Here is a 127,322-nt window from a genome sequence, read left to right as displayed (position 1 = left end):
GCAAATCTAGTGACGTTCTTGCTGAAGTGCAAATAGTTAGCCAGCTCCAGCTGTGTTTAAGCAAAGGAAGCCTGAGGGCTGGTGGCTTCTCAGCCTCCAAAATTTCTCAGTGACAGCGTGGGCACCTTCAAGAACAAAGGAGGCAAGAGCTTTTTGTAGAATCCCAATGGAGCTGCCATAGTGGGAAATCGAAGACTCCAGAAAACGGTGGCAATTTTCTTGGAAACGGATTTCAATTTAAAAAGCAACAGGAAAAAAGTTGCAAGTAAGCTTTTATAAATATGAGAAAAATTGTTGATTAATTAAATCCCCTTGACTCAATTTCTCAGCAATTGTCCCTAAATCTTCACATCAGCTGGGACGGCTATCTTCAAAAACATAAAAATGTAATATTACAAGTGTTGGTGAGGACGTGCAGAAATGGGAACCGCTGTGTGTTGGGAATGTAAATGGTGCAGCCACTGTGGAAAACAGGTTTCCTCAAAAAATTAAGTATTGAGTTACCGCAGAACCCAGCGACTCCTCTCTGGGGACAGACCCCACAGACCTGAAGGCGGGACCCAATCAGATATTTATGAGCATTTACAAAGGCCACAGATGGAAACAATACAAGTCTCTGTCAACAGGAGAATGGATAAAGAAAATGTGGCACGATGGCATCTTGAACCACAAAAAGGAAAGACATTCTGACCCAGGACAACTTGGATGAACCTTGCAAACACAGTGCTAAGTGAAATAAGCCAGACGCAAAAGCACAAGAATTGTGTTGTTCCACTTCTCTGATGTGCCTAGAACAAGCCAGTTCACAAAGACAGGAAGTATAAGAGAGCTTCCCGGGGCTGGGCAAGGGCAGGGGAGCCAGTGTTTAACAAGCGCCCCATTTCTGGTGGGGTGCTAGAGGAGTCCTGGAGGAGGTGGGGGGGGGGCCTGCCCAACAGTGAGAATGCACTTAATGCCCTGACCTGCACACTTAGGAATGGTTAAAATGCTGAATTTTGTGTTTCATACATTTTAACACTATAAAATAAAGTAAAAAAATTATTTTTATTTGGATGATGATATTTGGGATAATCGTTTTCAACCTCATTCTTTATATTTTCATCTCTAAACACTTTATAATAAGTACAATAATATAATAAAAACATATAGAGGCTTAATAAACATTGGGTGGTTTTTAGGATTTCCGGGGCTTGCAACAGGCCTTGGAGCCTCTCTGCAAGGGCTGTGTGGGTTATTGCTATGTGTACACTCGGCGACATGACGCCATTCACAGTCCTATGTAGCTCTGATATCAGCTGAGGGAAGGTCTGTTTTTGTAGAAAAGTTTGTTTTTGTGACCAATTACCAGCAAAAAAAATATTAGTTTTGCAAAAAATGAATTGATTTTTATATATTCCTACGAAATGCACTAATACATGAAAGTAAACATGGTATAGGATTCCTGTGGGAATCTCAGTCCCAGTTTCTGACTTTTCCAGGGACCTTCAACCAACCAAATGCGGCTTAGATAGGGTGATCTTTAAAAAGTTCTGATTACTGAGTACAGTGGGCCTTTCCATGAACTGCTCTAAGACTCTTTTGTTTAGAATTCTTTGTTTCGTGCTGTTTTCTATCAGAGGTCCTCACCGTAGTGCTCTTGCTTCCGAGAAGGAGGGGCATGCTTGGACCTTCCTCTGTGGGAGGCACACGCCATCCTGGTGCCCAGTGAGCTGTGGCAGAGCCATGTGGCCAGTCAGCAAACAGGGGTTCTGTGTGTGGCCTCCACGTATCTAACATAAGGCAAGCCTATTCTGACCGTTCCAGGGACCAAGCGCTCAGAAGGATGTGTGTCTGGGTCGGCTTCCTCGTTCTCCACGCTCGTGCTCCACAGACATTAACTGGGCCTCCCCCTGGGCCAGAAGCTGTGCCGGCACTTGGGACACACAGAGGTGGGTGTGACGACCTTGTCCTGCCATCAGGTTGCTCCCAGTCTACAGGGGACACCTGCAGTGGGGCAGGAGTAGAGCCCAGTGGAGGCAGTGCTGTGATTCCACAAGGCCAACCGCTCCGGGCTGCGTCCTGAAGGGCAACAGACACACAGCCAAGAACACGCTCAGGGCTGACCAGGGCTGCATGGAGCGCTGGGTGTCTTCCCGGGAGCAGTGATGTGGCAGCACGGTGACATTTTAGCAGGAGGGTTACAGAGCACCCATCGCAGTGTGGCTGGGTGAGTAGGTAAGATTCATAGACGGCAAAACGGGAGGTGCTTGTGGGAGGCACGGGGCCGTGCACAGGCGGAGGCAGACAGTTCTCCACCGTGTTGTCACAGAGCCCGGGAGGCAGGGAGCACAGGCAGGGAGTCAGTGACATAGAGGTGGCAACTGAAGCCACAAGTATGCAAAATACAGGAGTGTACAGAGTGAGATGAAGGCCAACAGAGGGAGAAGAGCATGAGAATGAGGCTGTCCAGAGTGGAAGGAAGGCAGGGGAAGAGCGCAGGAGGCCGAGGCCAGGAGGGGCCAGGGCCGCAGAGACCTCCCGCAGGATGAATGTCGCCCGGAGCTGGCACCTTCCCAACAGAGGTGTCAGCACAGCAGTGGGGCAGGCAGGGTGGGGGGGGCGATGCCGGCTCCTGTCGTGTGAGAAGTGACCGTGGGGAGACTGTCTAGGTGGCCTTTTTAGAACCTAGCAGATCAAGCGTGAGGGATTAGAGAGAAAGCAAGGAGCATGTGTGTGAGCTGAATTCTGGTGAGTGGAGCAGGAGGCACAGCTGAGCTGTTGACATGCTGAAAGGGATGGAGAACAATTTCCTAGAGGCCAGGTCCTGGTGTGGCATCCAGAGAACCCTCTCGATGGCCTCATTCTCAGGACCCAGAGCTCGGTCAGGGTATCAGATCATGACTTCCCAGATTGGCCGGCCCACCTCTGTCACCTGCCATAGCCCTTGCATCCAGCCCAGGGGACACACCTGAGCCACACTTGACTGCCTTCAAGGTCTCAGGGGTAGAGAAGGAATCCTAACTGCACAGTATAACACAGTCCAGAGAAGTCACGTGATATGGGTCAGGTCACACAGCTGGCCGGAAGTAAATTCCAAACCAGAATACAGGTCTCCAGACTCTAAGTCCAATGCCATTTCCGGTAAGTGATAGGTCATTTGCTCCATGTGGAAAGGGAGCGGCTACAGCAGAGTTTTGCTGTGATGAACAGCAAACTTCCCTCCTCAGGAGCGTCACTGGACCCTGTCGTCCCATCCAGAGGTGCCATTCGGGTACCAAGGAGAATCACCCTTCCCCCTCCCCCTCCTGTTACCTCTCCCTCATCTCTCCTCCCGCTTCCTTCTTCTCTTTTTCTCTCCCCTTTCTCCGCCAGCCCTCTCCCCTTTCAGAAGGCCCTCTGGGACTGGGAAAGCGCCCCAGGTGGGTTTCAGTAGCAAGCACAGCCTACTGTCACTTCACAGCTGTGGTGCCACGACACTGGCACTTAGCAGTGGCCTTGGCTCTCAGCAGAATGGTGCTTTGTTACTACAAATGCTCCAGTGCACTGAACTGAACTGAGCTGGCACCAAGGACCTCGGAAACCCTGCCAACCAGTCACATGCTCTGGTGCTTTCTGAAGTCCTGGGCCTCAGTGCACTGCATGGCTCTGCGTAGGACAGGCGGGGAGGAGGGGGTGGGGCTGGGGGAGGGGGGTGGGGGGAACAGAGGAGGCTGGGGACAAAGGGGGGTTGGGGGGTGAAAGGGAGGGGGGTGGGAGTGCAGAGGAGGGGGTGGGGGGCATGGAGGAGGGGAGCCAGGGGTCTCCACAGTTCAGATAAAGGTGCCTGTCAGCCTGTGGCCCCTCCTGGTAAGGCCTGGGGATTTGGTCTGAGGACTTGTGGGGAAGGTGGCCACTCCCTGGGTCAGGTGCAGGCTCTTAGATGTGACCACAGGACTGTGATTGATGTCAGGCTCTAGACAGCCCTGTGGGGAGAGCTAGGGAAAGTGGGTCATCTGTGCTGCCTGAGGGCATGGGGCTGGAGGAGTGGCCACTCCTGGCCCACAGGCTGCCCCACCCTGTTAGAGCTCAGGGCTCATGAATGGCTTCATTTAGAGAAATTTCCCCTTTATATTGTCCTTCATTGAGGACTTACAATGTTACATGTCAAAGCTGCCATCACATACACACATTTCAATTGATCATTTATTTTATAGTTTGCTTCTAGGAAAATTAGGAAAGTTAAGATACACAGATAGTTAATGGCCGCCCTTTGCTGCTAAGCTGGTTGGGTGAACAGGCAACCACTGACCAAGGAGGACGTCCACACAGCACAATTATGTCCGTCCTCTCCTCAGAACCTGTAGCCCACGTAGGAACACCATTCCTTAAGCTCAAAGCTTTCCTCTCCCTTCAAAATGTACAGGGGAGGAGATTTTTTAAATGTGTCATTAGTCACCTAGACTATTGTAAGAATAGTTTTCAGTTTTCAGGGCATTTTGCAGCATCATCGAATCTCAAATCGGGAAGGACGCCACTTCCTGTCTCTGTCCAGCTTTTGCTCCAACAGGAAGCAGCTGGTATTGTGTTCAATTCGCCTCGGTCTGGGTTGTTTTAAAATGTGTTTTATAGGAACTTGAAAGATTATCTGAATATCAAACAAGCTATTTATAAAGTATAACTGTTATTTTGAAAAAGGAGGATAAAATCAGGAAGCGACCTTCTCTTCAGTGTAATTCCCAGGAGAAGTTCTTGTCTGGGCCTGGATGAGCAGTCGGGCCTCTGGCCTCCGCTGGCCCTCCCTAGGTACAGACCCTGGAGGTCAAGAACATACTGTCAGTTCAATAATTTAAATGTCCAATCGAAGGTCCAGGTGGGCAAATGAGGCTGGATCCACTGAACACAGTGGCCGGACCGAATGTCCACGTGGTTGTTAAATGTTTGAATATCACCCCTGTGGTCAGGGAGGGAGCACGGCTTGTCTAGTATGTACGTGTCCCACCCAACCAAGCTGATGTTTTTATTAGGAAATAATTGAAAATTGATAGACCCACTTAGATGTGCTGAAGCTCAGTTCAAATTGTGCTTTGTTGAGTTGATGGCTCCCCCCTAAATAAGAACTCTTGGCCCATAAGAGAGGAGGGAACATAGCAATTAATTTTGAAACTAAGAAAAAACCATAAATGTGGATTATCAATTTGACGGATTTAACAAAAAACAGTTGCTAAGGTAGACATTGATTAATTCACTATTATTTAGCTACTTATTTTCTCCCATATTTCTACTTTTGCCTCTTATCTCATAGATCATGTACTTTTTATTAATGGCTTTATTAAGGTATAATTTAAATACTCAAAACACACTCACTGTAAGTGTACAAATGCTTTTCATACCTTTTAGTAAATTTATAGTGTTGTGTAATCATCACCACAATCTATTTTTAGAACTTTCTATCCCCCAAAAAAGTTCCCTCCTGCTGTTGGCAGGGAATCCCCACTCCTACTTCCATCCTAGGCAACCGCTGGTCTGCTTTCGGTTCTTTGTAGATTTCCATTTTCTAGGAGTTTTATGTAAATGGAAAATGGAATAAGCATATATCAGCAGTTTATTTTACAATGCTTACAAAAAGTCCACTGGAGGAATTTTGTTTATCCATCCCCCAAGAGGAGGGGGTATGCCACACCACACAGGGCCACAGGGGAGGCACTGGGGCAGGGTGGGTGGGGAGCCAGGGGAGAATGTGGGCCAGAGCCTTTAGTGTGGTTTCCATGGTGAGGACAGGCGAGGCAGGGTCAGCAGGCTGAGGACAGGCTGGTGTGAATTACGTCAGGGCTCTGGGCCACAGGGCTGCCCTGATTGTCTGGTATCTGCCCTGCGTGACTCGGGTGGGGAGAGAGAAGCCCGGAGCTTGGGGACGATGGCAGAGGTGGTGTGGTGTGAAAGGTGTTGCAAGCAAGGTGTTTCCTATCTCTAGGAATTGACAAGCCTGAGCGGGGCAGTCCCTCCAGGGTCAGCAAGGCCCCAAGATGTCAATACAGAAATAGGGAAACTAGAAAACATGGTGATCACACAGAGCTGCCATCACGCAGCCATTGCTGGGTGAGCTCAGAGAAGGGCGGGGAAGTGAGGGAGGAGACCATGCTGCAGCGGCACCTTAGCTACGAGTCAGGGGACAGCGTTTCGGTGCAGCTCCACTTCTCACTTCACCTTCGTGACCACCATGGGCCCTCCTTCGCTCTCTGCACACCCTTCCCCGCCACTCATCTGTCACAGTGTATTAATAAGAAAATGGGGCCGAGCAGTCATGGAGCTGACATCTTATCATGTTATTTCCCATCGTTCCAGCTGGGTGGGATTTCCTGTTCAGTGTCTGGGGGTTGCGAGTGCACGGCCTCTCCCTGCCCTCCGTTCCCATCGTGGTGGAGAGAAATGACACACGTCTGACCGGGATCTGGACTCCTTGGGGAGAAACAACCTTGCTTTGGCTTTTCTGTCCCCAATACCGTGGGCACAAACACCGTCTGGACTGGACAGAGACTGTCTGAGTTGCCAGCTCTCAGAGGAGGGAGTAGACAGTTCCATGCTTTCTCACTCTTAGCAGTGAGCACCCAGGATCCCCTGATGTTTGTTCCAGTAAGGAGACATCCTGGTGATGGAAAAAATGCTTTAATGATGACCCCCCGCCCTTCCCTTGTCATCTTGGGCCACAGCCACATTTATAAAACCACTGTTCTGTACAGGACGCTGGAGTACAATGATAGAAGCTACACAAGCCATGGTTCTGTGCACTAGAACTTGGAATAATGAGTAATAGGAGGAGGTGGGGGAAGAAGAAGGACTTGCTTGAGATGCCTGGACCTAGACGTAAGGCACAGGTGGTGGTATCAGCCATCTCAGGGCAGTGACTGTACAAAAAGTAGCATAAAATCAGAGAGCACAGCTGAGCCCATTTCATTCTTCCCAGATCAGTATGATGTGGGGGCTGGAGGGAGGAGAGGGCAGCAGAAGGGGTGAGAGCCATGGGCATGCCGGCTCCAGCCAGGGGACGCTCTGAAGTTCACGGTCAGAAGTCAGCTCTCAGCTGGGTGGGCTGTGTCCCACCGGGAAACCTCAAATGTTCATTGTCAGGCTGATGAACTGGGAAGGGAGAGAGAGAGAGAGGGGCTGATTTCCCCTCTATTCCCCACTGACCTCAGGAATGGTCCCGGTTTATGTCTCAGGACCTATGCCATCTGATCATTTTGCCTGAAAACATGGACTTCCGCCTCAACATGAAATATTTTTTAAAAAATTAATTCTCAGCACTTGAAGTTTTCCGGACTTCCTGAACCCTTTCTGAGCAAGCACAAGTCAAGTGCGGATGGCGGAGAGAGAGAGGAAACGTGCTTTCTCCCTGCGGAAGCAGACAGCCTTCCCAAGGCACCACAGGCAGGGCGGCATACAGCGCCTTCTCCTCTTGATGAGGGGTCCCCTGGCCTTGAGGAGAGAGGTGACCCTCCATCACAGAGGCTGCTGGAGACAGAAACATGGAGAAGCAGCACAGAGCTCGTCCGGCTCTCGTCCGCCCTGTGCCCCCCCCTCCCTCAATCCTCTCGTCACATGGTGACTTGGGGGACCATGGTGATGGGAGATGGTTTTTCCTCTCCTCTCTGCCCTCCTGAGCACAGCCTAAGCCAAGGCCTGGGTCATGGCAGGCAGTTGGATGGAGGAAGACACACGGACCCAGAGTGTTTCCTAGGTGGGGTGGGGTGGGGTGTTTAAAACAGTGACTCTTGAACTTGGCCGCACACTGGACTTATGAGGGGAATTTTTAAAATATCAGTGTCTGGCTCCCTTTCCCCCCCAAGATTTGGATTTAATTGGTCTGGGGCATGGCCGAGCCATTGGGGCTTAAAATCTCCCCAGGAAACGCTAACATGCTGCTGGAGTTAGGATGGCAGCAGGTTAAAGGGGAGAGGACTCATGTGTCCTGTTGTCTTGGGGGGTGTTAGCTATGGGCCAGGGGCAAGCGCTTACACTGAATGACTTGGGTCTGTTGAGGCAACGGGGGCAGGAGAAAGACTCTCATTGCAGCCCCCACACCTGTGCGCACTTGGGTTGGAAGTAACACCTTGGACCTGAAGCAATGGGATGCTTTCTCCAGGTTCTGGTACTTTGGGCCTTTGGTGAAGAGTCTATTGACTACCAAGCCCACCTGCTCTCCCTGTGCACTGTGCACAGACAGGTGGCACAGTCACACTTTTTTTTCATGCTTATTAGTGGCACAACCGTGAAGTAAATGAGAAATAAAGGTGGGTCCAGGGATTCCTCTTGTTTTTGTAAGAGACTAGTTTGAATAGGCACATCTTTCTTTGGAATCCTGGGGTGTTTTATATAGTTACCGATCAGAGAAGTTATGTTAATGGAATGTGTGATCCATGCTAAAGGTGAAAGAGAATACCAGGAAAGGAGCATGCACAGTGTCTGCTCTCAGTGTGATTATAATACACCCAGGGGTCTGGGATACGCACATGGGAACAGTAGTGACGACTCAACATAATAAATTGCCAAATTATATGATATTACTATAAAGCAAACTTTTGGTGTAAGATTAAGGCTTAGATCTCTTTCTGCAAATGGTGAAACTGAGGCACAGAGCAGGTGGATTGACCAAATCAGAACACGGGGGGTGGGGGCAGCAGGGCCATTCGCTGTCTAAGACATGCTGTCATCAACCTCTTTATTTCAGAATAGTCAATAAATGGTACCCAAATCCTAAGTTACTAATGACTGGAAATGAGACGACGTGTGTGATGTGAGCATGGAAATGGGTGGGAGGTCAAAGAGCTCAGAGGTGGGGAAGGGGACGCTGTCCACCTGGCTCTGTACCGCTGGGTCCAGGGAGAGCAGAGCTGGCCAGAAAGACATATGGACAGAAAGGAAAACATGGAAATAGAAATCACAGGAACTGTGGAAGGAAAGCGTCCCGAGTGACCCCCTGCCTTCGGGCAGGACTCTGTCTCACCAAGTCCTCAACCTTTAGGTGTTTAGGACTCACTGGGGATCCTGCTAACATGAGACAGGACCCAGCAGGTCTGGAGTTGGCCTGGTACTCTGCACTTCTCTGTTCCTGTCCATCAACAGAGATTGACATGTAACTGCTGAAGGTGAAGAGGCAGCGGGTTGATTTGATACATTTATATCCCGCAATGTGATTACCACTGTGGCACTAGCTAACATCATGTCACATGATTATCCATCATGTCACATGATTATCATTTCTTTTTTGTAGCGAGAACAGTTAAGATCTAGTTTCTTAGCAACTTTGAAATTTATCACAGTATTATTGTGTATAACCACCACAGGGCACTGCATTTCTAATGAACTCCCCTAGATGGTGCCCATGTGCTGGTCCTGGGAACACGCTGGGCAGGGGAGGGGGCTGTCCTCACCTGGGCAGGGGAGAGGGCTATTCACACCTGGGCAGGGGAGAGGGCTATCCACACCTGAGTCGCCTCTTCCAAGCCTCTGGAACTTGGATCATACTCTCCCCTCCATCATTTTTGCTGTGATCAGCTTTCTCTTAAAAGTTGTGTATTTCTCAGGATTTTTGAGGTGTGTGCATGGATATGTGCACATACACGCACCCCCCCCCCCCCCCCAAGAATCTTGAGTTCCAGAGGACAGCGTGAGCAAGAGGCAGTGAACAAATTGGAATCCAGCAGGCAGGTAGGTTGAGGATTCCATATGGCAGAAAGTGGACAAGGAGAAGGCAGGGTTTGCTTGCTCACTCAGTTCCAGGTGGTTAATCTCTCTGTGCCTCAGTTTCCACCTCTGCAAAATGGGGATATTGTTAGTCCCCAACTCATAAGATGATTGTAAGGATTATATATTGACTGCTAATGCATACTACACCAAAAATATTAGCAATTTTACTGTTGTCACCCCCACGGCTAAATGTTACCCTCGCATGTAGTCATGTGTTCAGTAGACGTTTATGGGTGTGGATTCGCTTAGCCCTGGCTGGGTCCCTGCGTGGAGGGTCTGGCTTGGTCATACCTCATTTATGTTGAGATGAATGAACTCCTTGTTCTTCGTACTGAGAGCCTGGAACACCCCTGAGGGGAGACACAAGACAATGGCGTCACTGCAGGGACAGCTCCTCCACAGGCTCAGCTAGTTCCCCACAACCCAGGGGCATTCCATGAGGCCTGTGGGGGTGCTGCTCCACCTGGTGGCCAGCAAGGGCCTTCTGGGGCACTGGCCACACTCACTGGGATTCCCCGCAAAGGGTGAAAGCTCTTAAATTCCTGTGATGGTGGAAACCAGTGGCCTGAGCACGGGGTGGCATGTGCCATCGACAATATCCAGCCAGCTCCTGGATCTAAACCATCTCCCCACCTTAGCTCTTTTGGGCTACAGGCCCCTTGCAACCCACGGCCCTGCTTCCCAGAGGAAAAGCACAGGTGCATAGCCTCTGTGTGAGTCTTGAAAGCGTACTGGTCCCTTATGAGGAGGTGAGCACTGCTGGTGCTCCCACACATAGGAGGCCTGTCGGAGAGGGACGCTGGGTCTACGCCCCGAATAACCTGAGAAAGTGACCATTCTCTCCAATCTCAGTCGAAGGGTGAGGCCAGTCAACCTTGGCTTCCCCTGGACGCCACTGTGCCAGCTTTAGAAACACAACAGAAAGCGGGAGGGGCTGTCATAGAACAAAGGAGACAGAACCCAGAAGTGAAGCGCAGAGAGATCTGACCCAGCCAATGTGGGAAGAGGACCGGGTCTGGGCCAGGTCTTAGATGAAGTGAAGGACCTACTGAGGATTCTGTGCGCTGTGGAAAGGGATGACGATTATGCGAAAAACAAGTCTGTCTGTTAGAGGTACTTACAGACGAAAGGACTGAATTTCTGAGATCTGTTACTATTATGAATTATTATTCAGGGGGAAAATGTGTCTGTCAGGGGAACATATGAAAAAGATTACAAGATCATAATTGTGGAGGCTGGAGCTACCTGGGAATGTCTCAGTACTGACGCTGTGTGTCCCCCTTTCCCCTTGGTTCTAATTTAGTCGGTCTACTGAGCAGCCTGGTCATCAAATTTTGAAGCTCCCCCAGGGACTGTAATACGTGGCAAAGTTTGAGATGCGCTGGCGGAGGGCGCATGGGGACTGATTATTATTCTACATGCTGCAGAATATGACTAAACATTTCTGGAAGAAAAAGTTAAAACAATCCTGGGGCAAAGCCCGAGCCCTGGTATTTTTAAAAGTTCTCCAGGTGATGAATCTAACATGAGGATCCCAGGTAGGTGAAGCCTGAAGCACCTTCTCCCCAGTGTTCCTGGGTTACGAGAACAAGCTGAACGCCCCATGGAAAGCTTGCGTCTGAGGGGATTTAGAAAGGAAAAGGGCAGTTGGGAGAGACGCCGTCACATCTCCTAATTTCTAGGCCAGGTTTGACCACCGTAGGTCTGATGACTTTCCAGAGGGTCTCTGTAAAACGCGTTTCTAACTGCTGGCAACACCTGGAGGAAGCCCAGCCTCCGGGCTAGACACCCAGTGCCCTTCAGGCCTGCTCGCCTCTCCCAGATCAGCAGTGGCAGTGGACACGTGTGGCCCACTGCCCACTAAGGAAGGCCCTCCCGGAGCTTCCAGTCCATGAAGACCTGCTGCCAGGAAATGACGACATGGGTCCCCAGGGAGTGCTAGCAGCTCGGAACCCTGAAGCACAGACCCTGCCGGGGCTTAGCAAGTGCCAGAGGTCCCCCAGCAAACATACCTGAGGAAATGCCCACAGGACTGGCTCCATAATTTGCATGGCCCCGTACAAAATGGAATACAGACCCCTTGTTCAAAAGTTATGAAGACTCCAGGTGGTGACACCAGGGTGTTATAGCAAGCATGGGCCCCCTCAGGGGCATGGGGCACTGTCCCCTGCACAGACAGCACTCCATGGCAGCTGCCCTGGTGCTGAGTGACAGGCCCCCGGACACACTTCATTCAGTTTCAGCTTTGGGACAATATGATAGTAAACTTCAAACTCTAAGGACCACCTACACACAATCTCTCTCCTTTGTCAGGGTAACAAATCTTGCTCAAGGTAACCAGGTCAGCGTCTAGGGCTTACAGGACACACAGGCGGGTGTAGAGGGGGTGGGGAGAGACCCCTCCGACTCTGAGTGCTGTGAGGGGATTTGACCGGAAATCCATCCTTTCTCAGACATGAGGCAGGGGCTCTGTCACCCTCCCACCAAGACACTGGATGTCTGTCTAGAGAACCACTATTATAACTGAGGCAGTGCTGAGGAGATGCACACTTTCCCGCCCCTCAGCTACCCACACTCATCACAGAGATCTGACAACGGCTCTCTGTGGCCTGCCTTTGCCATAACTTTGGCAGGTTGTTTCTTACACACTCCTGGAAGGTGGCTGGGGGAGGTGGATTCTCCCCTGGGGCTGAGGACGTGCACCCCACCGCGGCCCCACCGCGGCCCCACCGAGCACTCACGGCTGGCGTTCTCCAGCCGGACCAGGCAGTTGAGGAAGTCGTCAAAGCACAGTTGGAGCTCCTCGTCTGCAAACCTGAGGACGATCAGCTGCAGGAGGTGACTGCTCAGCTGAAAGCCTGGTGGGGAAGCAAGAGGAGACAGCATGGCTGAATCCCAAGGGGCCCCTCGGGAGAGCACCAGCCAGCTGAGGGGCAAAGCAATGAAAAGGAGCTCCCAGACCCAGAGGGCGCTCTGTCCTCAGTTTGAATGTGGTGTGACAGAGTGTGTCTGTGTTGGGCGTGGTGGTGCAGGTAAATTCACAGCTGTGGCTTCTGTGTTTAATGAGTTCATTCATGGTCTTGGTTTTGATGCCTACATCACCCATCGTGTCTCAGGGACTTTTCAGGAAGCCTCACTTGGGGGAACTTAACAGTGGACATTGTCCGAGTGCCACTTCATTCCTCACTAGCCTCTCCTTTACTTCCATGTCCGAGCCCGCTTCCGGCTTCTGCCGGGCCCGGGAGGGTTCCAGCCATGACACCTGCAATAAGTGGATATATCTCAAGGGTGTTTCAATCTAAAGGTGTTGGGGGTTCTAGAGGCTGTGCTTCTCAGCAGGCGTGCTGCTGCCCACAGTGGGTGACAGACCGGGAACGCCAGGCCAGGGTGGGATTTGCGTTTGAGCCTGGAGCTGCTCAGGCCACAGGCGGTTTCCTTCCCTTCTCCAGCCTTCGGTTTCCCCATTGGTTGAATGAAGGTTGAGATGAGGTACAGTTCCTTTCTGATCCAATATTTAATGCTTTGCGTTCTAACCGGCCGGACCAGGCAGTTGGATGACTTTGGCCCCCTCTCATTCAGGCTGCGTGCGTGCTCACTTTCCAGAGAATGTTGGAAGTATTGCTACCAAGTTCACTTGGGTCTTCCTGCCTCCTCAGCCCTACTCCAGACAGGAGGCCAACCAGAGGCAGAGCAGCTTCTGGAGCCTGCATGGAATGGTGGGGTAGGGGTGGGGGGCTGGCTGCTGGCAATGCCCAGGACCTTGGCACCAGCTCTCCTCCTCTTTTCCCCAAGTTAGGATGGAAAAGACGTGGTCACACCCCTTCCCCCAAAGGGCTCCCTTTGTCCCCTGCTCTGTCGTCCTGCCCTGGAAACGAGGTCTCCAGCCCCTAAGAAAATATCATCTGTGGCATTGATTTATAGCTAGTCTGGTTTCCTCCTCCCTCACATCAGACCCCAGATGGTCCTGATTTTATGCACTGTGTTCCTTTATGAGACCATGAAGCTGACAGTGTCTCCAGATACTTGCTTTCCCTGGGAGGGAACCAGATTACAAGCCTTGGCAGGGCCTGGGTATGTTTATGAAGCCATAGTGGCTGTCCAATCCACAGCTACATGCAGAGGGCAGCTGAGCCCCAGAGACTCGGGTTGCCATGGCAATGACTGCTGGGGAGCTAGGAACGCCACCTGGAACCTACCCTTCACGCAGGGAGACAGGTATAAATATAACTGAATCATGTGGTTGGGATTGAGCCTTGGGGTAACAAAGCCAGCGACAAAGCCACAGGTAGCAGACGGGACGTGAGCTCTGTGAGCTCTTCCCAACTCAGAACACAGATGGGCTTGCTCTGCCTCATCGGTGAGCATCGCCATCTGAAAGCAGAAGCTGCAGGTTTGGAAGCACGGCGGCTTGCCACCACCGGCTCTCACGTAACTGCTTGGCCAGAGGCTGGGAAGCCTCGGGGTCAGGCTAGTTTCATCCTTGGTGGATGTGTTTTAAGGATTCCTGCCAGTATTGCACCATGGTTCAAAACAGGCCTCGCATGTGTGAGAGTCCTGAGTCTGAGGCCTGGCTCTGTCACTAAAGGTTCTGGGCCCTGAAGAAGACTCAAGTCAAAGACCCGCCACCTCCTTGGGCGTGAGAAGCGAGGGGCCACCCAGACAGCAGCTGGCACAGTCAGCCCGAGCCTGACATTCCAGGCTCTTCTTTACCTGCGGCTTTCAGCGCGGACCGCAGCTCGTAGGAAGACATGGTGCCAGATTTGTCGACATCAAACTGCCGGAAAAGGTCCTGTGGGAGGAGACCCAAGGCCGTGGGGACCAGGAGCTCACCGACAGGCGTAACTGGGGGACCACCAGCACGGGGGTGGGGGAGGGGTGGAGGGGACCAGAGATTCCCCCACGTCGCCCCAAGGGCCCAGAGGCAGTGCTTGGGGCAGGCCCTCCGTAAGCGCCAGAAGTGAGTTCCAGGATTCCACCGTGACCTCCCCACTTTGCCCTTTCTAAACAAATCCTCCAGCTGGCAGCACTTGGGCCTTTTAAAGTCCCTTCTGTCCTGGGCCTGTCCGAGCCCCCAGATGCATGCGCTGGCCAGATACATACCATCCACGTCTTCAGTTTGTCCCAGAACACTTTGAATTCATCAAACTCTAGCTTCCCGTTGCCACTGGTCTGTGCCCAGCGCGTTAAGGAAGACGTGAGCGCGTTTCAGCCCAAGGCTCCTCACGGGACCTCCTGCCTGGGATGTGGGAGGGGAGAGGCAGTGGGCTGGCATGGGGTCATGGGGAACAAGTTCCGGGCTCCGCGGGAGGGGTTGCATTATTGGCCCATGAATCTCTGAAGAGGGGCCGTGGCAGAGGTGAGATGGCGGTGGCACCAAAAGGTTCAAAAAAATGCACAACTTCTTCATTCCCTTGGACAGGACTCCAAAGTTCCCCAAGTCCTTTCAGAAATATTCCCCATGCCACCCCAGACAGTCCGTGGCTCTTGCCTCTGTTCCAATCCCAGAGGCAGGTGTCTCCCAGGCTTTGTTTATTCCCCAAGAAAAAGACTTTCTGCTGGGTAAGAGTGCCACGTTCTAGGAAGGTGTGCACTACAAACACTTAGAATCTATTTCTGCCCATGTATTTGGAAGGATACGTCCATTAGAGAAATGATGTTTTTACAGGAAATCAGGCTCAGCTTCTCGAATTTGATGTCCTTTTCTGAAATCACACATGAATGCAGAATTCAGTTGACCCTGACAAAGTAAGCCTATTCTCATCTGCTGAAAGCCCCACAGTGTGGTTAGATCTGGGCTGGTGAGGGTGATGACGTGGTCACTCTCTTAGGAGGCGGATGAGAGTAGAAATTGACATGGCCTTTTGGGAGGAAAATTTGCAAAATAGGAAAAAAGCCTTAAAAATGAGAATATCCTTCCATCCATTTATCCTAATTTATGAATCCTAACCAAAGAATTACCAATTAAGATTTTTATCATCAGGTTATTTATAATGGCAAAAACTTAGAAATGATATAAATGACCAGTGGAAGAGTTTGGACACTAAGTTAGATTATGTTATGTCATAATCCTTAAGGATCATGGTTTTGAAGCATATTTAATGATCTGGAGAAATGCTCATAAAAACTGAGTTTAAAAGGGAGGATTTAAAATTATCGGAGAATTTGAACACTCAGACACTGAATGGAAATGCAAAAGTGACTTGGGAAAGTAGTCGGAAAGCTCTTTAAAACATTAGCTGTACAGTTACCATGTAGCCCAGCAGTTCTCTTAGCTATATACCCAAGAGAAATGAAAACGTGTCCCCACAGATAACTGCTCGAATGCTCATGGCAGCATTATTCATAACGGCCCGCACCAGTGCCCACCAGGGGAGGCGTGGACGAGCAAAGCACGGTGTGTCGTACAATGGACTGTTATCCAGCCAGAAAGAAACGTGGAGCAGCACGGACAGGCGGCACCGTGAGTGAACCTTGAACACACTCTGCGAAGTGAAAGAGGCCAATCACAAAGGGGTCACATCTTAAGTGGTCCCTTTTGTATGAAAAGTTGAGAACAAGGAAACCTATACAGACAGAAAACAGACGAGTGGTGGCCAGGGGCCGGGGGAAACGGGGAGCGACTGGGCACAGAGTTTCTTTCTGTAGAGATAAAATGTCCTAAGTTGATTGTGGTGATGGTTGCACACCTCTGTGAACATACGAGAACCCACTGAATTCTGTACTTTTAATGAGTGAATTGTATAGTATGTGAATTACATCTCAATGTTGTTGTATTTAAATATAAAATTGTATCTATAATTTAATACCGATTATGTGTGGGTAAATATACACACACACACATAGATGACACATACTACATGCATACATGAAGACACACACGTTAGCAGTGGTTACTCATGGGTAGTGAGATGATGGGTCATTTTCCTCTTTGTCACTAGGCTTTTCTCCAGTTTTTAGTATTTTCTACCACAGACCTGCATCATTTTTGTGACCGGGAAATAAGTAACTGAAGCCATTTTAAAGTTTATCTAATGTCAGTCCTGGGAAGCAGGTCTGTGACTCTGAGGAGCAGGGAGGGGGAGGCAGGGAGGTGGAGGAGACCCAGGCGGGGAGCGCCCCTGGCAGGTGTCCCCTCCTGGGAGCCCTGGGGTCCTTGACAGTGGCTGGGAGGTGTGCGCACTTACTCTTTCGAAGCACTGCATTCAAAACATATTCAAGTTCCTCTGCGGCCACCTCCATGTCCTGTGGAAGTGGAGACAATTGCTTTGTATGGCCCCCAGCACCTTCTTGGTGAGTTTCTTTCAGTTCTGAGGTTGATTTGGCTCAAGTGACACATGGGCCTTCAGGAGCCTGCTACAGCCCCACTCACATCTCAGGGACTTGGCAAGACCCAACCCTGAAAGGGCCAGGAAAACTGGGCGGCCAGGCATGCCTCCCAGCCCCTGAGCTAAAACATCTCGATGATTCTTGGGACGTTAGGGCCCAAGTCTCTCAGCCCCTGCACAGCAGCACCGCCTGGAGAACTTTAAAAATGCCACAAGGGGCTTACCTTGGGCACCATTTCAGTCAGAAGACCTGGGAGTATGGCTCTTATTTTCAAAATCTCTAGGGGTGAATTTCAGAACCATTAACCTAAGAATTTCCACTAAATCTCACTAACTCCCACCATCCACTGCACTTAGATGCCTATTAAAAATGCAGTCTCAGCCCCCACCCCAGGCCTCTCAATGAGGAAATCTGCATTCTCCTGGATGCCTGAACAAGCAAACCAGCAAATAGCCTGTGGAGGTATTTTCACATATGTCTGCCGAGGTCCCACCCCTGGGGCTTCTGAGGCCTGGGGGTTGGGGTTTGGGATGTTTGGCCCCAGTGAAGAATCACTGACATAGCCCAAGCCCCCACTGAACGGAGGAAGCAAGAGAGATGGGGCCAAATGTGCAAGCCGCCCAGCTGGTCGGAAGAAGAGCGGGACTGGACTGGAACTATTAACAAAGGCTGAATGACTCTCACCTTCCAAACCCAGATCTCCATTTCCAGCAACTTCTACTCCCCCCACTCCCCATGTCCCTCCTGACCCAGGCCAGTCCTCCAGGTGGCTCCCGAGGCTGGGAACCAATTGTTCTCTTCCACCCCCACCCGCTTGCCTGTCCAAGGCTGCAGTCGGCCACTCTGCTGGTTTGGACAAAGCCCCACGGGTCCACACTTTTCTCCACCCCAGACCATCCCCCAAGCCTCCCTGACCTGCTTGTTTATTCCAGTGCCTAGAACCCCACCATTAGGGCTGTGTGTCCAGGTTGAGGTGTCTTCCTCTTTTACTTTTCAGGAGCCTGGTCAGGGGTGGGAAGCTAATACAGTCATCAGCGTCTTGCCATGAATCCATTTACTGGGCTAATTTTAGTTATGGCAGCCAGTTGAAGGCTTCCAGGGCACATGGATGGGGCAGCTTCTCGGAGGACTAAGGCCTGAGCAGGGGCAGGGAAAGCCAGGAGGGGTTGGGAGCCCCCATCAAGCAAACAGAGGCAGAGAGATGGGAATGGAGCCTCTCTGGGGACAAAGGGACACACTGTCCTTCCCTGACGTCAGCCCCATGGCCCTGGTGTTCATGGCAGGCTCCCCGAACAGCAGCATGGCCGGCTGGGGAAGACAGCATGAGGAGGACAGTGATTTCTGGCCACAGTTCAAAGGAGCCTCCTGGACAAGGCCTTAGGTGCCCATGCCCATCACTGGGCAGGCTGGGGGGCTGTCGGTAGGACCTCCCAGTGACTAGGGCCTCCCAGTGACCAGGGCCTCCCCGGGACCACTCTCAATCTGCTGCCAGCTGCACCACGCCTCTGGGAGGGTTGCTGACATGCCTTCCTGTCACTGCGGCCCTGCGTGGCAGCAGCCCTCAGCACAGGGGTTCAGGCCTGGCAGCCACAGCAGCACCTCACCTCCCCAGCGACTCGTGCAAACAGGGCCCGGAACTGCTGCTCGTCCTCTGTCTCCTGGCCTGGCGGACTCGGCTTCCGAGGCTGAGGATAGACCAGAGGAGCTCGAGTTGGACCCACAGAAAAGACACTTGACATTTGCTTTCCCAAAGAAACTGCAAGAAAGAGGACAAGCCAGAAGGGGGTGCCACTGAGGGAGAAGCCGGGACCCCTCAGCCAGGTGGCATATGTGAGGTTCTGCTGAGCTTGGAGGTGGCCAGCCTGTGGCATTAGCAGTGCCGTCCAGGCTCCTTGGAAGGAGCGTCTTGAAGGCCTTGTCAGGGGACTCGCTGAGCCCTGCTCGCCTTACAGAGGCGGGTGCTCAAGGCTGTCCCCATCCTCTCCTACCACTCACCACCCTTGACTGTAATAAGTTGCTCAGCCATCTGTGTCCCTAGGTGGCACCGTCTTTGAGGGCGGGAGTCTGTTTCTAGCTTGGAGCACTGGGCCTGGTGTGTGCACAGAGCTCAGCAAACATCTCGGGTGACTGTCCTGTTTTGCTTTGGTTTGGTCTTGGCTCTGTTAATAAGCCGCCAGCTGGACAGGGCAGTGACGAGCCGCAAGTGCCCTTCTACAAGCAGATCACCGCTGACTTGGGATGTGTCATGCTGCCCAGCTGGAAAGTCGCACAGCCCCACACAAGTCTAAAGCCCGCCCCTGCTCCCACAACACAGCACAGGGGAGAAGTGATGTGTGTCCCCACCCCCGCTCCTCCGAGTCCATGGTGGGAGAATCTACCGGCCTCTCTCATTTTCTTTCATCAATTTCTTCTAAATCAAATACATTTTAAAGATGTTCCAGCCCTCCGGAAGCAGCAGCTGTCTCTCGGGACAGAGCCAGTCAGTAGCACAGAGATCCCTCCAGAGTTTTCTACCCAGCACCCACCTGGTTCCCCACTCGGTGCTGTTGGGCCCTGAAGGGTTAAAGGAGGTCTTGTTCTCCAGGAGATCAAGGTGCTTACCTGATCGCAGGTAACCATTCCCTGAACTTCTGAGTTTTATGTGATGCTATGGTTAGAAGGACAGGTTCCAGGACAGTCACCGAGTCCCACCCACCACAGTCACATGAGAAGGCTCACCTGAGGAAGGTCAATGCCTACATCTCCGTCCAGGTCCCTGTGGGGGCAGAAAACATGCTGCCAGTTGTGGATTAACTTCCTCATCAGGCTGTGCGGTGCGAAAGGGCCGAGAGGTACTGGACAGGTGTGTCACATTGAAGCTCTTCTTTTGCAGTGACGACTGCATTTCACAGGGTCTGCAGACCCACACGCTGACCTCCCTGTCCCTTCATCACTCAGACCCCGGCCAGCATGAAAATAAGAGGGGGCAGCTTGGCTGTCGCCCACAGAGAACTGTACAATCTGAACTTCGAGAAGTAGAAAGATAAAGGGCAGTCATCCTGCGTTCTGGATGTGTGTTACCAAGGGGCATTGAAGCGTTACGTAGGACGGCAGCGTCTCGGAGGAACCACAAGCCGAAAAGTTTCCTCACACCCAGCCCCCCAAAAGCTGCCCATCTCTAAAGGAGATGATGGTCGCTGGAGGCACTCGCTCAGCTACAGACGGTTAATCATTCGTGGGGGAATTTTAAAGATTATGGAGCAACTTGGGTTAGATCCAAAAGGAGTGCGCCTGACACGGCCCCTTCCTGGGGACATCAATCCCTGACTGCAGGTTGAGACTGTGTTTGGGGAAAAGAGGGAAAATACTAGACAAAGGTTTAAACCTGCTAAAAACTCAAAGAAAATACAGATAAGCAAATATTAGGATGGCGCCAGAGTCGTCCTCCCTTTCCTCCTCACCCTCCGGGGATCACACAACAGAACCTTTCAGAGGATTTCTCTTCTTATTTTGGACTCTCTCACAAGAAGAAAACCAGTGGAACTACAGTTCAGTGTGGCGTCTGTCCCGGAGCCACAGTGACTGGTGCTCGATGTCACCGCAGACGGAAGTGTATTGTTCAGGGCAGGCCTGAGTGTGGAGTGAACTGCCTGTAAATGCTGAGGTCTCTGACCACACCCACAAAAGGGACAGGACACCAAGGGCAGGGTTGGCACAGCCTGGCAGTCACTCTCTCCCATTCCTGCTGCCCATGGGAGCGGTCAATCTGCAGAGGTCTCTCTTGGGGTGTTTTTGTGTGAATAGATCCTGGTAAATCAACTCAGCTTGTACTAGTATCTGGGAGAAGACTGGTGGACAGATTTCCAGCAGAGTTTTTAAAATTAAAGATTCAATTGCTTTCATTCAGCTGACTGATAAAGAAGCATGCCTTTTATAATCCACTTGGGAAGGCCGAGCAGACTTGGGGGTTTAGACCGGTCTGTATGCACACCGCCAGTTGGTTCTGCGCCACCAGACGCAAGCTAGAATCTGAGCGGGCCACTCAGCATGACTGTCTCTGCCTGTTACCTCAGGGGTAATTCCGTTGGGGACTGATGCGGCTTAAGCGGAGAATCAGCCGTCTCTGTGATCCCTATATGTTTCCACTGGGAAAAGAAACGGGTTCTTGTGTCCTGAACGGTTTTTTCCCCTCTGCCACAGAGCAACCAATGGTGAGTGGGTGGTAATGGGAAATTTTTCCACAGAAGTAACTGATGCAAAATAAGTTTGCTAAGACATTGCAAAGAAGAGGTGGAGCATGTCAGGTATGTCCAATGGGAGGCAGACTCGCCAGCGTTTCTTTAAATGAACTGAAAGGACATGTCATTCTTGATACATGCCATAGTCACCCACTTTGCTGTGCACAGAGGAGTGTAGCGTCCCTAAAGGGGGCCCCACTCCAGAAGCTTCTTGGTAATAGGGTCTGGGAAATGAAGAGCCCCACCCAACAGGATCTTGTGAGCACAATTTGGTGGTTTGTTTAGGGGAGGGGAGGGGCAGAACTCAAATGGACATGCATCTGCCGTGCAAATGGGTTAGGAAACTCTCCTGCCTGGTTTCTCAGGAAACCGGGACAGTGGGGTCCTGGCTCCAACACTTCCCCAGTGACTCCTCTGTGAATGAGCCTCTGAATGAAAAGGGCTCTTGAACCTGCTACTCACTGGGTGATGGCTTTCTTCTCTGAAAAAATCCTCAGGCAGAAATCGGCTTCCTGATGGGGCTCAAAAGTGCTGGGGATCAGGATGTATTCGCCCGGGGGCAGCCTGAAGCGGTCAGATACCTCTCGCAGGTTGATGAACGTTCTGCTCCTGGCCTGGGAGGCATGGTACCGGAAAAAGTCTTTGTCCAGGTGTCCCTCTCTGTCTGGGCTCTGTGATGGGAAAGGAAGGGGGTGGGTTCTCAGGGACGGCTGCTGCTTTGGGCTATTTAGACACAGTTTGGTGACTGGCCATTGAGTCTCAGGCATGGGGCTGGAGAGGAACCAAGAATGTAGGACTCAGAGGGTGGGTTCTGAGGAGCAGCTGACCCCCACGCACCTGGTAAATGGCGTAGCCAATGGTCAGCACGTTGGCGCCGAACCTCTTGAGTTTCCTTCGATCTTTCTGCATCAGGGCCACAAGGAAAGTGCAGTTCTCCTGCCCCTCATCCGTCTCAGTCAGGGACAGCTTTATTTGTGGGTTGGTCCAAAAGGTGTCTGCCATTTGAAAGAGGCAGATCATTTCCCTTTCTTCTAAAAAACCATGAAGGGGACACACACACACATACACACACACACACCAGGCACCCACCACATCCTCCCAACCCTGAGAAAATGTCTTCCCTGTTCTGATCACCCTCTTGTCCCATGATCTAGAATCTCCTGTGAGAATGCAATGTTGTCCCGTTCGTTTCCACTTTCTTTGGAACCATTTCCCATGCAGCTTTTAAAACACATTCTTCTGGGTCTGGTCACCTACAGTTTGTTCTGTCTTATGTTTTCCATTTGGCATCTCAAAGGGGACAGTGGGGCACCTGTGGCTGTGCCCGGTATCCGGGTAATGGTGGTGCCATTTGAGCAGAATCAACCTCTCACCCAGCTCCAAGGGTGAATCCCGATCAATCTACGGAATTCCCTCTCGCCATGGGGAATTGGGATAAAGCCAGTCAGCCCACAGTATTCACCAGGTACATTGGCTGGTTCAAGGAATTCCCTATTAGAGGGAAGCTGAGGACTTTTGTCTGAGGCAATCAGGTGCTTTCGCTGTGCGTGTAAGTGAGGAACACCGAGCCCTCCTGGGAGTCTAGAAAGCTGGACTGAAGACACCGGCTACTGAGGAAAGAGGGCAGAACACAGGACTACAAATGAACGGGTCCACCCTACTTCTCTGAATTTTTCAGTTACATAGGACAATAAACCCTTTTTATTGCTGAGCTAGTGTGGGTTGTGTTTTCTGCTCCTTGTAATGGAAAATAACCTAAGTGGTAAAACAAGGGCGTTTCCCTGAGCAACTTATACCCAGCTTGCTGCTCAGCCTCCTCAGCGCTTTCCCCATTATCCCTGAAATCCTAGTGTCTAACCCACGGTTCGGGCTTTCCCGAGGGTCCTGGCCCTGATCCACTGACATCCCCGGGCGGGACTGGACACTTGGAAATGATAGAGAGACTGACAAGCAGACTACCAACCGAGGAAATTGCGGCAGCCCCCAGCCGTGGAGCCCCGTACCCAGCTTCCTTGGTGGACTGTCACCTCCCATCTGTGGACAGTGTCCTCCTCCAGGGCATCAGGGGTGAGGTTGCAGACCTCTACTTTGTCAAAATGGGCCTTAAAGTCACTAAATGCCATCCTGCAACAAAGTGGAAGGACACAGTCGGTGTAGGTGGTGGTGGTGATGGCATGACCCGTTCGTTCGTTTGTTCATTCATTCACTCATTCACTCACCTAACAAATGGTGATCGAGTGCCTGCCCCTGTACTAGGGAATGGGGAGTCCTCAGGTGTGGGGAGACAGAAAATACAAAAAAGGTAAAGAAAAAGAACAGGATTAAGAAGGTAAAAAGAAATAAAAGGTAAACATGTAGGTTGATTATATGTAAGTGCTACAAAGAATATAAACTCTGGTGAAGGAGGAGAGGGTAGGTGGGTGCGATTTTCAACAGGAAGCTCAGGGAAGCCCTCAGTGTTGGGGGGCGGAGACCCAGACGCACTGTCCTTTGCTGGGCCTCCCCCGTGGATTTCCACACTTCCTCTGACTCATTTCTCCCCCCTTCCCTAGCTGGACCTCTCTACATACAGTCTCTCAAATTACGTCTGACCGCCTGCTGCCACTTGGCAATTTATGTGAGGATACTAATGCTGGACCTGCTTTTTTTCTGTAAGTTTTGTTCTTTTCACACAACTCATTATTAACCCAGGGCATCTGTACTCAAAATTCAAGGTACGTTTGTCTTTAATTTCCAATTCCACAGCTTGTCAATCTCTCAAACACCCTATATGTTTTCCACACATTTCTCCTACTTTCAACTTCCTGGTTTCTGAAGCAGAGATGGGTAGCAGGTCACCAAAGCTCGCCCCCGGGGACTACACCACCCCTCCCATCAACAGTGGGCTGTAATCAGTAGATATGTTACTTCTGGGCTAAGGCTTTAGGAAATGGGGCTGTCTTCTCCAATCTTTCCTTTTCTTCCCTCTTCTGTTGGCATCCTGCAGATGACCATGTGACCCCAGGGGCTATTGGAGCCACATAATGAAGGAGCTTGGCTCCCCGAGTCAGTCATGGACAGAGCCACCCACAGAATAGGGATGTGCTCACGGACTGTTACGAGTGAGAAATAAATGCTATTGCATTTGAGTCTTTACACAGTTAAGTATTAGTCTCAGCAGGTGCTGTTCCCTAAGCCATTGGTCCTTGGAGCACTGACCCACCATAACAGAATTCTAAAACATGTGACATCAGCGTAGTAGCTGGGCAGGACACTGCAAGAAAATACTGGAGTTGGAAAATAGATGTCCATGCTATGAATAGCAAAGCATTTGCTAAAACTGTTGTCTGCAAAAATATGGAAAACAGAACAAATAAATGCTTACTGAGGCTGTGCTCTAGGGGAAAAGAATGGGGAAAGCTGGAGTAATGTGTCTGCTGGGTTTTGCTTGTTGTATTTAATATGGTGTCAGGAGAGTGGAGCTCAAGCCAGGACTGACTGGTTCAAGCACACAAAATGGCAGAGCTCCAGACATCCGAAAGCTGTGGTCTTTCAGGGTTGGAAGAGCCAGATGTGTCTGCATCCCACAGGAACAAATAAGACTGACAAAAGCTTCTAGAGATGGAGACCCATTAAAATTTTCAGTTGAATAAAGAGATCCAGCCCTGTGGAAAGCCAGATTAGGCATGTTCCTTTCCCACTTAAGTCTATAGCTTTAGATGCTCTCAAGGTAACTGCCTTCAAGGGTCCCTGTCACTTAGCTGAGCCCTGTGAGCAGCAGGCTGCCTGTCCTCAAATTTGCCATGCAAACCTGGATGACAGAGAGCTCAGAGGAGGGATGCTGGGCTGGAGACCAGAGGCTCTGCCCCACGTCCAACTCTCCTGAGACTCAAACTAACCTGGAGATGGGGCAAGTCCCCAAAACATAAAAGATTAATTTCTCTGCCAACCTGGTGTATAGAAGGAGTTTCAGACAGAAATATTTGATTTACAAAAGAAAGGACAGGAGGGAGGAAGGGAGGAAGGAAGGAAGGACAGGAGGGAGGAAGGGAGGAAAAAGAAAGGTGATACTCCTTGCACCCAGGGCCACGGGGCACACTCACACCTGTGCTTAATACAGAAGAGAAAACAGACAAACACGGTACCAGAACTCCCCATCATCCAGAGCCATGTGACACAGGCGCTGCTGCTCAGCTGGGCCAATGGAACGCCACTCGGAAGAACTTGGAGGAAGCAAAGTCAGGGTTAGGCTGAGGGTTATGTGCACCAGCAGAAACCATAGTGGCCCTGGATGGGGCAGCCCCTCCCAGAAAGCGGGGTGTGCAGTACAAGTCTACTCATGATGTGAAGCGTCTCATTAATTCTGGTGTTAATATTTCTGTTCTTGGGCTGGCCCGGTGCCTCAGGTGGAGGGAGTGCGGTGCTCCTAAGCCGAGGTCGCTGGTTGGATTCCCACATGGGCCAGTGAGTTGCGCCCTCTACAGCTAAGATTGTGAACAACAGCTCTCCCTGGAGTTGGGCTGCCGTGAGCAGCCAGAGGTTGGCGTGAGCTGCCGCAGGGCTGCTGAGTGCCGCTGCGGTCTGCTGTGTACTGCCAGGAGTGGCCGGTGGCCGGTGGCCAGTGTGAGTAGCCAGCAACCATCGTGAGCTGCTGTGTGCTGCCGTGGGCTACCATGTGCTGCCATGAGTGGCCAGTGGTCAGAGTGAGCGGCCAGCAGCCAGCGTGAGTGGCTGGCACCTGGTGAGAGCTGCTGTGAGCTGCTGTGAGCGGCCAACCGACAACTGGTGACCGACTGCCTCAGCAGGGGGTGTGCAAGGCTCATAATACCAGCATGGGCCAGGGAGCTGTGTCCTACACAACTAGACTGAGAAACAATGGTTTGAACCAGAGTCTGGGGGGGAAGGCGGAAGAAAGGGGGAAAAATTTCTGCTCTTTCCATCTCCGCCAGGAGAGGGAGGCGGAGCTCTTCCCTCCTTTGATGTTGGTCTGGTCTGAATCATCTCCTGCCAATTCTGAGAAGGTGGAAGCTAACCAACAAGAGGGCAGGGGGCAGGGACAAGAGCAGCGGTGGGGACACAGCAGTCCCAGGCGTGCACGCTATGCCCGCCAGTTGGAGCCTGGTTGATAAAGCCACCCATACACCAGTGGTTGGTGAGTTGGTGCCTCTGAGCTGAGGACAATCACCGGATCAGAGTTAGTCCAGTTCTAGACTTTCTGCAGGGCTCTCAGAGCCCCACAAGCTGTGGGTGGGACGGAGGGGGCACAGCAGAGAACCCCGCAGAGGGGGAGGGAGTCGGGGACGGACAGCTCAGGGTGGGCCCCGCAGGAGCACACCAAAACACGCCCGATCTCAGGCACCTGGGCCACTTCCCAAGAGACGAGGAGAGAACACACCACAAAGGCAGACCTTTCTTGACAATTGGGGGCCAATTGTCAAGTTAACCCTCGTTAACTGCTCTGTAATGGGTGAATTTTCTAGTCCACTTCCTTTTTGTCTCTACTGGGCCACTGGGACTCTGGCCAATGGTCAGTGGTCATTACAGAGAACTCTCTAGTGACCTACCTGGCAATGTTTCAGGGATTCTCACACCAAAAATATTCATTGCCACCCCTCCCCCACCCAAAGTGCGCATGAGCATACATACACATACATGTAGAGACCCAGACATATGTACACACACACGCAAGCACACACCACACACACACACACACACACACACACACACACACACACACAGAGCTCACCGGAGCTAGTCAGGACTGGAGACCAAGCCTTTTGCCATGCTGTGGGGATGAGCTAATACAATACACTCACTGACATAAACATAATTACATGGAAGTTGAAGAGCAGCTGTAAGACTCTCCCTTGAGAATCAAGTTTGACTGCAAGGCAGGCCCTGGGGCTGAAGTGAGGTGCCCAGAGCAGGACAGGACCCTGAATAAGAGCCAGCGGACAATCGAGACAAACTGCTCCTCCTCCCCACGTCTGCACAAGCCAGCCTGGCGCCTCTCACCCCAGGAACAGTAAGAAGGAGAGTGGGCCAGAGAGATGGGTGGGGACTGACCTGTCGCTCCAGGACCCATTCCACTCGACCTGGCCCCATGGGTTCCGGACTCTGATGAGTCTGACCTTCTGGCCTTGGAAGCTTACCTGGAAAGGAAAAGCAATGGGGAAATGTGAAATGATAACTGCCTCCATGAGCTCCAGCCATGAGCGGGCTTTACTGAAAGCCTCTGACTACAACATGCTACAGACACGCCGAAACCCATCAGCTCTTTCCGAGCCCTTGGAACTTCCTAATTCCTGTTGAACACAATGGCTAGCATTGCCAGTGATGGGTTATGAATCACCCCAGAACAGGTATGCTGAATCTGGGAAATAAAGTAGAATAGTGATATAAAGTAGAATTGCGATGCATGAGAAATTAGTCCACATGAATCTTCACATGACTGAGCTCTCTCTAGAGTGGATTCTCCGAGGCGGGGCCAAGTGTTACCCATCTGTGTGCACCCAGTACAGCGAATGGTAGGGTTCTCAGCGTGCTCGAGGAACTGCCGAGTCACGTGCCCATATGGACATTTCTGTCAATGCCGGGCCGCATGTAAGGTGGTGACATACCACGCAACCAAGGTGTGTAGGAGGCTGTACATCTCGGTGTGTAAGTGCCTCCGTGATGTTCACACAACGACGACTCGCCTAATGACACACTTCTCAGGTATTTCCCCATCATTAGGGGCACATGGCTGTACTGCGTTTCCTTCATCTTTAGCATCTTACTCACAGATGAATGACATGAAAATAAGCACAAGCTGGGAATTTAAACAACAATAAGCAAAAACCTCTTCTAAGTATGCTAAATCCAATGTTCTCCCCTCAGTCCATTTTAGAAAGAGCTTAGAGGAAAAGAGTGGAAGTAAAAGACTTCTATCCATCAGTGAACCAGAAATCTTAGCTCTCAGAATATTTTATCCTCGTGCACTTGACACAAATTGTATTTTTGATGTGTAAAAATAATTTAAGTTGGTATAACCTCTCCGGACTTTAAGATGTGGCTTGCCCCTCACCATATAAGATGTTCCCTGACTGAAACGTGCAAGGAAAGGAAAGTCTTTGCCGGAGGAGAGAAAGCAAAAGCAACTGACCAGATTCATAGGAGGTGGAACGTTTCTGTTGTTACTTGGAATAATATTTAGATCTAAAATTAAAAATCACATGCCTATTCAGGTGAGCGATTGGCAGGGCGTGTGGGAAGGTGGAAAGTAGCCAGCGCAAGTACCTACAAATCTAGAGATCCACATGCCTTCCCCCGGACTGCTCTGCTCACGCCCCGGTGAGCAAGGGGGGCAGGTGCTTCCTTCCACACTCTTCACTCCCACGGAGTGTGTTACCCAAAGCGTGGGCAGCAACAGGAGGACACCAGAGGTGCTTGTGTCCTCTACAAACCATGTTTCAGACCCGCCTCAGAGACACACAGATGAGAGGGTCAGGCCAGGCTGTTGGGGTTCATTGCACTTGAATGTGAGCGAGTGTAGCCCTGGGCTTCTTGTCGTCCTCGTTCATCATCCTCTTCCCTTCTCTTTCCTATGCTCCCCTCAGGGAGCCCCCACCCACGCCAAGTCCTCCCTCCCTGGCAGTCAGAGTGCTGCCTCGTGGGGCTAGGTGGGTCCCGGGGGTCAGTCCCACCCTGGACCACAGCTGCAGGCAAGAGGCCTTGTGAGGGCTGATTTTATGTGTCCACTTCACTGGTCACAGGGGTCCAGATATTTGGTTATACATTATTCTGGGTGTGTCTGCGAGGGTGTTTCCAGAGGAGATTAGCATTTGAATCAGTGTACGGAGTAAAGCAGATGGCCCTCCCCGATGTCAGTGGGCTCTATCTAATCAGATGAAGGTCTAAATAGAATGAAGAGGCCACGGAAGGAACAATTCCCTCCTTGCAAGACTGTGAACCGGGACTTTGGGTTCCTTCTGCTCTAGGACTAGGACTTGAATTATTGGTTCTCTGGCTTTTACACTTGGACTAGAACTACACCACCAGCTGTCCTGAGTCTCCAGCTTACAGATGCGGTCATAGGACTTCTCAGCCTCCGTCATCACATGAACCAATTCCTCATAATAATAAACCTCCCTCCTTCCCTCCCTCCCTCCCTCTGTCACTATCTCTCTCTCTACCTATTGCTTGTTCCCTGGACAACCCTGACCATTACAGCACTGGATTTAGGGAAGACCCGGTTCTCACACCCACTAAACAAGTTTGGTGCTGTGCTGGAATCACATGCTTCTCTCTTTCCTGTTTGGCTGTTTTGAATTCCAGCCTGCCTCTTTAGATGAGACATTGCCTGAAATGTCTGAAAGTGAGGTTTGAACTGTGATGCACTAAACAAGCATAAGGGACTACTGTTGCTGAATCTGTCCTTGTGCCCTGTCAGCAGCGGGTTATGTCACCCACCTGGTCAATTCCCGTCACAGTGTAGGCATGGCCCTTAATAAGACCGAAAGGCGTCCGGGCTTCGGATTCTGCAGCATTTCTGATCTGAAACATGACAAGAGCAGCGTTGGACCCATTGTGTGAGTCAAGCTTTTGTTACCTGGCCAGACTGAGCTCTGCGCCTGGCCTGGTCCCTCCTGCTCCTCCAGGTGAGGGCCATGTGCCTGGGGCATATAAAATGAGTACAGAGGACACCCTAAGAAGGTTGCAGTGACATTCAGCAATTCCCAGTCTCTTCCGGTGAGGAGACACTCATTCGCAGCTCGGACTCCAGCGATTACTTCACTTTTTTGCCCCCAAACAGAACAACCTGACGGTCCCATCATGCAGCAGCATGAGAGAGAAACACAGTCACACACACATGGAAGAAGCATGTAACAGTGTCACATACAACTTCATGTCACAAATTGGAAAACTCAAAGGAGGGGGATAATTGACAAACAAAGAGTGAAGTCTCAAGGTTAATCGAAAAGGAAATCGAAAATTTGAATATGTTTAAAAAATAGAAGAGGTAGAATTCTGTGTGTGTGCTTGTACACATAAAGAAAAAACTTTAAATGCTGTTAGATTTCTATCTACTGATTATTTTTTCATGATATATGAAGCGAAATAAACAACTTTCAGAAAAGTCTATGGTAAGATTCCATTTAGTGAAATCAAACCAACCTGCCCCGTGCTCCTGTACCTGTGTGCGTGCCTGTTGTACAAGTGTGGAGAGTGTGAGGCGCACACGCCAGGCGTCACAGGCCTGGTGCTGAGGGCGGGAGGCAGGCATGTGCCTTTAGGTATCTCAGGACTGTTCATATACCTGATACAGCAACTGTGTCTTACCTTTCAATTTGAAAAACATTAAATAGAAACTCTTGCTTTAATTAAAATAAACATTGACCCCCCCGACCCCGACCCCACCACCACCGAAAGTCATGCCTCTCCTTGTGTGTGGCCAGGGCACTGGCTCAGACCCCTGGCCCCAGCACAGTACCTGGAAGGCGAGTGACTTACATCGATGGAGCAGCCCACCAGACAGCCCCTCTTCAAGGCCTTCTCTAGAATCTCGTAGAAGTTCTCTGGAGCCTCCTTAGTCAAGAAGGTCTCTGCTATGCCCCCGGTGAAGTCCTCCATGGCCTCCATGGCGCTACCTCCCTTCAGCGCCTCATAGCTCCCGTTCAGCCTGCAAGAAAGTGGGAGACCGCTGCAGGGAACGAGGAAGACCACCAGGTGGCGCTCTCAGTCAGTTTTATAACTTTCCCAACCACGTGAGCATCAACTCCCAGGGCTTCCCTGGCTGGCTGGTGTGGAAGGAGGATCGGAAGTGCCATCAGGGTTTGCTTGGAGCTCTGAGGAAACAAAAACCCTCCGTGAGAGGCAGCGGACCCTGTGGTGGGGACCCTGGTCCTCAACTGGCTGCAGGTTCAAAGGCCAGTCCGCAGTGATCTTGGGACAAATTGTCATTCAGGGTGTCATGCGGGGTCTCTGGTCCTGCTCCCCACATAAGAACGCAGGACACGGTGAGGCCAAAAAGGAACAGCCACAGAGCCATAGATAGGGGAGTCGTACCACTATATACTGGCTGGCGGCTGGGTTGGAGACACAGGGAGCAGGAGCCACACAATAGATCCGCAATCCACACTCCACCCTTGCAGGCTCAGCCACCACCCTCTTGCTAGGCCCCCATTTTCTGCTAGCATAGCCACAGCAGTTATATTAGAGGCCAATGGTTCACTGGTTACAGCTGACGGCCAACTAGCCACAGCTACTGGCCATCCCATCACAGTTGATGGCCATTTACTACCTGAGCCAGCATCTTTCCACGTGAGGCGGAGCCTGGAAACTGCACTCCTGGCTCTGTCCCCACACTCATTTAGTGCTTTAGTTTCCTGATTTGCAAAACGCGCTGGTTGTACTCTGCCTCTAGGGCTGCTGTTAGGGTTGAGTGAGTCTCTCTTCTCAGGTGCACAGGGCCTGACCACAAAGGTGTTAGTTGTACATAGACTGAGAGAGAGTTTAGGTCCTTTCTCTTTCTTTCTGGTCTCATGTACTCCCAACCATTTTTCTTATAGTCATGTGTTTATTAGTATGAGTTTATTGACATATATACATATATACACACAAACTCTGCTTCATTTGTAAAGTAAACTTTTCCGTTTGGAAGTCTTAGATTTATAGAACAATTCTTACCTGGTACACAGAGTTCCCACGTGCCTTCACCAGTGTCCCGCTACTGAGCACCTTACGTCAGTAGGAACATTGGTCGCAGTGACGGAACCAATTCATCATCATTCTTTAAAGTCTGTACGTCATGCAGGTTTCCTTAGTTTTTACCTAATATGTTTTCTGTCCCATGATCCCATCTAGGGTTCCACCTGGCACTGAGTCCTCAGGTCTCCTCAGCAACTCATGGCTGTGACAGCTTCTCAGACTCGCCTTGTTGTGATAACTGGGACAGTTCTGAGGAGGACCATCTGCTGTTTTTTCTCATGATTAGACAGTGGTCCTGGGTTTTGGGGAGGAAGACCACAGAGGTAAAGTGCCCTTCTCATGACATCATATCAGCGTACATACTGACATCATGGCTTATCGCTGTGATGTTGACCTTGAGCGCCTGGACGAGGTCGTTTCTATCAGTTTTCTCCACTGTCAAGTTCCTCTCCATCTCCCCTCCACACTGTCCTCTTTGGAAGCATGTCACTATGTGCAGCCCGCACTTAAGGAGTGGGGGACTAGGCTACCCTCCCTACGGCCAGAGAGTCTACATAAATTACATGGAATTCTTCTACATGGGAGGTTTGTCTCTTCTCCCCACTTATTTATTCATCACTTACTTATATCAGCATGGACTCGTGGATTTATCTTACACTTTGGTTTATAGTCCAGTACTACCTTACTTATTTTGTTGCTCAACTTGTTCCAGCTTTGGTTATTTTCAGGTCCTTCTATTGGCTTCTGTGTCCCTTTGAAATGACCCCATCAGTGCATGTGTATGTGTGCACGTGTGCACATGAGTGTGTGTGTGTGTGTGTGTGTGTGTGTTTAAAGCGTGTTTCACTTTCTGGTACTACAAGATACTGTGGGCCCCTCTTATAGATTTCCTGCCCTAGAATCAGCCTTATCTCCAAGGAGCTCTGGTTCCTTTATTGGAGGATGGTGTTAGAGCCCAAGACCGAGAGGTGGGAGTGCTTGTGGTTTTAGTTTGTCATGGCTTCTAGGTCCTGCCAGCTGACAAATCAAGGACATATACATGTGTATGCTAACCCATGTATGTATACACATATCTGTATGTAACCGTTTCTGTTAAACTAAACATAAGTTCAGGCTGATGTCTCCACCTCTAACTCATGACCACAAGCATTGTTCTAGTGTCCTCCCTTTGCTTCTCTGTTACCCTTCACTCCAACAGTGAGACACGTGGTTCCCACCAGCCGCCAACCATTGACTTCATTGTTCAATTCAGCATATCTGTATGGTGGTGTCAGAATTGTTGTCCTGTACCCGTACAGGGAACAACTTCACCTACGAGAGCACAGTGCTTACAGACAATTTCTCCTGCTTTTGCTCTAACGGGCTGAGTTCATTTCCAGAGTTACCTAGGTCAGCGCCTTCTCTCCTGCCCTTCAGGGAGTTGGTCCCATAGGTTTGTAATACAGTTAGATTATTTCATCACAGTCTGCATTTCATCCTGGATCCCCCATCCTCCAAGATGACTTCTTAAATTTGCATGTATGAAGATTCACTCTTTGTGCTGTAAAGTTCTGTGGGTTTGGGAAATGCATGGTGTCATGTATTCACCATGACAGTGTCATACAGAGTAGTTCCATGGCCCTAAAAAAATCCCCTGTGCTCCACCTACACCCCCGCCCCCTCACCTCAACCCCTGCAACCACTGATCTTTTACTGTCTCCATGGTTTTGCCTTTTCCAGAATGTATCATAGTTGGAAACACACAGTGTATAGCTTTCCCATTGGCTCTTTTCATTTAGCAATATGCATTAATATTCATCCATGTCTTTTCATGGCTTGGTAGTTCATTTCTCTTTATTACTGAAAAATAGGCCATCTTCTGGATGTAGCACAGTTTTGTTTATCCATTCATCTTGACTGCTTCCAGTTTGGGGCAATCATGAGTAAAGCTGTTATAAGCATTTGTGTGCAGGTTTTTGGGTGGACATGAGTTTTTACCAAACTCATTCACCAAGGAGAGCAATTGCTAGATCACTCGCTAAGACCATGTTTAGTTTTGAAAGAAGCAGTCAAGCTATCTTCCATTATGGATGCACCATTTTGCATTCCCATCAGCAATGAATGAAGGTCCCTGTTACTCCATGTCCTTGTGAACAATTGGTACTACAGGTGAGTAATAATGTTTCATTATTCTTTAATTTGTAATGTCCTAATGACAAATGGCGTGGAGACTCTTTGCATGTGCTCATTTGTCATTTGCACATCAATTTTGGTGGGGTGTCCTCTCAACTATTTTTGGCCTCTCTTAATGACTAAGAAATAAACAAAGATTTTCTTTTTAGAGAACCTATTCTTTACTCTTCTCTCCAAGGGAAAGGCTTAACCCTTCACATCCCATTGAATCCCACTGGCTGGATTTTCTGGCCCAAGCCTTTCCCACAGTTGCAGGGGAGTGTTTCCTTGTGCTGTACTCACTGAGAATGAAGCCGCCCCCCACCCAGCACAGGGGTAGCCCTAGAGAGGTCCCCTGTTGGGGGGGGTGACTCCCCACAGGGCAGAGATGGAGCTGGTTTTCCCTGCTGTGCCTGGAAGGAGTGGCCCTTTGCCCACCTCCAGCCTGTCCACAGAGCTGGGTGGGCAAAGGGTGCACCCTTGGGTCTTCTTTGATGGCTTGAGTCCTATCCTACTGATTTTGGGGTCAGCTGAATCCCAGTTGGCCTTCATTTTATTTTGTTACTTGGACGCCCCATGTGGAGGTCCCTGGTCCCTGCCTCTGAGGACAAGATTCCTACGGCTTGAAGATCCAGGTTGAGCCTGAGAGGGACTCTCGGGTCATCTCTGCAGCTACCGGAGCACAGGACTCCAGCTACTGTGGCCTTTTGCTGACAAGCCAATGGGCTGGAAATCAAGATGCCCAGGGACCTGAGGACAAAAATGTCTGTCTTGGTTCTACCCACATGAGGTTCCTAGACTCGCCAAACCCACAGGAACAGAAAGTAGGTGGGAGCCAGGTGCTGGATGGGGGCTTAGTGGTTAATGGGGACAGAGCTCAGTTTCTCCAGATGAAGAGTCCTGGAGGTGATGGAGGGGATGGTAGCACAACAGTGTGAATGCACTTAATGCCACTGAGCTGTCCACTTAAAAATGGTTAAGATGGTACATTTTACCACAATTTTTTTAAGTGAAAAAAAAGAGCATTCTGAAAGGAAAAAAATTAATGTTACTATCCAGGTGGTGCAGCCCTGATGTTTGAACTGTGACAGTGTTTGGCAGGAAGTCGGGAGAAGCAGGCGTTCTCAACACACCTAGTGTTTCCCTCTGCTTACCCTCCCAGCTTTTCCAAAAGCCAGTTTCCTGACACAGGGATAGCAGGGCCATGGTCACCACTAGGCCCTGACAGGAAACTGTTCTGGCGGCTCATTCCCATGCTGGCGGGCCCTGCCGTGCCCATCTGTGAACCCTGAGCCCCGCCTCGGCCCCACAGAAGCTGCATGAAAAGGCCCCAGGATGGGGCCTGCCACAGTGGGACACTCACTTGGCGTAGGCTTTCTCCAGCAGGGCGCTCCAGAACTCGTTGTGGTCGGCCGAGTGCAGGAAGACCAGGCGGTCCCTGAAGGTGGGCAGTCGGTCATCGATCACCACGTCCAGCCACTCGCTGTGCTGCCAGAACTGTTGCCGGGGTGGAGACGGAAACAAGGGGTGAGCCCCACGGGAGCCCCGTCAGTTGCTTTTCCTCCTTCTGGTCTGGAGGCACATCACATATGGCTTCCCCCACAGGGCCACCAGGACTCTGTGCCGAGCATCCAACCCCACCCCTGACATCAGCTCAAAGACTTAGTGTCACCCCAGTGTCCAGGGGAGCAGGACAGGGCCACGTGCGGACACTCGCGGGCGCCCCGAATAGGCCCTTCTCTACGAGCACCAGGTGGCTGGGCAGGCCTCTGCTCCTGTCTGCCACCCAGCTTCCAGCTCTGTCTCAGCTGCTCCTTCACCTTGCGTCCCCTCTTCGCCCGGAGGGAGGAGGGACGTTGAGCCTCTAAGACTGATTTTTCGGCCATTCACACAGAGAGGCTGTAGTGAGGCAGTGCAGGTGTGAGGGGAGTGTGTGTGCACGTGTGTTTGTGCACATGTATGCATATGTGTGCATGTGCATGTGTGAGCATGGGCATGTGTTTGCATGAGTGTGTGTGTGTGCACAAGTGTATATGTGTCTTCCTGCTCTTTCAGCCGGCCCGAGCAAGCTAAGGTAAGAAGAGAGTCAGAGGAGGAGTTGGCGCATTTACTGGCAGCCTTGCTGGGGTGTCCTGAGTGTCTGTGTCAGCAGTCAACCCGGTCAGACGGGCCAGCTGGGCCCTGGTAGAGGTTGTGTGTGTTTTAAGAACTAGAGCCCCCCCACTCTGGGTGACGAGCCACAGTGGCATGTGTGTGGGGGGGCGCAGTTTGGGGATGCTGTCGCCTGCCCCAGCTGGGCTCCCCAGTGGGGCTTCACCCTTCCAATACATGTCACCTCAGGCCTTCTTGGGGGCAAGTGTTTAAAGGCCAGACCTGGGTTTCAGATCTTCCTGAAGCAGGAGCCACCTTTGGGGGAGCTCAGGGCTGGCCTTCGAGTGGCTGGCTTGGAGGGCCCGGGTGAAGGAAAGAGTGGATAAGGGAGGGGAGAAGGGAGACCGGGAAGCAGAAGCAAGCAGGGCAGGCCTCGCCCCGCGTGGCTCTGTCCTGTGTCCTCCACGGGGTCCCAGGATCTGATGTCTCTGTATTTCACTCAGTTTTTATTTTTTAAACACACTCATGTCTCCAAATCTATATTTCTTCAGTTTATGAGATGTAATCCAGTTCCTGAGAGGAATAAATCATTTTAGGCCATGTATGCTTAAAGCACAAGAATTCCCAAATACTAAAACCCTTAACAAATGGACCTCCAGGTTTGCCCAAACATCACTTGTTTTACTCTGTACTTTCCGAGAAGGCCCACCTTACAATGCCTGCTCTGCCCCAGGGCTTCTGGAGGTCATCCACGATAGAGCGAAGTGTGGGACAGGCTGGGACGCCGCTGTCACACAGGTAGGATCGCGTTCCCTCCGGGGTTACCTAACAGCTGAAGACGCCCCTGGCATCATGCTGGGCCCCAGGGAGGCAAGTCCACTGGCCCGGCTCCCGCTTACCTGGAAATGGAATATCCCAGCATAACCGGGGCCGAAGCTCTGGTCCTGGGGGACGACTCTAGCGAGTGCTTTCTGGTTTAGCGTAAGGGAGGCGATGGCGGCCAGCAGCCAGCAGTCGCCTACAACACGGAAGCCATAAATCACGGTTTCCACTACTTAGTCGCAGCAAACGGGGAACATACAAGCCAGAAGGACATGAGGGGCATTCCCTACATGGCCACATCTTTTCTGTTTCACGGACAGCCAACCGACAAACGCCTGTGTCCTGAGCGCTGCCTCCCTTTGCGCCTCTCCTGCCTAGTTTGTTATAAACAGCTGTCCGCATGTTGGCAGTGCTACAGGATGGGCTGACTCGGCTGTCACACACAGGCTCCGTATGCGTCAGCTCTGGGAAGTCCCAGCGACTTCCCACCCAGGGGACCGAGGCTGTGGGTATCAGAGACAGTGTGGCCAGGTGAGCCCTGGCCCCTGCAGTGCCTTTCTGGGACTGACACCTCCCAAAACAGACTCAGTTTAGGTGCAGGTCATGGTGTCTCTGCGGGTATTTGCGTCCAATTATCTTGGATTTTCAAAATTGGCCGACTAATGTACTGATCTCCCCAGTGTGTCTCCACGTTAACACACATTAGAAAACAACTAAAAAGTAAAATTGAGTATCATTGTTTTGTGTGTGTCGTCGAGACCTCCAGATGCAGCCATGTGCACTTACTGAGGGTGGGAGGAGGCCCACAGGTGGCCCGGCAGCATTTCAGGTGCTGCCTATGCAGTCGGTGTGAGAAGGTCCTTGGAGTGTTCCCGTAAGCAACAGGACGGCTCCACTTTACCCCAGACCTCCTGCGTGAAGAGACCACACCACCATCGTTGGAACTGAAGGCCCCATCGCACTCACTTGGCTGCCTCAGAAAGTACCGTGTGCCACTGCACGGGGGACACTGTCACACGACTCCTTTCTGGTTGCTGTGCACTGGCAACAGAGACTCATGCGGGCCCAGCAGCAGGAAAGCTACCCAGAGTAACTCCACTTTCCCTAGGGTGTCACCAGCAGCCGTGTGACACTGGTTCCTAATGCATCAGCTGGTCTTTGGCAGCTGGGGGCCGGGTTTGGGGAGATGGGGATAGGAAGGGACAATGGTGGGAGGCTTCAGGACCACATGTTTAGCGAGCCCTATCGAGCACCTCCCTAGTGGCGGTCCCTGCTTTTAGCTGCAGGGTGGCCATGGCCAGTCCCCGCTGTGGGCTGGCCTCCTCCACTGGCTTCTTCAACTTACAATGTTGCCACATGCAGGAAAGTGTTTCTTTTCCTGGCCTGAGCGTGCAACAGTCATGTCTATTCAGACAGGATGCTCTGAGCTATTGAAGGGTGGAATTTGGAGTCTGTGTTATTTACACAATTGAAATCAAAGGAAAACACTCAACAACAAAACAAGGTTGCTGTTGATGGGGGCCAATGGGTGGGACTAGCCAGCCCAAGCCCAGCGCTGTGCAGGAGAGGGGACGGCCTGAAGTTCAGTTTGTTGGACAGCTGGGTGTGGACGCTAGCCTGCAGGGGACCACTATCGGGGACAGACCCGCGATGGTGTGTGTTGGTTTGTAGTTCTTATTTTGGGTGGCAGGCTCATGGCTGTCCATTTTATTGTTATCTTTCAAAATGTATACTTATGTTACTACAGTATTTGGATGTAATAAATTTTGTTACAAAATAATATTTATAAGCAGCCACCAACTAAGGTAAAATATAAGATTGTCATTCCAAATAAATGTTTTGCCAATGTAAAAACTACCCGAACTAAACTGCAAAACAAAGGACCGGTACAATGGTTTCCCATTAAATAGCAATGTAGAGATGGGGGGTGTGAGGGAAGGCAGAAGAAGAGGGGAGTTGTAGGGTGAGTGGGAGAGAGTCTCCTACAGAAACCTTAACCTCAGGAAGTAAAGACCAATCTGAATGTCAGTTTTTTTAAAAAGTCAAAGTTATTCTAGAATTATAATTCTATCATCTGTGTATCTATTGTCTAGCCTGCTCTTTGTCTGTCAATGGTTGTTACTCTAGGTTTGTGCCTTTTGGGTTCGTGTTTAGGGCAGCACAGTCAGTCGGCATGGAGGAAGCAGCATGGCCCATGGTGGTAAGCAGCAGCTGTAAGCAGCTTGGGGTCTGCACAGACTTGCAGGGGTCCATTCCCTCTGGTTGGTTCCATTGGAATTCTTTTAGGTCTCTGTCTCTCTCTGTCTCTCTCTCTCTCTCTCTCTCTCTCTCTCTCTCTCTGTCTCTCTCTCTCTGTCTCTCTCTGTCTCTCTGTCTCTCTGTCTCTCTGTCTCTCTCTCTCTCTCTCTCTCTCTCTCTCTCTCTCTCTCTCTCTTTCTCCCTTCATAGATAGAATGAAGGTAAACCCGGCCCAGTGTTGGACTGAATCCTAAAATGCAGGACCCAACTTAACTGTCTGGGGGGCACCCTCAGGCCGATTGCACAAAGGAGATTGTGTTCTGGGAGTTCCCCCAAAGCATGAGCCCTGAGAGGCAGCGTGGCAGCGTGGTGAAGAGCCAGTTTGGATCCTGACTCTTTCACTCCGAATCTCTGGACAAGGCCCTCAGAGCTCCTCAGCTTCGGTTTCTCATCTGTAAAATTGGGAGGGTAGCTAGGTAGATGGGACACGGCATTGTGCTGACGGTGCCGAGCTGGTGGCTGGGCTGGTATAGCCGGTATTCACTGTGTTGTGGTGTAGGGGAGCCGGGCCAGCCGCTGGGTATCTCCGTTCCCTGCAAACTCCTGGGCTGTGAGCCCCGAGCACAGGCCCATCTACCTCCAGGGAACTGGCTAGATGTCACCGGGCTCCATTCCACCAGAGTAGACAGGTGGGCTGGGGGTGGGGGGTGGGAGGGATGGAGGGAGGAGCAGAGGGGGGTAGCAGAGAAGGTCCCCAGGCCCCGGGGTCCTGTGTGTTGGCCCCCACAGGCCGGTCCGCTCCATCCAGCCCCGCCACCCTGTGCTCTGTCCACTCACACTTACCCAGCTCCCCTTGGCAGATATCAGTCCTGGTGGCCCCTCCAAGAATGAATTCTGGGTTTTTCACTATTTCCTAGAAGAACAAGAGTGTTAATGCAGTGGGCCCGTTGCTTCGTGGGCCAGCAGGATGGGGCAGGCTCAGGGTCTCTCTCCTTTCTTGGAGCACAGGACTGCTTTCCTGTGTGTGATATGTCCTTGTGGAGGGACACGAGGAGGTGAAAGGCGACCGTGGCTGTGCCCATAAGCCTGGGCCTTCTCTGGTAGACCATGGCCCCTGGGGAGAGGTCCTGCCTTCTGAGCAGCCCTTTGGTGCCGCGCTCTAGCCTGAGTTCCTCCACACCTGGCTGCAGAGTGGATGTCAGCCAGGCCCTGGGCTTGGAGTGGGGGGTCCCGGGTTCTGGTTCTGGCTCCCCACTCATGGGCATTGTGCCTCGGTGGGCTTCAAAGCCCTCATCTCAAACTGAGGTGACACACACAGCTTGGTAACCAGGATAAGCACAAATTCCTACTTGGGCCACCCAGCTTCTTCCTTTTTTCAAAATATGCATTTAGGTCCAATTTTTTATATATATATCTATACTATATAGTAAGAGACGTGTACATATGTGTCTCACATAATTTCACCAAAGTGCATTATATATAATCATATATATTATGGGTACATGATACAATCGTTGGTGTATATTAATATATCATAATATGGAAGGATAAGTCTAAAACATTAACAAAAAAGTATTGAAAGTGATTACACAAAATCCATGTCATCTTTCCATTGTTTGGAGGCACCAGGCTCCGTTCCTGACACGTTTCTGACACAGACCATAGCAAAGAACGAGACAGAAATGCACGCCTGCCGAGTGACTGGCCATAACCAGGGAACAGACACACGAGTTCCAGAGGAGACGTGCTGGGACAGAGTGACGGCATGGGGGTGTTGCTTTAGCCAGAGTGGTCAGGGAGGGCCTGGGGGAGCAAACAGTTGAGCAGGGTGTCTTGTGAAGGTCCAGGGAGAGGAAGCAGCAAATCATGAGACATAGAGAGAGTTCTGGCACACGGCAGACACCCGACCATTTCAACTGGACCTGAGTGCAGGGCGAGGGAAGGGCTTGCCCACCTACTTCCAGAAACTCCCCACCAGGGCACTCCCCACGGCGGCGCCCTGAACTGTGTTCTCAAGCTCAGCAGGCCCCGCTTGCGCCCTGGTCTGTGCCCCAGAGAATCAGGGAGGATGGTGAGTTCTTTGAAGGGTGGGGGTGGGGGTCCTTCCCAGACCAAGAGCTTCAGTGTGAGATGATGGTGCTGTGTTTGCAGCCTCCAGGGAGAGCAGCCCTGTGGAGGGTGGAGCCCGGAAGCATCTGCCCAGACAGCACTGCTGGGTCTGTTAGCGTTTAATGTATTCCAGCAAACTCAGCCAGGAGCATTTCTGGGTGCGCACAAGGCCAGGCTTGGCAGAGGTCCGACCGACACCCTGAGTGCGGCCCCTGGCATTCCCACCCTTAGCGCCAGGAGCCTGGGTGTCTTGCCATCAGGTCATCCTAGTCTCTAATATGAGGGGATGTCGGCTGAAGGTCAGGGCACAGGGAGTCCCCACAGCCCTCCCTGCATGGGAGGGTCTCTAGGACCCTAACAAGCAATGCTCCCGGTGCTGTGGCTACTCGTCCCTACCTGGGATGTGAAACACACTCTGAAGGCCGGCAGACCCCTGCCCAGCGGCATGGGCTGTGGGCGAGGCGGCCCCTCCGCTCCCCTCGCTGTCCATCCCCTCCCACACCCTCACCACCTGCGCTGCAGCTGCCACCACCTCCCCGCTCCCATCTGCCAATTGGTTGTTTTCGTCCAGGAGAGTTTTATGAAATTGTATCAAACTGTGGATTGATGGAGAAAAAGGAGAAAACTCAGTAATCATCACCAAGTGAACACAAATTAGCCATCAGGTATAATCTGGTGATAGCCACGGATGTGTGACTGATGCCCCATCTGTCTAGCATTTTTGTGAGTTGGTGCATCTGTGTGCCAATAATGGGCATTCGCGTACGTGTGTGCTGAGGGGGCAGCTGTGCAGCCGTGAGGGTTACACACCTGTGTGCCATGGAGCAGTGCACATTGACAGATGTGGGTCCCCCTGTGCTAAATGCATGTGACTTGCGTAGGCAAGTGGTACATGTGTGCCCACATGCATGACCCATGTGTGTGCTGGTTGTATATGTACTCTGGGTGCACTGCATTCATCCCTGGGGGTCCTGCACATGTGTGTGGGGCCTGGAGGAATGTTTGTTCATGTGAAATGCTGTTTGGGGGCTTGAGGACGAGGGTTACCTGAAACTACACCCTTATGACAGGAAGATCCGCGGGGCCTCTACAAACCTGAAGTAAACCCAGCCCGCCCCTTGGCGACCCAGGAGGGAGGGGGCCTGGGCACCACCAGGTGGCCCTCCTGGAGGACAGAGGACACAGCCTCTGCTCCTGGGTGCTGGCTTTCAGGGCCTGTTCTGTTCAGCGTGTACAGCCAGGCTGGGCCCATCTCGGACTTTTCTCTACTAAGTAATTAATATCAAAAGGGAAAAGTCACATTTCTAACAAGGTCGGAGATAGCTGTGTGCCAGCCATCAATAGCTGTGTGCTGATCCCAGAGTGTCCCCAGGGCTATGGCGTCGCATGGGGACACAGTGTGTGTCCCGGAGCAGCCAGCAGCCTCTGGGGGACTGGTGGAGCCACACAGAGACAAGCCCCCAGGGTACCCTCCTCAGTGCACTCCTGCCCTGGGCTCCCTGGAGGGCCCGGCTGGCTGTGCCCCGCCCTGTGACATCCCCTTGACTCCTGCTCTTGAGCCTCTCCCCCGCCCTCAAGCACAGCTGTGTTTGACAAGAAGGCAGTGCTACGAGGGCACCCCACCCCGTGGTGCCACTGGGCAGTTGGCACTTGCTGCTGGAGCAAGCACACGGATGTGGGGCCAGCCATGCAGACAGCACCAGAGCCCCAGGGGCCTTGAGGGACACTGGCACGCTGACACTTCCCTGTGGCAAGCGAACCTCAGTCCCCACCCCCACACCTTGCCCCAGTTTCCCAGTCTGTAAGATACAATATAAAGCCTCGAGCTCCCAGTAGGAAAGAGATGGAGGTGTGTGTCTGGGAACAGGGTGGAGGGGACAAGCGCAGCTGCAGGCAAAGCAAAGGGCAGAACAGATTCTGGAAGCGTGTCCACAAGGATGGCAGGCCGCCCTGTGGACCTGAGTCATGACACGTGAGCCTCAGCGGAGGGTGGAGGGTGGAGACCTAGTGCACCATGGGGCCTCACCCACCATTTGTGGTCTCACTGGGAGGAGATGGAGAGGAAGGATGACCACCTCCCACAGCTGAGAGGTGGGACCCTGGACTCCCTTGGGGGCCCTGGTGGCCCTCGTTCCAGGAGAAAGACCTCAGGGAATGGGGACAAAGCTGTTCTCCACCATGGCCTATGTGTGTTGAGCTTTGATCTTGGAGAAACTCCAGTTTTGGCAAAGAGGGAGGGAGCTGGGGCTGCAGGATCACACTGGAAGCCAGGAGCTGGTCATGTAGGATGCAGCATGAGGTGCCTCCCTGCCTTGGAAAGCGGTAGGCCTGTCACCCCAACACAGAGGACTCTCAGGGACCATCCCAGCTGCAGAGTGCACCGTGCGCTGGCTGAGGCCTTCCTGGGGCCATGCCACAACACACAGCTCCTTCTGTGCAATCGTGCCCTCCCACCCGCAGGTGTTGGTCCTATGAGCACCCAGTAGGTGATCAGGTGCTGCAGGTGAAGGGGGGGCGGGGAGAAGGTCAGCCAGCTGTAAGAGGCATGGTTTCCAGGCGGGTGGAGGTGCTGTTTCCTGCCTGCAGGACGAGGCAGAGGGCTGGGAAGGGCTGCCCAAGGTGAGCTCACGCCCTGCGTGCCCTGCTAAGAAGCTTTGCTTTCAGGGCAATGAGAGGTGCCCCACGCCCCCATCAGGGAGCGAAGTGGCCAGCTCTCCAGAGGCAGCCAGCCTGGGGAGAGCCCTGGCACCCCATGTCCTAGTCATGTGACACTGACCTCCAGGGAGAATGGGATATAACAATTCCCCTCTCTTACGGTCATTTGGGATTGAGATAATCCTGGTTGAGAGCTAATGTCACCTGGGCCATAGTAACTGTTGGCTGTCACCACCGGTTTGGACACACCAGATGGTGTATGAAGCTGAGGGCACAGTAGACTACAGGATAAATGAGCTGTGGCTCCAAAACATGGCTCTAAGGCAGGACTCAGGAGCCACACAGACTGTTGTAGTAAACCCGCCTCCATGCTGAAATATGGAGCGCTATCCCCTGAGGGCGCTCGGGGATAAAGAAGGCTGCTCGCAGAGGCCACTGAGCAGGGTCCCAGCGTCCTAGCAAGGGCCTCCCAGCGGACGCAGCGTGCAGGCGGAAGGGGCCAGGGACGGGGTGCTAAGGGAGCAGGGCCCTGAGGATGGGGCACAGGGTGAGGGGTGGCTGAGCAGGGTGCCCTGGAGGGATGAGGGGTGGCTGACGGGCTGACTGGAGGCAGTGAGACCAGTTAGGAAGGAAGAAGCTATTGGAATTCCTCAGAAGGAAGGCTTAGGCTGATCGCCTTGTGAGACTCAGGAAAACACTGCAGAACCAGAAGCAGCTTACACAGGAGCCAGCCTACAACAGGAAATACCAATGAAGAGCTCACACCACATGGACAACAGTGTGTGCTGCGGGCTCAACCCTGAAGAGCCCAGAGGTTGCTGTGTTTGTTTCTAAAAATAGACATGCTATCTTTTAAAACACTGACAGTATTTGAATGTAGCGAGACAAACAGGAGGTAGAAATGATGAACCTGGGTCGTTCGCACGTAAGATGAGACTCGGAGCTAATGACGAGGATGGTGATGATAGTGCCTGTAAGAGTGATAGTGACAGTGGCTGTCATTTATTGAAAATGTCTGTGGACACGACCTGGGACCCATATTGGTTATTACTGACCCATTTGACAGGCGAGGAGACTGAGGCATGGGGCAGTTACATGATATGACCATAGTCATGGGTTACATTAGTGGCAAAGTGGGGCCAGCACTCTTTGCTGTCCCCTCCTTGCCCACAGCCACCTGTCCCCATAGGAGCCACTAAATGGCCAATACCCACCCTGAGGGAGTGAGAGCCGGTGGTGCCCGGTCAGAGGCCAGGCCCTGACTAATGCCGCGTGACTAATACTGACTGGTGTCCCAGGCTACAGCTGGTGACTGTTGGGGTGGCTGCAGCTGGTGACTGATGGTGCCCCTCCGGGAAGGGGACACGTGCTGTGAGAAGTGAACCCTGCTTCACACATGTACTGAGCACCTGCTGAGTGAGCATCCAGCCCCAGGGGGCAGCCAGAGCTCCGGCCAGAAGCCACCGAGTGCTTTACATGCGTCACCTTGGTGTTAGCACACAGGGGCTGGTGTTCTGACAGCCTCCCAGCACATCTGCAGGTTTGCCCTTGGCTTCCACTAGGGTGTATCTGCTGAGACTCGTCCTGCATAAAGCTTTGACCCACTCGCTGCCTCCTGACAAGAGCCTCTCTGACTCCGGTCTGGCCCTGGTGGGACTCAGAGCTGGGCGTGGGGTGCAGCCAGTCGCCCTGCGTACACCTGGTCCCCTTCCCAGCCTGCTGGTGTGTGCCCTGCGGGCCATTCCCACCTTCAGACTGCACAGCCTCTCCACAGTGACCACCCTCCCAGCCCCTCCTCTCCTCGCACACCCCTCCCGCTGCACACCCCTCCCGCTGCACTCACCCCTGGCCGCTTCCACTCAAAGGGGACCTGGGGCCTCTCGCTGTAGAAGAGAGAGGTGCTGTTAGCCGGGAAGTCGGCATCCTGGAAGAGGACCCCCTTCTGCAGGCAGTCCTGCCTCAGCTGCTCGAAGCTCTGGCCTGAGGAGTGGGTGCCTCGGGCGTGCCCGGGAGCCGGCTGCTTCTGGGGTCCTGGGGCCCGGTGGAGGTAAGGCATGGCGGCTCCCTGGCCTGCGGCTGAGATTGGCAACAGGTGTGAAGAAGCTATGCCTGTGTCAGTCCAGAAGGAACCACTCAGAGGCCCTTGGGCCCCTAGCTGTTTGCCTGGGAACCTCCCTTTAGATTGACATGGAACACACCCTGATGTCAAACTGTAGACGAGCCCTCTGCCCTCCCAGGGCTCCTGCAGACTCAGAGGGAGCTGTGAGGCTGGGCCAGTTCCAAGGGGCAGCGTCCCTGCTTAGAGCACTGGGAGGGAGGGTTGCTTGTGGGAAGAAAACATGAAGCCACAGTGGTCCAGGAGGTGGCAGCCAGCCTTTGTTTTGCGCTGGGAGAGTTCGTGTCTTAGGTGAAGGGGCTGCAGTTTGGCCGTTGGGGGGGCGGGGTAGTCACAGCACATATGACAGGAACACAGCTCTCTCACAGGCCATCCCACTGTGATTTAGAGCAGGATGCAGCTAACTTTTTCTGTAAGGAGCCAGACAGTAAATATTTCCAGCTTTGGGGGCCACACGGTCAGGGTCTGAGGACTCGACTGTTTGTGCTGTGAAAGGAGGTCTGGGAGCCCGGGCGTGTGTGTGTGTGTGTGTGTGTGTGTGTGTGTGTGTGTGTGTACGCGCATGCGTGTGTGTGTGTGTGTACGCGCATGCGTGTGTGTACTCCAGTGGGGTGATTTGGTGACTGGTCCCTGAGATGGGTGGACGCAGAGGACGCCCGCTCCTCCTGGGCGCAGGTCTCTTTTCCAACATTTCTGGCAACTGGTCTTGGGAGACATTTGCAAAAACAGACTTTACATTAACCAAATTCCTTGCCTTGTACAACTCTGCAAATAGGATCTCACATTTGAGAAGAAATGAAGTTCGGAGGGCAGAGGCAGTTTAATAAAAGTATTGGCGGCTGCGTGTAGGCCCTGGTGTTCTAGCAGTTTACACTGTGCGATTCTCCAACGGGTCACAGTTGGCGCTTGGAGACAGGGGTTTTGAGTTCTCAGGAACCTTCACTTAGTTCCACCACTTCTGTCGAGTGGATCCTGTGTCCTGGAAGGTGTGGTGACATCTGGGCTGAACTCCCAGGTTTGCCTGGTGACCTTGGGCCGGGCCCGCTGCACCTGCCCTCAGTGTGAGTCAGAACCCTGCGGACCTCGAGGGCTGTGGTGGGATTCCAGGAACAAAGCTCAGAGTCCGGAGCGGGCAAGGGCAGCTGTTGATTCCTCTGCTCCCCGTCCGGTCTGCCCCTGTCCTGTCCCCCCCTCAGCGGCTCTTATGAGCCACCTCTGAGCCTCATTTCCTGTCACTTCCAAAGGCTTTTTTGTGTCTCTTTCTTTGCACAATAAGGTGTTTCCTGCCTGAAATGGTGGAGCTGCCAGTGTCCTGTGTCCCCCACCCTGTCAAACAGCTCTGTTTCCGAGTGATTAAGGAGAACAGCTAGGCCGTCAGGTGGGGTGATGTGAGGGCCATCCATGGCTGGTGACACCTCAGTCAGAATTTCCCCTTCAAACACCCCAGCAATTGGGAGAAGACCTCGATGTGAAATTCAGCACTGTGGGGAGAGTCCTAAAGGGCTTGCTGAGTGCCTGGCCCTCTCCAGCTCAGGCGTTGACGCCCTCCTTCCATGCCCAGTACAAACACCTGTCCAGGCAGGGCCTGTGCTTCCACCCTGTCTCCCCTGTGGACTAGGAGAGTCAGCCTTTCAGTTTAAAGCCCGGTAATTGGAGAACTGCACTGCTCTTTGTGACTAAAGCACAAATGTCTCAGAGCAGGAAACACAGAAAGTTGATCTTGCGTCCCTGCTCTCCAGGACGCCTCCTGGGATCCTGCCTGAGGTCACCCACCTGCTCCGCAAAGACCTGCAGGAACGAGGGCACCTGGGCAGCCTTCGGGACACTCACCCCCAAGTCCCCTGCCTTTGGCAGTGTCATGACCCCAGCTCAGGGCCCAGGGAGCCGTCCTTGCCTGCATACCTCATGGCCCTGGACTCAGGGCTGCCTCCTGACGTCCCAGCTCAGCCTGGAGCCAGAGGAGGAACCAACAGGACAGGAGAACAGATGCCATCCTGAGTCTGTTTAATCCCCAAACCTGTGCTTCTCCTCTGGAGGGAGAGCGGTGGAAAGACCGCAGCCACACCATCTGGAGGCCTGGCAGGCCCGCGAGCCTCCTCCGGGCAGCCCTCACGCACTGGGAGACCTCTGAACGCCGCCAACGGAAGGTCCACGGTTTGCTCCCGAAATGTGTGCTTTTCCTGTAACAAGCTCTGCCCGCCTGTAACCAGCCCTGAGACATGAGTGGCTGCCATTCATCATCCTAGTTATGTCTTCCTCCCCTTAGCAGAGCAGTGGTCCCCTGGCCCTGGGGCCTCCCTGCCCTTCCTGTCCCCTCCACACCCTTGGCGTGCAGTGAGTGTGCTGGGTGCAGAAGTGGCCGCCTGCGCCAGGTGCGTCGTCTTTCTGGGCAGAGAGACGCCAGAATCACGTGGGGCGCGTGGTCCATGATGTTTTGGGCAAAACTCAGGAGCGAGCTTTCACGTGGGGCGGTGACTGTCCTGGGACTCAGGGGCCCACGTTACTGCAGAGCAGCCGCCTCTCAGGTTTGATGAACCTGCAAGACAGACTCGCTCCTGCAACAGAATTGCTCTGTTCTCCGAGCCTGTGAGAGGCGGAAAACGCACCTCTTCTGCAGTGGTGGGTGAGGCCAGTGGCCGCCCTGCTGTGTGGACAATGGCTTGGGCGGGCCAGTCAGGTGTCACCTGCACAGGTGTCCAGGTGAGAAGGGCCATGGCTTACAGCAGGTGTGGTATGAGAGAGGGCAAGAAGGGACAGACGCTTTTAGGAGAATTACTGTCAGGACCACCTGTTGGGGTGTAGGATGGGGCCTCATGCTTTTGAACCTGAGCAAACTAGTGGAGGAGGGCAGACCCTGAAGAAAAGGTCAGAGCTTGGGAAATGTTGACATGAAAATTCTCCGTAACTTTGGTGGGAGTGTAAACCGCCCGCCCTTTTGGATCGCACTTCATTAACGTCTATCGAAATTGCAAAAGCACAGACTCTGCTCCAGCTATTTCTTTCTAGCAACTTATCCTGCAAGGAACCTGAACCCCTGCAAGGGGACGATGTGCAAGCCCATACATTTCGTCACAGCATCAATTCCTTTAGAAACAGGCTGGAGAGCACTCTGTCCACTATGAGGGGAATGGGCAAAAATCAGGGCACAGCGAACCAGGAAACAGAGCCCGTGCAGCTCGGGGACAGAGCAAGAAAGCCACACGGGCGTGCAAGGCAACTGGGCCATGCTGCTCGAAGGGGGGTTGGGGGGTGGGAGGGGTCCAGGTGGAGCCCGGATGTGTGCAGAGTATGCCTGTTTGTGCAGAAAGGGGAAAACAGACTTTGTATTAATGGCCGTATAAGAATCTCTTGGAAATTGCACAAGGTGCTGGTGAGGTGGTCCCCCTTGGTGTGTGTGTGTGGTGGTGGGGGGGGCTGAGTAGACAGGGGGTGGGTGCTGGAGAGACTTCCCTATACGGCTTTTTATACTTTCTTTCCTTGTAATCCTATACATTTCTTTGTAAGTTTGGGATGCCTGTGAGCTGGTCAAAGTGCGATATCGAGTGGGCAGCCAGGCAGTGTGGCAGGGCCCAGAAGAACACGCGTCCCCTCCTGTATGAGTCCCTGGGCTGGAGGACCCCGGTGTGGTGCCTTCCCTCTGCCGGCAGTACCCTGCCCTTCCCCCTACTTCCTGGCTCTCCTCACCACCTCCCTCCTACCTAACCTCCGTGTTCCAGTAAATGTCACCCACAGTGCGTGCGAAGGGACTCTGCACACTCAGGAGTGACAAACGTCAGCTTCTGCAGTAAGTGCTGGGGCAGCATCTCAGAAGTCACATGCTGCATCCCACGTGTGCAGAAATGTGATTCCTTCTTTTCTGGCACCTACTTCCCCGTGGCCCTTGAGTCCTCAAAGAGCACACAGCTCCTCCTGTCCTTTGCAGGGTGTTGAGTCCAATGCAGTAAGTTTTCAGTCAGTTGTAGTATTGTGGTCCCAGTCACTCCCCAGGCCAAAGCTGAGTCTTCTTGGGTACACCCTGTCTTCAGTGTCTCTGCCCCCACCCTACCCCCCAGGGGCATGTGGGCAAGGAGAGAGGCCTCAGGTCAGCGTGCCGTCCTGGGAAGCAGCTGTCATCCTCCCGTGATGTCACAGCCAGAGCAGAAGTGTCCCACCTCCCGGCCTGTGGGGGCCCAGCCCTCATCTCCCTGGCCCTTTCTAAGGTGGTAGTGACCCTCACAAACTATTGTCCCCCTGGCAATTTGCTTTATGATTTACTCTCCAGGTACTTCAAGCTTTGATCTTGACTTTTAAAACTCTCATTTTGCGGATTCTGAGAAAATCCTTTGCTCACTCTTGAAAGCCCAGCCTTCCAAAGTTTCACCATAGACTTAAAAGTCTAGCTTGAAGCTTGAAGCCAAGTACTCGTGCCTGAGTTCTAGGGGAGCTCTGTCTTCCATTCCCTCTGTCTCACGCCCCAGAAGTCTGTGTGCTTGCAAAGAGTGCTCAGCAGTGGTCATGAGTGCACCCTCATTTCCTAGAAGGTGAGACTAGTGCAGCATCTGCCACCTCTCGGATCTTATCAGTAAGCCTGGGACCTTCCCTGGTACACCCCCATTCCACTGCCTGGCTGTCTACTCCTCCTCCAGCGGGAGCCCAGCTTCTCCTCCATGGGACGATACTTGTGTGGGCCTCACGTCACTGGGGTGAGGGGTCATGTTGAGACACCAGCCTGGGCCTCCCCTCTCTGACCGCAGAGAGATCCCAGCTTGGATACAGGCTCGTGAACCACCAGGTGGTCCCCTCGGGTTCCCCAGGACTGCTCAAGTGGCCACCGCTCCCATAGCTGTCTTTCCAACCCATTTGGTTGTGGAATAAAAACAGTTTCCCCCAAGGCCTAATCACCCCAAATAAGCTCTGGGCCGCTGCCCCTATGGCCACAGTGACACTGCTGAAATTGTCCTTGCATCCCAATGTCAAGGTCGTTGACATTGTGGAAGAAAGAGGAACCTTCTGGCTTCCTTCTGCCCATGGGGCACGTCTCCCCCTGCAGGTTGACCTCTGTCGCTAGGACCACTTGACTCTGGGGACAGGAGTCTGGGAACTCACTCTCTGGTGTTTAGGACACAAACGAGTGTAACTTCACTTTTTAAAAACTATATTTTGTACCCCCTTTTGCGCTGGAGCCCCAGTCTAAGGTGCGTCTCCCCACTCCGGTCGTCTTCCTCTCCTTTCCTCCTCCAATCTTGCACCTGGAGCAGGGGTCCCACTAATCCGGGCTCTCTGGGAACTTGCCTCTTTCCTCACAGCTGATATAGCTGGTGCTCCCGTTTCTATGGGGACAACGCATTGTCATTCCCTTGGCGCTCAGCAGGCTCCAACATTTTCCCCAGTGCGGAGCCGTCCACCTGGGCTGTGGCTCTGCAGCCCTGCCACAGCGTGACTGGCCTGCTCAGGGCTGCGCCCCGGAGAAAGGCTGACTCTTGGTCCTCAGGCCCCGCTTCCCCCACAGTGAGCATTGTCAGGTTGGGTCTCCCAGCATCGTCTATCTACGCACCTCTTCTAACCAGAGCTTTTCCGTTTGATGAGCCATTTCACAGGGATGAACGCAGCACTTCCTCCCGGTCTTCCTGGCTGCTGGGCAGCATGACTCAGGTGCTCATCAGATGCCCCCACGAGACACTGGTTCAAGCGACAAGCAGAAGCGGAAGAAAAGAACCTCACTTGGTGCAAAATGCAGTGGGGGCATTCAGGTCTCTGTGGTCTGTGTGGCAAGCTTCTGGCGTCCACCCCTCAGCGTCCCCTGCGAGCTTTAGCATGTCGGCTGCGGAGCAAGGTCTCTGCGGCAGCAGTGATGATGGCAGTTCTCTAAAGCAGACTCAAGGTGGGGCTGAGGACCGCTTCTGACCCTGGGTTTCTAGCTCCCCTGGAAACCGTCAGCTGAGAGACAAAGCTTTTGCTACTGGAGGTCAAAGCTTGTGGAGTTTTTCTAAAGCAGAGGCAGAAGTGAGTTGTGACTGTGAGGTTGTAAAGTAACATAACAATGACTGCTTTTTGATACGACTTTTTTTCACCCGAGCACCATGATATGAACTACTACGGAAACAAGTCCAATGGCTAGGACTGATTTATAAATATAAATTTCTGCTTTAATTTAGGTAATTAAAAGTGTGTGAGCTGGTGGGCATGTAAAATAGTGCAGGTAGGGACAGTCTGGCAGTTCCTCAAATGGTTAAACAGAGTTAAGACACAACCCAGCAATTCCACTCCTAGGCACATACCCCAAAAGAAATAAAAACACTTGTCTACATAAAAATTCATTCACAGAGGGGTATAGCAGCATTTTTCGTAATAGCCAAAAAGTGGAAACAACCCATGTCTATCAACTGGTGAACAGATTAAAAATTGTGGTCTATCCATACGGTAGAGCATTAGTCAGTCAAAAAAGGAACAAAGCACTGATGCTGCTACGGCACGGAGGGACCTTGGAGACATTATGCTAAGAGAAGGAAGCCAGGCACGGAGTCCACGTGTTACATGCTATCGACTGAACGTTTGTGTCCCCAAAATTCATGTGTTGAAACCTACTGCCCAAGGGGGTAGTATTTGAAGGCGGGGCTTTGGGAGGTGGTGAAGTCACCAGGGTGGAGTTCTCATGAGAGGGATTAGTGCCCTTACAAAAGAGACTCGAGAAAGCTCCCTTGTCCCCTTCACCAAGTGAGGACACAGCGAGAAGACGGCCACCTGTGACCCTCACCAGACACCAGATCAGTAGGCTTTGATCTCGACTTCCAGCTTCCAGAACTGTAAGAATTTAACGTTCGCTGTTTAAGGCCCCCAGTCTATGGCATTTTTGTTATAACAACTGCAATGGACTAAGATATTACACAATTCCATTCATATGAAGTCCAGAATAGGAAAATCTCTAGAGAAAGCAGATGAGTGGTTGCCTCGGGCTGGGGGAATGTGGGAAGATGGGGTTTCTTTCTGAGGTGATGAAAATGTTCTAAAATGGACTGTGGAGATGGTCATGCACATCTGTGAATGTATGAAATACCACTGAATTGTACGCATGAAATAGGTAAATTGTGGGGTGTGTGCATCGTATCTCAATAAAGCTGTTTATAAAAGAGCATGTGTGAATTATGCGTTTAATCTCCGCCCCCCCCCAGTGTTTCGTAAAGTTTGTGGTGCTGTGAATGTGATTGAGGTTTTAATAATAAACGGTCTCCACATATGGTTCTTAGCTGTCACCACATTGTGTCAGGTGCAGAGGACCCTGTGTGCCTTGGGGTTCTCCTTCAAGCCATGCAGATGGAGCTGTGTAAATTAGGCACACCGGTGCTCACTGAAAGGGCTCGGGGAGCCCAGGAAATGGACTGAAGGACTAAGAAGCAGGGGTGGGAATGCATGGGAGCTTGGGGCGGCCCAGAAGCAGGGTGCAGGACGAATGGGGGTCACTGTCCCAGCGTCTGCACGTCTGTGCTCTGGTTCCAGCCCCCCTGGCCCCAGGCTGCCGCTCGGTCCCCGAGGAGGGCACAGCTTCCCCACTAACAGCCCTTCTAGACTCGACCCGAGAACCACAGGGGGCCAGGTGCCGAAAAGAGGCAGATGTGGCCACCATGGTCTCTGGTGTCTGCGGTTCAGTGCCCCAGGTGTGTCCAGGTTCAGTGCCGTAGCCCATCAGGAAATGGAGCCTCTGGACTTTGCCACTTGACCCCAAAGTGCTGCTCAGAGAATTACACTAGGTGGGACAGCAGCAGTGACTAGGGGGGAGAAATCTGGGGTGGGAAAACCATTTAATAAAACCCTGACCACCTGAGTAACATACTTGTTCTGTGCTCACTCCCATTTGTGTTTGAGGATTGTGTTCATGCCTCCGACGTTGTGAGAATACTGAGGGAAAAAACGGTTGATCCAGACCGAAATGACAAGCGGTCAAGCACGTTGAAACAACAACCTTGCCCTTTAGAAGCAGAATTTTATTAAATACCCTGTGTTTTCTCAATGGCACCAAGAGATGGGTGCTGTGCAAACTCCCTGGATTTAGGGTGTCTTCTTCCTTTGAGTTCTGATACATTTTTCCAAGCTAAATGTAGGTGGGACATTTTTCTTCTAAATAGCAAAGGATCAGGGTCCTGGGAGGAGAGAGCCAGTGTACTAGACGGGGCCCTGGAGAAGGATTCACCAAGGTGTAGGCAGGAAAGGCCAGGTAGACCGAGCAGCATCCTGGGGCCTGGAGCAGCAGGGCGCTTTTACAGCTTCCACATGTGCCAGGGTGGGGGCCGTCTAGAAAGGGGGGTGTTGGGAGGGATAGAAGAGGGGGCAGTCGCCCAGAGGGACCCTATGAGGGTGGGGCTGTGGAGTGGTGGGTGGGACAAATATGATAATCTCCTGCTGATGCTCCCCAGCGTTAGAGGCCAACTGGAAACCCTGGGACACCATCCATGTAAATCAGCCTCCCAGGGGACAGAGCAGGGTGGAGCCGGCTGGAAAGTCCATCTAAAGGGACAAGCAGATTAGCCAGCGCAGGACCCACTGCTAACGGGGGCTGCAGGCCTCCTACAGGGGGCCGGGCGTGGGGTGGGAGGAGAGGAACAGAAAGGCACTAACTTTGTGTAACTTCTGTATTGACATTTTCAAGAAGGCTGTGAATAAATACGTTTGAATATAATTATAAAATAACAAGTGGAAAATGTTAAACACAGCTTGGAAACCATTTAGTTTGAGGTAAGTAAGTCCACCTTGGTCTGTGACGGCAGGAGAGGAAGAGAGACAGCCTGTGGCCCAAAGTCAGTGAGTGGGTCCCTGTCCCCTCGGGGTGGCGGTGGGGGCCTTTCGGGAGCTGTTTGTGCTGAAGGCCAGCGGTGACATGGCAGGAGGCCCCGAGGACACCATGCGGGCCTCCAGCAGCAGCTCACTGAGGAAACGGCTATTGATGAGCCATCTGCTTATCCGCCCTGCCCTGCAGAGTAGAGCGCCTCTGGCTCTGGCTTTGTCAAGAGGAGGCACACCGCCAATTATTTCAGGGGTTTTCAGTTAAATTCTTCACTGGGAGTAGTTGAAAGTATTTTAGGGTTTCCCATCTTGCGGACCCACAGGGTTTTCCCTGATATAAATGATGAGAAAATACACATAAAAGTTACCACCTTAACCGTCTGTAAGTGTGCAGCTCAGCGGCATTAAGCACACACTGTCAGCAGCCGTCACCACTGTCCACCTCAGAACTCTTCATCTTCCCAAAGTGACACTGTCCCCACTGACACTAACTCCCTGTCCCCTCCCCAGCTTCTACTTTCTGTCTCCATGAATGTGGCGACTCTAGGGACCTCATAATTGGAATCATGTAGCATTTGTCCTCTTGTCACTGGTTTATTTCACGTAGCATTATGCTCTCAAGGTCCATCCTATTATAGCCTGTGTCAGAGTTCTCTCTTTTTTAAGGTTGCGTAATGTTCCCGTGTGTGTGGATGGACCACATTTCTTTATCCATTCACCCATCACTGGACACTGGGGTTGTTTCCACCTTCCCACTATTGTGAACTAAGCATAGGGACTTAAAACAAATATAACGCATATACACTCACATACAAACTCCAGAGTACGCCAGCATCCACTTGTTAGATCATCATAAAAGACAAATAGAAAACACACGTGCCACATTTAAAAGAGTGCATGAGAAGCTTCAAGATGCCTGGGTTCTGCTCCTTGTGCCATCACAAAAGTGGACCCCACCCCGCTGTCTGAGCCCTGCCTCACCTTGCACACGGGGGCAGAGGTCCCTGAAAGCCCGACCGGCAGAACATGTCTGTCATGTGGTCTCGGGTAGAAGAAAGGGACATGGAAGTGGCTCAGTGGCCAGCCAGCCGAGATGAAGAGGCTCTCCAGTCCTCTCCACAGCCGTCCATCAATCCAGTTGTCACAACCGGGCAGCGCCTGGGTGTAGCCGTCGTGGAAATCCATTTGTGGGTAACACGTGATCGGACGATTCACCCCATCTGAACTTCACTGCCAAGTTCTCCCAAGGAAAAGTCAGTCCTTCAAATGCTTCCTATTTTCACACAAGCCAAGAAGCCTTTTGGCATGAGTTGTGTGTATTAAATTGTAGCAAATGAGACGCCTTTGGCGTTTAGGTCATGCAAACAAATCCCATGGTAAGAAAAGCAGCTTCATGACCAAGGCCTTCCAAGGGGGCTCCTGCTGACGTTTTCCCAGGTACTTGCTTTCACAAAAGTGTGTTTGGAGACAACTAGTAAAGAGTTGAGTTTAGGAGTGGCTAGTAATATTCTCTCCTTTCAATCTAAGGGAATTTTCACAAAAAGAGGCTGACTTTAATGAACAAATTATTTGTTTGAGCCTGGGATGGTTTCAGTTGCCTCTCCAAATTCTTTGTGCTGATTCGGGGTTCTCCTAAGTTCTTCACCAAGAAAGGCGGGACTGCTCCGCCCCAGTCTGCCCCACTCTGCCCCACGTCTTGGTGGGCACAGTGATTTCTGAGACCTACCTCTGGCCAGGCAAGTTCTAAATGTGGGAATACTGCAATGAACAGAACCAACCCCCATCCATAAATAATTTCATGTGATAATGGTTATAAAAATGAGGGGGTACCATGGGGTACAGTGTGAAGGGAGGAGTGGTCACAAAAGGCCTCTGAAGGGTGAAATTCGAAATGAGAGCTGAGTGATGAGGGGTCACTGCTCAAAGATCCAGGAAGAAATCATGCTGGGTGATGGGCACTGGGCAGCACTGAGTGTCTGGGTTCAGGGGACAGACGTGAACCAGTGTGCCTGGAGCCCAGAGGGCGAGGAGTGAGGTGTGAGGGCTTGGCCAGGAGGCAGCAGCAAGCGTGTAAAAGTCTGTGTGTGGCAAACATTCTGGATTTTTCTCTACCTGCAATGGGCCACGTCTGCAGAGTCTCACTCCAAGAGGGAATACGTGTCATTTGCATTGAAGAAGGAACTCACTTCGTGCCGCCTGAGGAATGGATTGCAGGGAGCAGGAGGGGCATACTTTCCAGCTAGGCAGCCTGTGTGGCGTCTGGACACTGCGCCTGTGTTAGGCAAACAGTTATGGGGCACTGCTGGGGACTTTGAACTTAAAACAAAGTCTCACCAACCCAGAAATCCTCTCCATGAGTCAGGAAAGGAAGAACACATGTTTATCACCGAAGAAGCATTAAGCCAGAATGTGATGGTGTGTCAGACACTCTGCTGAGAGATTGCAAAGACAGAAAGCAGCCTCACCCTCTATGTGGCCAAACACAGACAACCCATCACACGCGTCCCAAGGCAAACAGTAACTCACCCTGCAGTAAGGGAACTTGACCACAATTTACCTGGGAACTGGGTGGCTTTCTGTGTTAGCTCATCGGCCTTCTCTGGAGGAGAAACAAACTTCCCACTTCTATGATAGGACAGGATGTTGCAGCTTGGAGCCAGGCGCCCGCTGAAGGCAGGCTCCCACTGTCCCACAGGGGCTGGGACAGGGGTACTACCCCCCTTCATGTTTATAGTTCAGAAAGAAGAGGAAATATTTACAGTGATGAGTTTTCTAAGGTAAATGCTCTGAGAAAAAGGACGGGAAGGGTTCTCTTGCCCCATTTTCAAGAGGGAGAATGAAGCCTCTTCTTTTCAATTTGAATTTGTCCCTCCAAGGCGCACCGCGTGCTGGAGAGCAGTTACAGGGGAAGACCACTTGGGCACCGTCATGCTCTGGCTGAGTGTGGATGACAGTCCAGGGACAGAGTGGAGAGTGGAGGCCCAAGGGCAGTGGGGGAGCCCTGAGAGGCAGGTGTGGAGCAAACACCCGAGGCACAGGCCTCAGGCTCCGCGTCAGCGTGCCTTCGCTTTTCTGTTCACTGTTCGCCCCGATCAGTGACCTCCATGGGCACCTAATCTCTCTCCCCAACCCACTGGCGGAAAAGCCCGTCACCATCAGACCTTTCAGGAGTGACAGCAGCTAATGGTCACACTGACCTCACAGCATGCCAGGCTGCTCCAGACACTTGCAAAGGTTGAACAATTTAATCCTCACAACAACGCCAGGAAAGAAATTTCTTTTACTGGGGATTGCAGGGCATAAAAAATGTGCCAGATATGTTCCCTGACCTTAATTAAAGAGAATATGATGCACGAGAAAGAAGAATGCTGGTGCTGAAAGCGTGGTGTCTACAGGAACTGCTGCCCTCACTGCATAGGACCCGTTAGGGACCATGAACACACAGAAGTAGGCGACCTGCATGTCGCAGGTGCCAGGAAGGGGCAGCATCTTGCAGTTGCCGCTCTTAGGTTGCTGGTTATACCTTCATGTGGATAAATATCACCTCTCCCATGTGACATGAGACGTTTGAGGGCTGGAGAGCTCCCTGCATTATGTCTCCCAGCACCACTCACTCAGGGCCTTCTACAGAGTCGGCACTCAATTATTATTCACAAAAGATGAGAATCTTGGTCCTTAGAAGAGGATAGGACCTGTCATTTTCCCACTCAGGCATGGTGTCTCTGGGGGTAGAACTTGACCTTCCAATGTCCTCCTCAGTAGGTACTCAGGGTTTCTGTTTCTTCTTGAGCCTGTACTGATCATTTGCATTTCACTAGAGAAATGTCATGTCACTTCGGTTTTCACACTTCCTGGCATAAAACTGTATGTTGTCCTCTCTGTCTTCTAATCTCCTCTGTAACTGTAGTCTGTTTACAGGTGCTCCGTAAATACCTGTTGAAAGGTTATACGATAGGGGCATAACCCAGAGAGTGCAGTTGGGTATCTGCCTCCTGGGGAAGAGCCTGGGATTCAGTTGGACACTTGGTGTTGAGACAGTCTCTCAGCTCTGGCCTGGGGCCACCCAGTGGGCTCCAGAATGAGAAGCGGTTCTTGGCACAAGGGTCACTGATGTCTGCACTAGCGATCTGAGGAGTGTTGTATTTTTCTCTTGCCTCAAATCTTCAGGAGGAGAGAGTCCTTTCTGGGCATCAGGGTGACACCTGAACACCTCTGGTGTGAATTTAAGACTCTCCAAGACCCACTGGGGTGGCAATTTCATGAGGCTTCGCCAGAAATTTCCAGCATTTAATCCATGGTTCAGATGATGGATATGGGAACCTTGATTCCAGAAGGTCACCACTGACATGACTCTCCAGGAGAGAGGAAGAAGGGAGGGCTTCCAGATTCCTTATCCATAGTCCTTATTTCTTACTTGGATAGCCCAGGTGTCTTCTTGGAAAAGATTTTGAGATCCAAGGGAATAGTGTGAGGTGGGAAGACAGAGTTGGGGAGACATGGAGGCCGGGTTCCCTCAGTGAGGCCTTGTTGAAAGGGGTGGGGTAGAGGGGACAAATCTGAAGACAGGAAAAGGAATGAGATAACTGACACTTGGGGTCATCTGGAGCTTTATGATTCTTCAGTTTGAAGAATATACACAGACGCGTCTTCACTGAATTATGGAGCAGGGCTATTTGGAAAGGATGCTCAATGACACTCATTCACCCAGCAGACTCCCTAAAGGTATAATAATGAGAGAGGCCAATCAAGCTAAATGTTTTTATTTTGTTCGGTTTTTGAAATGTTAAGTGCAAACCAAACAGAGCCCTCTCCCACCTTGGCTAATAGTGTGACCTTTAGGCCAAGTGTTTATGTCCAGTTAGTTTGACCATTTGCCATCGAACCACTTATAAGACAGCTAGGTGGTCACTCTTATTGTTAAGACGAGCAAAGCAACTAACGCAGATACTTCTCACCCCATGTTCAGACAGGACGAGTCGCTTAGCTCTCTACACAGTGGCCACTGGGGGACTCCAGCGGTGACAGGACTCCCAACATCCACTGTCTGGCTGGCACTGGCCGGTAGCCCTTTCCAAAGGGGTGACTGGCCATCCCCTGCACTCCAAAACAAACCCTCCTCTCTTCCCTGTTTTCAGGAGGATGTCACTGACTAATATTTTCTTTTTCTAAATTTCTTTGCAATGTTTTCACAGAAGGAGAACTGATCATTAAATAAATATTTTTTATGGAACTCTGTTTTCGCAAGAGATAGCCCTCAGGCCCACAGGACAGCATTCCCATCATCACAACTAGGGAGCTTTAGTGGAAAAAAGGTGACAACATTTTTCCATTGGGACAGCCATTCCTTATCTGAACTTGTTAAATGGTGAGCAGAACTGTCCACTGTAGACTTTTCCCAGCTACAAGATCGCCAAAGCAAACATGGAGTTGGCCATATTGCTGCAGCAGAGTAAATGCAAGAGAGTCTGAATGGAGAAACATGCACAAACAGTACTTTCTGTATCTGATTCATGGTACCACGCTCTCCTGACACAGAAACGGCACCCAGGCCTGTTCAGGGCCATCCCTGAACTGAGAAAGCACACACAAAAACAAACTCACACCTGAGAATGTGCCATTTTAAATAACAATAACGTATTCAGATTTGTATGACTACTGATGAATTTGTACTGAAAGAGTATTTTCTGGAATAAAATCCATTAAGCCAATTGATCAATTTCTATATAGTACAGTTAAATCATTTGTATTTTTCTGAAAGTCAGTTAATGAAACATTTTCCATTTTGATAAAGATCTTTTCATCAGGATAAATTCTTCCATTTCAAGTTTATAATGAAGAGCTGATTAATCAATTAGCTTTTGTACTCATCAGATTTTCCTGATTATAGCTTCTGCCACTGAGAGGTTTTTATTTTTTGCTTGTTTGTTTGTTTCATGGCCAAATCAAAAGTTTATTTTCTGCTTTGTTTCCCCCTGTGGTCCAGTCCAATGTCCTAGGCTTAAATTTTGTAGATCTAAATTTTGCTAAAAGTATTTTTAAAATCAATTTTCAGTCAGTGACAAAGTTTGTAATGTGCAATTCTAGCCACTGTCTGGATAGGCTATGTAGCCTATTTCTACCTGTCATATTCATTAGGAATTGCATAAAATACCAGGGGTGCCAAAAATGTGTACACAGTGGACACTTTGGTCAACGTTGCTCAAGCAGTAGTTCACCGTAATCAGAAGTGTCTGGATGCTGATGGGAACCACTTTGAGCACCTCTTGTAATTGCAGAAGTCACACGTGACTTGTATTCATCTTTTGTTATCGGTATTTGTTGAGTATTACAATTTTAATACAGTTTTCCTTTCTTAAAATGTGTATTTGGCATTTTTTTGGCACCCTCTGCATGTTATCTAATTTTTTGTGTCATTATGTTCAGAATTCCCTGGATGGTTCTCTCTTCATGTAGGAATAAAATACTATAATTACACATCAAGTAAGTGCTGTATATACAGTAGATCTTCCCAAAGCTGATTTTTAAATTAAAGGACAATATACAGGTATAGTGGCATTCTCTGTCATTGGTTAACTGAATTAACAGAAAAGATTGGGGTCAGCAAGCTTTCTCTGTAAAGGGCCAGGTAATAAATATTTTAGGCTTTGCAGGTCCTACGTTCTCTGTTACAACTGCTCAACTCTGCTGTTGTAGCCTGAAAGCAGCCACAGACTGATGTAAATTAATGAGCGTGGCTGTGTTCCAATAAAACTTTATTTATACAGATGGTGGTCCAGATTTGGCCCATGGACTGTAGCTTGCCAAACCCTGAAATAGATGACGGTGCCTTCCATTTATTTTATAAAGTTTCCTTTACTGGCCAGGATTGACCATAGACTACTATGGAGAGCTCCTAGAATGCACACTAATACTTCCTTTTACCCAGTTTTTCAAGATCTTGGCTGTTATTAAAAGCCCTGTACACCAATAATGTGTCTATCAACAGGGTAATAAAGTTTTCTTAGAGGAGCTCAACACCCTGCAGACTGCAGTTAAGAACATACAAGCTCTTGGGAATGGATAAATGGAAGGCAGCCATATTCCTATCTTATTGAAAATGGAGGTAGAACAATCACCAAGAGCCTCAGTTCAGGTCTAGTTATGGATGGAACATATTATACGGTAAAATAAAATCTACTAGCAAAGCAAGGCATGGCACTGACCCTGTTTTTCATTTAAGGCTTAGAGTCACGATTCTCATCTGGGCAGAGCAGGTAAGTTCTGATTTCAACACTAGGTGATAGGATTAGTGAATCCAGTTCAGGTTCTTGTGAAAAGTGATGATAAACTTTATGCCAAACACTTGGATGCTGACACCTCATCTCCACCTACACCTTTCTCCCGTGCCCATGTCCATGCAGAAACTGAGAAAAGCAAATATTAATTTTCCTAGCCTTTCTGTAACTATTAGTGTCACAACCCACTTCTTAATTATACAACTATATAGTTGTGGACAAGAAAAGCCATCAGTTTGGCATAACTTCTGCAACATGCTCCAAATTCCCAGAACTTTGTTACTTCAAATCACCATCCCCTCCAGGCCATGCTTTGTGGCATCTGAATCGGCAGCCTCACCCCCAACGGGAAAAGGCGCACACAGCAGTCCGAAGGGCTGTGCCCAGGGCACCTCGTGACCTCTAAAAGGGCTAAATGGGGAGCAGACTTTTTCTGGTGACATGCGGCAGCTGGGACTATTTTATTTACCAGGAGTCTAAAGCCCATGGGAGCCAACTGAGAAAACTCTTTATATTTGAGTGCTTCTTCTTAGAAAGAAATGGATGACTTTTCCCTAAGGAGCCCATTTTACAAATGGAGAGTTCCCAAGGGCCTGTTGTAGCTCTTCTTGGGCGGATGAGCAGTGATGAGGAATCCGACATGGTGGCAAGTGTCCTCATCGTAAGAAAAACTTGGCTGTACGACAGCAAGCTCCTCCCACTCCCTGGTTTCAGTGAATGTTTTGTGGTCACATGACTCGCATGAGGCACATTCATGCGGTTAACAGTTCTGATCCAGGCAGAAACCAGTCCCCTGGGAAACAAGTTTTACATAGAAGCAAAAATGGAAACCCCGTTCCTGTGTTTACCCCTCATTCTTCCCTTGCCTCATCCCAGCTGGTTCCAAGTCTGATTGCATCACGTACATAAATAGAGCATCTCCTACTTTCCTGGTTTGGCTTTGTTTTGCTTTAGAGTAGGAGTTTGTGTTTGTTTCGTGACTAGCTGCTTGTCCAGGAGATAAGGAAGCAGGAGTTCTGGTGTAGACCAAGCCTCATCTCAGTAACCACTGAGCAGACTTGACCCCAAAACGTCATCAACCCATGAGGACACTTGCCGACTACCCATGACTGGTTTTCTGGATCTGGTTCTGAACATGGTTTCCATAGCCAGCATTTCCTTTCAATAGCCTTTATTTAGCCACAGATAAGCTGTCCTTAACTGCCAATGATGGAATGAACATACAAGAAATAGCACCCACTGGGAAGAAAACTGTCCTAAATCTGAACTGAGTCAAAAGTCTGTCATCTTTATTAGTGGCTACTCTTGCTGGGAATAATATACATTCTTGAGACAATCTTCTAGTCATTTTCTGGTTTATTCTAATGAGCTTAAAAGCCTCGCATAGAACATTGACCTTAGCTGACCTCAGTTGATGTCAACTTTAGTTGACAGAGCTAATGGTCAAACTTGGGAGCTGAATAAGGGCCTTGCACTGATTTTGCAAAACATTTAAGACATCTTTTATTGTGTCCAACTTAACAATGATTATTTCCTTATTTTTTCCCCCTAACAACATGTCATTACCAAGAGATAAACTTCTGCATTAGCTTAGAGCCTCTCCCACCTTGGGACCAGTTTGACTGAATTCTGACCTGCATTCTAATCCCTGAGAAGTTGCCTTCAAATATACTAAAAGATGTGTAATTGTGTGATAAGAACTCTCAGGGCCAAAAGAATTGAGAGAAGAGGTGAATTATTGAAGGATACAAATCACAGGAAATAAACAATGGACCAGGCAGAGGTGACCTGGGTCTAGGGAGTGGAGGGATAGAAACACTGCAGGGTGGAGGAGAACCTTTGATCTGAGGACCTGAGGGTGACAGGAATGGGCTCCCCAGCACAGATAGGAGTTGGTCTGGAAATGAACTGGGGATCCGATGAGTCCTGAGTAAGATAGAGGGGGTGGGGCCCAGCAGAGCCCTGCACCCAGTGAAAGCCGGGAGAACAGGAAGAAACCAGACAAGGTGGTGTCTAGTCTCCCTCAGTTCACAAGGAGGGCTGGAGGGAGAGGCTGGGAGCCCACACATGTGGGCAGCCACCCAGGGCAGGCGTGTGACTCCCACAGAGGAGACACGGGGACACTGTGGGTCAGGAAACACCAATCAGTATGCCTGGTCCACTACCATACACACACCCATCAACCAATGGCCATTGACATCAATTCAACACCAATAGGAACCGCCAATATGGGGTGCGGTGAAGATGAAAACTGTTCAGTGCAGAACAGCCCTGGCTGTGAGGACAGCTCAGTAGTGTCACAACTCAATTAGCTGCAAGGTGGCCTAAGACCTTTACTCTAACTAGACAGCTCTGTTGTGCTCCACCTGCTCCAGCTCCATTCACCTTACTCTGTCCACTTTACTCTATCCTGCGCCAGTCTGCTCTGCTCTGCTCCTGGGAGACATCTGCCCTGGTTCAGTTCAGCTCCAGCCCCAGCGGGGGAAACACAGTCTCCACCCTTCTGTAAAAAAAGAAAGTGCACTCTCCAAGTTATCGGGGAGCTGACTTATATCGACAAAAGTCCCCACCCCTGGTCCCTGATTGGTCCATCCTCACGCAAATGAGGAATCCAAATCTTCACAGTTTGATTGGTCCAAAAGGCACAGTTCTGATTGGTCAGAATGGAGCCACACTGATTGGTTGGTGAAGATGCTGATGGGAATATAGCTAGCTGCATAGCTCTGATTGGATGTGGAAAGCCTCAGTCCTATTGGCTGAAATACTATGCAGGAACTCCTTTATAAGGCCTGGTTCTATGGTTGGAACACAGTGTAGGCAGGCAGTTCAGTGTGAAGTGTGGTTTGTGTGAGATGCCGCTCTGTAGAAATGGCTGCTAGGCTCTGGTTTTTAATTTGAGACCAGTTAGCCACCAGGAGACTTTCTTATTAGGTATCTTCTTTCTCAGGGTCCACACACTACAGACCACACCCACATACACACATACATATGTACACACACTGCAGACTGTGCTTTTCTTGAGGGGAATGCCTGTTCAACTCTGTCTGGTGAAGGGGTTCTCAGTTACACATCCGTGGACCTCCAGGGGTGGTGCAGCCCCTGAAATTGTGAGTAAAATTGTGTGCACATGAGTGTGTTGTGTTGTCTGGGGAATGTGTCTGTGGCATTATCAGGTTATTGAAGAAGTCGTGGCGCCAAGAGGTTAACAAACACTGTTAGTTCTGAGAGAGGACGCACTCAGCAGTGGTAATAAACGTGAGGTGAGTGTCGATGAACACAGACTGATGGGAGATGCTAGCCTTCGACGTGAGGCCTGAGGACACACCATATTGAAGCAGGGGTGACAGATCAGACACAGGGCACTGGGCATGGGGGCAGGGACATGGGGCTGACAGAAGACAAGCGGGGAAAGGAGGGGGGTAGATGGGGACTGCTCCCCTCTGGTGGGAAGGGCAGGGGCAGCGTACCCCCAAGGGCCTCTGCGTGGCTTCCTCTTAGCAGGCCCTGTTGTTTCTGTGTGTGGTGTAGTCCTCCCAGCTCCCTGCTTGCTGGACACGCTGCTTTCCTCAGCCAGTGGCTGGACTAACTGGGCCCCAGGGGAGAGTTCACGATGTGACCAGTCAGGACATAGCGGGAGCTAATGGCAGAGATGGTCCTTGGTCCCCTGCAAGGGAAGCACAGTGTCCCTGTGCCAGTCAGCTCACCTTTCACCATCAAAATCTTCCTGCGCTGCAGTCTGCTCCCCTTGCGTCCATCACTCCTTCACATCTCGCAGACACTCTGTGGACTGTTTATTCTTATTTAAAAATATAACTTTGTTGCAAGAGTGAACAGTCATTGTGAAACAAAAACAAACTTGGGAATAAAATCTGAAAAACAAAGAACATAAATGTTCCACATATCCTGCTATTTAAAATCATAAATTTGTATTATTTTGGTATATGTTCTTCCCATATCCTTTCTGAGGAATGACAGTTAAGTTCGCAAACTTGCCACCGTGCACCTACATTGGCAGCACTGCACCAGCAGCTCGGTAAGGTTTCATAACCTTTGTGTATCAGTGTCTCACAGCTGTGTTCGTGTCGACGTGTGGTGGTGTCTTGCTGAGTGGCTTTTATTATTGTTGTTGCGTGTTTTTGTGTTCCATCATGAGAATGTCTGAGCTTGAATTACAGCAACAAACAAACATTAAATTTCTTGTTAAATTTGACAAGAATGGAAGTGAAAGCAGGGACATATTAGTCCAAGTTTATGGGGATAATGCTATGAAGAAAACGGCAGTGTACAAATAGATTTAAAATTTTCTGAGGGGAGAGAATGAGTCACTGAAGAAGAGACATCAGGGCGGCCAGTAACAAGCAGAACTGACGAAAATATTGCAAAAATTCGTCGAATTGTGCGTCAAAATCTTTGGCTGACTGTGAGAAGCTTAGCAGACCAAGTAAACATCAATAGAGCAACAGTGGAAAATCTTAACTGAAAATCTTAGTATGAGAAAGGTGTGTGCAAAAATGGTCCCGAAGGAACTCACCAAAGAACAAAAGCAAAGGAGAGTCAGAGTTTGCCAAGACCTTTTGGAGAGGCAAGATGATGTTTTGGGCTGTGTTATCTGTCACCAGGGTGGTTACTGCACTTCACTGCTGATGACCACAAAGGCCTTACCTGTAGAAAGGTCTGAATTAGAATTCTTTTTCTGGTCATGGTAAATTTCTTGTTTGGGATTTTTATAACATAAACATAGAACAGCGCACCTTCCAACCGTGTCTTTTCTGCAACTCTGTAGACTGTGCAGGCAGGGTGCATTCCTAGAGTGTAATCTCTTTCAGTGTTGAACAGACCTTGTCTTCCACACTCAATAACGCAGGGAGGACAGGCGAGGAGACCTGGTCTGAGGAAAAAGAGGGGTCTCATTGTCCCAGAGAATGTCGTTTCTTCATCTGGCATGGCTGAAGACCACCCCTGGAGAACACAACGTTACTGCACTGATTTGAGGCAAGAGAGGGCACCTATCAGAACAACCTGTTAACTAACACCACAGTGATTTTGAAAGAAGAGCCACTCCTGGAGGACTGCCTGATACGGAGCCTGTGGAGGGTACGGGGTGACTATTCCAAGGCGCACACAGGAAGACAAATGCCAGCTGCCACCCATAGCCTCTACAGAGCAGAGAGGACAGGTAGGACACAAGCAGATGAGAGCAAATGTATGAGCCCTCACATGGCTCAAGCCCAAGGATTGGCAATGGGCCTTTGGTAGCTCAGAGCTCTGAAATCCTGTGTGTGACATGAGAGTCACCCAGCTAGGAGCACATCAATGCCATCCTGGCAGCCCAATCTTTTGTGGTCCTGCAATTTAATATCAGTGAAAGAAGCCCTGTGTCAGCCAGCAAGAGTGATCTGATTGGTAGACTGCCTTCCTAGAAATAGGATGCTCCGTAGGCAAGAGTCTTGGAGCTATTTGGACATCTGGTCAACCCCTGGTACACGTGGAGGACGAGTAGAAGGCGGGGGTGGTGCCCTGAAGGGGAGAAACAGAACCAGGGACCACATGGCTCATGGTCCTGCCACCCCAGCAGTACCAGGCCCCAGAGAACTTAGAAAATTTGGAGGAAGATGCTCTGGAGCATGGCGTGTGTGACCTAAGAGTGGCACTGTAGGAAGGCTCCTTCCAATTCTGTGGTCCCATGAGTCAGCTCTTCATGCCTTAGTTTCCCCACTCTCAAAATGGCTGGGCTATTTTGAGATAATATAGTAAAACCTAATTACAAACATATTTGAGGTCCAGGGTCCCTCCCATAAACTTCACTAATTCAATAAAAATGAGTGCAGCCGTATGGTTTGTCTAGATGGCAGGTGTCCTCCTGCCCCTTGATATTACCATTTTTGTGAAGCCTTTGCAGTCCTTCGAGGGCTGGGCTAAGACTCATTATCAGAAATTAAACTTCAATTCCACGTCAACAAGCACAACCTAATTTTATTTGTAATGCTCAAACCCATTGCCTGAGAAGTGGGCTGCCAAGTAGGCTTAAGGAAAGGTCCTGTCTCAGCCAAGACCTTCCCCTGAGCTGGACGCATCTTTTTCTCAGTGCCAGGAAACCTGCAGGGCCAGAAGAGTGCTCGGCTTCTCTCTGGACAACGGAATGGTCCTGTCAGAGAGAGGAAGTGTGAGGGAAGCCCCGCCCTGCAGGACAGAGATCTGCCTGGTGGAGAGTGGTGTCCCTGTGGACTGTTAAAGGTGGGTGGGGCTCCCACCAGTACTGCTCCAGGGGCCACCCCCACTCGTCCTCAAGATCTGGCTCTGCCTGCTCCTGTCTCCAGGCGAGTCTTCCTGACCCGTGAGGTTAGACCAAGCTTCCTGTCATAGACTCATGTCACTCACAGCTGTTTTCCTTCCTAACAATTATTCCAGCTGCCAAGATATTATCTGTGCAATAATTGCTTAAGTCTAACACCTCGCAAAGCTGCAGGCTTCATGAGGGTGGGGACGGTGCCTGATTCATTTTCAGTTTTCACCTCAGAGACGAATTTCATTCTTGGCATGTGGTAGGTTTTCAATAAATAGTTGTTGAACAAATGAATGGATATGGTAGGAAAAGAATGGGTGATGGGGTCACACAGCTCTGGATTCACCGTTTTCTTTCTGGATGACATTTAACAAATGAACCTTTCTGGTCCTTGGTTTTCTCTCCCCAGACAGTGGGGATAGTAAAATTCGTGTTGCAGATGTGAGGAGATAGTGCACCCTGCACGGAGCAGCTGCTCAATGAGTGCTAACCTTTTCTTCCTCTGCCTGGGAGCTGTGAAGCTCTCCTTGTCCTTAGCACATTTCCTAAAGCAGGACTTGGAGTTTCATCTGCCGCTTCTTCCATTGGCTCCTCAAACCACCTCAGCCTGGCCCCTCCCTCATCCTTCCCTGAGGCCCCTCTCCAACTCTGGGTCTGTGGTGACCAATACAGGATTGGATGATTGATCGAGAATGCTTTGGGTGCGGACATTTCAGCACCAATGACATTAAGCCATTATGGCATTCTGCCCCAAAGACCTCTTTCAGGCCTTAACTCCTCAATTCTCAACTTCCCCAATCTCCACCCTGGCATCTGGAACATCTCCTCCTGCTTCTTGCACTGGCCCTTGAACCCCCTGCCTCGACTTCTTTTCCATCGCCAATCTCCCTAGTTTTTCCTCTTATCGTCTCTCCTTACTTTTAACTCTCCCCCAATGAAACGTCTCCACCCACAGGCCTTGGGTTATTCCTCAAGTGTTTGCCTCCCACATCTGCGTCTCCGGCCCAGATCTGCCCCCTGAGCATCAGAACTGTCCACTCACGTATTCACCACTGGATTGCAACAGAGGCTTCAGAAGAAAACCGTCTAAAATCAAACTCTTCACATTCCTTCCCCAAAGCCCTGTGCCTCCCATGTGCCCCTTTTGGTTATTGGTTTCATCAGCCTCAGTCGCCAGAACTTGAGAACCTTTCTCCCCCTTTCCTCCCACTTTTGTATCACAGTGTGACCATCAGAGTAAATCTTTGAATCAGAAGTCCAGCCTCATGTCACCCCCTGACACCCCCTGCTCAGACCTCTCCAGTCTCCCTTCTGAGGCCCCGACAGTGACCTCCACGCGTGGTGTTCAGGCTCCAGCCAGAGTCTTTCCTTCCACATCACTCACTTGACACCCCAGGTTCGAGTGGCAGTCGGGTTTCATCTTGCACGTCAATTCCGATTCATGCAGTTTGGCCAAAGCTCTGCCCAGGGGCCCCAGTGGGAAAGGCTGAGTCCCCCCATCACCCATGGGGCAGGACCAGGGAGCAGCGGCAATCCGGCTGCTCTCACTGCCCACCCTTCCAGCACCACGGCCTGCTGGGGTCCCCCAAACCAGCCCCACGCTTCCCCACCTCTTTGTTCCTCTCATATAAGCCGCTACCTCTAAAAGCCTTTCTTCAGCTTCTAAGTCCAACTTAGTTTTCCTTCAAGGTTTGACTGAAAGGACATTTCTCCCCGAAACCTTCCCCAGCTTTAATGCAGTGTGGCTTCCCACGGTCTGAAAGCGTTTTGTTGGCACCTTTCCATCTGGCAATACTAATGGAACCGTCAGAATGGGGCAGAATGTCATCTAACTGTCAACCAGCTAAATCACAAGCCTCTAGAAGGTGCTTTTGCTGGGTTGTGTGTTTCTCCCCGTGGCTCTCAGGGGCCTCCCATGGCTGTTTGGACAACTGCTAAGCCTCTCAAGGCCATAGGGTCACAGGTGTCCCAGGCCACCTGGGCATGCACATTCTCGGGGGTCTCTCTGACAGACACCACAAGGGGACTCGGCCAGAGGCTGGGTGGCTGGCCTTGGCCATCACACATCTGGACAGAGACACATCACACTCCCACGTCTGGTAAACGCAGGCCCATCTCGGGTGGACTCAGTAAATGTGTAACTCAGCCATGTACCAGCTCGTTCTGTTCAGCAGCAAAGTATGCATCGATCATCCTGACCTCCTGGCAGTAGTCCCAGCGTGACAGTCCCTCTGGCGTCCGTCCCCCAGTCAGCCCTGGCTGCCTGAGGCCCCACCCCCATTGGTGATATAACCCCCTCTCCAGCTTGGGCACAGGACAGTCTGGGAACGGCTCCATCCCCACCCCTCAGATATAAATAGGGCCTCAGTGGACCAGCCAGAGGAAGAGGCCACCCTTCTCGTGGGGACTGAAGCAGAAGGTAAGCTGGGAACCTCTCTCCATACCACCCTTCCCAGCCCCTGCCCCCTCCTTTCTGTCTCTAGGCAGCTGAGTTGTCTGCTGGGCTTAGAAGGCCAGGGGTGCTCTATGGGAAGGGGGAGAAGGGCTGCTGGAAAGCGGTGGCTAAAGGGCACCCAGGAGCCAGAAGTCAGGGGACAGTGGTGACCTACCTTTGCCGCAGGGGACCTTACCACTGAAGCCTCAGAAGATTCCGCTCGCCTCCCATCGGGCCAGATGTCCAGCCCTGGACTGTCTTCCCTTTGGCCCCCCGGGTCCTTCCAGGGGAGCTACACGTCCTCAGCAGCAGGCAGGGTGGCTGGGTCCTCACGCTCCCTCTGAGCAGGGCTGGGTCCTCCTGGAAGCAGAGTCATGGTGGCCAAGAGCCCACCGAATCCTTCTTCAGTCAGAAGGGGCCGTGAAGCCGGCTGTGCAGGCAGTGGGGCTGGGGGGAGGGGCAGGCTCTGGGTCCCCCCAGGATGCAGGTGAGGGGTGGCACACATTTCCGCGGGGCAGTGCGTCTCTGGTCCTGGGTGCAAGGCCTGGATCTGTGCAGTCAAGGTCATCACTGTCCCTGAGCCTCAGTTTGCTCATCTATAAGATGGGACAAATAACCATGCCTGGCCTCCCTTGCTCATGGATGGTGGTGTAAATTAAGAGAGCTAATACAACGTGAAAATGCTTTCTAAAATTTCAGATAAATGAAAATTCACATTCTTATTATTTTGTTCAAGAGGTAATATAAATCGGTGCTTCAGTGGGCAGGCAGCAGCTTCGGGGGTCTGGGTTTAAATCCTAGCTCTGTCTCTTACTAGCTGTGTGACCTTGAGCAAGTCACTGAACCTCTCTGTTCCTTTGTACAACAGCACTGACAAATTCATTTAACAACTACTTATCAAGTAGCTAGTAGGTCCCAGGCATTTTTAGGAGAACAAAACAGCTAAAAGCCTGCTTTCATAAGGTTTGCATTCACATGGGAGGAGATAGGCAATGAACACTAACTATAATAAACAGACAGACAAATAAAATGAATACACGATCCAGAGTGTTCCAAGGTGATCCAGGGCTATGGGAAAAGTAGCGTAGGGAAGGATAAATGGGCTCAGAGTGCCAGGAGTCGGGGGACAGTTGCAGTGTGGAACATGTTGTCAGGGATGCCTCAGCGGGAAGGGTTGTTGTGAAGATTAGGTGAGCTGCTACATGACAAGCCTGGAATCGTGCCTGGCAATAAGCATCATGTGTTAGCTGCCACCCTCACCATTTTCTTTACGCCACTGAGCCACGGGCAGGAGGGACCCCGAGAATGAGAGGCTGGTGAGAGGGAGCCCAAGGAGGGTGAGGTAGGCGGGCGGCAAACCCACCCTTGTGGGAGCGCTCACAGCCCTGCACTGCTGGCTTGTTCTCAGGCCCCGCTGTGTGCTGACTGAGAGCCAGCCGGGCGGCAGCTGACCACAGCTGAGAGCAAACAGCAGCCCTGCCTTGAAAACGATCCATGAGATTGCTTCACCTGACTGCCTGTGCCCTGCGGTGGGGCTGAGTGGAGCGGGGCTTGTTTACCTGCACGGCCCACACCTGGGCCGGTGGGTGCCTGTTTCTGCAGGCTCCCCAGCTCGCAGTCCCACAGCTTTCCCCTGATGACTCTGCCCTGACTGGACCTTTTACATGAGGTCTGTGTAGACAGAAAGGGACATTCCCACTATTATAAAAGTTATACAAAACAAAAAATCAAAACCCAGCCCCAAATAAAACCTTACGAAAGCACACCTCAGCCCGTAATCACATAAATGTATTCTGTGGAGTGAGTTCATTTCTTTTCACTGAAATGTGTAGACGTGGATGGATTTCTCCTGGCCTAGATGGCTGCAGGGACTCGTAGAACCACTGAACTGGCGAGAGAGCACTTAATCACCTTTCTCCCTTCATAAAACATTTCAGGTACGAGGAAGCAAGCTCCCCCATCGGAGATGACTCCTGCCAGCACGAGCCTGAGGGCCGCCCTCCTTTGTCTCCTGGCCTGCGCTGGCCTGGCTGCTGGAGACCGGGTGTACATACACCCCTTCCACCTGCTGGTCTACAGCAAGAGCAGCTGTGACCAGCTGGAGAAGCCCACGGCAGAGACACCCAAGGACCCGACCTTCACACCTGCCCCGATTCAGGCCAAGACGTCCCCAGTGGACGAGGAGGCCCTGTGGAGACAGCTGGTGCTGGCCGCGCAGAAGCTCGACAGTGAAGACAAGACGAGGGCGGCCGTGCTGGGGATGCTGGTCAACTTCATGGGCTTCCGCATGTATAAGACGCTGAGCGAGACGTGGAGCGCGGCCACAGGCGCCGTGCTGTCCCCACCGGCTCTTTTTGGCACCCTGGCCTCCTTCTACCTGGGAGCCTTGGACCCCACGGCCAAGGGACTGCAGGCGTTCCTGGGCGTGCCCGGGGAGGACCAGAGCTGTACCTCCCGGCTGGATGGTCACAAGGTCCTCTCTACCCTGCAGGCCATCCAGGGCCTGCTGGTGGCCCAGGGTGGAGCGAGCGGCCAGCCCAAACTGCTCCTGTCCACGGTGGTGGGTCTGTTCACAGCCCCCGGCCTGCGCCTGAAGCAGCCGTTTGTGCAGGGCCTGGCTCCCTTCGCCCCCGTCACCATCCCGCGCTCTCTAGACTTGTCCACGGACCCAGATCTCGCTGCGGAGAAGATCGCCAGGTTCATGCAGGCTGTGACGGGGTGGAAAATGAACAGCCCCCCGACGGGAGTCAGCCCAGACAGCACCCTGCTCTTCCACACCTACGTCCACTTCCAAGGTAAGGCCAGCCCTCCAGGTGGGCTCTGCCCCCAGGCCAGTGCCAAAGGGCAGCAGTTCTCTGTGTCCAGGAACTTAGTGCCCACCGTCTCAGCTGGGCAGAGCCAGGCCTCGGGGGTGGGCATGGTGGCAGACGTGAGGGAGTGCCTGGAGACCACCCTCCAGGAGGACAGGAGCCGCTGCTCCCTGGGCTCCTTGGGTGAGTGTTGGCTGGGCTTTGCCTCCCCACCTGCTGCCCGCTGTATGCAGCTACTCTGCTGCATGTTTGCAGTCTCATCCTGTAATCCCATGATGCAGTGAAGAGGTTTTACTGTCTTTATTACCTGTAAAGAAATAGAGACTCAGAAAAACAAAGTGACTTGCTCAGGATGGCCCAGCCTCAAGTGGGGGTCCTGGGATCCAAACCTGCATCTCCTGGCTCCGCAGCCCAGCTCCACGCTCAGATGGGCTGGGTTACTATCTCTTGAGAAGGTCACTATCCCCTGTAAATACAACCAATTTGTTTGCTTAAATCATTTTCATGTTGGGAGGGTTATTACCCAGAAGTCCCTACTACACAGGTTGTTCATTCATTCAACAAACAATCATTGAGGATTTACTATACGCAGGACTCTGAATTGGGCCTCTCGGAGGGGTCAAGGAGGAAGACTGCACAGGCCGCCCCACAGGTTGTCAAAGTTCAACAGCGGACAGAGCCTGAGGGCAAATGCCTGGGCCACGGTGCTGCAGGCAAAAGTGCTCCACGTCCAGGAGGCTCAGGACGCTCGAAAGAGGGGCTCACTGGGGAGTGGACGGAAGACCTGGGGACAGCGAGGGGAGCAGGGCTTCGGGGAAGAGAAGCGACTGAGCCAAGGTTGCCACATCTAGACCAGGAGCGGCTTTGCTCGGCTCGAGTGAAGGATGAGAGACAGGGGCAGTGGGGGCAGAGCTGCAACGGTGGGACTTCGAATGTGCTGCTGGGAAGGTTGGAACCCTGTGGTGGCAGGTGTCCGAGTGCAGGTCGTCCTGGTGGCCTGCGCTGTGTGCATCGGAGGCGGGAGGGCCCTTGGAAGGTTTTACAGCAGTCCAGGCAACTCTCCAGGGAGCACACACTGAGGCAGTGGCCCTGAGACTGTGGGCTGGGGACGTTGGTGAGGTTCTGTTGAGATGTGCAACCTCCTGGGGAACAGAAAGCCAGTGGTTGAAAGGTAGCGCCATGGAGAGAGGGGTTACAGTGCGTAGTCATTTTTTCACTCTGAGAAAATGCTGGAAGTCTGTAAACGGCACAGGGAGAGGACCAGGGTTGCTCAGTTCCCAGCACTGCAGCACCTGGGAGCAGAGAGCAGCACGGGCCATCCTGCCGTCCCTAAGAGGGGTCCGGGAGGAGAGCTCTCTGAGGAGGCTGTTTCCCCAGTGGCGAAGCCAGAGAGCCGCTGGTGTCAGAAAAGGGGCCTTACTTCAGGAAAGTGCCTGTCCCCATGACCCCATGTCGCAGACCTGCACAGGCAGAGGGGGAGACGTGGAGAAAGGCAAACCCCGCTCAGGACTGGACGGACGTCCCAGTGCACCCCAGGCCCACCATGGCCCAGCCTCTGACCTCGCTCCCTAACCAGCCCTGCCTCAGTTTCCGTCCGATGGACACGCACACCCTTTCTGCCCACCTCGACGTGTCCATCTATGAAATGAGCAGCTGTGTCATGAGCTCTAAGTCCCTTTCAGTACTAATGTCCGGTTACAATGGCTTCAGCACACAGCTGGGACTTGGGAGCCCCTGAGCTCTGGGCGCCCTTTGCCCAGCGCTGCAGTCACCCTGAGGCCGGGTGCTGGCCCTGGCAGGTTCCGCCACATCCGTTGACTTAACCTTGAGAGATTTACTTAACCTCCGCATGCAGACCATGCTTTTCAGATGAGCAGGGGGAGAGGGCAGCCCCTCGGTTCACATTCCAGCATCTGTTTGCCTTAGTTTGCTAGTAGAAAGAATTTAGTCCTTTTTACCTTCTAAACTGAAAAGCCTTCAGCCAGCGCCCAGGACCCACAGCTTCTTGGCCGCACCCCTTGCTCTAGCTGCTCTTGTCAACCAACAATGCCTCTGGGGATAAAGGACCAGGAGACGCGGGTCTGCTCCCCCTTCAGGACCCTGAGAAGGCTGAGCCGGCCCAGTCCCTTCACCAGGAGGCCTGCCCTTCCAGCTCCCCGACCCCTTCCCTCTGGAGACTTCTGATTCAGGACTAAGGGATCCCCAAGACTTTTCAAGCCACCTCTACTCAGACTCCCAGTGCCAGGTGCCCAGGGGGCTGCTCTGTGACAGACTCAACCTCAACTTCAGCTTATATCCCAGAAACAGTTACAAAGTGGCCATTTCAAGGCAAGTGGGAGGGCTGCAGAGGGAGGCTGTGCAGCCATCAGGGCAGAGGTTTGGCGGCTGCCGGGAGAGCCTGCAAGTGACCGTGTTGTCAACAAGAGTTTGCTGACCTCCAGGACAGCCACGTCGCTGGCAGCTCACCTCTGTGACCACCCGCCCCAGCCAACTGCTGGGAGGGGCAGAGAGGGCTCGCAGCACAGAGGGTACCCAGACACCCCAGCTCGAGTCCACTGGTCACAGCAAGGTGATATGTCTGTCCCTAGCAGCAAGGGGTCCTAAGAAGTGTGGCCTTCTTTCCTGGAGGGGCATGCCCAGCTCTGGTTCTGACTGAGAGGGGACTGGAGGCTGGACCACAGTCTGTCACAGCTGGGGCTGTGCGCAGGTTGAAAGTGAGCCAGCACCGACAATGCTAATGCTTAGGGCTGTGAAACGACGCCATGGATGTGTCATCGCGCGTGGACCCAGAGAACGTACTACCCCGAGTGGACTCTGGGCAACTGTGTGTCCATGTCAGCTCACCAGTGAACAGACCCCGCTTGCTCTGGGGGGTGGGGGTGTTCACAGAGAGGGGAGTTGGGAGTGGGTGTTTGGGGATCTCCCGGACTTTCCTCTTAATTTTGCTGTGAATCTAAAACTGCTCTAAAAAGTAAACTTTATTTTTAAAAGAGTAAGATGTGGGACCACAGGGTCTGCCCATCCAGTGACTGTCCCCTTGTGTCTCTGTCTGGGTCTCCAGGGCAAATGAAGGGCTTCTCCCTGCTCGCGGGGCTCCGGGAATTCTGGGTGGACAACACCACATCTGTATCCGTCCCCATGCTCTCGGGCACGGGCACCTTCCAGCACTGGAGCGACCTCCAGAACAACCTGTCCATGACCCGGGTGGACCTCAGCGAGAATGCCTGCCTGTTCCTGATCCAGCCCCACAGCCCCTCAGACCTGCGGGAGGTTGAAGCCCTCACCTTCCAGCATGACCTCCTGACGTGGACTAAGAAGCTGTCTCCCCAGTAGGGCTCCCAGGGAACCGCCCCTGGAGAGTGGGGAGCCACCCCTGGAGAGTGGGCAGCTGCCCCTAGGGGGTGGGGAGCCGCCCCTAGGGGGTGGGGAGCTGCCCCTGGAGAGTGGGGAGCCTCCCCTAGGGGGTGGGGAGCCGCCCCTAGGGGGTGGGGAGCTGCCCCTGGAGAGTGGGGAGCTGCCCCTGGAGAGTGGGGATCTGCCCCTGGAGAGTGGGGCGCTGACCCTAGGGGGTGGGGAGCCGCCCCTGGAGAGTGGGGAGCTGCTCCTGGAGAGTGGGGAGCTGCCCCTGGAGAGTGGGGAGCTGCCCCTGGAGAGTGGGGATCTGCCCCTGGAGAGTGGGGAGCCGCCCCTAGGGGGGGGAGCCGCCCCTAGGGGGGGGAGCCGCCCCTGGAGAGTGGGGAGCTGCCCCTAGGGGGTGGGGAGCCGCCCCTGGAGAGTGGGGAGCTGCTCCTGGAGAGTGGGGAGCCGCCCCTAGGGGGTGGGGAGCTGCCCCTGGAGAGTGGGGAGCTGCCCCTGGAGAGTGGGGATCTACCCCTGGAGAGTGGGGAGCCACCCTTAGGGGGTGGGGAGCCGCCCCTGGAGAGTGGGGAGCTGCCCCTAGGGGGTGGGGAGCCGCCCCTGGAGAGTGGGGAGCTGCCCCTGGAAAGTGGGGAGCCATCCCTGGAGAGTGGGGAGCCGCCCCTACGGGGTGGGGAGCTGCCCCTGGAGAGTGGGGTGGGGGGCACAGGTGCTGGTGTGGGAGCCCTGTCATGGGTGGGGCTGAGGCTTGTGAGCCCTGTCATGGGTGGGGCAGAAGGCTTGTGTCCATCTGTCCATCAGCCCAGTGCTTGGTCTCTCAGCTCTTCTGGGTGGGGCTGAGCTGCTTCTCCCTGGACTTAGCTTTACTTCTGATTTGGAGTGTGGGGACCCAGATATGCACACAACCTGCTGCATTCCAAGATGTCCCCCAAGGGTTGGACACCTCTGAGATACCTGGGGGGCTTTCTTGGGGAACTGCCCTGGACCCCAGAGCCCCCTGGTTTGCCGCCCGTGTGCTCCTCTTCCCGACTGTGATGGGAATAACGCAGTTTCCTCCCTGGGCATGAGATGCGACTCCATGCCAGGCGCAGGGCAGGGCGTCCAGATCTGTACTAAGGGGCACAGATGGCCTCCTTAGCTCAGCTCTTTTTAAAAATTTTTTTCATTGTGGTAAGTAACCGTTTTTTAAGGGTGCACAGCTCTACGGCATTAAGCAATTCCTCACTGCCGAGCGGCCGTCATCACTTTTGTCTCCAGCATTTGCCCTTGTGTCACTGGCGTATTTCACTGAGCATCATGTCCTCCAGGTCCATCCACGTGGTAGCCGGTGTGAGAGTGTCCTTCCTTGTTAAGCCTAAATAGCAGTGCGTGGATGGAATGCATTTTGCTTGTCCATTCATCCATCAATGGGCACTTGGGTCACCTCCACATTTTGGCTACTGTAAGTAGTATGGCTGTGGGCACGGTGTGCTGTCAGCTCTTGTAAGGGTTTGGTGTGTCCCTGGGGACACGTGTGGGTTCTCAGGACCCTGAAAGGGCAGTGCTTCCAGTGACGTGCGCGGCGCAGAGGCTAACACTGGGCTGTCCTCCTACCTCTCTCCCTCCCTGGGTTTCTGTGTCAGGAACCGATGGTGGCCAGTTCGTCCCGATGCATTGTTTTAGAAAGCAGCATTTTAAATAATGCAAGTCACACACCTCCCACACAGCCCAGCCAACTACACCAGCCTGGAGAGGTGACGACCCAGGTGGTCGCCCAGAGCGTGTGCTGCTAACTGCTGTGCGTCCTCCTCACAGGGCATGAAGTGCGTGTTGAAGCTTTCCCAAGACAGCCTAGCTGGCTGAGGGTCAAGGTCCCCTCTCGCACAGCACGTGCATCTGGCTCCCCAGGTCTTCGGCCAATGCTCTCTGTGTGGCCCAGTCCTCGCAGTGGGAGCGAGCTGAGGCTTCCTAACTGTGGCTCATGTCCCCAGGGCCATCCGCCTGACCATGCCCCAGCTGGTGCTGCGAGGCTCCTACGACCTGCAGGAACTGCTGGCCCAGGCCAAGCTGCCCACCCTGCTGGGCGCCGAGGCGAACCTGGGCAAAATCAGCGATGCCAACCTCAGCGTCGGACAGGTACCGTGTGGCCTGTGCCATTGGTTCTGTGTGCTTGTGGGTAGGAGGCATAGATGGGAGGGACACAGAGGAAGCTTCCGGCACGTGGGGTATAAGGCAGGAAGGCAAGGAGGGCATGGCCCCGTGGGTGTGCAGCCAGAGTAGGAGGAAAGCGACAGGAGCTCTGAGGCTTTCCAGAGACAGTGGAGAGCAGCAAACCCCTCCCCGCCCTGTCCTCTGGCTCTGCCCAGCCTGGCCCGGCCTCGGGCCCTCTGCAGGTCCTAAAGCAGGGTCAGGACTCAGCCAGGAGAGGAAGTGCCCCCACCGTGGGGCCGGCCCTACCACACAGCTACTGGCTTCAGAGAAATGCCCACAGTGGACAGACTGTCTGCTGTCAAGGGACCACGTACCTCAGCAATGAGAAGGGGCCTGGGTGCTCTGCGCTGGAGAGAAATGGGGTCACTCCCAGTCCTGGCCTCAGACACCACTGGGGGGGAGGGGGCGCGTGCTAAGTGAGGCCACTCAGAGGCCACTGCAGGGGGCAGCCAGGTGCATGGTGGAGCCGGTGGGTCTGAGGGACTGTGAGTGAGGGCTGTCATCGAGGGCCAGCTGCACCCCATCCCCGCCTCCGCTTCACAGGTGCTCAACAGCATCCTGTTTGAACTGAAAGCCGATGAGGGGCTGCAGCCCAGAGAGGCCGCCCGGCAGCCGGCTGGACCTGAGGCCTTGGAGGTGACCCTCAACAGCCCGTTCCTGTTTGCCGTTTGTGAGCGAGACTCCACTGCCTTCCACTTCCTGGGCCGTGTGGACAGCCCACTGAGCGTGGAGTAGGCCGGCCCCATGGGCGCGGCCGCAGCACACGGCATCACCCATTTGTCACCACTGTCTCCCACTTGTTCTTCAGATGAGGAGCGGGAAGGAAGCGGTTCTCCTGGGTCAGCGGGGCTGTGTATAATGAGAGGTAGAAGCCGGCCTCGGGGGCCATGCGGCGCGCTAAGGGCCAGCCGTTAGCACAGGACGACTGTTCTGGAAAGAGTTTGCACGGACAGTGTGTCTGTGAAACCAAAAATTGTTTCCTTTTTAATTGAGAGCAGACATTGGGTTTTAAATTAAAATACACACTTTTCATTGCCCTGGGTTTATATTTAGCTTATTGAATGTGAACTTGTCAGCTGCATGCAATCCCCACCACCTCGGAGTTTTTCCTGCTTTCTCACTTTTTCTTTCCCATGATACTTGTGATTTTTGAAAAACACTAGAATCTGGATGTATGTTAGGATGTAATAAATATCATGTCTGATTATCCTGTGTTATTAATAAATGTCTTGCAACAAAAACCAAAAAGAAAAATTCTATTTCACTTAGCAGCAAAACAGGTAACACCACCGTGCCGCAGATGGTGCACACAGAGTGCTTTCCAGGTCTTAGAGACAAATGTGGACAGTGCTTCGTGGAGCGCAGGCCATCACTCAGCCAGCATTTGGAGAAGCTGGAGGTGATGTGTTTCTCTGGACACTTCCACTCCTAAGCAGCAGTGACTTTGTCGGACAGGTGCGGGTGGGGGATGCCCAGTGTCCCCCTGTACCTGGCAAGGAGTGGGCAGATGGGCACTTACTCACTTGAGGACACAGGGTAACGCTGCCACTCACACGCCCAGGAGTGGGAGGTAGAAAAAGAAATCCTCACACTTGCACACTTTTTCCCACAGGTTGAGTGTCCCTGCCTGTCCCCCTCTGGGGCCCCAGCAGGCTCAGGCTGCTGAGATGCAGAGGGCACTTGCTCCTTCCCTCCCTCCCTCCCTCCCATAAGTAGGGGACAACGGGGAGGGACTGGGAGGCAGCGTGGGAGTGGGGATGGGCGCTGTAGAGCTGGGAGTGCTTTCCCTTCGTGGTTTCATGGGCTTGCAGGCCACAGTGTCCTGCTGTCATGGTGCCCAGGCCTCGCTCACCCCCCTGCTGAGCCATCGCAGCCACACTCCCAGGGGCACACAGAACAGCAACAACATCCTCCATACCTCAGCTTGGCCCCTCTAGCCTGGAAGCACGTCCCTGGCTTTGGGGTCAAAGGGCACATCTGGTCCTTCCCACCTCTGGGATGTGCTGGGTCTGATAAGGAGGCTCGTGCCCTGCTGTGCCAGGCACATGAGGGGGCAGCATGGTGGTTCCAGAGATGGATAGGCTGGCAGGAAGCCCAGCTACAACACTTGCTGTTGTATGTGACCTGGAGTAAGTCACTTCACCTCTCTGGGCCCCCCGCCCTTATTTATAAAATGGGAGATGCTTGAATGACTAAGTGAATAGTAACCACCATTATGTCACTGGAACCCAGCCCATGACAGGAGCATAACCTCCACCCTGACTAGAAGTCCTGTTCCAAAAGGTACAGCAGGAATGGAGTGTTTACCTGTGGGCTACAGTGGGAGGCTGAATAACGGCCCCGAAGATACCCAGGCCCTAATCCCTGGGATCTGTGACTGTGACCTTGTACAGCACGATGTCACATGGGACTTTGCAGGTGGGATTCAATGAAAGACCCTGGGGTGAGGAAATGGTCCTGGGTTATCTGGTGCAATCACGAATTCCTTATAAGAGGAAAGAATGGAAGACCCAAGAAGAGAGAGGTGACATGATGTTGGAAACGGGGAGAAAGGGTGATGTGACATGGGGCTGCTGGCCAAGAAATGAGGACCATCCAGGAGGCTGGGAAAGGAAGGAAAAGCCCGCCACAGCCTCTGTCACCTTGGGTTCACGTTCTCAGGTGGATGAGGCTTCTTCAGTCAGAACCACACCTTGGGGCATCTGCCTTCGTGATTCCTAAAGCAAGTGCCCAGGAAATCGTATTGGCTGTGATACTTGGAGCTGCTCCCCCACCCCAGCACATACCTTCCTTTATTCGACAAATATTCGGGAGGTGCCAATTGAGTGCTGGTTTGTGTGTGGGAACACAGCAGGGAGCCCAGTCACTGCCTGCGATGTCATCCTGAGGTCGCCCTTAATGACACAAGACAGCACTGCCACAGTGCAGCTACAGGAAGAAAATATTTGTGTTTTTAACTTCATTTTAAAAGCAACTAGCAGTAGACTAACGGGTTTTCCAACTTAGCAGGCTGCCTGGGCTTTAGCCGTTGCCAGGAGTGAAACGTCGCCCACTGACGATTGCTGTTCTGTTCCGGAGCCTTTATAAATGGGGATTTGGGTCAGGATGTTACAAGAATACAAAATACCAACATTTTGTAGATTACTTAACACAAAAATATTAATTCTAGGGGTTTGTTTATCTTAAGCATTCTTCATTGAATTCTAAGTCTTCCTGGGTTGCCGAGGGCTCATCCAGCAGACAAGGCAATTCACCAGCAACTGAACACACCATCAGCCCCAGGTTCTGGGGGGGACGGGCGGCTCAAGACCTGGAGCAGTGACGGCCCACTGAGCAAAGTCACTGGACCTCAAATCCTTCACTGACTTTAGAAAAGTGCCGGATCTTTGTTACTTGTTTGGCAGCAAAACCCAGTCTGAACATACGTCAGGCTCTTTGAACTCTTCTCCTTATAGACGTTCTCATGGGGACAGTTTAAATGTGTTGCCCCCAGATGTGTGTGCGATGACCAGGTGCCATTCCAGATCCCCTGGGGTGTCACATGATACACAGGCTAGAAACCACGTCACCTTCCTAAACTCTGAAAAATTCTGATCATGAAACATGGACTGAAGCTTTGGGACAGTGGGCGGTGGGTTTGAACATCACCTCATGTGACTTCTTTTCTAACAGACTTCATTTTCTAAAGCAGTTTTAGGCTCAGCAAAACTGAGCAGGAAGCACAGGGAGATCCCATGTCCCCACCCGGGCACAGTCACCCCATTGTCAGATCCCCATCAGGTGGGACATTTGTTACAGTGAACCTACACAGAAACGTCATTGTCACCCAGAGCCCATCGTTTACATTAGGGCTCTTGCTTGGCGGTGGAGTACATTCTGTGGGCAAATGTCGAATGACATGTACCCACCATTACAGTGTCATACAGAGTATTTCCCTAAAAGTCCCCTGGGATCCACCTGTTTATCTCCCTTCTCCCTCTGATTCTTTTACTGTCTCCATGGTTTTGCCTTTTCCAGAATGTCTAGAGTTGGAATCACACAGTATGTGGCCTTCTCAGATTGGTGTCTTTCACTTAGTGACATGCATTTAAGGTTTCTCCATCTCTTTTTGGGCCTCGATAGCTCATTTCTTTTTAGTGCTGAATAATGTTCCACGGTCTGGATGGACCACGGTTATTTATCCATCATCTACTGGAGGGCATCTTGATTGCTTCCAATTTTTTTTGTAATTCAAGTTCTCCGTGTAATTTTTATAGTTACAGAATGAGCAGAAGCTCACCAAACCACGAGTGTTGAGCGTCAGTGACTCCGTCACTTCCGGGGCGGGGGTCTCGTGGTCCACATCCCTGGATTCAGGTTGCCCCATTCTGCCCTTGAGTTACCTGGAAGGAGACGCATTGTCTAAGGCTTTTACATTTTGTTAAGTGGGCCCAGACCAGCTGATCGGGGAAAATGTGGCTCCACTACTGAGGTGTATCCTTCTGAGGACTTTACTTGCTGCCCATGTCAGAGCCCGTCTGCCCTGGCGGGTGGAACACACGCTGTTTCTGGGCCCATGCAGCTCTGAGGTTGCCCTGCCTGCTCCTTCCTGGGGGTCCCGTTCTGGCCGACAGCCTCCTCACCCAGGTGCGGATCGGCTACAGAAACCGAGCTGCCATCTGCAGACCCCCCCTCTCCGTTACTCTGCCCCCACGTCCTAGCGTCCTCGGCCTCCCCAGCTCCAAAGTGTCACACATCAGGGCATCAGCCAGGCTCTGCGTCCTCCAGGACTCGGCAGTGACAGGACTTGCCTGGCTTGTGTCCCTTCTCCCTGGGACCCAGGCCGTGTCATCCAAAGTGTGAACAGTGCAGTTTTGTACATTTGTCTTGTTTTCTACCTGTTTAAGGTGGGAGCATAAATAGGTCCTCACGACTCCATCAAGCCGGTCACACAAGAAACTTCAACAATCAAGATGCCGTCTGAAAGGTTAACAGTGCATTTTTAACTCAACATTAAGGAGACCCAAGAAAAGCTAAGACTCCTGACCGACCTGAAATTTATTCTGAAAGTGAAAACTGCTAATTGAGAATAGGTGGACGGGGAGGTATTCTCAAGTCAAACGAAAGCGGGGGTTTGTCACTCGGTGTTCACAGCTTTTGCTGCCATCCAACATGACGCTCAGCGGCCAATCAGGACAGGGCCCTTTCAGGGCAACTGAGGCTGGGCAGTGCCAGGGAGGTTGCACATGTCAAGTGACAGAGTTTCCTCTAGAGCTGCTGAAACTGAGGTGTGCTGGGGACAGGGGACCACCAACTGAGGCAGGCCTGCTCTTCATGTAGGAAACCTTTGTCTGCAATGCTGGGTTCCCGATCAGGAGAGCGCTCAGATGCATTAAGGTGCCACAAACAGCGAAAATACACAGTGCCTTCAAATAAGAGCCTCGACAGGTCTTGCCGAGGAATTAAATTTGTTCAGTGTCTGAAGCTTGCCAGCATTCTCAAGTTCTGAAGCCTGAACACGGCCCGCAGGGCTTTGCAGTCTCAAAGGCAATCATGTCAGTGCCGATTCTGCACCAACAAGGGGCCTCTGTCCTTGCCGCAGAGAACCGCCCTAGGACCTGCTCCCTGAAAACAAAGAGCCTTTCAAAGCGAGTGGCAGCAAGTGTTTACTGAGATCAGTGGGAACAGCCACTCGGGAATCATCAATCCAGGCAGAAGCCCAAACACTGTTCCGATCAGGAGACCACAGCAAGGGGTGTTTACGAAAGGGGATGGGACAATGACATCCACAGAAAGAAGGCAAGGGGACAGCGACATCCACAGAAGGAAGGTGTCATTACCACCCCAGGGTCACGGCCAGCCCCCTACCCCACCCCAGGGGCATAGCCAGCCCCCTACCCCACCCCAGGGGCATGGCCAGCCCTCCACCCCCGGGGCACAGCAGCACCACTCGGGGGTGACCCTTTGCCCTCTTTTCCTCTTCTGGTTGGCTATAGCTAAGGGGGAGCAGACTGAATGGTGGCCCCCAAAGGATTTGTTTACATCCTAACTTGGGAACCTGTGCATGAGACCTTATTTAGAAAAAGGATTTTTGCAGATGTAACTGTTAGGCATCTCAAGACGAGACCACGCTGGACGAGCCACATGAGTCCTGTAGGACACAGACAAGGAGACACAGAAGAGGAGGCTGTGTGAAGATGAAGGTGGAGGCTGGACGTGTGCTGTCATCAGCCAAGAGACGCCTGCAGCCCTGCTAAGCTGGAGGCAGGCAGGGCCGACCCTGGAGCCCTGGGAGGCAGCAGCCCTGCTCACACCCTGACCTTGCACTTCAGCCTTCGGAACCATGAGAGGAAAAATGTCTATTGTTTTAAGCCACCACATTTGTGGTGACAGCCCTAGGAAACTAACAGAGGGAGTCACCCTCGGGGGTGAACATGGGAGCCTCAGGATGGTGTGGACCTGCGTCAGCCTGGGTCCCCGAAAGATGCACGGCGCCCCCCCGCCCTGACACTGCCACCCTGGAGCCAGTGCACTGCACTGGCAAGAAATCAACTCGAGCTTCTGACCTCTTTTTGATTCTAATAAAATTTTTTTTAAATTATAGTTTTGCAGTCAAAATAAAAGTACCACTTCATCTTTAAATTATTCAGTTAGGATTCTCCAAAGCAAAGCAATTACATGTTAAATGAAAGAGGCATTCTGGGAAAGCCAGGGACAAGCCGTCTGTAAGTTATTTCTTCAGCCCAGAAACAGACATCGTGACATCGAGGACATTCCTGTAGTGAAACAAGCTTTGGACCACGTGGCACTGAGTCCAGGATGAGCCCGGGGCTTGATGGGACCCAAAGAAACCAACAAGTGGGGTTCCATCCTGCAGGACCAGCCCCTCCATTCTGACGCTCGTGCTGGAAGGACTGCCTGGCAGTAAATAACGGCTCCGGAACTGCCTTGCCTGGTTTTGATTCCACTCGTTAGTCATCACAACACCTCAATTCTCTCACTTTCCTCATCTGCAAAACGGAAGTAAGAGTACTGGAGTTGGAGAGGGCTAATGGCTTACATCCTTCTCCCCGTGTTTTGAAACAAATGAGAAAGGCAAGGCAGCCAGGGAGGTGGCGAGAGTCTGCTGTTGACCGAGGCTGGGCTGCAAGGACCAGCTCAGCCGTGTGGCTGCGGGACAGCTATGCTGGGTGCCCTGGTGGGGCGGGGACGCCCCCCAGGCTGTTTCGGCCTGTAGAGGTTCATGCTGGCCAGAGCACCTGTGGGACTTGGAGGGCGGAGCAGGCCGGTGTGGCCTGGGGCAGTAGGTCCTGCTGGGCGTCCTCCTTCAACTTCCTCCAGTCTGGGGCCAGGCGTGTGAGTTTCAGGAAGGCACCACCTCTGTGGGTCAAACAGTCACCGAGCCTGGGAGACCTGGAGGCAGCAGGAGACCGATGCAGGCTCCATCCTGCCCCTGCCGGTGCCAGGTCACCCCTGGGGTACCAGCTGGCCTTGCTCTCCCACTTCTCATCTGCCCTTCCTTCCCCATTGCCCTCCCATCCCTGCCCCCCGCTACACCAGAGAAGCCAGCTCCCCCAGCCAAGGGAGGCCAAACCCCTGTAATAAACCCCTCCTGCCATCCCCTCACACACTTCTGGTTCTGACCTAAGCTCCCAGTACTAACCGCCATCAGATACCTATCTGTCCAGCGGTGGGTGCTCCACAGCTAAGACCAGAGCGTGTGCTGTCCACAGGGAGCAGGAGACGCCCAGAGTGCGTGGACAGTGGGAGCTGCTCCAGCTGTGAGCCCAGCACCCCACATTGCTGTTCCCAGTGCTGTTACTGGGGCGGCTCTCATGCTCCCTCATTCCTCGGGCTCTGCCTCATCCCCACCCCCCAAAATCATTCCTGGGAACTCCCACGTCTGCTTCAATTCCATCACTGTTCCTTTCTCTTCCCATAGCTAACCTTGGAACCAAGAGGCCGAGATGCAAGGAAACGCAAAGCGAGGGGGATAGCACACCTGCTGTCCTGTCATCATGGAGCTGAGGGCAGACTTCACACAAGCGCGAGGGCTGGCAGGCCTGTGCTGGCTGCGTTACCGAGCCCACTGCGTGCCCTGAACTCCTCTCCCTTCCCAGCTCTTCAGCCTCCCCTACACCCAGGACTTGCTGCCAGGAAGGGCGGGGGCTGCTGGCTTCCAGGACTCCACAGTCTAAAAGGAACTTCAAGGATGGACAGGACCCTCCCAAGGGGCGTGAGAGGGGCCTGCCTGGCCCGTAAAAAAAACGTGTCATCCCAGGGCACGAGTGAGGAAGGGTACTCAACGTGTGCTGAATTCACAAAGGAAAGCACACAACTTGGCGGACACTCCTTTTATTTAGAAAATAAATCCTCCGGAGCGGTCCCAGCTCCCGGTCCCAGCTCCCGATGGAGATCTGGGTGATGAGCGCGACCTGTTTTAAATCCCGTGGGAGGAGGGAGGGCTGCCGTTTTACAGCCTCTTTTGAAGGTTGGTCAACGTGCAGCATTCGTCTGGAGAAGCGTGGTGCACACATGGGTCCCCCACTGCAGCCAGCAGCTCCTAGCTGCAGGGTCAGAGGGCACTTCATATGTGCACACATAGTTACTTCAATATTTTAGAAATCACCTCTTCCTCACTAAGATTTACAATAAAAATAAAATAATTTGCTCTGTAAACTATAGTAGAAAGTTTCACGTCTTAAAAACGATCTTCCATATAACGGAAAAGGCCTTTGTGTTTCTGGGTGAGGAGCCCCAGGCGTGCTGGGCAGGCCGCACTGCGTGTCGCTGAGATTTGGTGCAAGCTCTGCTGCAGAGGCTGCGGCTGGTGACAGGAGAGCCGTCTCCTCCCGCAGAGATGCCTACGGCTGCTCTGCTGTCGCCTGGTCCTTGGCAGCAGCGACAAGCGCAGTGAGAGCTGGGAAGCTCTTTATGTCCTTGCTTTGCAGGCCCAGCTTCTGTATCTGCAATGGCCAAGAGGGCAATTCAGTTATTGCAACTGAAAATGACTATGAAAAAAGACCTTTATAAAAAATACAACAAAATATCCAACCCCACCCTCTACTAAATAAGATAAAAACAGTTCCTTCAAGACTGGCAGAATATTTTTTCCTTTTAGAACAAAGGATTTACTTATTTTACTTTACTTTTTGGGTCAATCACTTGGCATTCTAGAAGCAAGTGTGTTAATTTATGTCGGTCCATCAAATGAGAATCTAACATAGCGAGAGCCTCCTTTGTGGACTGGAAAAGAAAATTCACCACATCTGATTAATGGGAAACTTTGGCATAGCAACTGCTGCGGGTTACTGGGTTACTGAGACTCAGCACTCCGTGTTCTACTTCAGTGTGACAACATCAAAACACCCACACACACAGGCACGCACGTACACACATATGCATGCATGCGCGCACACACGCACAGGAAGTACTGGAAAATCTGCATCAAGTATTCAGTATTTGTGTGTTGTGGTTCGTTCTGGGCCCTGGGATGAGGAACCCCCACCCCCTCCGTCTTCCCTGCCATCCGCCCTTTCTTTCTTGTGCTTATTTGTTCTTGTTTTTGTACAAACTTTCTTGCTTATAAAAATACTTTAAGTTTCTCTTGTGAAATAAACATGACAATGAACTTTTGCCAGGGAGTATGTCTAAATTCACCTCAAAGCAGAAAAATTTAGATTTTCATTGATGACCCTGATGTGTAAAAGCAGATTATTAGTGAGCTAGAAAACCAAGCATCTTCTGATGGAAATGTTACAATTTTATTTCTCTTTCTCTAGCAAAAAAGCCTTTCCTGAGGAACTACCATGATAAAGAAAACGTGAACAGTGTATAGTCACTTTCTGAGTGTCTGAAAGTCTTACGATACTCAAGGAAGTCACCTCAGTGACAGAATGAAAGGCCTTCTATGTAACGTGTATCTGCCTCCTAAGTGACAATACACACCTTAGTATGCATCCACACGCTGCGACTACAAAATGTGTTTCCCAGAAAACCTACGAGCCCAGGCAGGAAACAAGGCTGAGCTCAGAGGGTTTCTCCCGTGGCCTACTGCAGGCTCCATGGGCTAAAGCTTTCCTACTTACTCTAAGCCGACTAACAAATATTTCAGAAGATCCCGATGTGGCACCGAGATGGCACCCGTCACTCTCCCGGCAGTGGCCAGAAGGACACCAACTCTGAGCACCCACTCTATGGGTTTTGCAAACATGAACGCTGGTGACCAAGCAGATGTCATTGCACCAAAGATCAATCTACTGGATTTCAAAAGTCCATGTTCAGTATTCTTCTCTCTTTTCTCCTAATTCCCAGGTGCGAATCCTTTACCTTCAAGTATTGTGGGGCCCAGGTCTTTTTTCTAGCACAGGGAATGGGCCCTTAGCCGCATCTCTGGGTGCACAGGAACCACCAGGGACCCACAGAATGCAGTTTCAGAGTCCCTGAAATTGACGATGGCTCCCGGTTACCTGTTCTCCTAAGTACTCAACATCCAAGGCCAGCTGCAGCCTGATTTTGTCATCATCACTCATGCCGCCGCCGGACCCGCCGGGGCTGGGGGAGGTGGTTTTCCGGGCTTGTTTGAGCCTCTTCAGGCTCTCCTCCATCTTCCTCACGGAATGCAGGATGTCAGACACCGTCTCACAGTACCTGGATCACAAAACACACCGGGGCATGTGTACCACACAGTACACTAACTGGCTTTGTGGACCAAAAACAGAGATTTTTAAGATAAAAATGCACTTCCAATAAAAAATCAGCCACAGTGAATATTTAACGTTTCTTAAGATTGAAAGAAAAACAGGGTCTTGACTCTTTAGCACTGCAGTCCCTCAGAACTTCAGAAATATGTACCTGGACTTTGTTTAAAATTGTACTCCTGGACACTAAGAGAAAACCTCGGGCAAAGTGTCTTCTTACATGGCGGATGGACAACTGCACCTCTTCCCCAAATGCAAGTTAACAAGTTCATTTACAATCAGTTCTAGGCACAGCTCATCTTTTAAAGAGTAAAAGCATTTCAAAATTTTAACTAAAACTCATTGTCTTCAAAACAGTCTCAATATGCTGTCTAAATTATAAAAGAGTTACATTTAAAAACTTTGGTTACAAACTGATTACTTGGCATTTAAAATACATATGCCCACAGAAACAACATTATAATTCATTTTTATGTTCTAAATTAACCCACAAATGCTGCTTAACAACTAACTGAAATAAAACACTGTTGCAAAATTAATAATTAAACAAAACTCAACAATAAAACTGAATAATAAATATACTCTTTGACATAACCCAGTGCTGGCATTTGGGGAGAAGTACAATGAATTAAAAATGAGACGTTCAACCACAGTGATTCTGAAGACTTTCTCATATTTTCAAGGGTTGGAGGGTTTTAGATACCGATCCCTTACCAGATGTAATTACATTGTTTCTTCCTTGATTACAATGGTCTCCCCTCTGTAAGTCCTTTGATTATCTAACATGATTAGAGCCATTTGGCCTGAGAGCCAGGAGCAAAAGGATCTTAAAACAAAAACTGTGACATGACTCGTAGACTGATGCCTGTATGAGATGGCATCAGGGACAGCAAAGGCAGGTGTGCCCAGGGGAGCGGAATATGCCCGGCCCCCTGACAGGTGCGTGACCTGGGAGATGCCAGGCCCAGTGTGAACCCTGCCTGGTTGGCTGCAGCCCAGGTGGAGCCTTGGGTGGGGCCAGTGGAGCGGGCACAGATCAACTGTTCACAGAGGGGAAGGGAGTGCGTGCCTCCCTGACTTGTCCAGTGATGAAGCGATTTGATGCTCTGATCATCGTTTCAGGCCACCCTCTGCAAGTCCAGAACGGTCTGCTTGCAGGTTACTTACTTCTGCGTACTCTCAGAGAGCGCGTCTTCTAACCACTGCTGCATTAGTGCTTGTTTGAGCTTATCCTTGTGCCCACTCTGAAGCTGGTAAAACGGCTTCAGGGCACTGTCCACGTACGAGGAAGCTGTCGTTGGCACCTCCTGGAGTAATGTTGGTAGGGGTGAAGGATGCATAGGAAAAAAGAGAAAGTGATTTGAACCTCAAGTTCAAAACGACACCAGTATTGTTCGTTTTGAGACCTGTACAATCTCCCTTCCTTGAAAAAATAACATTAGTGTTGTCTACAGAAAGAAGCCTGGAGAACAGGGCCAGGTCTGGAAGAGGACAGAGTGGAGGACGCGTTTGGAGCCCGACTGGATTCAGGTGCTGGGCTAACCACTGACCGCTCCATACCCTGGGGGCTGCTCCCATCTTTTCAACGTGCACACAGGTCACGGGCAATCTCATTCAAGTCCAGGTCTGACTCAGTGTGTGATATGGGTGGAGTGAGCCTGGGATACTGTCTGACCTACAGTGCAAGCACTTGGTAAATATAGCATCCTAGCGAACAGAAGGGAAAGTTGGTAGATTAAAGAAAAATGCATTCGGCAACATAAAATAGGTCTGTCTGCCCCACTTGTATGTGGGTGCTTTGAGTCAGACCAGAAAGAGAAAAATCAGATGACAAGGTACTCTTGCTAGAAGTGGTAATTCTACCGCGTGTCCAGATTTTAAAAGGAAGAGAACAGCACAGAGATTAGCTCAATCTCAGCCAACAGTAAAGAGCACACATCCAGAGCCCTGAGGCGGGTGGCAGTGACACACACAGCAGACGAGGGCCCTGCACAGGCTGGCCCTACACCAGGCATGTCTGTAGGAGCTCCAGGGAAATTCCAAAACAGCACTGCGTCTTGGAGACCTTTACAGTTCCCGAGAATAATTTCAGTCGTAAACTACCTAAAATCCAAACCCACAACTGGGAAAGAAGAAAATCTGAGGGAAAATTAAGTGAGATCTAGCAAGAATGAAGTAAGTGTAAATTGGTGAAAATGAGAGTTCAATAGGGAAACTAAAACACCGGTAAGACTGAATTCCCAAATCACCAGTCTATAAAATGAGAAAACACCAGTGTGCGTTGAACTTTTCACGCTACAAATGCCTTCAGTATTTCTGATGCAGCTTCTCCACATGCATCCAGTAAAGAGACAGGAGAAAAGCAGGTACTTCCAATGGCAACAGACGGGAACAGGTCAATTCTAATTTCTTCGAATACAAGATATGAAGACAAAAAAATAGGACTCAAAATAATTTATTAAAATGCCTCTTTTGAAAATACAATCTTTCTTATGGCCAAAAGAATCCAGAAACAGTTCAGACTGCCCAGGTCCAACTACCAAAGCACCTGAACACCCAGTGTGGATGCCGCCTCTCAAACTGGTTTCTCTGATGAGACAGATTCCGTCTGTCTTGGGCAGGGGTATACCCTGAGCCGACCTGACCTGCGTCTGTCGCCCAGCTTCCCCCAGCCGGTGGCATCCTGCCCCCCCCCCCCCCCAACTCCTTTCAACGGCCGCCGGCACTGACCTTATTGGTTCTTCGGTAGAGCCGGGGAACCTCCAGGGCACTTTTCAGGTAACTGAAGCAAGACTCACTCAAGTCTCGGACGATCCTGCTACTCAAGGGCGGTACGCAGGCCGACAGGGACAGCTGGGAGTCCGCCAGGGCTGCTGCGGACACACACATATTGTGCTTAGCCTGCACTCAGGTCCAGGCATGAACTTTAGTGTAAATGCTGTCAGAGTATCTAGAGCGTGTACTACAATACACCAAATCAATTAGAAGTAAACACAGTATCTCTCTTAGGAAAGTTATAATCATAGAACAGAAGACAGAAACAAGCAAGGATTTACAACTACAGAAGAGCATGGCAGCTTAAATATATCCAACAGTCTCTACAATTTTATTCAAATTCTTTTCTTATTCAAAGATTTGCTAAGTCTAAAGATTTGTTTTTACCTGAGACAGAAGAAAAATTCTTAAAGCCAATCATTTCAAGTTTTGGCTTGATTGTTTCCAAGAGTTCTGGAAGCTGAAAAATATGCACGTTATATATTGTTACTTTTTATAAATCAAAGGAAGAGGCAATTTGCATCTACAAACTCTAGAACACTGCTAATGAATGATGAAACTAAACGTAGGACTTGCAGTGACTCATCAGAAAAAAGCAAAATTCTGAATGAATGCCTCCACGAGAGACTCCGACATCACAGGCCAGAAAATAAGCAACATCTTTTCTATTCTGGGGCTCTCCCAGTACCGGAAAAGCTCCGATAAAGACCATGTTTTTGCGCAAAACATAAAGTATTTGTTTAAGTACCACAGAATATTTAAACTTGAGGAAAGCACAATTGTGTAGCAGAGCACTTAAAAGAGAAATTTATCCTACAAAGTTCTCTTAATGGTACAAGCAAAAACATGGGACTCATATGCAGAAAACAGGAAGAAACTTTAATAGCTCAGTACTTTCAAAGTATAGCTGCAGAATGAATGCTACCATGAAATACTTGGTAAGTGAATGAGAAACAATTAAAATCCAGTCCACTAATGAGCGTGCCTGCACAGTGCACTGAGCTAATGGGAAAAGCAAGTGGCCCACAGCTTGAGCTGAGCCTGGAACGTCACCACCAGAAAAGCGGCAGAGGCTCCAGGCTGACACAATACCAGACCAGCAGGGAAAGTGGGAGAAGCACCAAGAAAGGGAGATGGATGAGATGTTCTCTGGAGGAACCCTGGGCCACAAATCTAAGCCCCACGGGGCGATGGCGTCATCTCTGCACAAATTCCTTTTGGAGAAGACACTGTAGCGAGCACTCGGCATGCTTCTGGGACACAGCTCACCTGTTCCTGGAGCCTGTCCAGGTCTGCGACCACATGCACGAGCTGAGTGCTGGAAATGGAGGCCGCTGGCTTGCTTTCAGAGGGGCCACTGCCCTGGTCTTCACTATTTCCTTGGGTAACAGAAGGGTCTTTGCTACCAGTTACCACAGGGTTTTTAATATCCTTGGCACTTTCATTAGAGATGGGCCTGAGTAAAAGCTGAAAAAGGGTTTCAGTGATTAAATACTTTCCACGAGCAAGATTCACAAGCATTTATATGCGGGTCAACAAGTCAGCTAAGATGCTCGTAATGAAAGAACACCAAACGTCTCTCCAGGCGGCGTGAAGCCCTGAGAGACGAGCACAAGCCTCCCTGACCTTGCGGCTGATTCCTCGGGAGAAACACTCACACGAGGCCAAGTCAAATAACAGGTCACTAAACCAAAGGCAAATTAATTTCTGGAACATCACAGGTTTTTAAAGATTAACTATATTAGGTAAATAATTTACTGCATTTACCTAAATTTACCATAACATATAATTAACTATATTAGGTAATTTACTGAGTTTACTTAACAAATTTATCATTATAATATTAATAAGGGTGAAAAAATCAAAATTCAAACCTCACTATGCTTAAAATGACACAAACAAAAGTGTTCTTTGCACAATGGATTGCTACAAGGGAATAACCAAAGAGAAGTACACTGGTATCAAGAGAAGAATGGGGGCAGCCAGATGGCTCAGTTGGTTAGAGCACAAGCTTTCAACAAGGTTGCCCATTCGATTCCTGCATGGGAAGGTGGGCTGTGCCCCCGGCAACTAAAGATTGAAAACGGCACCTGGACTTGGAGCTGAGCTGTGGCCTCCACAACTAGACTGAAGTCCAATGACTTGGAGCTGATGGGCCCTGGAGAAACACACTGTTCCCCAGTATTCCCCAATAAAATGTATGTAAAAAAAAGAAAGAATGATATACTGAATGTTCGAGGTAAAGTAATTCATTAGAGCTATAAGAGGTACTACTGGCTGGCAGGAACGCTGGCGCAGCAGGCCCAGGCCTGGCTGAAGAGTCGTCCATCCCGCCTGTCTTCAGAAACACTGACGGACTAGGCTGGTCTGTTAGGACCCCTCTGAGCAGAGAGAAGCCAAAAGGAAGGGAGGGAACTAACTTCCTCTGAGCTCCCATTATCTGCCAGGAACTTTAAGTCAACAGGTTGTTGGTCAACAAGCATCTCTACTCCCCAGGACAAACGTGTAGAAGCTGTTTCCCTATATCACAGATGAAGAATCTGAGACTCGTGGAGCTAATTTCTAATTTTCCCAAGGCCACAAATTAAAAGGTGGTAGAGGCAGGTCTGATTTTTGTCTGACTCGGGAGCCTGTGCAAGACCAGGGTCCCTCGTGGTCCAGTTAACAAGGACGGTCTTTCTTTCAGTGGATGCCGTCTTCACGGTGCCTTTCCTTAAAACAAACACACACACACACACACACACACACACACACACACACACACCCCTCTACTTTCACACTCATCACATTGCAACGGCCAGGGTATATGTCTGTCCCTTGAGACTGTCCATGGAGACAGGGCATCTGTGAGGCTGAAAGGCTGGTGCAGGCCCTGGCAGAGGCTTGTGCTCAGCAGTGACGTGTGGGGCAGTCTCATGGCTTTAGCATAGCATCTAGTAAGTCACCACAGGCATGTAGACGTTTAATAAAATCAACCATGTGATGAGGGGGAAAAGCAGGATACAGTGAAATGAAGGAAAGGTTCATTTTACTACTTTTTAATCTCAATGATCATATGACTTTTAAATTTCCAAACGTTAACTATTAATATATGTATATTCTCATTTCTAATCATTTTCATTAAAACGAGCATCTTTGTGTTAATTTGGAAGCACCTCAAAGATTCTGGTTTTGAGCAGGGAAAATGAGCCCATCAGTGTGGTGCTTTCCACTGAATATGAGATGGTAAATAGGCCTGAAGGCAACTTCTAGATGGAAAAGGAATGCCCAGACAGAGACGGATGCAGACCTGAGAACGGAGCCTGTTGCTGTCCTCCAATCTAACCTCTCAGGACAATGTGGCCTTTGAAAAGTTAAGCCATCGAACCTAAGGTACTAATTTGCACCAGCCCTCACCTCGTTGACAAACACAGAGTACCGCGCCAGAATCTGCAGCGTGAGTCTCCACAGACGATGCGCGAGTGACGGCAGGAACATGGCGTCTGACCAGCACCTCTGAAGGCTGCTCCATGTTCTCTGAGAAGCCAAGAGGCAAAACGAACTTCCGGCTAGAGAAAACACACACACTGAAGGCATCTCAGTGAATTAAGGCTACACCCTAATGTTTTCCAGGTGAAATTCAGGAGTGAAGAAAGTGGCATTCTGGGCAGCAGAGCTGTGAGTGGAGGTGCCAGGGATGACCGGGTGGCCGTATCCCGTCACTACACCACCTCTCACGGCAACGCATTTTCTGACTTCACATGATTCCAGTAATTTGTTAATAAGTATTTTACACCAAATCAACAAACATGAGTCCTAGTGCCAGTCACTTGCAGGGGTTTAAACTTTGGGTTTGAACTTGTCCTCTTTCATGTGTTTACCCCTCCCCGACCTGAACATACTATTTGTAAGTAAGAAGTCAATCACATACTCATATGACCATTTTGGGCAAAGACAGATGAAAACTTTCAGGCGAAAAGATGCAGCTCAGATTGACATAGCTGCAGGAAAGGGGGCACGTATGTAAGTGCAGCAGCCTAGAGATCTATGTGGCTATAAAACAGCCACACATTACGTGACTGGCCACTAGAAATGACTACGACATAACACGAGACTGACCAGGCTGTAAAAAATGCAAACACGTTCAGAAAGTCTGCACACTGACCACTGTCACCTGCCTGCCCTGTGTCCCAGGACTGGTGCCCAATGTCCTGGAGCCCCAAGCCCCAGCTGAGCCGTCTTCAGGGATGAAGGGCCGTGTGGGGAAAGGCAGCTCGTGGCCAGTCTGCTATGAAAAGGGCATATCCCTTAAGCACACCAGGGGCTGTGTTCCCTTGATATTTGATATTCAGGAGTGAAAATGAACTCTGCGTCCTATATTCTTAAAGCATCTTCTATCACCTCTATAAAACAAGAAACTACACAGCAACAAGTTGGATTTCTTTTTGCCTCTTAAAAAAAAAGAAGTTAAACTAAGTCTTGAATGTCTAACTTACTCTATGATAGGAAAGGGTGAAAGTACTTCGGGCATTAGGTCTACATGCCTTGGTGAGCTTATACACATTCAGGGATAGCCTGTCATTTACCACTTTGGGGAAGTTACCTGGAGCGTCTTCCAGTACATCTGTAAGTGCTGCTTCTAAGGACCCCGCTATTTCTCTGAATCTGAGACAACAAGAGTGCCAATTAGTGTTGATGCTGCCACTAGACGCCTTTCGCATCTGCTTTCCTCCCTCGCTAAGTACCAGGAACTTCTGGCACTGGCTTGTCGATAAAGCCAACGCTCAGAGGTGCCCAGCCAGCCCTGGATTGCCTGTTCTCCCAGCCTTCTTTTTACCGAGCAAGAAATAAACTTATCTTGATTAAGCTGTTGTCATATAGGGTCTGCCGGTTATTTGTAGCCGATCTGAATCACAACAAACCCGATGTTTTTCATACCAAACAATCTGCCTCGTTGTCTCCACCAAGAAGTCAATTCTGGCAAGTCCCCTGTGACCATAATAACGTGATCACCTCAAGGTGATGAGACTGTGGTTTCTCCAATCCATCCGTATCAGCAGGAAAGGAAATGGCCCCAAATTAAGAAATGGGAAAGCTGTATTCTATATCTTTGTTTGCAGCTTGAGAAACACACTGCAGTAGCCAGTTAAAGCCAGAACGGCTCGGTGCCTGGTGCTTGAGTTTCTGCTGCCCTGTTATAGGCAGCTGTTCAGTGTTTGCACCACTGCTCCTAAGCGAGCTTCTGCTTTTCCTGTTGACAGCTGGCCCACCCCGCATCTGAGAACACCTTGTACATACTCCTGTTTTAATAACTGAGGTGGACACATTTATGACTTTGTGAAATGAAACTGTATAAATATATAGTCATGTTCTGCTTAACGAGGGCACACGTTCTGAGACGTGCGTCATTAGGCGCCTCATGGCTACACGAACATCACAGAGGCACACACGCACACACCTGGGCTACCGCTCACTGGACACCTCGGCGGTGGTACAGCCCATTGCTCCCGGGCTACAAACCTGTACGGATGGCACGTGCCTGTACTGGGTACTGTAGCCAACTGTAAGTATTTGTGTATCTAAACTTACAAAAGGCACAGCAAAAACACGGTATAAAAGATACCAAATGGTCCACCTGCACAGGGCACTCAGTCTGGATGCAGCCTGCAGGACGGGAAGCTGCTCTGGGTGAGTCGGACAGTGAGTGTGAGTGGCGTGAGGCCTAGGACAAAACCACCCACTCCTGGAGACTTTTAAACATTGTCCCACAAGCCCTCCCCCCGCTTCCTTCTGAAAGGTTAGAAACAGGACGTGGAAGCTGTCCATGCTGCTCCATGAACAGAGATGTGGGCTGGACTGATGGGAAATATTGAAGAGAAACTGGCTGAGGACCAGTAGGAATCACACATCAAGATGGAGAGATAAAGACACACAGGGAACTCTCATGGCAATGTGGCTTTGGCTACTGCATGTTGGAGCAGTGGTGAGATTAAGAAACTTTGTGGTATTCATAAAAAAAAAAGAAAAAAAAAGAAGAGGTGTTGCACATGGACAGTGTAGAACCGAGAACTCAATATTTTGACTTTGGAAATTTTTCAATTCCATTGACCAAATCTAGCACAAAGGGCTCTTTCTAGCATTGAACTGATGGAAGACATAAAACTTACCTATGCTTTATATCATTGTGACCTGAAACTATTTCCCAAGCACAGGGACAGGCTGGCTCCACACCACCACCGGAAGCTTTCACTCAAGTGGCCGTGGCACTTACTACTTGAGGAGGCTCCTGGGGACCTGTGTCCTCATGCAGCATCTTGGGTCCTCAACAAAGAAGTTACAGCAGTGTCCTGAAGACCGTCGAGCTGGACCTGGGAGGGCTGTGGTGCCCTCTGAATATGTAGCACTCGGGGGTGGGGGTGGGGCTCCTCTGTGCTGAGACAGGTCAGTGGCTGGCTGATTGCGGTGTCATCCGTGCACCCAAGATTGAGGTGCTATGAGAGGGCATCTACTGCCAAGCGCACAGATATTGCTCCCTCAGAGAAAAAAAAAAAAAAATCCCCCCGAACCACATACCCTTCCATCTTTTACAGGAAATTCAGCTCCTTTATAATCTTACGGGACCACCGTCATACGTGTGATTTGTCAATGGCTGACATATTGCCATGCAGCACACGACTGCACTTTATTTAAGTGCTGATGTAGCTCTGTTCCCCAACCATACAACTCTGACATCTTCAAACCTCTGTACCAGCACATTCTTCTATCACCTGCTAGGCCCTTGCTAGCAGTAAGTTCTGATACACGCTTAAGCTCCATTTACCTAATTGGTAATTTTGGTTTTCTGATAGTACATAGATGCTTTTAAAAAGCAGTTCAGACTGAGTTTAAGGAAATTGTCTGAAGAGTAAAAGAAACAGCACTTCAGACAAAAAGCAGCAGCCCTGCCCTCAACGAGGGTGCAAAGCAGCTGAGAGCAGGAGCCTCTAAGGGCACCTGGGACCACTGGGGCTGGCTAGTTTCCCGCAGCTTCCTATATGCTCCATGGAAAGAAAGGAATCCTATGACTGCCTAACGAAGCTCATGTAATGCTAGTCACTCCATGTGGCAATGAGGCACAGAAGGAACAAGTGACAGATAGAAAAGTGGGATAAGAGACAAGAGCACTGGACACTAGCCCCTGAATGGCAGCAAAAGGAAGCAGTGACCGTAAGCACAATGAAAAGAAGGGACAAGGGACAGCTCTGCAGCTGGGAGAGCAAACCAGCATTGAGCTCTCAACCCAGGCCCCTAACTCCACCTTTTTTCAAAATCTCTGCAAAGTATAGGAAGTAACCTCCAACAAAGAACAAGCCTGACAGCTAACACAGCACTGCTTATAAGTGGGAAAAACTGGAAGCCACCTAAATGGTCCCAAGCAAGAAAATGGTTCCATAACATATGGCACTGTCACACTGGAATGCAGTATGACAAGCAGTCAGCTTGAAGCTCTACAATGACAAGGAGGAGTAGGTGAGATTTAGTAGTAAGTAAAGACATGGGAGACGAAATTTTATGTATTTATGATAATTCTGAAAAAATACAGAAAACAGATGCAGCAGGCACTACAGCAGTTCAGAGACATCCTGATTCTGACCAAGTGGAAAGATCCATGAAAGTTGAATTGCCTCCTTCACTTGACAGAGCTGTGCCTCCCCAGCCAGGAGCCCAGCACAGCCTCATGTAACTTTCCTGGGCAGTCACTTCCAGGAATGAAGGTTACATCTGGTCATGTTTCTTTTTGGAAAATGGCAAAACATGAGAGAGGATAGATACTTTGGTGAAACTTGAGAAGTTGTGCTGTAGTTTTCACATGTATATGGAATGTCATTCTACTCTTGATAGATATTTCTAAGAAGGCCGACTCCAAATACAAACATTTCTAAATTCTTCAATTTGGGTTTGGGCAAGGTGTCTAGACATATTACTCCATGCATGCCACAGGCCTACAATAATATAAAAGTACTTATCAAAAAATGAAAAGGGTAATAATAATAGTTGTGGCTGTGGCTAGAGAGCAAGGAACTGCCCTGAGTTTCGGAAACCCTGTGGAGTGCACGTCCACTCTGCGCACCGCGCATCTCCACTGCGCGTGCATAATTAATTAAGGAGGGCAGAGGGAAATGGAAGCGCGTTAACACTATGAATTCTACATCACAAAGGAGGTATGTTCAGTATGTACTGAAGAAAACATACAGAATACACATACAAATGTTCTGGAAATACATAAAATCTAGAAAGATGTCAATTAAAAAAGACCTAAAACGTAGACTTTGGCATTTAAGGAGTTAATACCAGTTTCCAGGTAGCCACTGACTCACTAAATTTGAGGCTGCTTTTTTAAAATCACATTTGCATTTATTTTGTTCCTATGAGAAACGGAATCCTAAACCTACTTCCAATACTCCTGTAAGAACAAAAGAAATGCAGACACAATAGGGTATTAGGGGCAGTGAGGGGACCAATGTGTTCACAGAGGTGGGGGGGCAGCTGCCCTCTACCCTGAAGATGCCTGGGATGGAGGCATAGTCAGCTCCAGGCACAGACCCGTTACTAAGAGCGCAATGTTAATATTTCTCCTTAGAAACATGTCAAACATTCCCACCCCACCGGTTTTAGGCTTACTTTAAATAACCTGAAGTGACGGGTAACAGTGCAACCCTGACTCAGCCGTGTGTGCAGAACTTTTTGTCATGGCTCAAGGTAAACAATCCAACGCCTGACAAAAATCAATAGGCGAGTCCTACAAAGTATTACTTGAGTTTATTTTTTAAATGGAAAAACAAACATATTGAGAACAAGTCCCATACTTTATAACTCAAACATAATTTTTAAAAATTTCATTAATTTGAAATAAAACAGTTTATAAAGAAAAGTTAACCAACCCCTTGAATGCTTAAGTCTAAAATCTGGGGAAGGAAAAAAGTCAGGAAACTGGCTGAGTTTCAACACATGTTAAGGCTGAAGTACTAGCTTTGGGAGAACCTGGAATGAGGGGCACTGGCTGCAGCGAGGCTGGGCTACCACTGTGGGGCCCAGTCCAGCAGAGGAGTTTGGAGGCAGGAGGAAGAAGGATGTGCTGTGATGGCATCAGATATCTAAGGCAATCTAATTCCCAATTTGGACTACAAAAGAAATGGTAAAATGTAAACGTTATTTCTCTACTGCAGTCTTTCACTATTTTAAATTCTGATCATGAATCAAAAGGGCTTGTTGCCCTGGCTTCATCTTGATCATGTCCCCAGTGTAGTCCATGACTTTTAGATGAACAAGTCCTTAGTTTCCTACTAAAGGACAAGATACATAATGATGTAACCCCAGGAAATTAAGCATAAGCCACAGCATTGTACGTGTGAAAGGGCGCCTTACTAATCTTTGGAAAACTGTGATTTCACTACCAAAGGTGACTACATACATTCTCAATCACACACGTATCATAATCACAGTACGTGATTCTTACTGTATTCCCCTCTGTACTTTTCCCTCAGAACTCAGGAAAAGGACTGCATCACAATGAACGAAAGCACCCAGAAATTTAAACAAAAACCCTGATTCTTTACAGAGCATTTCAATTAAAACGCTCTCATTAATGCCACTCTACAGAGGAACTTGCCATGACCTCATTCATGAGAATCTGCAAAAATGGCTATTATCACCTATTTTTCTAATGGAACATATATATTGTAATGGATTTATCATAAAATTCCTCAAGTAGTTAATAAAATCACCTACTGACACAGGTGATAGCATCATAATATCTAGAAGTGGTACCATTTTCCAGAACAGAAAACAAATGTCACAAAGATTATAAATGAAGCAAAAATAGTAACTAGAATTCTGATAAACTGGTAGATTGAATCAGGTGCAAAGAATACTTAAAGTGATGCTCTACCCACTCCCTGAGGGAAACAATGTTACAGATGAGCAAAGACAATAGATGTGGACAGGTCCACTATTTGAGGCAGGTGATGAGACAGGGTAAAGGGCAAGAAAGAACTACTTCGTAATTCTTACTTTCCTCTGTCTTTTCCCCAATGAATGAGAGAACATGAGCGTGAAAATGAAGCTAGGCTTGGAGTCCTGCTCATTCCAGTGTTCTCAGCTCTCTAATTATAAAAAAATAAATCTTATCCTGTTGTCATGCAAGCCACAACTTTGGCAATCATGATATTTCTTGTACATTTCCACTTTAAATTTTGTTTCCCAGAGAACAGTATGGTGATCACAAAGGAGGGGCTGTTAACTGGGACAACATCATTATCCCCGTTTCAAATTCTATTTTAGAAAGGTGGAGGAGGGAGGTGAATAAATTACTGACCTTATTTGAAAATAAACAGGCAAGTTCCACTTATTATTGAAGCTGTGATAGGCAGGATGTGCTCTTAACCTTTTTACACTGGCCTGGGATCCACACTGCCGTTCAAATGTTCTTAAAAAATTCATACTTATGGTGTATTTCTAAAATAAGAACAAACACATGGCATTTTCATTGTAAGCAAACTAACCGGAATTGGGAGCATATACTGGAAACTGTAATCAAGATAAAAAAGGTCAACACACAGAATCATAGTTTCTAGAGCTGATAGGGACCTTAAGGGAGCTTCCTTCCAAGGTTCCCACTTCAACGTCAAGTAATGTCCCAAGTATTTCTGTGACATGCTCAAGGTCTTACACGGTGAGTCCATTCGGAAACCCAGGGACTCTAAATCCAGTGCTCTTGAAGGGACAGCTGTCATATTCTAGGGCACCCCTAACCCAGTCCACTGGAATTGGATGTGATGGCAGTTTAAGTGCTGTAATTTTCATTGACTCTCCAGACGGAGGAGAACATGTTTAAGAAGGAAAGAAAGACTCAAACCATGTGAGTTATTACATCATTTTTATAGATGAGGCAGCACAGAAACTGATGGGGATCTAACAGCACCATTAAGAGCAGCAGTTAACACTTACTTAACACTTATCACCTACAGATTGTGCTTAAAATTGTACTATTTAATTTAACCCACAAAACTACCCTATAAGGTAACTACAATTATTATCATCCCCCATTTTACAAATGATGTTTCCTCTTCTGTTTAGGCTCAGAGAGAATGTACCTGAAGACAAAGCTAGGAAATAGAGGAAACAGAACCCTGGTCAGTCAGTAGAGCAAAACTGCAGCTGTTGTGAAGGGCACTCTATTCCCCAGGCCCTCAGGCTCTCGGGAAAATACTGCTGGACTTTCCATATACCTCACAATTCAGAGGGGCTCAATTCCCGATAACAAAACCATTCACCTAAATATACTGATGTCTGTGCTTCAACAGGAATTTTAGTGCAATAAACATTACAGGTTTTAAATTTCTTTCAACTGGTTTTGAGCAACAGTTATGTAATCATCTGAGTATGGTCAGGTGTGTGGAGTTGAGACAAAGGTATTATTTATTCCTTTTGGGATGAAACTATACCTCTGCATATAATGGATGCTAATGGAATACAAGAATATTTCCCTCTTCACAAGAAGCATGTTACATTAAAGCTGAAAGCGGAAAGCATTTCTTGAAAGAAATAGATGCTTGCTGGAAACTGTACCCACCAATATTAAATACTGGTTTGGAATTCTAAAGTCAAAGTTCTATCAGAAAACTTCATTTCTGAGCTGAAACATCTCCTAGCCTAACATAATCAATATGATTCTCTAAGGAGTACAGCAAAATGTAAAGAGTCTTAAATTGTAAATGCTAAAGACTATTATTCTGTTTATGATATCTATTTTTTAAAAAACCTATTTTTAAAAATCACAAAAGTAACTGTCAACATACTGTAACATGGGACAATTAGCCCAGCTAAATGATATTTCTGGGACAATAAGCTACCAATTTGTTGCCTTATCTGTTTTGAAGTCTGCCAGGCCCCAGGCTCACACCACACTTACCTTGTGTTTCTTTACACTTTAAAAATTAACAATCAAACTCACTAGGCAGATTAGAAAAAGAAGCAAATAGAACTTCTAGAAATGAAAATTAGAATAACTAAAATTGGAAACAACATACAGGTAAAAAAACAATTTAGACACAACTGAAGAAGGAATTGGTAAACTAGAAGGCAGGTCCTGATAAATTACCCAGAATGCAGCACAGAAGCAAAGACATGAAAAATATAAAAGTACATTTAAGAAACATAAAGGATAAAATGAAGCGGTCTAATCAAGAGTTCTAGAAGGAAGTAACAAAAGAATGAGAGAATAGCACAATTGATGAGATAATAGATTAAAATGTTCCACAACTGATAAAAGACACCAATCCTCACATTCAGGAAACCCATTAAATCCCAAATACAATAAATAAAAAGAAGCTCATACTAAATATATTATAATAAAACAGCACACGAAAGTCAGTGATTTTAAAAGCAGCCAGAGGACAAAAGGCATTAACTACAAAGAAACAACAATTAAGTTAACGGTTAATTTCATAACAGAAGTCAAAAACCAATGTTCAAAGTGTAGAAAATTCTATTTCCAGCAAAACTACCTTTAAAACATGAAAGCAATAGTAATTTTCAAACAAACACAAACTCAGGGTTTATTATAAAAGATGAAGTTTATACTAAAAAATATTCTAACAGATGAATTTCAGAAAGAAGGAAATGATCCAAGAAGGTAGTTCTAATACCCAAGAAGGAATAGTACGCAAAGGAAATGATAAACTTGGGGGATAATTCTGAGAGGATAATGACCATATAAAACAACAACAAAATAATGCCTATTTGGGGGGATTAAAAAAGTCAAAATAGAACTAAGACCCTGCCCTGGAAACAATAATATATACTATGGAGTAGGGTGATTAGCATTAAAGTACTCTAAGTTTCCTTACTGTTCTAGAGGCTGAAGAACACCAGTGAATTTTAGATTCTGTTAAGTAACTACTAAGGTTCATTAATATACACAGACATAAGGGCAGAACTTCTAAATTAGTGGAGAAGAAAACACAGATTACAGCAGGAAACCAGATTCCCAAAAGTCCAAAATACAAAGAAGGTGGGAAGGAAGGAAGGAAAGAAGGGAGGAAGAAAAGTGGGACAAAGAGGAAGTACAAAGTAAGACCCAAAGAATCAGTGATTATAGTCATTATAAACTTAATAAATTAGCTATTAAAAGACAAAGACTGTCATATTGAATAAAAAAACCAAAATCCAGGGAAGAAGGAAGACAGGCCCAAGAGGCTGAGCAACAAGAGTGGTGAGCTGGGACTAGAACTCAGGTCATTGGCCCAAGACTTTATTCTTCACTGAGACACTATGTATTGCCTTTAAAACATGATACGACAAAAAATAAACAAGTTGAATTTACTTTTGAAATAACCATGAAATCTTTTAAATGATAACATGATTTAAAAAACAAGTTGGGCCTCCTAATCTTTAAATTATATAGGACGTTTATGGACTACGTTTTAAAATCCAACCAATACTTTTTGTTTTCCTTCAAAATTATACAGTAGAAATAACACAAACTTGATGTGTCATGAAAAACACCTGTAACGAGACTGGCTTCTAATGGTCCCAAGATCTTTTTAAAAAGTTAGGAAACAATGTACGTATCTAGTCACAATTGTGTCTACACTAACTTTTACTTTAAATTCTAAAATTAAAATATTCTTATTCCCAAAGGTATCAGGAACTGTTACTAGGATAAAGCAACCTGTGTATTTTAAGGTAAATGCTCACTTGGCAGCTCAAATTTTTATTTTTAATAAACCACAGAATCAAGACCGTGCAGATAACATGATTGTTCTAAAACCTCAGGTTAACATCTTCAAGAATCAAGACAAAGGAGTGAAAGGTACCTTGTGAAATGCATCTGGGTCCCCAGGGTTGAAAAGTGAGGGCAAGTTCTCTTCTAATCCTCGTACTATTTCTGGCCAGACAGAATTCACCAAAAAATCATATCCAGGAACAGTATTACCTTTTTCACTGTAAGATAAGAGCAAAATTGCAGTCAAATACACATAATCTACTACTCACAAAGACCAAAATTCCACTGTGGTGTTTTTACTGAAAGTTCCTCAGCCTAAAACTTATTACAACTTAAAAAAAAATATATATATATATATATTTGTCAATTAGTTTGTTTCTAAACCCAAACTTCTGCTTCACTCCTTGATCTCGGCCTCACCTTGAACCTGACACATCCTCTGTATCCACTCCTATAACAAGCTGGTGGTGAGGACAGAACCTGACACATCCTCTGTATCCACTCCCCTAACAAGCTGGTGGTGAGGACAGGCAAAATTACTACTTCAAACTGCCTGACACAATTTTCTCCCCTAAAATGGGATAACACATTTACACTCTGTCCTAGAGAAGCAGCAGTCTAATACCACAAGAATAGCAATCTTTGCATTCAACCTCAACACCTCTAAACCCTAAAGCATTGTAAATAATGCTAATTTACCAATTACCAACAGCTTTGTGATTAAGCTACCTCTAAGATTACCTTCAGCTCACGTAAAGTCTTGATACAAAAAACTGATGACATTAATGTTTTGTGTGTATGCAGCTTTATTTTGCATCTTTTACCAAAAGGTTGGACTTTGGATTTCTAATTCACAAACTCAAAGGCAACACTGAGATAACAGCATGCACTCTGAGCTCAAACCTTGGGTCATTTAATTTGTTTTGGTTTCTGCATCTTAAAATGGAGATGCCAATAATATCTACCTCATAGGATCACTATGTGCATTAATATTTGTACAGCATTTAGCAAGGCGCCTAGCATACAGTAAGTGCTGTGTGAGTAATGGCTAACTACGGAAGTAAGTTAAGGCAGATTCCGTAAATGTCTCTTGAACTTAAAGACCTGTAAATATCACTGATCTACCTACCTACTTTGATTGTATATAAAATAATATGCTCTATTTTAAGATAATTTTCTTTAAAAATGGTGAGCCATTCAATATATGGTCTTATTTTACTAAAACTGATAGTTTTAAGTTGTAAAATCATCAATATCAAATGGGACTTAACATCATGGTAAGTATTAAAAACAAACAAAAAAATTTACATCATTTTCCTGCTTAGCGAAAATTACCCAGAAAGATAGGTTATCAAGGAAGCTTTGCTTTACTGTCCAGAAAGAGTGATCAAATAATCTTATCATCGTTAAGTATTGATAAGAAATTAGTGGTGGGGTTGGAGGAGGGCGGAGGAGGGTAGAGAAGATGCCACTTCCGGCATATAGCCTATTACAGACTTAATCATGGAAGAGCTAAATCTGCTAAGGTATCTGGAGAAAGGACAAAACTATGGATTTTAAAACCGTAAGTGCCCATAGCATAAGCAATATTAAATGATAAGACCTCCTCATCCCTTAAGTACCTAATGAAAGCCCCAAAGAGAAAACATGAACCTGCAAGATTAACATGAAAAGAGCTAATCGTATTCTTTGGAAGGTAAATCCTGAATGCCGCTGGCACTGCCAGTTATAAAGGGCACTGAGGGTGATGGACAGGGAGGCCCTGAGGCTCTGGAAATGGAAAAGCAGAACCTGAGCCCGGGAGGGGCAGGGGCAGCTCAGTGACGGGGCATGGAGCAAATAACGATGACCTACCAAGGGACGATGTGATTCCCGTTCCTGAGGCTGCCATATGAATTCTGCCATGCTGACAACTGTGGACAAGAACTTGTGGAGCTTTGAAACTTGACATTTCAGGACGAAGACTAGCCCAGTCAAATCTAATAACTAGTTGTTTCCTAACCGTAGCTTTTAAAATTTTACATCCTAACTTCTACTAAATTCTTACCCCTAATCCAAATGATTACTAAACAAAAGTGGCAAAGCCAGGCTTCATCTGAACTCGTGTACTGAAAACAGAGAGGGTACTTCAAAGGTTAAGCAGTGTTTTATTATCCCAGGTAGTTTTCTTTTCAAAGAACAAAAATTCAAGACCAAATATGTTGCTCACATGAAGACAGGGACCTTATGTGCCTTTCTAATGCTGCATATAAATTCATTCTTTAATTCTGCAAACACTGGGCAGTTGCTACCTTCAGGACACTGTGCAGGAGGGGGAGATGTGGGACATGGCACAGGAGGTGAGCACACTGTTGAGATGGAAATCAGTGCTCAGTGGAAGTGAAAGTGACATGTGGTGGAATCCAGAGGACACCATTAATGCCGAATGTCAAGATAAAAGATGGTCTCTTGAAGGAAGTGGTATTGGAGGTGGAGCTTCCTATGGAGTGACAGCAAACAGAAAGACAAAGGGAATTGGAAGGGCAGGGGAGAGGGAGGCAAAACGCATACACACACCATATAGCGTGTGTTAGGAAAGAGCAAGAGGTACTGTGTGGCTGGAGACCAAGTGGTGCAGGGCAAGTCCCACGGCAGAGAGCTCTGGAGTGGAGAGGCGCCAGCAGGGCACACGGGGCCGTCCACGCTGCATCACGACGCCTGGACTTCCCTCATGAAGCCACGAGAAGCCACAAAGACTCAGGAAGAAGGCAGAGTGTCTGAAACTCGGCCTTCTGGATAAAGTGATGCTGAAGGCTGGACTGAGAGCAACAGGGAGGAGGCAGGGAGAGCATGTGGGGAGAGCCCGTTACTCTGGAGCGAAGAGGACAAAGGCCTGGGCTGGGACAATGGCAATGGTCAAAAGTAATGGGATGTTTATGAACAGAACTGCAAAGCCATGGAAATTACATAAAAGAAGGAGGGAAAACTGAAGCTGACTTCAATCATAATTAGTATAAAGCGAGTTGAATGTAACTGAATTGGTATTATGATGCTAGAAAAACGGAAGGAAACCAATTTTGATTTCAAACTGACTCAGGTAAGAGTGCAGAGGGAAGAAGCACGTGCTTAGGTAGGATTCAGAGAGGAGTGTCAGCTTAGCTCCACCTACTAGTTCCTTCTCTGCAAAGCGAGGCGATGACACCGCCCGCAGCACGTGGGGAGTTACACGTAGGAGGACACACCTCGTGTCACTGCACTTCACCTTTCTGTGCTTCGCACTGCTTACAAATTGCAGGGGAGACCCTCTACCAGTGAAAAGACTAAGACTCGTTGAAGGCTCAGATGATGGTCAGCATTATTAGCAATAAAGCAATTTTTAACTAAGCATGTTGTTATTTTAGACACAAGGCTATTGCACACTTAATAGACCACAGGATAGTACAAACATAACTTATGTGCACTGGGAAACCAAACATCCGTGTGGCTCACTTTACTGTGATACCGGCTTCACTGCGGCGGCCTGGAACCGAACCCGCAGTGTCTCCGAGGTGTGCGTGTACCCAGCTGACACAGGCAGCCTGTAGCAGCGGGCACTCCAGGCGACAGGCGCCGCCATTACGCCGAGGCGCGCTCTGCGCACTGCAGTGTGAAGTACCTGGAGATGGCTCCGCCTGTGACTTCTCGGAGAAGGCGGCAATGGTGAGGGACAAAGTCCAGGAGCTTCTTGTACATGGTCTGAAGGCCGTCTGGACGAGACTCAACAGTCTGTTCAATAATCACCTGGTAAAAGGAATATCATTTTTTTAAAAAAGCACCTAAAAGTATGAACAACATACTACAAAGAATAAAGAAAACCTTAAAAAAATACTTCCTCGTACCCACCCTCCTCCCCAACTGACATGTTTTCTACACAGTAGGTAAATAATAGTCTCACTTAAAACTATGATAGTTCCTAGGACAAGACAGTTCTGACCCCGTGGGGACACAGGGTGGCAATGGAGACTGGCCTGAAGCTGAAAAACCAGGCCCATCCATGTGCATCCCTCTGAGTTTGAAAAATAATGAGCCCGCTTGACAACAGCTTCCTACTGCTTTGGCCATCTCTTCAGATTAGGGGAAGGTTTGAGACAGAGAAAGATGAAAAAAATACATTTTATTTTCTTCATTATTTTATTTTTGTGGTAAGGTTGACAGTCAAGGGGTGAATAACAAGATGACAAGCAAAATAAAATAAAAATGTGGCCATGGTTTACTTACTATACCAATGAAACTTCATTAGATTCAATTCAATGAAAAACAAAGGCAAAAATTAGTAACAAATATTTTCACTTCATAAGAAACAATATAGATAATTTATCTTTTTCAGCCCAATCAAGACAGCTATGAAATACAATACAATACAAAGAGGGAATGGATATATCATCATTTTTAGTAACCCTAAAAGAGCTCACATGGTTAGTGAAATTAATCCTTAAATTTCATTATCAATGGGATTCAATTTTCCCCTTTTAAAAGCAGGAGACTTTCACCCTGAAGTCACAGAGTAGACGCTTTGCACTTACTGACAGAGGGGACTGCCACCCTGACCGGTGCTTGGAAGGAGGTCTGCACCTGCTGTGGATGGGCTCTGTGACTTCTACCAGTTTGAACCAGATGAAACTGCCATCTTTGTATGTCAGAAATAGTTGAGTACTGGCAATTTCATGTGGTGCAATCTACATCCTGGCTACTCAAGGCAGAATATACTTATGTCGGGTATTTTCACTGTATCCGAACAGGAGGGGGACAATGCATAGCCAAGTTCCGGGTTGATGCTATTATTCTGCAGTTTGCTTATACAAGTCCCCGGGCTTTGACTGCTCTCCCCCTGACCTTCCTGGCTGGGCCAACTCCTCCACATTTCTGATGACTGGGGCCTAATCTGTTCTGTGAAGACCTTGCTTCTCATGCCTTCACGTGTCGGAGTTTTCAGCATACTCCTGTGCCATGCATGCAACTGCGCCACGCACGCTTCTGTGCCACACACACGCACCGCACCGCGCACACGCACCGCACACGCACTGCGCACACACACCACACACACGCACCGCACCACACACACACACCGCACCGCACACACGCACACCGCGCACACATACCGCACACACACCGCACACACACATCGCACCGCACACCGCACCATGCACACGCACCGCACCACGCACACGCACTGCAGTGTCGTTATCTGCTGAACTGTTCTATTCCACCCACTAGACCAGTAGTTAAAAAACAAAACTTCACTGACATGTAATTTACATACCATAAAACTGACCTAAAAATGTTTTGATACATACCTTCTTCCCAGGTGAGACCCTCACCCCACTAAATTATGATGATCCCAGGGCTACAGCATCATTAGAAAAGATAAGCGAGCAAGCCCGGTTCCCAGCACGCTGATTTTAACCGACACTTTCTTCCATCTGACACTGTAGTGACTATGAGACCCTTTCCAGAAACACCTCTGATCTGCCCCTCACAGCCAGTGGAGTATGGAAGACAGAGCAGATGCTCTATGAATGGCTGCTGAATAAATCCTGGGGTGCACACACCTGATCCATGTAGGGTTTCACGAGCACTTGACCCACTAATGCCTCTGCGTCCCGCGTCTTGTCTATTGTGGCATAAGTCCGGAGGCAATGCCGTATTATGTCGACATCAGAAGTCTGAAGCCCTTCTAACAGGAGGCCTTCCAGCGACCGCTGTAACATGGCCGTAATGCCTGCTATGCGCTGCAAGGGAAAACACCAAGTAAACAAAGCTCCAGGTGGAATGACTGCTAAAGACACAAACAGGTAACAACAAAGCTTTCGTTCTAATAGGAGACAATATATGTAAAAGCAAAATATTAACATTTCCTGGTGAGTAACAGTGAACTTCCTCCTCCCTACAATCTCTTTAGAAGTAAACCTTTGCTTCAGCAAAGGTGAGTGTAGACAGAATTACAGAATAAGAAAAAAAGTTATTTTCCTCTTAAGCTACAGAGTAAATCTGACAAACGTGAATTTAAAGCCCAGTCAAGGGCTATGGATAAATTAACTCTGACTACATAATATCATGTGTCAAGTTACATGAAATTCCCAAATTAATTTTACTGTTATAATTCAGAGACTAGGCCTGTGTCTTTATGCAAAATCTACAATGTGTGACCCTTAGGAAGCAGGGGTCCAAAAAACAAAAACTGAAAGATGAAAGTCAAAGCTAGCTTCAAAATCCTGTAGATCAATTACCAGAGGCTTGACTAGGTTAAACCAAAATTATCTAGCAGACCCTAAATACCAAAGTGAAAACAAAACAACACTTACTGGTCTCACTTTGTCGAGAAGAGGCAGGCCTTTGCTCTGAACAGCATGGAACTGTAACTGGTTAAATTCGGTGGCAATTCTCTCCAAAATCTGTCCAGTCAGAAGTGGGCTAGTAGACACAATGACAGAAATTTCATTCCTAAAGTTCTTTCAATTTCCAAGAGAAAGCATCATGTGATGAGTTCTGTTGTCACTTTCTCCGAGAGTGTTTTTCCATGCCCTCCTTGTTACAAGGTGAAAGCAAAAGCGTCCTTCATGCCATCACTTTTCACACCAGTCATATGCACAGCCTGTTCTAGGCACAGTGGGGACCTTACATAAGCCACTGGTGCAGCCTGGCCTCGGGCCACAGGCCCAGGGGGCAGGAGTTGGGCCAGGTCAGTCCTCATTCTGCAGTTCCCCATTTCCACCATCTTCTCCAGGCTCTTCCATTCACGACCTTCTTCACCTCTAACCTCCCTTCTCTCTCTCACCCTATCCTATTATTCACACTTCTGCTAAAATACCTCTAAGATTTCTCAAATACCAAATAGTGTTGTCTCCTCAAGAAAATGAAACTGGACCTCTAACAGCAATAAAGGAAATAGCTCAACACAGCTTCCTTTAAATGTACGCTTCTCAGATAGCGGAAAGAGCAGCCGGCTTATGTGCTCTGGGTCCTAGTGAGAGGACATTCACTGTGCATCTTCCAGTCTAATAAATGCCCTTCTTTTTTCTAACACACATTATAAAGCATCACTACCATTCAGAAGGAAGTTAAACAGCAAAAGAGAAAACCCAGAAGGCACTGAAGCACCGTGGACTTATCTGGGGCAGCCTACCTCTGACAATGACCAGTCAGTCAGTGGGGGGAAGAGGCACACCATAAGGAAACAGGAAACGCATGCTGAGACCAGCAGTGGGCTACCCAGTCCTGAACACGTAGCTTCCAAACCAGTGTAGAGGGAACGTGATAGCCCAGCACGATCAACCCAAAAGGCTAGTCCCTCCCTCTTTCCTGAACAACCTAATGTGGACTCATTAGTTATACATTATCGAAACATTTCTTGGCCTACCAAGTATGATACATTTACTACTCACTCACGTTGCCGGGTTTTCCCTTCTCTACAGCTCAACGTTGTGGACCTGAATGAGAGGAAAGGTCCTTACGAGGTGATTCTGAGCGGCAAAGAGCACAGTGCCTATTACGTTAAAGACGGAACACTGTCAAGAACTAGTATTAGAGAAATGGAGGTCACCGAGGTATTCCTACCAAAGGAACGGGTAGGAGCGGGCAGACGGGCAGGAAATGAGGCAGACATCATGGCCGCTGCGTGAGGACGCAGCTCGAAGGGGCTGCAGGGCAGTGCCACCCAGTGGACCGTGCCGTGCTGGTCAGGGTGGTTGTGAATGGTGATGACGAGCTCGGATGGGGCGGGGGTACAAGGTGCAGCACCGTGCGGTGGGCTGAAGAACCAACACGGCGGGGACGGACGCTCTGCTTATACATCTGGGTTATGAAAGGCATGGAGGCCCAGGACATGAGAATCGCCTCCTTTCTGGATGCCTCATTTCTTAATCTACGTAGGAGAGATATGGAGCATGTTGTTTCTAAGGCCCCTTCCAAATCTCAAATTTTGGGCAGAAATCCAACGTACCTTTATAGTATGACCAAGACTTTGAACTACAGGTGTATTCAACTTGGCTTCAGTTGGTTTTGCAGATTATCCAATATCACTCGTGGAAAAATGTCAGGGCTATCAACATGACTTTAAGAAAAGCGGGGGTCAGACCCAAATTACACACGCCTGAGGGCCGGCTGCATGCCAGGCACTGGCTGCCAGCATCCCAGTGACTGGCAGGCGAGCCTGCACTTGTAGGGTCATGATTAGCCTTCTGCTACGGATGCCACGGAGCTGAAACCCCCTGCCCAGCGGGACCCGCGGCACAAACCTCTGCTCCCTCCACTGCTCCAGGGCACGTGCACTGCTGCTGCTACAATCTACTCAACTCCCCTTCTGAGTCACTCTTCACCTGGTGATTTACAACTCAGGCTAGGAAGGAATGATAGTCACAGTTCGTACGGCTGAGGAAATGGTCATCTTTTCTTATTTCCCAGCTTTTTCTTTCCTGTTTATCAACTGTAACTTAAACGTGCCTACACTGTTTCCTACTGACGTAATGCTGCTGCAAGGTCCAGCAGTGGGAAGGCTCCCAGCATGCCTAAGACGCCTAAGAAAGACGACCTATGCCATGCCGCACAGTGAAGGTCCACAAGGTCTTGCTGGTCCATAGGGAAGGCAGTTGCGCTGACCGCACACTCCTTCTGCTTCCCGGGAAGGTGACTGTTAACTGAGGCTGTGACCACAACAGTTTGTGACGGCACAGCACACATGCAGGCGCTCCATGCACTCCCCTTTCCTGAGCTACATTCACAAACACTAAGCCACACACTGGGATTTTCTTCTTTTGCAGACATGAGTTCTAACTAAACAAGTGTTGTTAGCCTAGGTGTGAATTGATGCACTATTCAGTAAAAAACACTTACCTGCGTACTTCTAGCGCAGGTGTTTCTTTAGAACTTTGAGAATTTAAGATCTTTTCAATTTTCTCAACTGATCGAATAACTTGGATAAGCCTCAACACACACATCTGTGAAAAACAAGCAAGAAAATTTATCACGATGTGTAATCTTAATGATCTTATTTCCCTGTGCCTAATGCAGGAAAATACAAAGCCAAAAGTCAACTCAGAATATTTGGGGCACCCTACATTTTGAATATCTACATTAACACTGAATTCCCAAGAATGCAAACCTTAATTTTGGCTTTCTAGTACAAGCATATTTCAATATTCTACTGCAAGTTTATAGTTAAAACAAAACTGGGCTTTTTTGCTTTCTCATATTCTGTACGCTTATTCCTTCCTTCTTTTCCCCATCTTAAGTGAACCTCTGTATTGATACATTTATTTTCTTACAACCCTTCTTTTCATGTTTTAATGTGTCAATTCATTAAAGACACTGTGACAAACATTAGCAAAGAGGTTGAGGAATATTATAAAAACTCTCATCCTGAAAAGAAGAAGATATAAGGTCATTCACCAAACAAATAGTTACTGAGCACCTATTATGAGCTAGACATTCTTCTAGACAGTGGGACATGGATGAATAAAACAGAAAAATTTCCTGCACTCCAGTCTCGAAATCTTTAGACAATAGCTGAGGGGAGATCTAAAGAATTAAACAGAAGGTTTCTAAAATAATCTTCTCTCCATTGACATTTAAAGATGTATGTTAATAAATAAATGTAGAAATTACTGGATGTAGCACCAGACTAGAGTCAGAAGTCTTTTTTGATCCCAATTCCAACTCTGCCATTATATTATTACGATTATAAAATTAAAACACAGGACTACTAAAAAGTAAAGGCAGTGCACGACAGGTATATTTAAAGGGAAAACAAAGGAAGAAATAAGCATGGCAGAATGACAGCAACACATTACTCTTCCTAAAGTAATAAACCCACACTAGAATATGGAAAGAGTTTGCTTTAGAAAGGCCCGTTACTCCCTAATGTCTAGAGTATGAACACCTTTATAGGTGTGCTACAAATTTACATGCCTATGAAACTGTAAAGTGCTTCACTGAGGTCAGTTATTACTATTTCCTGTTCTGGAGAAAATGAGGAATTTTAATTGTGTCCACGTGGGTGTCTCTAAAATTCTGTCTTATCATTTCAAACAGATAACATGACATTATAATACATACATCCATACATGCAAATGAGCTTTGAAAAAGTCAGTTTCATAGGACTCAAAAGTATGAGAAGACATGAGAGAGGGCTGTTAGCTCGCATGCAGCATATGAAATCCAGTTTTCTTTAAAAATGTTAATGCTACCATGAATAAATTAAAGCACAAGGAGAATATACAACTTTCTTTGTCTTTTTAAAAAAAAACTATTTACTTTACCCCACCCGTCTTATTAACAGGACTAAAATCCGACCAGGAGTGAGAAGACCTGAGCCCCGCCGCTCTGTCCTCACCAGCCCTGCTTGGACACCGGTCTCTAAAGATCAGAGGCCTCACATTTCTCTAAGGCGCCCAGAGGGACCCAGACCACACGCACAAAAGCGCCCTAACTAACTCCAAGGTGCTAGCGCGATCCATGTTTTAATAGGATGACACTTTACCTTTTTTTTCCTAATGTCCTCTTGTTTAGACATTCGTTCATCTACTGCCCGGATTCCTTCACTCACAGATGACCTAAGACTCTTTAAAAGAATAAAGAACATGTATTGCAAAAGTTGTTTGGTAACATTATGAAATTTACACATTTAATTCAATTCCACAGAACTGAATTAAATTCATATATTTAATTCAATTCCAGTACAGGCCAGTATTTTGCAGGTATTGACAAAAAATACGAAGTATCAGATACAACTGCTGTTGATTTGGGGGCAAAATGACGCAGAAAGCCAAGGTCACACAGGATTAATGGCCAAAGGAATGCTAATACATACAAATATGCAATGACTGTCACAGGTGGTCAGGGTAGAGAAAGGAGAGTAGCTGACCGGATAGGACTGGAGTTCAACTGACACGGGTGCAGGCTGACAGGGCAGAGGGCTGTGACTGAGTACGACACACTCAGGGTGGAAAGGCATCGCCTGGTGCACTGCAGGGTTCGTTTCGGAGAGAAGTAGGAAAAAAGGGAGTGCCTGATGCAGGGGACTTATTCCAACAAGGTCTTCAGACTAGATCCTACCTACTTTGGAAATCTAGAGATTTTTAAGTGCTGGTATCTCACGATGTGATGTTGTTTGGGAATACTAGGAACCAAGACATGAGGAACAGCATGGCTAGGAAAAGGGAGAGGCTGTCGTTGAAGGAGCGTGTCCGGGAGCTCACGCACTGAGCCAAGCACGAGACTGTTAGGAATGGGGGCCAAATGAAGGTAAGGAAGAACTACAACAAACTGGACAAATCACAAACACTCTACAGGAAAGTGAATTCATTCATCCAGTAAACAGTACAAAACCCCTATTAAATGTCAGCTGTTGAGGCAGCCAGTGAGGACACGACAATGAGCAAGACAGAAACACGTATCCCTCAGTAACCCTGGAATTCACAGTAGCCTTATGACTTGAGCTCAAAAAGGGAGGTAAGGTTTGGGCTGATGGGGAAAGAGGTGGCTGCAGACAGCTGCCGGAGGAGGGCGGGCGCGTGGCAGGACGGGACTCGAGACTGCGTGTGACAGTGGTCCTCCAGGTCCGGAGCGAATGTACCTCTACAGGCAGAGTTCAGAGGACACAGTGGAAGGCTAACAAAGGCCGAGGCCCAGGAAACACCAGAGCTGCGGGTGGGGAGGGAGAGCGGGCAGGCAGGACAGCCTCGCAGGGGCGGATGTGGGACCAGGAGTGGACCATAAACACTTCTCCCCCATCCCGAGCTTTTGTAACATCCAAACGAAACAGAAAGAACAGCCGGAAATGTCTGCCAGCTCAAGGCACAGCTCAAAATGTCTCTCCTTTATGAGTTCTTTCTTGCCTGCCCCTCCTGTGGACTTCTCAGCACTGCCAGTCTGTTAGTCTGTACTTTGTCAGCTTGTTCCATGCATTTTGTCTTTACTTAGTTATGTCCCGAAAGCATCAAAGGTGCCAGGTACTGTCTGAGCGGCTAGGTGCTTGGGGCCACTCAAGGGGCATGGTCTAGTGGTGACACACACCGGAAGTGTAGTGCGCCAGGTTTAGGGGAGCCTGGAAGTCAGGGCGCCGCACACAGACTGGGGGCCAGGGAGGACTGGGCGGCACCGTCTTCTGTTGGAAGCGAAGCTAAAGCTCCCTCCGCTGCTCATCCATGTGGAGTCCCTGAGCCCAGTGGCTTAGGGGTGGGAGTCCTATTCCCACAGCAGAGATTTTCTCTGAGAAACATTAAAATGTAGCGTTCCTTAGGTAGTACATTACGTTTATATTATCCTGTTTATCCCCTAACATGGACTGCTCCAGGAACCTACCCATGTGTAAAATACTGTCTGGGAAATTACTTGTAACATTCCTACAAATTTTAAAAATATAAGCTATCCCTAAGTTGGAGACCACTTACATAGGAGTGCGGTGGCATTAACAAGTTTTGAAATAGCCTCCTTTCCCTCCTCTGACATTTTAAAGCTATATACTGAGAATCTTTTACCTTCAAATCAAACATGTTTTTTAGGTTGTAATATCACATGCAAAAAAAAGAGACTCATTTATGACCTTTCTGAGGGTGAGTGCTGTAGTTATGGACCACTGAACAACAACCAACCAACCAGATAACAGGGATTCCAGAAGGCAAATAAACATAACATGGCTTGTGGCAGATTGTTTAATACGATTTAGGGACTTACCAGAACCTCTTCTCGCAGTTGTCCCAAAGGCACGGAAAGCTGGTTGAGGGCTTTGTCCATGCCAACCTAAAGGCACAATCATGTGGCACAAACATCACGACCGGGAAGAACAGTGAAGTATCGGTTTAACGATCAAAGCAGCACCAGGGCTGTTCTTTCTGCACAGCCACGTAGTGCTACATAACTAGATAGCAGAAATGTCGTTTTGCCATAAATACTGCTCAGAGAACCAAAAAAATCTGTTGCTACACATGAAACAATAAAAATCAGGGAAGTCATATTAAATAAAAGCTTTCTTATATACAATTTACCCTTGGATGAAACTTTATATGAAATTTGAAAAATTTTAATGGGAGGTGAATATTTCTAGTCGGATGGATGGGTTCTATTTCCCCTACACGTACTTATAAGACTTGAGAAAAATCCAAATTAAATAGAGAGGAAATAAAATTTTGGGGTGGGGGGGATTATAATCCCACTGAAACAGTCTCAGTGGTGTATCCCCCAAAGCAAGTATGGCTCATGAACTCTCATGTCTTTTGAAATTCCCACAGAGATAACTACTTTCTGTACTGCTTTGGACAAATAGATTTAAAAACAAAATAAAATACGAACAAAACAACATTTTTGCAAGTATTAAACCTTAGGCACTTCTAAATGACTTTCACAAAAAAACTGGTATGCTCCTTACAAACCAGTCTCACATTCTTACAAAGCCAGCCGCCTACCTACAGAGCGGGCAAAGTGTCCTTCACCCTAAAGCTGCCCCAAAATAAATGAAGCATTTCCTTAAGAATAGTTGATGTTTGTTCTTGCAAATTAGTCTAAACCAGGGAGATTTCAGGGAAGTCACTTAGCACTAGCAAAAACAACCACTCTGATAGTATTATCCTTTATTTTTCACCATTTCTTAATAACTAATTAAAAAATAATCAAGCTAGAACAATCTCAAATGAGTAAAAACTAAAAACAAAAAATGTACACCAGGAAAATTTAGTTCTTTTATTAATTAATGAGATTAGTAATCTCTTCAAGTCTCTGAGGGGAAAATCAACTAATAGGTTTCTAAAAACACTCAGCACTTTTCCGAATAAATCTGAGCGAGAAGTGTGGGTGTGGGTAGAACTGCTGGATAAAGTTTACCAAATTGGTTGACAGGTTGACGAAATCTGCATAATCCTTGTTGATGAGCTCCACCATGGCCGTTTTCAGAAGCTTATAGTAGAGCTCCAGGTCATCTCTCAGCTCCTCCAGCTGGACGCGCTTCCTGCAGTCTGACACGAAATGATCCACATCGAAATCTTCCTGAAAACAGAACAGAAAGGCAAACATTGTTGCAATGGCATCTCATTTTACACTTAAAATGAGAGGAAGCATGAGAAGGAAGCGCTGCTCTGTTCATTTAATGGCTGTATCGCTGCAGGGCAAAGTACCCCTGGGAACACACGATGACTCGGTGATGCGATGACACCATGGGGCGTGCCACTCACTTCAAAAAGGTGCCTCAAGGGCACCCCTTCCCCCTACCCCCCACCAAAAGCATCCTCTCCTGTTCCCTAAATTCTACAAGGGATTCTATTTTTTTATTATACATTTTACATAGGCTCTTCTCAAAATAGAAATAGCTTTTCCCTTAATTTGAAAACAAATGTTCAAACTAAAACTTTCAACCGACAAAGGATTACACAACAGAGTAAAAATGCACCCACTCTGTGACGTGCCCCAGAAAAGCACGTCAAGGTTTTTCCCTATTTAGCACTATGGTTCACATCCTTCCAGACTTTCTACTCTCTCCCTTTAAAATATAAATTACTTTTTATAAAAAATCGAGATGTAATTGACATACAATATAACATTATATTAGTTTCAGGGGTGCAACATGATTCAGTATTTGTACAGGTTGTGAAATGACCACAAGAAGTCTAGTTAACATCCATCACACAGTTACAAAGTTCTTCTCACTTGTGATGAGAACTTGTAAGATTTACTCTCAGCAACTTTCAAACATACAAGCCAGTAGTTTACTTGCGTCACCCTGCTGTGTATTAGATCCCCTGGACTTCTTACTAACTGGAAGTTTGCACCATCTGACCCTGCACCCATTGCACCCGTCTCCCCACCCCCGCCTCTGGCAAATTCCTCAGGCATCATCATTCTTTATTAATAATCATGGGATGTACATAATAAGAGGGGACAAGAAGTTCAAGATAGGACTCTGTCCTCAAAACATGCTGTTTCACTGAGACAAAAATGAATACAAAACAGTAAGTGCTAAACTGTGCACTAAATAGGGGTTGGAAAACGTTAAGAGATTAGCATGAGCTCGTGTGTGTTTTGAACCATTCTTAAAGACCAGTGGACAGCAGAGACAAATAAATGTTCTTTATATTCAATAAATACACCTTAAATATCTATCGTGTGACTCAGGCTCTGTTCTAAGTACTAGGGACACAGCCATAGACATGAAAAGGAAGACAAAGTCTCTGCTCTCATGGAGCATATGTTCTAACGGGAAAAGGAGCAAATAAACATGTAAACAAAGTGTGATATCAGTGAATATGATAAATGCTGAAAAGCAAATACATTGGGACTTGAAGAGGGGGCTGGCAGAGGGGAGGAGCTTTACTCAGAGGACAGGGAGGACCCCACAGAACAGCGACCCGCTGAGCTGACATCCGAATGACACAAGTTGCTCTCTGGCCATGGAAAGGGTGAGGGAAGAGGGTTTCCGCCCGAGGGGACGAGGGGATGCCATGTGTGCAAGTACGTCCCTGGACCTCCCTGCAGCTCCCGCCCTCAAATCCAGTCCTGTCACTGAGGCAGGGGGACCCCAAGGCACGTGCCATAGTCAGCCCAGAACTGAAGTCTCCCAAAGCTCATTCCACATGTTTATGTGGTTAGCACATTATTCCAACTTCAGGGTCAACAACGTACACGAAGTTCTGGCACCACCACGGACAGCGGCTCTGACAAGGACTCTGAGGTCGTAACACGTCAACTCTGAGGAGCTTCCGTTCTAACGGAGTCATCGTTTTACATCCAACTCCTCTGTGAACTGTCCCACCCGTGTTTGACATATTTATGAAAAGGCAAAGAAAACGTCTATTCTGCAAATGTATTCATCCATCTAACAACTATGAGTACCTAAATATGCTGTTCCAGCGGCTGACTTCTCCTTTCTGACTCCTTGCCCCTATTTAACACCAACCATAACGTGTAATGATTACCTAAAAGTCCACCACCTCCCTCTCGTCCTACTTCCTATACTGAATCTGCAGACCAGAGTCCAGCTCACTATGCGTAGACTTGTTAGAATTTCTGCTAAGATCACAGGCGGCCCTCAATCTCTTCCCCATTGGTAGGATGCTGGAGCTCTGGCGTACAGACTTGGTTCCATCTTTTGGGCTATTCTTCATATTCCGATGATCCCACTTCCCAAAGTTTCCAGCTGTGGCCTCTGGAAAGCAAAGTTCTACATTATTTTCCTAGGACTGAAGGCTGAGTCAGGAGAGAAGGGCCACGATTTTCCCCAATTAGCTGGGTGACTTTAGGGAAGTCATGACACCCCTGTCCTCCGTTTCCTTAACTGCAAACCAGAGAAAATGACCACTGTGTTTTCTCAGAAACATAAAATGTCAAGAGCTGCAAAGTTATTCGGACGAGCACTAGCCGTTACACCGAGGAGGGACTGAAGCCCAGAGACCAGGGTTTGCCCCACGCGCATACTTGGGGGTAGCAGAACCGAAACAGGGACCCACATCTCCAGGCCACCACCTTCTCCAGCACGACCCAGATCTGAGCAGCTGGCCATTTCCCCTTCTCATCTCTCCGTCAGAATACACGCTCCTTGAGAACTGGGACGCCCTGGAACGGCCTTCCTGTTTCAACACTCATGATTCATCCGACGAGAACAGAAAGGGGCCTCCGTGACTTGTTTACCTTCTACTAGTTCTTTAACACACTGCCACGCTCAGTCACCACAAGGAGGGGGCTGATTTCTCTGAAGCAAGGTGCCTACCAGTTGCCAAACGAGCCACTAAGGCAGAGGTTCGGAAAGGAACTGATGAACAGAAGTTCAAAGGAGGCAGGTCTGGCTCAGCACAGAGACAAACTGTCCACAAGTAAAAACTACCCAACAGTGGAATGCACCGCTTTGAAACACTTTCAAATGTTCTGGAAAGTGCTTCTTCATGACCAGGCGGACAATCCACCGCCTGTTACTACAGCGATGTGTGTTCTGAACACAGCCCGCTGCCTGCGTGGGAACACGGGCTGGACAAGGAAAGAAGGTGCAGGACACCAGGTGAGAAACCACCATGGTAGATGGCGTGAGGACAGCCTGCATGGCAGCAGGTGGAGAAAGGCAGAGGGAGGCCAGACATGTCAGGAAGCGAGATCCCTCGAACTTGGTAACAGATGGCGTTTTGGAAAGGTGATGGAGAGGACGTGACCCCGGTGCTCTCACTCACAGCCAGGTGGACAGTGGGACCCTGGCCGACACAGGTGACACAGAGCTGGTTTGCAGAGGAGAAAGCACTCCCGGATCCAGCTGAACATGAGTGCCACGGAGATACCCAACGAGAGACAAGTGTGGTGCGTGGGAGTGGAGCTCAGGAGCTTCTGGGGCCAGAGATAGGAATCTGTGCCACCTGCCTCCAGGTGGTCACTGCAGCTCATGGGTTAGCTAGGGAAAACAGAGGACATGTGACTGAGCCCATAACCAGCCATTTAATGGCTGCAAGGAGGGCAATGATTATGTACAAGACACAGAGAGACCAGAGAGGTATGAAGGAAACCAGAAAGCAGTGATGAGAGCATTTGGTCTGCTGAGGTCAAGCAAGGAGGCAGGAAAAGGTCCGCTCGATTAACTCTGCTGCCAACTCATTAGTGGAATGATGGTGCCAGAAGACAGAATGGAATGTGTTTCCCAGTGAAAGGTGAGAGCATTTGGGCACTAATGAAAGGTGGGAGGAACAAGCAGAAGAGACTAAAAGAGGAGTGTGGGACAGCCACGGGGAGCACAGAGGACGACAATAACAGCATCCTGAGAAGACCAGGGGCATGCGCTCCAAGCCCAGGGGGGAGAGTTCACCTGGGAGGAGGTGAGGCCCTCTACACAGGGTGAGGAGGAGACAGAGAACGGGCTTGGGACCAGCAGGCGGACGGCGTTCCCCTTCGATGGCCTCTACTTTTCCTGTGAAGCAGGAGATGAAGTCACGTGCTGACATGGGAGGGCGGCTGTGACTCCACCGGCGCATTAAGGCAACGGGTCTCACTGATCCTAGCGTGCCGCTTTCTCCCTCCTGCTGTGCTTGCCTTAGGTCCTATTTCATCTATTAGTTGGCTGTCAACCCTCTGAGGATTTCCGTACCTTTTAAAGCTGACAAAGCTAACAGTATGCTGCCAGTACCTCTGCCCCAAATGATTCTTCCTTCTGTCACTCCTGCCTTTTGATCACCTACATCTTTCACAAACCTGTCCCGCTCCACTCTATTTCTCATTAGATCTCAAAGGACCATTGAAAGAACATTTTGAGTAGCCTCTGAGGCCAGTCAGCTCCAATGCAACACAAATGACCATGTAATTTCCTGCTTTAAACTTGACTGTAACTCCACAATGAATACCGGCATCAAGCACAAACCCCTCACTACAGTAACAAGGCCCAGTACACTGTGTAGCCCCCCCATCTGCCTTTCTACCTTCCCAGTCTCGCTCCTGGCCATGCTGCCACACTCCAACCACTCTGTTCTAAGGGCAGTTTTTCAGCATGTACAGTCTTTCTATCACCATGCTCAAGAGCCAACCCTTACCTTATCCAGCCTTGTACCACCATGTTTAGACTGCTGGCTGGCAGGTGACCAATGAAAGCCTGTTAGTTAAATGAGCAATTGTTACAACTGTCTTACCAGGTCCCATCATGCTTGGCAGACGTTTCCAATCAACTGACTGGATTTCAAGTAACATCAACTCCTAATATAAATCTGATATTCTCTAACTTTCCCACATACATAAAACCTATCCAATTACAAAATATGTTGACTGCGACACAAATGCAGAACTATAACCCCGACAGCAAGCTCTCCACCATGCTGTGCCACAGAACTATCCCTTGTAAAATATCTCTTTAAAGGAAACAAATTGCAATTAACCTTTATCTCCAGACCCCACCTAGAAAATCAATATTTTACACAGAACAGCTGTTCTATGCATTTTTCTTCAACATATGAAGCGCTCGCACTTGTTAGCACTCCAAATTGTATGGCATACTCAGGTGTAAGAGCCACGCAAGAATATGAAGTGGCTGGCGTTCCAGCCACTTCCCGTTTGGCCTCTCCCTACCTTTACCTATTTTAGGACTTATATTCTGAGACCTAGAAGGTGCAGAATCTTTCTAGAGAAAGATGGTGGGGCTAGTGAGTCAGAAAGGATACCAGTGCTGGGCTCGAAGAAAGCTGAAGTCAAAAAATGGACAAATTAAGAGTTTCCTGTACTCCAAGACTCCTGAAGTCAGAGGCCCTGATCTCTGCGTGTGCCTTTGCTTCTCCCAGTGCTCCCCTCCCCATCATGTATCCTTAGTTCTTTCTTTCTACCCTGGCATCAGGGTCGTGGAACAAAGGGTTTCTGGAATGGTAACTTCACCCTGTACTCTCTTTCAGATATTCCCATTCAAGTTACATGTTTTATTAGTGATTTAGCAGGAAAATCGCTGTACAAGAAAGAACAAGAGCAGAGCACTCCCGGGTCTAGGTAGCCCTCACATTAAAACTGACATGGCCACACTGGAGAGGCTCCAGATGTAAATGCTTTTTTAAAAAAAAACAACCCACAGTTTTGGAGATGTGATCTGAATGTAAATACCAAAAAAAAAAAAAAAAAAGCTAACTACCCTAGGGGAGAAAAAACATTATGACTTGAAATCATCAAAAAGACAGACTAAGAGATTTAAACTCACTTGCTCAAAATTTTAGCTCTTTACTGAGCCTAAACTTTTAACGTTCTAACACTGAAACCAGCTACTAAGTTGTGCCAAAAATCTCAATCCTTAGAAATTAAACAAATATACTTTTTGATGGTTGACACGCAGACCCAGAGAAATTCACCAAATGGGCAAAGTTCTTCCTAGCTCCGATTCAAATCTTGGACGTTTTCAAGGTTGTACCTGATGAACCTTTGTTATCAGTAAAACGTTTTCGGTTTATGTGTCTATTCTGTAAGTTTATGCCCTACAATTACCTGCACACCAACTTCCAGTTCACCTCATAACGAGCAGGGCAACTTGAGAAGAGGATGGTTTGTTTTGTTGTACCGCAGCAAAATCAGTAAAAAAATCCGAATTTTTTAAACATCTCATTCCAGAAGCTTTAGACGAACGTTAGGCAAACTGTAGAGTAAGTGGCCTTTTTTCCGACCCGATCCCCGGGTAGGTACAAGGGTTCAGGGATTTGCTCCGCACATTCTTACTGAGCTTTAGGTACAAGACATCGGCATAAAGCTTCTGTCCGGCAAGGGGACAGGCCACCTGACTGCACTGCATGGTACCAGGGTCGGGTAATAACAGGGGCGTTTCCATTCAGCTCAAAACCACTTGCCCAGAACTTCCAGGCCGTTTAACTCGATGCGCACGATTTCACAGAAGTGCGCTCTCCAGGCTGCACCTGCCAAACCTGAGGCGAGGAGACTCACTGCGAAGTGAGCGACGTCCCCGCCGAGGGGACGCGGGCAGAAGCCCGAGGAGGCCCCGGAGGGCAGCGGAGGGCAGGCCACCCGCGGGGCGCGGAGCCCCGGCGCGCACCTTCATGAACTCGTCCTTGTCGAAGCAGAGCGTGTCCGGCCCCTTGGGCAGGTTCATCCTACTTTTCTCCATCCCGTCGGCCGCTGCTTCTCAGCGCCGAGACACCAGCGAGGCAAAGAAGCAGGAGACTGCGCCCACGGACGGGGCGGCCGCAGCCACCGCCAGTTTCCACCTCACAGGAGGCACCGCTTCCGCCAACATGGCAGCGCCCGTGCCGCGGCCAATGAGCGAGGGCGCCGCGGGCCGGCCTCCACCTGCCGCCGCTAAGAGGGGCGCGCGGACCGCTGTCTCCGCGTCTCGCCGGCAGGCGGTGCTGCCCCCGTGCGGCGGAGGCTGGCACTGCATCCTCGCGCACGCTCCTGCTGGGCTGGGGGGAGATGAGGCTGAGCCCTGGGGGGTCACGCGCCAGAGAGGCCAGTGGGACTCCCTCCCGGTCCCGCCGTTTCCA

General features: G+C 49.7%; 3 protein-coding genes across 5 annotated transcripts; 1 reads left to right on the top strand and 2 right to left on the bottom strand.

Moving 5' to 3' along the window:
* Nucleotides 1–6,605: 6,605 nt before the first annotated feature.
* CAPN9 (calpain 9) lies at nt 6,606–49,306 on the bottom strand. Its single transcript, XM_019757380.3, has 20 exons — nt 45,823–49,306; nt 40,059–40,128; nt 37,055–37,173; nt 35,428–35,561; nt 30,717–30,885; nt 29,676–29,759; nt 27,291–27,376; nt 25,370–25,447; nt 23,209–23,369; nt 22,083–22,240; nt 21,708–21,916; nt 19,747–19,783; nt 18,633–18,713; nt 16,887–16,944; nt 15,340–15,404; nt 14,803–14,871; nt 14,413–14,491; nt 12,444–12,560; nt 9,994–10,052; nt 6,606–7,092 (listed from the first exon to the last, which is right to left on the bottom strand). The coding sequence occupies exons 1-20, from the start codon at nt 46,033–46,035 to the stop codon at nt 7,066–7,068; spliced, it is 2,073 nt and encodes a 690-aa protein (XP_019612939.3). The 5' UTR covers nt 46,036–49,306; the 3' UTR covers nt 6,606–7,065.
* A 21,381-nt stretch (nt 49,307–70,687) lies between these two features.
* On the top strand, nt 70,688–80,404 carry AGT (angiotensinogen). The gene is made up of 5 exons (XM_019757375.3): nt 70,688–70,825; nt 72,778–73,635; nt 76,712–76,979; nt 78,978–79,122; nt 79,741–80,404. Exons 2-5 carry the CDS (start codon nt 72,807–72,809, stop codon nt 79,930–79,932), a joined length of 1,434 nt encoding a protein of 477 aa, XP_019612934.3. The 5' UTR covers nt 70,688–70,825; nt 72,778–72,806; the 3' UTR covers nt 79,933–80,404.
* Nucleotides 80,405–87,515: 7,111 nt separating this feature from the next.
* On the bottom strand, nt 87,516–127,099 carry COG2 (component of oligomeric golgi complex 2). 3 transcript variants are annotated; one of them, XM_019757371.3, is made up of 18 exons: nt 126,875–127,099; nt 120,226–120,387; nt 119,083–119,148; nt 116,888–116,968; nt 115,243–115,346; nt 112,716–112,824; nt 111,963–112,142; nt 110,030–110,154; nt 106,487–106,613; nt 102,985–103,124; nt 97,234–97,295; nt 96,048–96,199; nt 93,921–94,118; nt 93,039–93,111; nt 92,607–92,749; nt 91,044–91,183; nt 89,646–89,826; nt 87,516–88,142 (listed from the first exon to the last, which is right to left on the bottom strand). In XM_019757371.3, the coding sequence occupies exons 1-18, from the start codon at nt 126,944–126,946 to the stop codon at nt 88,041–88,043; spliced, it is 2,217 nt and encodes a 738-aa protein (XP_019612930.3). In that variant the 5' UTR covers nt 126,947–127,099; the 3' UTR covers nt 87,516–88,040. The 3 variants fall into 3 exon arrangements, with proteins under 3 accessions (XP_019612930.3, XP_074172540.2, XP_019612931.3); XM_019757372.3 differs by having other exon boundaries at nt 87,902–88,142; nt 92,607–92,746; nt 126,875–127,076; XM_074316439.2 differs by lacking the exon at nt 126,875–127,099 and having other exon boundaries at nt 115,243–115,348; nt 116,889–116,968; nt 120,226–120,298.
* Between the last annotated feature and the right edge of the window lie 223 nt (nt 127,100–127,322).

Source organism: Rhinolophus sinicus, chromosome 6 (assembly GCF_057876585.1).
Source record: "Rhinolophus sinicus isolate RSI-liver-muscle chromosome 6, RSI-T2T, whole genome shotgun sequence".
Taxonomy (NCBI): Eukaryota; Metazoa; Chordata; class Mammalia; order Chiroptera; family Rhinolophidae; genus Rhinolophus; species Rhinolophus sinicus.
This window is presented reverse-complemented; position numbering and strand designations above follow the sequence as displayed.

Coding starts and splice junctions, on each gene's coding strand:
- CAPN9 (XM_019757380.3), bottom strand. CDS start 46,035: ATGCCTTACCTCCACCGGGCCCCAGGACCCCAGAAGCAGCCGGCTCCC. Junction 40,129..45,822: donor TTGAGTGGAAGCGGCCAGGG/GTGAGTGCAGCG, acceptor TTGTTCTTCTAG/GAAATAGTGAAAAACCCAGA. Junction 23,370..25,369: donor CTGGATGATGGGGAGTTCTG/GTACCGTGTTTG, acceptor ACTTTGTTGCAG/GATGGCATTTAGTGACTTTA.
- AGT (XM_019757375.3), top strand. CDS start 72,807: ATGACTCCTGCCAGCACGAGCCTGAGGGCCGCCCTCCTTTGTCTCCTG. Junction 73,636..76,711: donor CACCTACGTCCACTTCCAAG/GTAAGGCCAGCC, acceptor CTGGGTCTCCAG/GGCAAATGAAGGGCTTCTCC. Junction 76,980..78,977: donor ACTAAGAAGCTGTCTCCCCA/GTAGGGCTCCCA, acceptor TCATGTCCCCAG/GGCCATCCGCCTGACCATGC.
- COG2 (XM_019757371.3), bottom strand. CDS start 126,946: ATGGAGAAAAGTAGGATGAACCTGCCCAAGGGGCCGGACACGCTCTGC. Junction 115,347..116,887: donor AGGACATTAGGAAAAAAAAG/GTAAAGTGTCAT, acceptor TGTTTTTCACAG/ATGTGTGTGTTGAGGCTTAT. Junction 88,143..89,645: donor TTGAGTACTTAGGAGAACAG/GTAACCGGGAGC, acceptor TGGCCATTGCAG/ATACAGAAGCTGGGCCTGCA.